Below are 135,386 nucleotides of genomic sequence, written 5' to 3'. Positions count from 1 at the left end.
AAATTTTCGTCGTACTGGACGATGCAGCGTGTACGCGTCTTGCGATTTAAGCCAGTCGACAACCTCGTTACGCGAGAAATTCGCCTTAGCCGCTCGTTATAAATTGACCGTCGCTGAATAATCCGCGTAGTGCGAAGGATCGTAATATAATTTTTCGAGTTCCATCTTATTAGAATTTGCTCCAACCGAATAAACCTCTTGCTTTCTTTGTCGGGGAATTCTCGTCCTTACTTGCTAATGTTTTATCGATCTCATCCTCATCCTCATCGGCATATATAAATACCGTATCTCCTTCGGATACAACCGTCTCGTTTAACCTGCTGCGTGAACGACGAGTTTTCGGAGTGGAAGTAACAGCTGCTAATTCACAGCTTTTAATACGACGAGCTATTTTGCCCGCGTGTAAAAAACTACGATTTCCTATGAGACTGGAAGGTGTGTTTATGTCGTGCAGTAATCGCGCAAACTTAACTCTTCCGATTGCTTTTACTGTTTTTCTCTCGTGTATCGCGTCATTTATGAGGTCGCTAATATTCGAACCCGTTACAACCGCACCGTTTATAGTTACGAGTCCTTGTCTATCCCAACCGATCTTTGACGACGGGGCATCGAGTAAATATTTCAATAGCGTGTCAGCTTTGTAGCGATAAGTTTTCGGCACACTTTCGATTAAATTTTTAATCATTTCCGCCAATTGATCGCGTTTTTTTCCGAAACTATTAGCGTCACCTCCATCTCCAACGCTATTAATTAAAGTATGCGTAAATTCAGCGGTATCGTCATCTTCCAAGTACATGTCTTCGTCCTGCTCAGTTTTATCATCGGCGTCGTCGTTTAAAGCCCCACGCGAATTTTTGCGAAAACGCTTTTTTGCATCCCGAACAAAGTAAAGATAACGTTGAAGTACTTCTTTATACATTTTCTATCTTTCACCCTCGTCGGTGGGAGTCGAGAGATTGAGAATACGACACATCTCCGCATCGAGTCGCGATAAAGGGGTTCCCGGTGTTCGTACAGATTTATTATTATCATTTTCCGTATTATTAACATTTTCCGACTGTTGATTTTGTTGCTGCTGCATTTTTTCGAGATTTTCCGTAGAAATTAAAACCATTTCTTTAGCCTTTTCCATTTTTAATACTGTTCGCGAGCGGAATCCGACAGTGCGACGACAGGAACGGAAGGTCTTTCAGTGAAAAAAAGTGCGCGCCACGTTCACGCTCAAAACAAACGTTTATTACAGTCAAGAATAAAAAAGGTGTTCAGTGCAGTGATTGCGGTTTTACAAAAGCGGTTAATCGTAGTCCAAGCGGAATAGCGGTCGTTATAAGCGGTTCGGTTTTCGTATTAATAGAGGAGAAAGCGGAAGTCCGAGTGAGTAAGCGGTCGTATAGCGAAATAGCGTTTTTAATCGGCGGTTTGACAAAAGATGCGGTTCAGCGAAAAGTACGAGACTTCGACTTGCTCGCGTGCGGTGCCCGTTATATGGCGAGCGAAATTTTGGGCCCGTTGCGACGTGGCCCAATAATTTTTGAGCTTTAGCGGTAACCTCATGGCGCCGCGCGCAATTGGCCGCCGATGAGGCCTGACGTTGACAATTCTTTAATTGTCATGCGCGCAATCCTTTTCTGTCAGCTGATTGGCAATCAGCTGATCGTGACGTATGGGCGCGCATGCCCATACGTCTCTCTTATTTTGTCGACGGTTGATATTGTTGTTGTCAATGTTTATAATCAGCGTTACTCGGTCGAAGAAAAAATGCGAGATAACGGGAACGGTCGCGTTTTTGTGAAGGATCGAAAGCTCGAGAAGATTCTCGACGCCCGTTAAATTTGAATTCTCGAGTTATAGAATATAATTTAAAATATTTGCGAAATTTAATTCCAGATGATTTTTATGATTTTCGAACAAATACTTTTCCAAATATTATTATTTTTCCTCACAAAGGATATAAAGAATTGTATTTTTTCATTCGCCGATAATCCGTGATAATAAAGCACCGAGTATAGGACCGATAATATAGGGTAAAAATCCTCCGCGTTGTATCAATAGTTTTCTTTTAGTCTTCAAATTACCCCGCTTTGCCGCGATGCGCCGTAAAGTCGTTTTATGCTTGGACAAGCGCTTTTTTTCGCTAGATTCGAGCGGTACGTTACCTTCGAGCGTATTAAAAATACACTCCTGAATACACTTTACAAATTTATTGTCAGCATCGCGTAAGAACGCCGCTCTTTGATTTTTTTTCAAATAGCATAGAGTTTTTAAGAGACACAAGTTCCTCTCTCCGATGCAGCGTTTTGCAGTCTTTATTGCGCTATTTGGTAAATTCCTCGCTGTCGCCATCGATGATGTTTTGTTAGGGTCTGCTTTTTTCACCATTGCGCCGTAATCGTACAACTACAACTCGCGGGTGCGAATACCGTTCTTTTATACGCTTCCGCCTCTAATGACTGATTTACGTGGTATGTAGACGTAATGTAGAGTATCCTCCGGAAAGATACACGTGCGAAATCGGTATTCGTCTGGAGTCGGTTGTTTCAAATCGAGCAATAAATATCCATGCGGCTTCGAGGTAGCGTCGTAATACGCTTCTTCCATAAATTTTGGATCGTCGGGATATACCTGGCGTGCTAAATGACGAATTTGCGCGCGATCGCGTGGATTTTTGAAAATTACTATATAATTCGCGTTGAGAGATATGTCGCGCTGCCCACGCCCCTGATGGAAAAGATTTTGCGAAATGAGTATAACGCTGAGATTCTTATGATGACTTCCTTTGGTAAATAGATCTACGATAACGTTGCACGAAGATGATTCCCTCATAAGATCATCGATTATCACCAATTTCGAGAAAGCGGATCGTTAGAATAATCCTCCGGGCGCGGTAACCCTTCGTGAAATTCGATTATATTTTTCCTCGATTTTACTAAAGCATTATCACTATATTTGTTCTCGCTTTTCTCTTCTTTTCTCTCACCCGTGTCGCAATGTAAGCACTGATACGCATCTTGCCACTCGGCGTAATAAAATAAAATTCTCTCGAATCGGACATCGGACATGCGGGATAAATGTCGAAGAAATGTTTTCACGAAAATTGTTTTCCCGCATCCCGTAGGACCGCAGACGATCGACGTCCAAGGATGTTTCCAGCGCACGTCCATTACATAAAATAATCGATTTCGTGTTTAGGAACAATCTCATAAATAAAAAAGTAAACGATGATATTTAACAACAATAACCTAAGTAAAAAATGCGCATGCTCCTCGAATATTATTTGCAGGAATGTAAGAAGAAAATAAGCTTATTCACGGGGGGCCCCATCCGCGCCGGTCGCGTGCTCGCGCTAGCGTTCTCTGTTACGCGTGCGAGCGGAAAGCACCGTTGATTAGCCGATACACGGCGCGCGACCGCGAGTAAGCGTATTCGCGCGAGGGTAGGCTCGCATCGGCGACTTTCGCGAGCACCAACGCTAATGAGCTCAAAATTGATTCTCCATATACGCTTATAGTAAAAATAAAATGCTTAAATTCTGGAAAATATATTTTAAATCGATGTATCGTCTAAATTACAAAATACCTGTACATACTCGTATTTTATGAATCAACCGATAGCTGACTCAGACAAACACTATCCCCCGTGATAAGAAAACAATTCTCTTTCTAAATAATTTAAGAAGATATGGAAAATATTCTTATTTTCCCGTGGTGAATCACCGAGATATAGTTTAGAGAAAATTTTTAGAAGTTTCTAGAAACGTTTATAGAAGTTTCTCGGTATTTCTTCTTTGATTATTGTAAAATATTTTGTTTGAACACGCATTTATATGCTTACTTCTGCGCATATTATTTTCCCCCCACTCTTTTTAGATTTTTTTTTGAGGGGGAAAAGCAGTAATATAAGCGCGAGGACAAACCGCGTATTCATTCGAATTCCGTCGTTAACAGAAGTTAAGTCTCGAGCGAAGAAGAAAAATTCTACGCAAATACGCTATCATTGTTGTGACTATTTTTTACATATTACACTCGAAAGTTAATAGCAATGGCTGGAACGACGGAAGTAGCCAGTTTTGTGAAATCCGCGCATGTTTGCGATATTACGGAGCCGGGAAATGGAGACAATAAAATCGGCAACGGTGGAAGAAACCGACATTTGTTGCTATCAACAACATATGGATTTAATTCATTCTTCACTAAGAAGATACAAGTGGGATTGCAATCGAGGAAGGAAGACTGCTTCGTTCCAATTGTTAAATTAACGAGCAATAATGCTGATGGGATTTGTCTCGACATCGACACGTGGCAGCAATTTCAAACCTGCATGGATCATATGAGGCAGTATTTGAACGACGATCAAAAAAGAACGGGGGGATTAAATCCGATTATTATTAACAATATCACCATCAACTTTACCAGCGCTTATGGCGCGAAAGCTATTCTAGTGGCATACAAGGAAACCACCGAATATTCCGCGACTAATGGTGAGAAGGAAGAAGAACAACCTCCGTTGAAGAAACGAAAAACTTATAACACCGCTATCGTGATGCAGAAAGTTACTTTCCTCGGCTTGGAAAATATTATAAAATGCGTAGATACGCATTTGTCGCAATTAATTAATATCGTTGATACCGTCAATATGTGCTAACTATATAATAAACGAAATAGAATTAAAACTTCCCTCGTCGTACATAGATTGTGAAATTATAAAACTCACAATTAAAGGAAATTATGAAGAAATCGAACAAAGTGTCCGAACTCAAATTAATAAATAATTTAACATTTTTAGATGTATATTTCAGCATTGTATTTGTAGAGATACTTTCGCTTAAATTTAATGAAATTTCTCGTACGATTTTATAGAAACGAAAATTTTATGAAATCCAATAAATAAACGTACATCGATAAAATGTAATAATAACACAGGCCCACAAAAAAAAAGTACCCTGTGCTGGCGATCTGACTAGGCTAGTCTTATGTATTTTGGCCCGCTAAATTCGAATCTGACGTCAGAATTGCTCCATCACGTCACAGTTTTTTTTAAATCTCAAAAATAGACGAAAATTTCGTAAAAATCGACATTCTAGGGTAATAAGACTGCGCTTCTTGAGGAAAAAGTTACCGAAATCATATTTTAATGTATTTTCAGACATTATAAATCCAAATCCGACCTAGAATATAAACGTTGTGCTCAAATTTTTTTTTTCTTTTTCAGGTTGTAACACCTCTGCAAACAGATTCTATTTATCAAGATGCGAAGCTATTAAGATAGGTTTTTACCTCCAGATAGCACAATCTTTTTTTTCATGTATCTCTAGCGCTTTAAAGACATGAAAAGAGGTTTGTAACCTATATAAAGAAATTTCTGCATCTTATACGAACTCAACAGCTAGAAGCTGTAAGTTTCGAAAAAATTTTTCTCAAAATTTGGACTTGGAAAATATAAGATTAATTCTTTCCAATATAAGATTTATGAATGAACTAAAATCAAATACGGAAGATTGCTACTTTTTCATGACAAATGTTAATGGAATCGATGGTATAATTGGTGTGACAAATCAGATTTGGATTTATAATGCTTGAAAATACATGGAAATATGATTTCGGTAACTTTTTCCTCAAGAAGCGCAGTCTTACTACCCTAGAATGTCGATTTTTACGAAATTTTCGTCTATTTTTGAGATTTAAAAAAAACTGTGACGTGATGGAGCAATTCTGACGTCAGATTTGAATTCAGCGGGCCAAAATACATAAGACTAGCCTAGTCAAATCGCCAGCACAGGATACTTTTTTTTTGTGGGCCTGTGTAATAATTATCAAGTTTTTCTTAAAAAAATTCACAGAGTATTTTTTTTTTACTACGTTTTCAATATATCTCCCAATATCTACTTCTGTCCTTTACTGCGAACACGCAACAACACGTCGTGTATTGTTGTTATTATTATTATTATTAGCATTAAACGAGTAGTTTTTCTTATAAAAAAACAAATAATTTTAAAAATTTATTCTACTCGTGTAATAGCTATGGTCGACGCAGAATAAAAATCTTTGACAAATGAAATAATTACAAATTTTTTTATTACGCTTAGTTTTTAAAAAATCATATGTGTATACCAATACTTAATTAAGGTAATTAGAAAAATGCTTGGCGTCAGTTATTTTTTCGAAAAAACAAAATAAAAGTGAAATAGATTATTCGCGCTACGATGAAAAATATAATTACAATACGGTATGACTACAAGAAATTTCAAACTTCTACATTTTTTCGGGACTTCTCCGAGCGGTGATAAAGGTTTGATTGGTTTTTCTTTTTCGAGCGGGGAGAAAAATATATAAAATGGACAACGTTTAACCGTATAGCATTTTCGAGATTTTCTTCGCCCGAGAAAACTTGTACGATTTTCACTCGCGTGTTATTCCTTTGAGAAAAAAAATGGCGTGTAAAATTTGATATCAAGATGTGTAAAGTTGGCTGCGAATTTATCTCCAAAGATAAATTTCGCGAGCTACATTTCCAAATTAGCGGAAACAAGTGAACATAATTATAGTGTATTTTCGAGTTTCGTGTGTGCTCCGATACAATGCTTGCAATTTTATATAAATTGGGGCATTTCGGCGGCGACGCGAAATTGCTAAATATTGCCGGCGAAATAATTAGTGCACGAAGAGCCTTGAGAGGAGATGAGAAATATGAAGAAGAGGAAGATGTAGGTGGACATGTAACCTACCTACTCCAAAACTACAGCAGGATCCAGTCGGCGGGTAATTATTTTTACTTATTTTATTTATTTTTACTTTCGATGAAAAAATACGAAAAATCGCGATTATAAAGTTAAATATTTAATTACTAATTAATCACAGGAAACAATAATCCCGCGAGAACAGCGATGGTGCGACCCCGTTAACACGCGGGGATGTCGTGAAACGTTCGATAGTCGAAATTAATAATTCGGATAACCTGTGCTTCCCTCGAGCCCTCGTAGTAGCTCAAACTTATAGCGAGCGCGGTAATATCCGTACAGGCGAGCTGCATGAGAAATGGAACGCGATAAGATATCCGCATTCTTCGTTACAACGCGAATGTGCATTGCAATTAACGAGAAATGCCAGTGTCGTAATACCAGAAGAGGGTTGTGGAATTCGCGAAATCGAACGTTTCCAACGTTATTTCGCCGCCGACAATATCGCGATTGTTGTGTATAATTTTAATACTTTCGGTCGTGGCGAAAAACCGTTGTATGACGGAAATACTCACTTCTCTCGGACGCGAGTCCTCGCGGCGATTAAATATCGCGTATTGCGAGGATTTGCAACATTATAATCCTATTTTAAATTTAAAAGCCGCCGCTGGTACTCGCGATTATTGTGTAGCGTGTAATGTAGGCTTTCGAAATGATAGGCCTAATAGTCACCGGTGTTTAAATAAATGCCCGCAATGTTTATCCGTACCGCCGTGCGATTCCACTTACGCCGAAATAAAATGCGACGCGTGCAATCGGTTATTTTACGGTGCAGGGTGTTTCGAGCGTCATCGTAGCGACAAAACGTACGACGGTAGAACACGCGCTAATGTTTGTAGCATCGTGCGATTTTGCGATAGTTGCAGGCGTATCGTTAAATCGAATTTAAAACACGAATGCGGCGTTTCTTATTGCAAATTATGCCGTTCACAACAACCGCGCAATCATATGTGTTATATGCAACCTCTTCGTCAACGTGTCGATATTTCCTCTGCCGGGCCATCTTCATCAGCGATGGTACCGGATGAGGTAGATATATCTAGCACGAGAGAAGAAGAAGCACGGAACATATGTGATAACGCGGAAAAGAACGAACGTGCATATGAACGCGGAAAGGGACGTGCGGCTTTCGTATTTTACGATTTCGAAACGCGACAGGACGAGACGGTCGAAGGAACGGGAAATATAAAAAAACATATTCCGACGCTATGCATCGCGCAACAGATTTGTGAAGCATGCGCGGGGGAAAATAACATGTCCGTGTGGTGTCGTTGGTGCGGAGTGCGAGAGTTCGTATTTCAATGCGATCCGGTTAAACAGTTTGTAGATTTCGTTACGCGTCCGGTAAAATATTTTAAACACATAATTTGTATAGTGCATAATGCGAAAGCGTTCGACGCGCAATTTATTTTGAAATATATCGTGGAAAATTGTAGGGATATTAAACCGAAAGTAATTTTAAACGGCACAAAAATTATTCTTTTAACCGCGGGACATACAAAATTCATCGATAGCGTTAATTATATGCCGATGCGCTTATCCGAATTACCTAAGGCTTTCGGACTAAAGGATACTGAGGATAAGGGCATTTTTCCGCATTTATTTAATACTATCGAAAATCAAACGTACGTCGGACCGTTACCCGATGTACAATATTATTCTTCGGATAGCATGAAATCGCAAGAGCGCGAACGCTTTCTCACATGGCATACCGAAATGAGGTGAAAAAATACCGTGTTCGACTTCCAACGCGAGATAGTGCGCTATTGTCGTAACGATGTTGATATTCTTCGACGAGCGTGCGTAGCGTTTAGAAAAATTTTCCTAGATCGCGGAAATGTATGCCCGTTCGAGGAATGTACAACTATTGCTTCGACCTGCATGACGGTTTTCCGGAAAAACTTTTTGCAAGCCGATACGATAGGCATTATTCCTACGGGGGGATACAGATGCGCGAGCAATCATTCACGTAAAGCCTTACAATGGCTGATATGGATGGAGCGCGAACTCGATCGTCGTATAAATCACGCGGGGCGTGCGCGGGAATATCGCATGATCGTGGGTACGCTCGTCGATGGTTACTTCGAAACATCTGTTGCGGGAAGGACGCAGCGTCACGTGTTGCAATTTCACGGTTGCTTTTGGCACGGATGTCCAACTTGTTTCCCTGTAAATCGCGATAAAGCGCTTTCGTCGGGGGAGGATCGCGGAGATACATTAAATTCGCGATATGAACGAACTCTCGCAGTTTCATGGCGCCTTCGTCAGCGGGGATACATAGTGTCGGAAAAGTGGGAGTGCGCCTTCGACCAAGAAATGCGCGACAATCGCGTAATGTATGATTTTCTCGCGAATCCGATGGTAGAAACACCACCGCTCGATCCTCGCGACGCGTTTTTCGGTGGGCGTACGGGAAATATCGCAACTTAATACGAAGTCACAGGTACGGAGAAAATACGCTACGTCGACGTATGCTCTTTATACCCGTTTATATTGAAGACGGGCGCTTTTCCGATCGGTCATCCGGAAATTTACGTCGGCGATGAATGTAGCGCGTTAGTCGGAAGGTCAACAATTATAATTTCGACTTGGTCGAAGGCCTCATACGCTGTAGAGTACTCCCTCCTCGTGATTTATTTCACCCCGTACTTCCGCATCGCGTACGAGGAAAATTATTCTTCGCGTTATGTCGTAGTTGCTGCGAAACATTTTCTCAGACACCGTGCACTCAAAATGATAGCGAGCGTGAATTCGAGGGTACCTGCGAATTACGCAAGGCCGTCGAGAAAGGTTATCTCGTAACGTCGGTAAGCGAAATTTGGCAATATAAAGTTAGCCAATACGATCGTACGTCGCGGCAAGGTGGATTGTTCGCCGAATATATTAATACGTTTTTGCAGCTTAAACAGGAAGCCAGTGGTTGGCCGAGTGAATGCGGGGAAAACGACGATGAGGCAAAAGAGCGATACTTGAGGGAATATGAAAAAACCGAGGGTATCGCTCTTGATAAGCGAAACATCGCGCGGAATCCCGGTTTACGCTCGGTTGCAAAACTGTGCTTAAATTCATTCTGGGGAACATTCGGCCAACGATCCAATTTGCCGACTACCGAAATCGTAAAAACACAACAACGTTTCGCGACATTATTAACGAGCGTCGAATACGAGATAACCGATATATTACCCGTGAATGACGAGGTGATGTATGTTTCGTGGCGACTGCGACAAGAGGCTCTCGTTCCCTCGCTGATAACAAACGTTGTGATAGCTGCGTATACGACTGCACTAGCGCGTTTAAAATTGTACGAGTACCTAGAACGTTTAGATCGTCGTGTATTATATTATGATACAGATTCGTGTATTTTTATAAGCACCGGTGATTCGAATATGTGCTGCCTACGGGAAATTTTCTAGGCGACATGACGGACGAACTCGAAAGCTACGGCCGTGGTAGCTATATCGAGGCATTCGTGTTCGGGGGCCCGAAATTTTACGCCTACATCGTGCGAACACCGGAGGGTAATACTCACGAAACTTGTAAAGTTAAGGGTATTACTCTCAATTACGAGAACTCGCGGCGAATTAATTTTAATACTATAAAAAATCTACTATTAGCGAGAGAAAAAGAAACACAAGAAAACGAAGAAGGAAATAGCGAAACTTCGATAAATCTACGATTTAATGCGATTCGACATACGGCGTTTCATGAAATTATTACGCGAAGTGAAACAAAAATATGTGCGCCGGTATTAGTAAAGCGTAGATTTATCAATAACAGATATTCGCTACCATACGGATATGCGACGGTATAACAATATTCTTATTTCTTGGGCGTCTTTTTCTTTTTTAAATAAAAGTCGTGCATTTTCCGATTTTATTTAAAAAAATAGAATTATAAATATTGTAAGTAGCATAAGAAAAAATGTAAAATTTATAACAATATAAATATAATTCTTCTTTGTATATATTTCTGTATATTAATAATAAGCAAAAATTTTATAAAAAAATGCCTGGTTTTGAAAAATATTAATAAATGTGAAAATTTTTTATCTTAATTCATGTTTAATACTTTTAGCTTTTCCCTTCTTCCTTTATAACACCCCACCTCGCGTTCAATCATCTGCATGTTCATCTTTTTACCTCTGTAGTGCAATGTAGTCTAATTATAATTATTGTCTCGTGCTGAGACTTTGTCTTTTCCTATAAAGCGCGTCATGAACCGTTCGAGCGGAGGGGCTTGTTTCGATATTCCATAGTGGGCCCCGAGACGGAGTGAGGAGGTAAGGATTGTTTCCTCGAGACATATACCGGCTACCCCCCGAAAGTCGGTAAGTGGGGGGTTCGTTCTGCCAAGACGTAGCGAGACTAAGGGTTAGGTAACGGGAATTTGACTTGGAACCCTATACAGGTGGACCAGAGCTGTAGTGGGAGGAGAATTGCTTCTTCGAGTCTAGTACCGTGGAGGTAGGGAAATAAAAATTTGATGAATCGGCGACATAGGCGGCGTCGACTAATTACAGCTCTGGGTTACACTATGGTGCAAGCCAATCAAACTCTGGGCCACTATGGTGCAAGCCAATCAAAATCGAGACTTCGGGAGGTGGGGTATTATTTCTTCAGGTATTTAGCACCTAAACCAGCTTATCAATATCCTAGTCCACCAATCAGAACGCCTCCCTCCACTTCACCCGGTCACGCCCACGGCGTCAGGGGCCGAGCGGTGGGGGTTTGCTTTGACGCACCATAGTGGCCCATATCTACTGCTATCAAACGGCTGTCGAACGGAAATGAACGACTGTTGAACGGAAATGAACGGCTATCGAACGACCGTTGAACGGCTATCGAACAGCATGGAACGGCTATCAAGCGACTATCAGCGCAAAACTATATTCAATTATCTATTAAATATTTAAAATGTTTTATCATGTACCGCAATGTAATAGTATTGAAATGTAATATCTGGCGTTTACGTAAAATGTTTAGGAATGGATAAATCGTTCTACTCTTGGATATATAAAAATTATGTATTGCATACGAAGACATCACACTATGAGACTTGTCGATGTTACTCCCGCATCGTAGATAAACTGTTAAATATGCTTTACGAACCAAATCATACTGTTACGTCCCTGATGTTCGTGATCGTCAAATCAGCATCGCAAACGATGAACAACTGGTTGTCAAGGATTGTTTATAGGTGAAGAACAGCTGAGTCGAAAAACAGCAGTCGAGCTGTCTGGAGGCGTTCCCGTTTACGAGCCATAATTGTGTTATTAATCCGTTGTGTTAATCTGTTGTTCGTGCGTTCTGTGTTCATATTAAAGTTCTGTGTTCTTCAGAACCGTGTCATTATTTCTAGTGCGCGAGTGCGCGAGTGGAAGCGTGTGCTTTAGTTGTGTCGCGCGCGCGTTCGATATATCGCGTGGTCCTCGCCCCGCGGGCGCAACAATACGATAAAAAAATATGATTCAAAGTAGGTGATTCGGTACGCGTAAGTAAATACAAGATCATTTTTGAAAAAGGTTTTATGCCAAATTGGACGATCGAAATGTTTAAGATTTTCGAGGTGCAGAAAACTAATCCCGCGACATTCATACTCGAAGATTCGCGCGAAAATCTCGTCGCTGGATGATTCTACGAATATGAGTTACAACGCGCCGCTAATTCTGACGTATATCTCATGGAAAAAATTTTACAGAAAAAGGGTGATGACGTATATGTGAAATGGTTTGGAATGGATAAATCACACAACTCTTGGATACATAAAAATAATGTATTGTAAACATTTATTAAAATATAAAATATAAAATATATGAAATACGTATAAAATATAAAATATAAATATATAAGATATAAAATATATAATATATAAAATATAAAAATATAAAAATTATACATGGTTATGTACAAAATATATACAATAATAAACAAAATATGCATTTATTTACAATGGTATCCTATAATGTCCCCACGGTAACGTATCGGTGGTTTCAGGTACGATATACGCTTATCGTCGTATGGACTCAGAGCAATTTTCGTCTCGCAGATCGTGTATACTTGGTGCAGTTTCGATCGTATACACGACTGCTGACGCGTCATTTCAATTTCTTCTTTCAAACACCGCGTGTAATCATCAAACGTTATCGTTCTCGCGACAACGTTGCTCTTGACGCCTTTAACTTTCTTCGTATCCTTTTTCCCATCGACTCGTAACGCATACATCTTTGCTGAGTCCAACAAATTCGGTCATTATGGAACCGTTGTTTTCGTCCTTCATTAGACCCGGTACCTTTTCATTTACAAGCGGTATACCGTACGCATTGTTCACCGCATAATCGCTCGTGTCGAATCTATTGACGTCGCGCTTCATATTCTCATATACGTCTTCGCACTCAATGTGATATATGAGACTGTCGGTGTCGGTGTACATGACTTTACCTTTGTCGCGATACATTGGCGCCATATACTCGTGATGAAATTCATACAAACACGTCTTGGATATGTCGAGTATGCACATACCCACGTAAATTGGTTTGTAGAATTTCACCTTGAGTTTACGCAATTCCACAGCTATTAAGTTCTCCGAAAAGACGCTTCTGCTGTGGAAATTTGGTTTGGCATTGCCTCTGTGCCGTACCGCCCATCCCAGTGTGTTAGCAATTTTACATCTACACGATTGCGCACATTTTCCATCGTTTTGCCAAATATCGCATTGTTCATCAATTTGTATAAATTTTTTTCGACATCGTTTTTAGCCAATGTTCTGAAATGTGTATTGAGTTCTATGTAATTACGAAGCCAGGGAGATTGTGAAAACTGTAATATTCGGTGTATTTTTGTTATACAAAGACCGCGACGCGTACACTGCTGCAGGTTGCGGTAGTGTACGCGTATCACGTAACGCGTGTATCACGTAACGCTTCTTATCGTATAACGTTGCGAGCAGCTTGAGCTCTCGCTTGCCAGGTTTGTCGTGTGTCGGGCAAAACGGTAGGTCAGTGTACGCATCGTGAAGATGTTGCGGGTACTCGAGATCGACTTCGAGGATATAGCCTGTAGGCGAATCTAGTGCGATCGATGATACGTCAAAATTGGACACGTCATCGACCCATCGAAAATCGGCACAGGGTAACGGCTGACACATTGCCCATCCGTACAAGTTATTTACATCGAAATACATCAAGTATGATGATGGTTTCGATGGTTCGTACGACTCCATGTACTTGTTATTAGCACGAGCGTATCTATTGGAACATTGGCTCAAACCGCCGCGTATACCACGTTCGATAAACATAATCATGTCGATATCTGTAAGCAGCTCGAACGTGATCTTGGTATGCTTCAACATGGCGTCCCACGTGTATCCGGGGAGAGTATAGTAATACGCGGGGTCGAGTCCGTAACTTTCGATACATTTATCGCGAAAGTTTTCAAAAATGTCGGCTAATAACAAGACATCAATTTTGAGGTACAAATCGCTATATTCGCCTAGCGTTCGAATGGAAAATCGCTTCCAGATGTTCTCGGCGTGCGCGTAATCGTTCTCGGATACAGTTTCACCGCTCAAGGAACTGTAAAATGATTCGCGCGATGGTAAATACATATCTTGCAACTTGTCAACGGAATCGATGTATTCGTACGGAAAGACGCCTTTCCGTGTTAATAAATTGAAATGTTCGGTGGATAAATTTTGAAATTCCGATTTGAAACTTTTGAGTTTATCTTTATCTAAAAATGATGCTAATTTGTCGAGACTCGATGTTAGAAATTTGTATGAATCGATAAAACGTAATTTTACATGATTTTACATGATTTTTCGATTTTTCTTCTTTAAGGTCAACATTTTTGTTAAGCGATATATATTTCTCTTTCGTTATTGGAAGTAACTCGATTCTCCCTTCGAACGCTGTGGCTATTTCCTTGATAATGAAATGTGAATCGTAACCAGATAAATTATGAAAAACTATGGGAATGCAAAGAGATTCTTTATAATTTAGATTACAATTTGAATGTGCGGGACCTCTGTGCCGTCCGGTCAGATGGCAATGATCGCGTACGCGTGTATCGTCTTACGCGAATGGTTTTTCACATATATGACAATGAGTGGCGCTATGGAATTTTCCCCACTCCTCGGGTGTTAAATCTACCATAGGGACATTGGTTGTTAAAATATTCTTAACGCGAATTGCTAAATTTTTAAGGTCTTCAACGAACCATGCTATACAATCAGTACTGCGACGGGAATGGTACGCGGATAATGATTCGTCGTACGAGCAATGTACATAATATGCGATACTAAATACCCGATGGTGTTGATACGCGTTCTTCTCTTCCTCAGTCTTGGTCAAAACGCATTCCAAATCGGCGTATACGATGATCGGAAGCCGCTCCTTCCGATTAAAGTTGTTAAACTCGAGCCACTTGTCCTTATCGCTCGGTAATCGGATCGCACAGTCATTCATCTTTCCGCAGTCGACCGTATGTGACTGCAACTTGTCGTCCGAACTAAAATAATGCAGGCATCTGTAAAAGAAAAACATTTTTTAATTAAGATTTGAACAATTTGTTATATAACTTATAATTATTTAAATTATATAAATTAAACTTACCGGTCGCAGATATATTTCTTGTAGTCCTTTTTGCTCAGTTGTGAGCTCACGAGCCGGGATAAGTTCTTGATCCACGCGAAATGTCCGACGTTGTTGCCGTTTTCCACGTATAGCAGATTCACATGCTTATCCCGCTTTTGCTCCGTAAGACGTATCGGAACAATGCCCTCGTTTTCGATGCTGTACACATTGATTGAAACGTCGTTAACAAGTTCAAATTTCTTCTAACCTGATTCACAGTCACTGGAAACTCAATGTCCCGGAGATTCAGCACTGTCGCGTAATGCGGATACGAGGATTCCCGTTCCGCATTCCTTTCGGCGGGATATAGGGCGGCGACCACTGCCCACGCGAAACACGCATTGTCTTTTGATTGCACATTAATCACCGCTCTTTTCATCATAATCTCCCGCGGCAATTTGATATGACATCCCGCGCGCATAAGATTATACTTATTTATATTTACATTCAAATTAAGTATTCGCGACAATGCACAGTGGGTTTAGAAGCTCCTTTTGTGATTAAAATTCGAGCCGTGCGCCAATTCTTAACGGATTTTCATTATTTTTTTTTAATTTTTCGGAAATTGAATAAGCTATACAAATATTCTGCGCCAATTTTGATTTCGTTCTAAATTCAAAATAGCGGATCCCATAAAGTGGGCATAAAATGCCAAAACTGTACGAATGCGAGTAAATTTGTAACAAACCGTGCATGATTTACGAAAAAATATTATTATGTGTTGTATAGTCGATAATGACGAATCTGCAGTTTAAGTAAAAGAAAATGGCGGATCCAAGATGGCGGAAAACTTAATAAATTATACTTCGTAATATGAATGCTAATAAGTTCATTATTTCTTGAAACATTACGTAAGACCCTTTACTAATATCAAGATATTCATCATGAAGAGGGAGATTTTTTTTAGACTGTACGTACATATATATATTTTAAAATTGTCTTTTGTTTTTAATGTTTTACATTTTTCTCGATTTTTTCGATTTTTTATTTTTTTAGTTCTTTTAAAATTTATTTTAAATGATCAACAAATTAATTTACATTTAGTTTAATAGCAACTGTAATACATCTTCGTCTAATTCTACGGTAGTTTTGCGAGAATTACTTCTAAGATTGGTTATATACGGATCTGATTTGTAAAGTAATGTATGAAAGACATCTTCATTTGCGGCAAACCTGGAACATTTCCTAGCATGATGTAATCTGAACTTCTTGTCTTTATTTCTTGATTCCTGTGCATCTTCGGATAACTGTCCAAGTGGTAAAATGGCATTGTAACGAATTATATCCTCTCCATGAATTAATACTTTATGTATGGATGATGGCATATGATACCATTCATATTTAGTTACGTACAACTCTTTAGTCGAAGCAAGTTGAGGCAGACGGTGTATTTGTTAATACTTGTACCACCTTTCCATCTACCATTGTTACTTTAAAGAATCAACGTGTGTTATATGTACGCATTTGTTTGTATACGCTTGTATACACGGAATAACTTCGACTACTGACTGCTAGTGTGTTGTATACCGAAAAGCTTCGACTGAAGTTGATTCATAGTTAGACTGACTTCTAGTGTGTTGTATGTATGCATTTGTTTGTATACGCTTGTATACACGCAAAAACTTCGACTACTGACTGCTAATGTGTTGTATACCGAAAAGCTTCGACTGAAGTTGATTCATAGTTAGACTGACTTCTAGTGTGTTGTATGTATGCATTTGTTTGTATACGCTTGTATACACGCAATAACTTCAACTACTGACTGCTAGTGTGTTGTATACTCTTTAAAATCATTTTATCGACGCACACATAACACTATGGCATCTTTCAAAATCATTAAACGTAATATCTGTCTTGCCTTAATAGAACACGGCAAACATTTTTCTACAGCCGAAAGATATATCAAGGAAAATTTCGATCTCTCTGAAAACGAGTTGATGTGTGTGCTTAATATGGTACAGAAGAATTTGCTTCCCGAATTTCAAAAACGTTGGAATCAGGCTTATAGGAAAAAGGAACGATTCCTGCAAAAGAATGCCAGCTGGTTGAACAGTGAATATTCCGTGAATTTGTATACATCCGATGAACCTTCTACATCTGGAAAGAAAGTAGGGAGACCATGCAAGGCTTTCAAAGAATCGGCCGAAGTAACACAAAAACAAAAAGCTATAAAATTATTCCGTGATTCAGAACTTGATCATATCTGTCACTCATATATTCGAGGGCTGCGTTCAATTGGTGAGGAAAAAGAATCAGAAATTATTCAAGAGTTACGATCTGCATCACCAGAAGTAAAAGAAATGATGCACCAACAGCTAACTAAAGATCATACTCCTATAGTTTCGTTTACTAATGAGGAAGCTTTGGCTATGTTTGTTGATTTAGATTTAACAAGAAATCAATATGTGCACCTCAGAAAATGCTTAATAGAAAAGGGATGTAGATTATTGCCATCTTACAAACAAATAGGTCAAGCGAAAGAGGAATGCTACCCGGATAAATCAAATATTAAAATAACCGATACTAGCGCGAAGGTAAATCTGCAGTCCCTTCTAAATCATACTACCAATCGATTGTTGATGATAAATTCGCTTCAAACGATGAATCCACGAAACTTAGTTTTATACAGTAAGTGGGGTTGTGATGGTTCATCCGGACAATCTGAATATAAACAAATACTTTCCGGAGAGTGAGTTAATTTCTGATGCCAATTTGTTAATATCATCTTTGGTTCCCATAAGACTAATTAATGAGGACACAAATGATGTTATTTGGCAAAATCCGACCCCTTCTTCCGTTCGATTTTGTCGACCTATTTCAATAGAATTTTCGAAAGAGACACCAGAAAAGCAAACAATCTTGTCAATGACATTGAAGCACAGATACGTGTACTTGCACCCACCTCAGCTATAATTGGAGAGAAAACAGTGACGATAAAACATGAATTGTTCTTAACAATGGTAGATGGAAAGGTGGTACAAGTATTAACAAATACACCGTCTGCCTCAACTTGCAATGAATGTCGCACCAAACTATCAGAAATGAACGATTTAAATCGCATAACGCGAAAAGTTGCAAATGAAGAAACCTACAGATTTGGACTTTCCACGTTACATGCGTGGATTCGATTTATGGAGTTGGTTTTACATATATCGTATAACTTGTCCTTCAAAAAATGGTATGCAACCACTGATGTACACAAAAAGGAGAAAGAAAAGCGATATATACAAAAACGTTTTCGAAATGAACTAGGTTTAATAATTGATAAACCACGCCAAGTTAGTGGAAATAGCAATGACGGCAATACTGTACGTAGGTTGTTTGACAATGAAGCTTGCACTGCTGACATTACAGGAATTGATGAAGAACTAATAAGATGATTCCATGTTATATTGCAAGCTATGTCATCTGGAATACAAATAAATCCTCAAAAGTTTGGAGAATATGCTTATAGAACAGCAGAGTTGTACATAACTAAATATGAATGGTATCATATGCCATCATCCGTACATAAAGTATTAATTCATGGAGAGGATATAATTCGTTACAATGCCATTTTACCACTTGGACAGTTATCCGAAGATGCACAGGAATCAAGAAATAAAGACTACAAGAAGTTCAGATTACATGCTAGGAAATGTTCCAGGTTTGCCACAAATGAAGATGTCTTTCATACATTACTTTACACATCAGATCCGTATATAACCAGTCTTAAAAGTAATTCTCGAAAAACTACCGTAGAATTAGACGAAGATGTATTACAGTTGCTATTAAACTAAATGTAAATGAATTTGTTGATCCTTTAAAATAAATTTTAAAAAATCTAAAAAAATAAAAAATTGAAAAAATCGAAAAAAATGTAAAACATTAAAAACAAAAGACAATTTTAAAATATATATATGTACGTACAGTCTAAAAAAATCTCCCTCTTCATTATGAATATCTTGATATTAGTAAAGGGTCTTACGTAATGTTTCAAGATATAATGAACTTATTAGCATTCATATTACGAAGTATATTTATTAAGTTTTCCGCCATCTTGGATCCGCCATTTTCTTTTACTTAAACTGCAGATTCGTCATTATCGACTATACAACACATAATAATATTTTTTCGTAAATACATGCACGGTTTGTTACAAATTTACTCGCATTCGTACAGTTTTGGCATTTTATGCCCACTTTATGGGATCCGCCATTTTGAATTTAGAACGAAATCAAAATTGGCGCAGAATATTTGTATAGCTTATTCAATTTCCGAAAAATAAAAAAAAAATAATGAAAATCCGTTAAGAATTGGCGCACGGCTCGAATATTAATCACAAAATGAGCTTCTAGACCCACTGTGCAATGCCCACCCGCTGTCGCGTTCCTGAAACTCTTCCAGGGACGCCAGGGTGGGTTCGATAACGCGCCGTTCGTACCACTCGCGTAAATCGGATGTGCGAAAGATTCATAGTTTCTCGTATTGATACTTTTATTTATCACCCGACACAAATTCACCGTTAAATATAGTGTTCACTTTCAAATTATAGTGTTTTTTCATAACGTTCTTCACATGTTCTAACACAATGTCTTTGGCGTCACCGAGAAATTGGCGAGGTTCGATGTGATTATAGTTTATCACCGCACCAGTCAATACGCGACTCTCGAACGCCGTATCAATCTCGCGCCACACAAGTCCATTTTGAAGCGCGCTACATCCGGCATCCGCGTGTACGAAACGTCCGCGTAAAGAATTTTTCAAACCCTCGAGGCGCGCGATCCGAGCAATCAGCGATTGTCGATTTCCGATCGATAATCGCGGTCGTTTGATTCGACTTTGCTCTTCCAAAGACTCGATGTATTGGTCATCGTTGCTCCCACACAATGTAGTCTTCCAATGCATTCACCAAAGTGGATTGCTCTCGCAAACTTAGTAACTCCATATTGTAACACACTTGCGAAAAGCGCTTTCCAATGACTGTTCTGATGTACTTTAGCGAAAATACTGGCGGGGTGTGCCTCTTTATCATGATTTATATTCTCCTGCATTGTTTTATCATCGAACATTCTAGAATGATTTCATCTTAAAAAAAAATTCTCTGGAATAGCGTGTGCAATTTAACCTTGATAATTTCGCGTTTTGTCACGTACATTTGAAAAAATCTAACCTGATCGCATCAGGAGCAGCTGTACACCGGCGCTCGATTTTAACGCATTCAGCTAAATCCTTCTCTAGGGGTGATGCGCGTTTTAACCTTGGCGGTTACTTTTTTTCACGTTTTGTCAAGTACATTTGAAAAATCTAACGTGGTTAGCCGTACATCGGCGCTTGAAAATTTTTGTTATATTCAGCTAAATCTTTGTTCTGGGGATGATAATATCATCGCAGCCGTACATCGGCGTGACAAAATTTTAGAGGAAATTAAAATGTTGCGTCAGCAATAATCCCCTCTACATCGCAATTTGCGATACTATTTGAATTAATAATAATTCTAATACGATCAGTATTGCATCAATCGCGCGTGTGAAAAGCTCACTGAAGAAATCAATATGAATTTTTACGTTCCGATTCGAAACGGTGAAAATCCACTGTGTAAGAAGCAAAAATGCGACGTAAGATTTGATTATTTAAAAAAAATTTCTTTTTTATTAATTTTTTAATATTGTGGTCTAATTATTTTTATTTATATAGCATTCAGCTTCGTCGTGCGGCTCGCATACTTGGAAGAAGATACGTTCTAACCCCGATGTCGTATAAATATTTGAACATTGGAATAAGCGTTATTCTGAGCTATATCGTACGTGGAGCTGATTCTCGGTGATAATCGAGGCAATCAAATAGTGTTGCCTTTTTCAACGTGAAATTTGTTGATGCAGAAGCAAGCAGACATTGACTGTTTTCTATAATCGACTGCTCCATTAAGGATTGGAGATCTAACGATCGAAATGCATATTTCGCATCAATCAAAAATTGTAAAACTCACATTATGCGAAAATTCTTTGTATATGAAACCACAAACGTTATTACATTTATTTAATTTTGAAAATTGTATCGATCATATGCGCAATTGGTTATGCGAGAATACCTATCTCGCTAATGAAAAATTTAAACAATTTGAAACTGTATTACAACGTAACAATATTACTACTGTATGCGATGCTGTAAGAACGAAACGCGAGAGTGATGTCTTTAACAGTGAATCATTAATTGATTGCGAATTATTAACATGTGCTGTAAATGATATTCTTTACGATGCGTGTAATAAATAATTATTTTTATTCCATCTGTGATTTTAATTCTTTCCTTCCATACGAATAAGAATAGTTGATAATTTTCTTAACACGCTCCACCAAAGATGTAGAGAAATGCTGAGGTAGATGAGACGTGATGCTCTAGTTAGAATGAGACAAAAGATATTAAAAGATATATAATGAAGAGAAGTCTGCGACATTAGAATATTATTTCTTACGTTATTCTGTGTTTCGTTGGTCTTGTGTTTCGTTGGTCACGTATAATGGCTGAAAAAGACGTTATTATCATCGGTGATGATACGGATGATGATGATGATTATTGGATAGAGAGAGAAGTGGAGAGAGAGAGAGAGAGGAGAGAGAGAAATGGATGAGATGGAGAGAGAGAGAGAGGAGAGAGAAATTGATGAGATGGAGAGAGTGAGAGAGGAGAGAGAAATGGGGGAGGAATCATCCGATGAGAAACCTGATTTGCGTTTTCGGATTAGTCAAGATGAAGAATTACTTCGAACAGAGCGGGAACAACTTTCGAAGAAGAATCTGGAAACTTCAATCGTTCAGTTTATAAGACATCAAGAGCTCGGCTGGAAAAAACCCCGCACAAATTCGTTGAGGACATTTCTCCTAAGCTTGAGAAATATGTGCGCGAGAATTTGTAAAATATCATGGATGTACATGTTTCAATATAGAATCTAATCATTCTAAAGTAAAATATATTGGAAACAAACTATGTGTGTAAAAAACTTGAATTAATGAAAGATTTTGAAAAACTGGGAGAAGATGAGCATGAGAATATACTACGGCGGAAATTGGAAACGTTGAAGGTAAAATATTTTTGTCGATGTGTAATAAATTTAAAACACTTAAAATTATTATGTTTGATTTTAGAATTTACGCGATGATATGAATGGCCGACGAGAGGATAAACAGATATGTGAATACAAACCTGTATCAAAATATAAATTGAGCGTATTGTACAAAGATGAACCATGGAAAATATTGTTAGTAACTTTCAATTTATAATACATCAAAAGTCCTAAAATAGATTATTAAAAAACTATTCAAATGTATGTCTTTTTCTGTTCCAGGAGCGACCCCCCTCAGCCCGGCGCATCGCCCCCTTAGCTTTCCAGGAGCGGCGCATCACCCCCCCACCTCCCCTATATATATTTTATATTAAATTTTATATTATTATTATTGTTATTATTATTCTTATTATTTTATTATTAGACACACACACACATACACACACAAATGTATAATACACTTTAATAAATTTTATATTTTTAATTGTAAAAAAAAATTGCAATTACTTACGCGCCTCTCCTTACGCTCCCATTCTTTGATCTCTCTCTCGCGCGTTAATCATAAGTCTCTCTATCTTCGGCAGGCATCATTGTTCTTTCGCGCTATCTCTTTCTCTCACGCTTAGATAGAATAAGTATAGTAATCTCTCTCGCACGCGCTATGACACAAAAGTATACACAGTTAAATAAATTTTATATTTTATATTTATAATTAAAAAAATGTATTTATTTACACACCTTTCCCTTGCGCACCCATCCCTTGCGCTATCTTTCTCGCGCTAATTACACAGGACCACAAAAAAAAAATTTTATGTACCTTTGACCAGACTAGGTGTATTATATGTTTTTGGGGTCGCTGAAAACGAATCCATAACCCATTTTGCCCCATCACGTCTGGATTTTCCATAACCTCAAAAAATAAGGAAAAAACCGGTGAATCTCAACAATATTGAACCAATACTCTGATCGAACCCCATAACTTCATATCTCGGCAATTTTTTCATATGAAGACACATTATTCGAAACTCTGGAACCCCCAAAAACCTTAAAACCTTATAACCCCATAAACCCATAACGCCATCACCTCAAAACATATAAAAAAAGAAACTTATGCGCTTTGTAATCTAGGAACCCAGAAACTCTGATCCAAATATTCATTTCATCCTTATAATCTCACATTTTTCATGACCATTGAATCCCATAACCTCCAAATCTCCTAACCTTACAGCCCCATAAGCCCAAAACATGATGAAAAAGACTCATACGCTTTTCAACTCTGAAACTCAGAAACTCTAATCCAGATATTCATTTCAACCTTTTAATCTCGTGTTTCATGACCCAGAAACCGAATAATTTTGAAGTTGATGAGATTTAGTTTATAGTTTTTGAGGTCATTTTCATCTGTGCCTGCCACCAGGGCACCTCCACGTGGTGACGGTGGGCAACGGAGTGATTCCGTTATTCGGCGAAGTCCCTGGTGAACGGCGTACATGCCGTCATGGCAGGCACAGGTAAAAAACCTGTTACGATGCAGGGTGTCGGAACCCCAGTATCGGCGGCTGGTCAGGGTGGGAAAGCGGGTCCGCAGGCGTCGTTATCATACAACCGCAGCTCTACAACGGTGGGAAACTTGGCCTTTGATGAGTATAATGTTACAAGAACGATATCGTGCAATAAGAGCGTAGACCATTTCTGCGTCGTTGTTCCACGTCGTTGTTCCTGGGTACGGCAGAATTTGGGCATGCAAGTAATCACAATAACAAAAACCTACATCTCACGTAACTTTAAGGTTATGGGGTTTCTGAGTCATGAAATATGAAATTATGAGGTTGAAATGAATATGAAAATCTGGATCAGAGTTTCTGAGTATCGGAGTTGAAAAGCATATGAGTCTTTTTCATCATGTTTTGGGCTTATGGGGCTGTAAGGTTAGGAGATTTGGAGGTTATGGGATTCAATGGTCATGAAAAATGTGAGATTATAAGGATGAAATGAATATTTGGATCAGAGTTTCTGAGTTCCTAGATTACAAAGCGCATAAGTTTCTTTTTTTATATGTTTTGAGGTGATGGCGTTATGGGTTTATGGGGTTATAAGGTTTTAAGGTTTTTGGGGGTTCCAGAGTTTCGAATAATGTGTCTTCATATGAAAAAATTGCCGAGATATGAAGTTATGGGGTTCGATCAGAGTATTGGTTCAATATTGTTGAGATTCACCGGTTTTTTCCTTATTTTTTGAGGTTATGGAAAATCCAGACGTGATGGGGCAAAATGGGTTATGGATTCGTTTTCAGCGACCCCAAAAACATATAATACACCTAGTCTGGTCAAAGGTACATAAAATTTTTTTTTTGTGGTCCTGTGTTATAAGTCTTTATCGTTGTCTCTATCACATTCGTCATTATTCTCGCGATATTATCGTTGTCTCGTGATATTATCATTGGCTGCGTTCAGCAGAAAAAGCTGCTTTGCAACTGTTGTAAAATTCGTTAGCCTGATTGGTGTATGCTCTTAATTTTGACTGAATCTAAGAGCATACACCAATCAGATTCACGAATTTTACAACAGTTGCAAAGCAGCTTTTCCTGCTGAACGCAGCCATTCTCTCTCGCACGCGTTATTCTCGTTCTCTCTCGCATGCGTTGTTCTCGCGATATTATCGTTCTCTCTCACGCGCTAATTGTAAGTCTCGCGATATTATCATTGTCTCTCTCGCACGCGTTGTCTTCGCAATATCGTTCTCTCTTTCGTACGCGTTGTTCTCGCGATATTATCGTTCTCTCTCTTTCGTACGCGCTATTATCATTCTCTCTCTTTCATATGTTCGTCGCTATCACTCACTCACTTACCTTTGCGTCGTCCTTCTCCCACCTATGCGCCATCTTACAATGCGTCGTCCTTGTCTCACGTTGATGCCATTCTTGTCGCACTGTCCTCTTCACACACTTAACGCTATCCTTTTCCCATACATAGCGCTATCCTTCTCACACCTTCGCACCGTTCTCCTTCTGCGGATCCCCCTTCCCCGCACGGACCTCCTCGTCCATCGGTTGCGCCGCGGATCCCCCTTCCCCACGCGTGATGTCACTCCCCCCGCGCCGCGGTTCCCCTCGCGTCTCACCCCCCCTGAGAGGACCAGAGTTAGAACGGGTCCTATACACCTACTTATATATACAGGGTGAGCCATTTTAATTAACGCACGCAATTATTTCGGAAACAAAGCATTTTAGAGAAAAATGTTTCAGACAAAAGTTTTATGGTTTCGAGGGGTGATACTTCAAATAACTTTTCAAGGTAAAACCAATGATACCATAAGATGGTATCATTGGTTTTACCTTGAAGAGTTATTTGAAGGTCACATGAAGGTCACGTTCAATTTCTTAAATGGAACCTACTATTTGTCATTGCATATTCTTGTAGCTTATCTCGAGAGCTTTCCTAAACACTATAATTAAGTACCTTTTCGTTAAGTACTTTTTGAGTTATGAGGTTTGAAATAATTTCTTAATTTTACATAAACCGTAAAATATCTTGTAAAATATTCATTTTTCGATTATCTTACCTTAATACTTTTACGTACAAAATAATGAGAGGAATCAACTGGTGTAAAGAAAACACATAGTTGTTTTGAAGAAAAAATATATAATTTGCAATTAACAATTCCATATTTTTTCTTAAAAACAACTGTGTTTTCTTTACACCAATTGATTCCTCTCATTATTTTGTACACAAAAGTATTAAGATAACATAATCGAAAAATGAATATTTTACAAGATATTTTACGGTTTATGTAAAATTAAGAAATTAAAAATCGAATAAATAGTTTAAGGTTCAGTGTATAACAAATAATAAAAAAATAATTAAAATTCCGGGTCAATGAACCGAGATCGCGTATCTTGTGGCGACAAACAAAAGAAACAGCACCTATATATTATTTTGGCAAAGATGGAAAAAACTGGATGAACTTGCGATCCATCGATACATGAGTTTCGACGCTTCTCGGGCTCTTTGATGGGCCTAACTCCTTTCTGCTTTCTTCCGGGCGTCTTGGTGAGCTCTCTATCGAATTTTTTCAATTGCTTCTTACCTTTTGTTTCAACGGTTATTATTTTGCGAATTCTTTTTTTATTTTTTTATTTCTTACTTCATGTTATTTATCTTTGCGTTTGATTTCAAAAGTGTAACGGTTCGTCTTTGTTATTTTATTGATTCGGTACATAACATATTATTTTTGCGACATCTGTTGACATGTATGTTGGGTCTTCTTGACTCCTTCTGCTTATAATTTTTACAGATTTACCACGGTAATTTTCAGGACCATAAACACATTAATGACTCGCTACTTCTGATTACTAAATTCTTGGATTTTGCCATGCTTTTATATGGAGGAACGATCCTTTTCAGAGACTTTTCAACGCCTAAGATGAGTGTCATGTTTGCACATGTACACTAATCGGTTATTGTCTCTCATGCGTAAACAAATTCGTCGCCGTCTTTTATGCGTTCCGATACCTTTATATACCGGCAACTCCATAATTGTTTATGTAAGTTATTATAAATAATTCGAGCGTCATGTCTGCACACGTTCACAGACATAAATTAATCTTTGATGCGCAATGACACTTTTATTTTATTTTTTGCGACTTTTACATGCTAGCAATGTTTTGTACCACTCTTTTGTTTGCGTTTGTCAATTAACTAATTATCTTTTTCACTGAAGAGAACCCGAATGGGGTAGAAACGTTTGTCTATTGTCAATAAATCTTGCACTTGATTCATATGTTATTTTCACAGTTTTTTCCATCTTTGCCAAAATAATATATAGGTGCTGTTTCTTTTGTTTGTCGCCACAAGATACGCGATCTCGGTTCATTGACCCGGAATTTTAATTATTTTTTTATTATTTGTTATACACTGAACCTTAAACTATTTATTCGATTTTTAATTTGTTTAATTTACGCAGGTCTAAACAATGCGTTTTAATAATTTTGCTAACAACGATTTTTTTATATATATCGAACAACATTTTGGCACTGAGGGCAAACGATTGTTGAAGAGTTGGACGAATATCTCTAAAAGTGTCATTATTTGCAAGTCTCAACTGTGGTTTCTTAAAATGTGCAAGCAACACAAAGTTTTACCAGCACATTTACGTAACAATAAGATTAGCACGTCTCTTACGTTTTTTAACAATAGAATTAGGAACTCACATAATAAGGTTACTTCTGCTTTCCTCTATAAATCTCTTTTTCTTGAAATTGAAGATGCACATCGTAAATTGACTTCTCTACACAAATTCAGATTGATATCACATGGTAAACTATGCAACTTTTTTCCGCGAAAATTACTGTCTCAGTTTTTTTACTACCAATCACGCTTTTTTATATTTTTCCAACATAAACAAAATCGTATTATGGAAAGCAAATTTAACTGGCTGACTAAGAAACATGAAGAAAATATTATGCAGGACATTGATGCGATTCGTTATCATGTGTCGATTCCTCCAAGCGATAAACGTTCATATTATTGTTCGAGGCTCCGTTCAGCTGTAAAATCTTCGTCTCACTCCTTCCTTCCCCAATTTTCCTGTAAACCCATTCCTTCATCTTCAACCTTTGAATCTTATTGTGTGTCCCTCCATCCTTCAAATTATCCCTCTCTCACTTCTTGTCTTAACCTTGAAAAAAATTTTTTCACATTAAAACCTAACTGGTTTAAAAACCTATCTTCCACAGTTATTCCGGAAGAGGTCATATCTTTGCTTCAGCTTGGTGAAAGGTTTAGTTTGCCGGTCTCTGCTTCTCAAAAAAATTATGTTGTCCACGAATACATTAAAAACATGGAAAAAAATTTTCGCGGTGTACATCCGGACGTGACTACTAATGTTCGCAACCATACGATACATATTTTGGAGGGCTTTCTTTCCTCAAGTTCGGTTCCCTCTAGTATAGATAAAATGATTCAAAGCAGGTTTGTTAAAACAAAAAAATTTCTTGCAGACCACCCTAACTTGCTTTTCACCAGAGCGGATAAGGGTAACGTTACTGTTTGTCTTGACCAATCTCTATATAAAAACAAGATGAATGAGATGTTACACGATTCGAACACATACCAGACTATAGACAGAAATCCTTTGAACATCCTAAATAACAATTTAAAAACATTGTTGAAGGATTGGGTTGGAAAAAATTATATTACTAATATTAAAGCGAAGTCTCTCAAAACTAGTGCGGGAACTTTACCACGAGCTTACGGCCTGCCTAAAATACACAAACCCGGCATTCCGCTCAGAATTATAGTCTCTTCCATAGGAAGTCCCTTACACTCCTTTGCTTTATTTTTACACAATCTCATTTATAAAAATATCCCCAATCCTTCTAGTCATGTTGCCAATAGTTTTAACCTCGCTAAACTTATGCAGGATCGGCCCTTTGATGAAAATTTAAACCTTTTTTCGCTAGATGTGATTTCTCTGTTCACTAACATACCTCTAGATTTAGCAGTGGGTGGGTTGGCCAAGAGATGGCATCATATAAAAAAAGGCTGCTCTCTTCCGTTCCATGAGTTTATAAGAGGTGTAAAATTAGTAATGAATTCCACTTTTTTTACTTTTGATAATGTTATCTACAAACAAACATTTGGCACACCAATGGGATCTCCACTGTCTCCGATTTTAGCGGATATAGTGATGTGTGATTTGGAGGAGAAAGCACTCAAACAATTGCCTTGTAGTGTTCCTTTCTACTTTAGATACGTCGATGATATTATATCGGCTGCACCCCTCACACTCATTTCAGATATTAAAAAAATCTTTAATTCTTTCCATCATAGAATTCAATTTACAGTAGAAATTGAACAGAATAGATCATTGAGTTTTCTTGACGTTTCACTTATTATTCAGGACAATAAAATCGTAACGGACTGGTACAGAAAACCTACTTTTTCAGGACGTTTCCTAAATTTTAATTCACACCATCCTATGGCCCATAAGAAAGGCATTATTGTGAGCTTGACTGACAAAGTGTTCCACGTCTCGCACCCGCAGTTCCATGAAAAAAATCTCCATTTCATCATTAAAATTTTAATTGAAAATAGTTATCCTCTTAGTTTAATTTTTAAAGTTATCGGCAATAGAATTCATAAACTAATTTTTTCTATTCCTAATTCAGTCAACTCTCTTCCTTCGTCTACTTCTCCTTGTCTTTCTACATCTGATCCTCCCCCTCCCCCCTCCTACTTTGCGATCCCCTTCATTAAAAACATAGCTCCTAAATTTATACCTCTGTCGCATCACCTTAATAAAAAATTAGCATTCCTCATTCTTAATAAGCTAAACTGTTTCATCAAAGTACACAAGGATCCCCTACCCAACGAACAAAAAACTAATGTAGTTTACAGAATTAACTGTCTTGACTGTAATGCCTCTTACGTTGGACAAACTAAGAGACAACTTACTACTCGGATTAAAGAACATCGTTCTAACATAGATAATCCATCTGCTAATTTAAGCGTTGTGTCGGAGCACAGATTAGCAGGTCATGAATTTGACTGGAATAACGTTTTCATATTAGACAACGAACCACATTACATTAAAAGACTGGTATCTGAAATGCTGCATATCAAAAATCAATCTAACAGTATTAATATCAAAGAGGACACGGATCTGCTGGATAGCTCTTACTTTCCCATTTTAAAAAAATTAGTTTAACTCCTTTAGAAATTTAGTCTAGCATATCTTTTATCTCTCCTTTATTCCTATCCTTTCCCTCTCCTTCTACCTCTTTTTTTTCCTTTCCTTTTCCCCCCCTTTTTTTATTTCCTTTATCCCCTCCCTCTCTAACAGCTAGCTCGGATATTTCGGCTTGCGTGTCTTATTACTGTTCGAACTTGCGATCCATCGATACATGAGTTTCGACGCTTCTCGGGCTCTTTGATGGGCCTAACTCCTTTCTGCTTTCTTCCGGGCGTCTTGGTGAGCTCTCTATCGAATTTTTTCAATTGCTTCTTACCTTTTGTTTCAACGGTTATTATTTTGCGAATTCTTTTTTTATTTTTTTATTTCTTACTTCATGTTATTTATCTTTGCGTTTGATTTCAAAAGTGTAACGGTTCGTCTTTGTTATTTTATTGATTCGGTACATAACATATTATTTTTGCGACATCTGTTGACATGTATGTTGGGTCTTCTTGACTCCTTCTGCTTATAATTTTTACAGATTTACCACGGTAATTTTCAGGACCATAAACACATTAATGACTCGCTACTTCTGATTACTAAATTCTTGGATTTTGCCATGCTTTTATATGGAGGAACGATCCTTTTCAGAGGCTTTTCAACGCCTAAGATGAGTGTCATGTTTGCACATGTACACTAATCGGTTATTGTCTCTCATGCGTAAACAAATTCGTCGCCGTCTTTTATGCGTTCCGATACCTTTATATACCGGCAACTCCATAATTGTTTATGTAAGTTATTATAAATAATTCGAGCGTCATGTCTGCACACGTTCACAGACATAAATTAATCTTTGATGCGCAATGACACTTTTATTTTATTTTTTGCGACTTTTACATGCTAGCAATGTTTTGTACCACTCTTTTGTTTGCGTTTGTCAATTAACTAATTATCTTTTTCACTGAAGAGAACCCGAATGGGGTAGAAACGTTTGTCTATTGTCAATAAATCTTGCACTTGATTCATATGTTATTTTCACAGTTTTTTCCATCTTTGCCAAAATAATATATAGGTGCTGTTTCTTTTGTTTGTCGCCACAAGATACGCGATCTCGGTTCATTGACCCGGAATTTTAATTATTTTTTTAAAATTAAGAAATTATTTCAAGCCTCATAACTCAAAAAGTACTTAACGAAAAGGTACTTAATTATAGTGTTTTGGAAAGCTCTCGAGATAAGCTACAAGAATATGCAATGACAAATAGTAAGTTCCATTTAAGAAATTGAAGGTGACCTTCATGTGACCTTCAAATAACTCTTCAAGGTCAAACCAATGATACCACCTTATGGCCCCCTCGAAACCATAAAACTTTTGTCTGAAACATTTTTCTCTAAAATGCTTTGTTTCCGAAATAATTGCGTGCGTTAATTAAAATGGCTCACCCTGTATATATATATATATATATATATATATATATATATGTGTGTGTGTGTGTGTGTGTAGAAATTTACATATTTGACTGCGCAACCATATAATTATAGTTACATAGATATTTATTACATTTGCCTGCGTAGACACAAATATAGTTACGCAGAAATATTCCCTACATGTATAATTATGTATATATATACACATGTATATATATATATACATATATATATATATACAGGGTGATTCAAAATAACCCCCTTGTCCCTGAAATGACACATTCTTGAATCAATTCTAAGACGATTTTTCCTTTGGCAAAATTTCGTCCGAAGCTTAGTTTTTGAATTATTAAAGGAAGTAGTTAACGTATAACGGGTCGAATACAAGAGGCAGGCAAGGGTGGCGCGATTCACCGTCAGACGCGGGTGTTTACGCGGGGCGCCTGCTGCGATCAGCTGGTCGCTATACACATACAGACACACATGCGAACACATACATTCTCTCTCTGTCTGTCTGTCTATCTTTTTTTTTTTTGATGCGCAGGGGAAATCCTCATGGATACCCCTCCTCCTTGGGGAAGGAGGAGGGGTTATGCTGGACTCTTACCGGCTGAAACCCCTGCAGGTGTCCTCCAAACGGTTTACGGGGGGACCACGGGTAACACCTAAGTATTCTTCCGCAGCCCCCCCACCGTGGATGGTTGGTTGAAGACCTAACCATCCCTTCGACCTAGCCAGGAGACGGGACCCCTCGTCTCCCAGCTCCTTCACGGGCCCAATAGGGGGGAAGAGTCCCCGTCCCCTTCCCGGGCCCCGGTCCTCCACAAGAGGATTACTCCTCCACACATGGGGAGAGGAACGAAGCGGGTGGGGAATACATGAGGGCACAGCTGGGCCCTCTCATCCCCTGGACCCTCGCTCCGTCCCCTCCCTCATCCGCCATGGGGGAGGATGTCCAGTCCTACCCTCCCCCAGATCACATCCAGCGTCCTCTCGGTCTCCTACTCCTATCTAAGGAGGGAAATAAGGGGAAAACCAGATAATATAGCCAGGGGTTCCCCCCCTCCTCCAGCAGAAAACAGGACAAATAACATAGTACAAAAACACACAAAACAACAAACAGAAAAAACACTAATCTAGGGAGGATCCCACTGGGGAGGCTCGGGTCGTAGTGGTCGCATCAGCCTCCTCCTCCCTCGTAATACCACCCTCCCTCTCACCGCTCCCGGTGGACGAGGGGGGGGGCATCCTCCTCCTCTCACCTCTTCTTTCTCTCTCTGTCTCCTCCTTTTCCTGCATTACGGCTTCACAGAAGCTCGTGAGTGCGTTCCAGACCTCCTCCTTGCGCAGCATCGCCTCGACCACGGCCCTCGGAGATAAATCTTCACCTATAACCTTGACCATTTCCCGTCGCAGCACATCCCAGGCCACACAGGCCTCCAGGGTGTGCTGCGCCGAGTCCTGGTCACTTCCGCAATGGTGACACCTAGGGGATGCCTCCTTCCCGATGCGGTGCAGGTACCGACCGAAACATCCGTGTCCGGTCAGCACCTGCACCACCCGGAAGGTTAGCTGTCCCCAGCTCCTTGCCATCCATCTATCCAAATCAGGCAAAATTGGCTGAACCATTCTCTCTGGTCCTCGTGGGCCGGCCCAGACAACAGTCTTCGCCAGTTCACGAGGACCATTTCTGGAACGCATCGCCTAATGGCCTCTTTGGTCCGCTCGCTCACTACTACTTGCCCCCTCTCCCGGAGCCCCCGGACCTCCCAGTACGTGGCTTCCTGTCCACGGGCCAGGAGCTCCAGGGGAGGGGTACCCGCCAAAATCGCCGCTGCCGCATAGGACACTGTCCTATATGCTCTGGCCGCCCTTAACACTATGGGCTTATGGGCCCTCCTCAACAGGTCCCTAATTTTTTTGGATCTCGAGGAGATCCCCGCCCAGATCGGGGCTCCGTAGAGAGCGACCGAACCGACCGTGCCCACATATAGTCTGCGGACACGGCCATCCGGCCCCCCGAGGTTGGGCAGCAGCCTCGCCAGTGAGCCCGCTACCCCCCCTATCCTAGGGGCCAGCTGGGCGAAGTGATCTTCGAAGGTCCACCTACTATCCAGACGGAGACCCAGATACTTTATCTGAGTCCCCGTCCGGACCTCCTGGCCATCAACTAACAGGACTAGGTCTGGGGGAGGCCCCCGCGCTCCATCATGAAAAAATACCGCTTCCGTTTTCCGTGGGACCACCCCCAGACCCAGCCCTCGGATCCCTCTTACCACGCCAGCGACCGCAATGTTCCCCACCGCGATAGCTTCCTCCCAAGTCCTCCCCCCCCGGCTACCACCATAGTGTCATCTGCATAGCAGATGACGTGGCAGCCAGGGGGGAGGACTCTCCCTAAGATTACGTCATATGCGAGGTTCCACAGAAGTGGGCCCAAGACGGACCCCTGTGGAATCCCGCACCTCACCGCTCTCCGGACAACCACCCCATCCGCGTCACGATATACCAGCCCCTAAAATAGTCCCAGATAATCCTCAAGAGATAGTCCGGGACCCCGTGTGACCGGAGGCCAGCCCCCACGCTCTCCCACGGGAGGGTGTTAAGGGGTCATACTCAGTCAGAAATTTCAAAAAATCGATTTTTGGATTTTTACATTTTCTTTATGTACAACATTCAGAGAATATACATTGAAAATATATTTTAAGTTAATCCGATTAAAATTGACGGAGTTATAGGCGTTTAAAGTACGCACCGCTCGACCGTTAGGAACAGATATAGACCGGCAGTTGTACGTGGGACAAAGGGCTCTCCTTTTTAACGGTCATGTATTATATTCTGTTAATATATGTATTTGTGTTAGTAAATACTTGTATTAGTGAAAGATCCTGTACATTTATAGTAGTAAATACAGAGTTTTCGGGTCCAAGGTGAACGAAATTCAGAGCCGGTTCAGTATAGGTGTTGACGTCGAGCTGTACAGTAAAACGTTTGCTTCAAAAACAATCTTTCGATTTCGAAGTCACTATGAATCGAGATTCTAAAGGAAAAGGTTCCAGAGAATTACGACAGACGGAAAATGTTCGAAAATCAAGAGCAAAAAAAAGGAAACAATGTTTTAATCCGAAAAATGTTGAGAGTGACAAAAAAAGTTTTAGTGCATCTGCGAAAAAAATAAAGATGCAAAAATATATTATTGTGCCGCAAGATAATTTTATAGAATACAGGATTTTGAACTTCGTTACTGTATTTGCTACAATTTCAAATTTTGTTAAATGTAAAGAGTGTGGCGGTGATATTAAATTTCAAACAGCAAGTGCACGCGGAAATTAGTCCAAAAATTATTCCAAGTGGATTGAAAATTGTTGAACTTGCTGCACACATCTCTGCCTGCGTGTTTAATGAAGGTTCCGGGGCATTATTACAAATGTTTGAGACCATGGGGATACATAGTGGCCCAAATGCCCACCAATATGTAACAACAGAAGATGCAGTCCGCGTTTATACGGCCGACTACCGCGCGCAGCAGGCAACCCGGGAAGGTAGAATGCTTCGTCGACAGCACCAAATAGATATTTTGGAGGCTTCAACTTCTACAGAGAAGATATTATATGGGCTTGGAATAGATGACTCTATGTAAGTTAAAAAATTAACATTTTATTTAAGTGTAAACCAGTCTCGAAAGTTTAAACGCGTTTTTCTCGAAATCGCATTTTTGAAATCGGTGACCAAGATATCTCGAAAACTACTGCATCGATTTATTTCCCACTTTACAGGCTTATTTTAGATATATCTGCATCGATTTATTTCCCACTTTACAGGCTTATTTTAGATATATTTTAGATATATATCTAGTCTTTGAACGAAGGGTTTTTTATTACAATGTATAGTTTTTTTTTATTCACGAAAAACGAGCGAAATTTCCAGCGAAAATCGACACTTTAACTTTGAACGTCCGCCATTTTGTTCCAAATCAATATTTTGAATTTTCCTTCGTTCAAAGACTAGATAATTTAATATATTAAAGAAATCTTTTTGAATTTTTTATTTCAGATGATCCAGATCCGAGCAGCAGTGGTCACAGCAAAACCAATTTTTTAAAAGGACCTTCATAAAAATAGCTATATTTTTTTTATTTATTAATATTTTTTATTTAAAAAAATTGTGTTGTATCATAAAAGTATACTCTCTTACATAAAAAGAAAAAAAATCTTTTTATTCTTCTACTTTTTGTAAAAAAAATTCCCAAAAATCACCTATTTTTCGGCCTCCTGACTGAGTATGACCCCTTAAAGGCGTTGACTATATCCAAGGATACAGCCAACGCCACACCCCCCCCACGGATAATCCGTTCCGAGCAGGTCCGCAGGTCGACAACGGCGTCTATGGTCGACCGGCCTGCCCAGAACCCATATTGTTGGGCATTCAGCCCCCCGCTGCCCGTTAAGTGCTCGTTGAGCCGCCCGACGATAACGCGCTCCATCAGCTTACCGACCTCATCTAGCAGACAGAGATGGCAGAAGCCGATGGCTCATCTGGGTCTCTTCCCCCCTTACGCAGCAGGACAAGTCTCGCCTCCTTCCACGGGGAAGGGAACACGCCTTCTCTGAGGCACCTCGTGAAGAGGTATCTCAGGGCCCCACCCATCTCCCCCATTACCAGGGTCCATATCCTACCGTTGACGCCGTCCGGACCGGGAGCCTTATTAGGCTTCATCTTCCGAACGGCGCCGATCATTTCCGTCGCAGTGACCTCCCATTCGTCCCTCCACACAGCGTCCCCGAAAAGAAGAAAGGGGACTCCCCCCCGACCCACCCCGGGAAGAGGCCATCAACCACCTCCCGGAGGAAGCCGAGGGCCAGCGTCTCCGCGATGGGAGGCGCTCGCGGCCTCAACTTCCCCAAAACCAGTTTGTAGGGTCATCCCCACGGATCCCTATCCAGGGAGGAAAGCAGCTCCTCCCACGCACTAGCCTTGGACCTTCCAATGGCGGCGCCGAGGGAGCACCGGGCTTCCCTGTACTCCCTCAGCGCACGCTCGATGCGCGCCTCATCGCGTATTCTCCTTCTCCGGAGCCTTTGGAGCCAGCGTCTGGCACGGACCGAGGCCCCGCGGAGTCCCGCGATCTCCTCGGTCTACCAGTACGCCGCCCTCCTCGCGCACCCCTTTTCCGCACGCGGCATCGAGGCATCGCATGCCTCCCAGATTATGCCGCGAAGCTTCGACGCAATTCCCTCCACCTCCCAGGTTCTCCCATTCGCCCCGATCATCCCCGAGTGCCCACATCGAAGCGCGCACCGAGGCCATCAAAAGGTCCTCGTCCAGTTTACCGAGAGACCATCTGCGTCCTTCCCTAACTCCCCCCTTTGTGGGCGTCCGGTGGGAGCTCGATGTACCTATGGTCAGACAGGGTCTCGAGCCCAACCGCCATCCTCCAGCCCCCCACGATGCGCAAGGCCGCAGGGGAAGCCCACGTCAGATCGACAATGGACTCCCCCTGGGGCCTCACGCATGTGCTAACATTTCCCACATTAAGCATGGTCAGGCCCAGTGATCCCGCCCATTCCAGCAATATCTCCCCGCGCCGATCCCCGGACGGGCAACCCCACGCCTCAGATTTGGCGTTGAAGTCGCCCATCACAAGGATCGGCCCGGGAAGGTACCCCCTTATCTCACCCTCTATGTCGCTGAGCGCAGCCTCAAAACGGGCTAGGCCCAGCGATGGAGGGGCGTAAACCCCCGCGACACAGGTGATCCTCCACTTCACCACTACAAAGGTCTCCCAGCTAGCCACCATCCTGCAGGGGGGCGATTTCTCGTCGCCCCCCCTCACGATGGCCGCCAGCGGCGAGAACCGCTCTCTCCCATCGCTCGCGAACCACGCCGGATGGTCCGAAGGGACCGCGTATGGTTCCGCTATAACGGCCAGCCCACAACCACGCTCCACCATTGTGTGCAGGAGCAAATCCTGCGTCCGGCGCGCGTGGTTGAGGTTGGCCTGTATAATAAGAGAGGACTTATCCCTGTCCATTTTCCCGTCCTGCGCTTGTTGCCTCCGCCAACTTTCCTCTCCTCGGGGCCCTCCTCTCCAATGGTGGGGGAAGTCTCCATCGCCTTGGGCGTCTCCGGCCTCTCCACCTGGTGGGATGGTCCTCGGGGGGGGACACGCCCAGCATCACAGCCGGGTCCACCCCATACTTATACTCGGAGCAGCCCAAAGATTATTCAAAACGGGCAATTTTCTCCCGAATAAATACGACGTTGGAAGAAACCGAACCGCAAGAAATTTGCGGAATACCGAAGAAGTGGTTCGTGCTGTCGAGCAAGAGCCTGAGACAAGTATTCGGACTATTGCTCGAGAGCACAATCTCTCATATTCAACGGTACAGAGGATATTACGAGAAGAAAAGTTGCACGCTTATCATTATACCCGCGTGCAACATTTAAGACCAGAAGATTATCTTCTGAGAAGAACATTCTGCGAAAATTTTCTCAGGAGCGTGGATAGAGATCCTAGATTCCTTTCTCGTATAATATTTAGCGATGAATCGCTATTTACACGAGAAGAAATATTTAATCCACATAACATGCATTTGTGGAGCGATGAAAATCCCAGAGCTACACGAGTCAGAAATTTTCAGACTCGTTGAAAGCTCAATATCTGGACTGGAATTATGGGAACAGAAATACTGGGCCCAGTTATCCTCCCGGATATTTTAACCAGCGGAGCATATCTGGAATTATTGGAGAATAATTTACCAGATTTCCTAGAAGAAGTGCCGCTATTGGAAAGAGAAGAAATTATATTTCAACAAGACGGTGCTGGTCCACACAGTGCCAGGATTGTGACAACTTTTCTAAACAACAAGTTTCCTGGACGTTGGATGGCCGATATGGTCCGATACGTTGGCCTGCAAGATCCCCGGATTTAAATCCATTGGATTTTTTTCTTTGGGGATACTGCAAAGAAACGATCTACGAAACGCCTCCCTGAAGATGTAGAAGATTTAGAAACAAGATTGCGATATTCCATATGGTCCATAGAAGAAGACGTAATGGAAAATATTCAACAAAATTTATTGAAACGCATGAGAGCTTGCGTTAGAATGGATGGACTTCGAACATTTATTATAAATGTTCAAAATTAATCCGCCCTTTTTAGGGCGATCAAAAACAATCCGCTCTTTTCAGAGCGACCAATTTTTTAACGTATGGAGTATCTTATTTTGCAATTAAAAACACAAGAAAAAGAGAGAGAGAATAAAACGCTATTAATTAATATGTTTTCATTTATCTATTTCATCTATTTATTTTTAACTATTTATTATCAATGACCGATTTTCGATCATTGATAATAAATAGTTAAAAATAAATAGGTGAAATAGATAAATAAATAAATAAATAGATAAAATAGTTAAATAAATATTTAATATTAATATTTTATATGATAATATTAAAAGTAATAAATATTTTAAACACACATATTTAATCTAATTAATTTTTAAATAGATATCATACGATGTATGGATATTACACATTCATGATAATAATAATATTAATATATTAAATGTTTTATTATGTTTACCGCATTCTTCAATCGAACACATGATCGCGTTCGATAGCGCCAGTAGTACCTTAACCTACTGCAACCTACCATGACAAAAAACTGCTTGCAGTCGCCGAATAATTATCGTCGCATTGTCGCGTCGTCGCGTCGTGTAGTAACGTGTCCGCGCGTGTTTCTTTCATCGAGTGATTTTTAATCGCCAACAGTTATTATTCGACAGTGATTAATAGTGATTAGTGATAGAGTCATTAGTAAATTTCTCGTCTCATCGAGTGAATAAATAAATGTGATTACGTTAAAGTTTATAAAAGAATACAGTTCATGAAAGAAGAAAAACTTTCAGTTAATAATTTAGTGTGGATTTCTTGTCTTTTGCAACGTGATATCTACGTTAAATTTGAGAACGTACGATCTATCGGAAAATTCATTTCTCCTTCAAGCAATTACAGCAATACATCAAAAGTCATCGAACAAGGTAATAATAACTATTTTTTGACGTTATGTGAAAACAGATCTCGGGAAGTCAGAGGGACAGTGTGTCAAAGGAAATTCGTGAAAAGAGAGGGGTTTTTAGTGGGTAGGCAGTACCGAGTTGGTAATTCGACTTGGTACTCGAGTCCCACACTCACTGGATCGACCGGTGGGTATGCATAAAATGCATTTTCCCCTCTCTCATAAAAAGAAAAAGAAAAAAAAATTACAGGTGAGTAAGCGAATGAGTGAGTGAGTGAGTGAGAGAGAGAGAGAGAGAGAGAGAGAGAGAGAGAGAGAGAGAGAGACAGACAGACAGACAGACAGACAGACAGACAGACAGACAGACAGACAGAGAGAGAATGTATGTGTTCGCATGTGTGTCTGTATGTGTATAGCGAGCAGCTGATCGCAGCAGGCGCCCTGCGTAAGCACCCGCGTCTGACGGTGAATCGCGCCACCCTTGCCTGCCTCTTGTATCCGACCCGTCGTACGTTAACTACTTCCTTTAATAATTCAAAAACTAAGCTTCGAACGAAATTTTGCCAAAGGAAAAATCGTCTTAGAATTGATTCAAGAATGTGTCATTTCAAGGACAATAGGGTTATTTTGAATTACCCTGTATATATATATATGTATATATATATATACATTTGTATATATATACATAATTATACATGTAGGGAATATTTCTGCGTAACTATATTTGTGTCTACGCAGGCAAATGTAATTTCCAATATAATGTTTGTAAGATGCGAGTAAATATAAGAGAGAGAATATTTGAAAACATGTTCATTTGTATATGACATAAAGTGTTCCACCGAAAATATACAAGTAGAACTCGTTTCAGGAACTAATCTAAAAAATCCTATACCGTTTTGCAAACAATCATGTAAAATTTCGAGATATTTATTAAAAAAGATTAGCCAAAGTACAAGCGCGCGACGAAAGCCGTAATATTGTAACCTGATACTAGGTGCGCGGCGAAGCCGTGAGAGGAGATCTTATCAAACGTATCATTCTGAAGCGCCGCGAGCCACTCTACTGTGTTTTGGAGATCTTTAACTAATATCTCGAAATTTTACGTTATTTGCAAAATGGTATAGGACTTTTTAGTTCAGTTTAATAAGGTCTACTTGTATATTTTCGATGTATAACTTATGTCAGACACCTTGTACAATAGAATGTCCAGATAACTGAATTACCTCTTCTATGTAAATAGATTGAATCAAGTAGAAAAATACTATGTTTTGCAATTTTCGAAATAATTGATAAGAAACTAATTTTAAAAATTCGATCTATTTGTGCGAGAATAAACGCGTGGCGATATGAGAATGTCAGTTGTTACATGATCTTTAAGACGAGTCCAGCCGCTGAAACGTTGGAACTAAGATATTGCTAGAGAACTGTCTTCAAATTATACAATCGGTTATATGGAAATGTTCTCAAATTAAACATTTCATATACATTTACTTATACATTTTTAAAATTATACGCTGACATATAATGAATTCTTTAAAGATAATTCTTTATAAAAAATAATAAAAAAATCTTTTATAATTTATTGATAAATAAATTTTTTAAGTATTTGTAATATAATATACTTAATTATAAAAAATTGTCTTAAAGTTCTATGGAACTCAATTAAGAATTCACAATATTTAATTTTTCTTTTAAATGTACTCAAGAAATATGTTCAACAAAAGAACTTAATACTAAAATCGTATGAAATATGTCTGAAAAACATCGAGATAAAATGTTTAGTTTAGAGATATAAAATATAGAAGTATAAGATAAAATGTTTAATTTGAGAACATTTCCATATAACCGATTGTATAATTTGAAGACAGTTCTGTACCAATATCTTAGTTTCAACGTTCCAGCGGATGTACTCGTCTTAAAGATTATGTAACATCCGACTTTCTTATATCGCCAAGCGTTTATACTCGCGCAAATAGATCGATTTTTTAAAATTAGTTTCTTATCAATTATTTCGAAAATTGCAAAACATAGTATTTTTCTACTTGATTCAATCTATTTACATAGAAGAGGTAATTCAGTTATCTGGACATTCTATTGTACAAGGTGTCTGACATAAGTTATACATCGAAAATATACAAGTAGACCTTATTAAACTGAACTAAAAAGTCCTATACCATTTTGCAAATAACGTAAAATTTCGAGATATTAGTTAAAGATCTCCAAAACACAGTAGAGTGGCTCGCGGCGCTTCAGAATGATACGTTTGATAAGATCTCCTCTCACGGCTTCGCCGCGCACCTAGTATCAGGTTACAATATTACGGCTTTCGTCGCACGCTTGTACTTTGGCTAATCTTTTTTAATAAATATCTCAAAACTTTACATGATTGTTTGCAAAACGGTATAGGATTTTTGAGCTTAGTTCCTGAAACGAGTTCTAGTTATATATTTTCGGTGGAACACTTTATGTTATATACAAATGAACATGTTTTCAAATATTCTCTCTCTTATATTTACTCGCATCTCACAAACATTATATTGGAAATTTTGTTTATAGAGTAAGGAATAAAAAACATTGTCAATTTTGTAGTGTTTGTATACTTTGAGACATTGGTTGGAAATTGTCTTTAAATTATAAAATCGATACACGCGGAAATGTCCTCAAATTCAACATTTCATCTTAATACACTTTTAAAGCATATTTTATGTCTTAAAATAAATGTTTTATGTCGATGTTTTTCAGACATAATTCAAACGGTTTTACCATTAATTTCATTTATTGAACGTATTTTTTAAGTCCATTTAAAACAAAAATTAAATATTGTGAATTCTTAATTGAGATTCATAAAACTTTAAGACAATTTTTTTATAATTAAATATATTATGTTACAAATACTTAAAAAATTTATTTATCAAAAAATTATAAAAGATTTTCTTTATTATTTTTTATAAAGAATTATCTTTAAAGAATTCATTATATGTCAGCGTACAGTTTTAAATGTATGTTCTGGATATAAATATTATATACATACTGAAATTCTTTTAAAACAGACTATTGTAGTTATAATTCTCTCAATTGCGATCTTTCTCATGTATTATTTATGTGATATTTATAAAGTAATATATTTAATTATGAAAAAAAATGTCTTAAAGTTTTATTTAACTCAATTAAGAATTCATAATATTTAATTTTTGTTCTAAAAAAATGGACTCAAAAAATACGTTCAATAAATGAAATTACTACTAAAACCGTTTGAAATATGCCTAAAAAACATCGAGGTAAAACATTTATTTTGAGACATAAAATATGCTTTAAAAGTGTATTAAGATGAAATGTTGAATTTGAGGACATTTCCGCGTGTATCGATTTTATAATTTAAAGACAGTTTCCAACCAATGTCTCAAAGTATACAACACTACAAAATTGACAATATTTTTTATTCATTACTCTATAAACAACATTTTATAATAATATAATGTTTGTAAGATACTAGTAAATATAAGAGAGAGAATATTTGAAAACATGTTCATTTGTATACGACGTAAATTGTTCTACCGAAAATATACAAGTAGAACTCGTTTCAGGAACTAAGCTAAAAAATCCTATACCGTTTTGCAAACAATCATGTAAAGTTTCGAGATATTTATTAAAAAAGATTAGCCAAAGTACAAGCGCGCGACGAAAGCCGTAATATTGTAACCTGATACTAGGCGCGCGGCGAAGCTGTGAGAGGAGATCTTATCAAACGTATCATGCTGAAGCGCCGCGAGCCGCTCTTTCTATTGTGTTTTGGAGATCTTTAACTAATATCTCGAAATTTTACGTTATTTGCAAAATGGTATAGGACTTTTTAGATTAATAAGGTCTACTTGTACATTTTCGGTGTACAACTTATGTCAGACACCTTGTACAATAGAATGTCCAGATAACTGAATTACCTCTTCTATGTAAACAGATTGAATCAAGTAGAAAAATACTATGTTTTGCGATTTTCGAAATAATTGATAAGAAACTATTTTTAAAAAATCGATCTATTTGCGCGAGTATAAACGCTTGGCGATATAAGAAAGTCGGGTGTTACATAATCTTTAAGACGAGTCCAGCCGCTGAAACGTTGAAACTAAGAAGATATTGGTACAGAACTGTCTTCAAATTATATAATCGGTTATATGGAAATGTTCTCAAATTAAACATTTTATCTTATACTTCTATATTATGCCTCGTCTCGTCCGGATGGATATAATGTAGTGTGCTCCGCCGCACTATCCTCAACAGGCTAATTTAAAGACTGAAAATTTAAATAGCGCGCGCCTCCGTCTGTGCTGCCGCGGCGCGTGCCGCTGAGCCTCATTGTTTTCCTGTTCGTGCGATTCCTCGACTGCAGGTTTATTCTTCGTCGTATAAAAAGTTAATTTTGGTGAGTTTAGTTTTTAGATTAGTGCCATGATGAAAAAATCGAAGAAGAGGAAGAGATCTCACTCCCGAGATCGTCTCGCAGTGCTGGAGGAGAGAGTGTCAAAGATTTTTGACATGCTCTCGCATAGTGAGGTTAGGACGCATGCAGATCCCTCTTCATCTACGTCTGTCACCCCGTTACGGATGCATGCGGACAAACAAGGGTCACGTCCCGGGTCAGAGTCGCACGACCTGTCACCGGAAGTCGTCTACGAGAGTTCACCCGCGGGTAGAGACGATCTAACGGACCCAATTTCTGGTGTGTATGTGATTGCAAGATCTGTATTCGAGAAATACAGACGGCATGATCGACACAACCACTACTTTCCTGAAAGCAGTTTTACGCTCGACCTTCATTTTTTCAGGTACGGTAAATATCATTTCCGAGGATAATAGGGGCGCTCAATCCCCTCCTAGGGAAATTGAGGTGACCGAGGACCCCCCTCCATTAGAACTTGCCTCGGACGTCGTGGAAGGTCTCCTTGCGAGAGAGTTATTCGGGCCGGACCTTCAAGAAAGGGAGGTCCCTGCCTGGAATAATTTAGTCGTCAAAAGGTGGCAAGATCTGGTCAGCAAGGGCCTTCCTACGGATGAAAGGGAGGCATTAGCGAAGAAATACGCTCCATCCGATGCAATAGCCTTTCTTCGAGCTCCTCGGTTGAACCCTGAGTGCATCGCAGGGTTGAAGAGCAACTCTATCGTCAAGAGGGACGAATACTTTGCTCGCAACCAAGACCAACTAGGTGTCGCTCTGTGTGCCTTAGGCGAAGTGGTTTCCGATCTTCTTGGGCCGGGCGTACAGTCATCGCTGAGCCAAGAGGCTCGCTTAGCCGTCGCAAAAGCGAGTGATGGCGCTAAAATATTGACGGATCTTTTTTATCGCCTCTCACTATCTCGAAGGACTCAGATCACACCGGCCCTTAACTTAACAGCTAAGAACACGGCGGATGCTATTCCGGCAGATGAGTTCCTTTTCGGCACCTCCTTTGGAGAGGAGATCAAGAAAGCTTCAGCCATGGTGAAGTCTTCCCGTGACATAGTCAAGACTGCACCGACAATTCCAAAGAAAATCCAGCAGCCGATAAAACAGGCGGTACAACCGGCTCCGTCCAGGTCGGGAAACGGCCGGGCCCCTGCTCGGACATTCAGGCCAGCAACATCGAGGCGGGCAGGGGCATCGTACAGCAGCCGCCGAACGTCATACCGATCCAGATCCCACTCGAAGAGGAGATAATTGGTGACGAGGTAAGGATCGCTGGCAGACTCTCATTGTTCTTTCCGGAGTGGAAACGCATCACCTCGGATCCAATGATTCTGCAGACCATCGTTGGTTACAGGCTTCCCTTTGTACACCAACCGCCCCCTCAGGAGATAGAGCCGTCTCTCTATTTATCACCCAAGGAAGAAAAGATTTGTGCTCAAGAGGTAGCCAGGCTTCTGAATATAGGCGCAATTGAGCGGACAGTGGCCTGTACGGATCAATTTCTTTCCTCGTATTTCGTGATCCAAAAGTCTTCCGGAGGTTGGAGATTCATTCTAAATTTGAAGCATTTTAACAACTATATCTACGCCCCTCATTTCAAGATGGAGGATTGGAAAACAGTAGTTCGTCTGCTTTCTCCGGGGGACTTTCTTGCGTCGATTGATTTGGAGGACGCTTATCTTCTCGTTCCAATACATCAGGAACACAGGAAGTATCTCCGTTTTCGGTTTCAGGACCAGATTTACCAATTTGCGGCCCTGCCGTTTGGCCTCGCCTCGGCACCTTATATTTTTACGAAAATTCTCAAGCCTGTTCTCTCTTCCCTTAGAGAAAGAGGTTTCCTCTCGGTGGCTTATCTGGACGATTTTCTGCTTATCGCGCCTTCGTATCATAATTGTCAGCAGAACGTCAATGCGACGGTCAATCTTCTCCACTCCTTAGGGTTTCTTGTCAACAGGAACAAGAGTAACCTCGTGCCATCAACATCATGTCGATATTTGGGTCTCATTTTCAATTCGGAAGAATTTGCAGTGTCGATTCCAGTCGAGAAGAGAAGGACTCTGTTCGAGCGAACAAACTCTATCTTGCCACTGCGAAGGTGTACCATTCGTTTTTTCGCAAGTTATATCGGCTCCTTAATAGCTGTTTGCCCAGCTGTGCAATATGGTCTTTTGCACACTAAATCGTTGGAGAGAGAGAAGTATTTGGCTCTCAGGGCAGCAGAAGAGAACTTTGAAGCTCACATGTCGCTTCCAGATTCTATTAGGGAAGACCTTTTATGGTGGAAACCGGTTTTTTTGGACACTTCTCAGCTGAATTGTATTAGATCCGGTTGTTTTAAGCTTGAAATTTTTACTGACGCTTCTCTGACAGGTTGGGGTGCGGTCTGCGGCAACAATCGAACACATGGATTTTGGTCGTCGGAGGACAAGCAGAATCACATTAATTACCTGGAGCTCCTTGCTGTGTTCCATGCCTTGAGGTGTTTCGGATCGGATCTGAGAGATTGTGAGATCCTTCTGAGGGTCGACAACTCCACTGCCTTAGCTTATGTTAATCGCATAGGTTCCATTAGATTCCCTCATCTATCGGATTTGGCACGTAGAGTTTGGGATTGGTGCGCGGATCGAAATATTTTCATCTATGCAGCCTACATTCCATTCGCTCAGAACGTCGAGGCGGACGCAGAATCTCGAACTGTCTCCGAAGAAACCGAATGGACCCTAGAGGAGGATTATTTTCGCAGGATTGAATCTCATTTTGAACACTTTGATATTGACCTGTTTGCTTCGTCCATTAACTCGAAATGTCAGCGCTTTGTATCCTGGTTCCCAGATCCACTAGCGTATGCGGTTGACGCGTTCTCCTTGGATTGGAATAATCTAAGATTTTATGCCTTTCCCCCATTTATCTTAATCCTGAGGGTTCTGCGTAAAATCATTACAGACAAAGCAGAGGGGGTGGTGGTCGTTCCTTGGTGGCCTGCCCAACCATGGTTTCCGTTATTTAATCGCATGATTGTGGGTAGCCCGATTATATTTAAACCAAATATTAACATGTTGTCATCTCCCTTCAGGGACTCCCATCCGGCATGGAACAAAATTTCCCTGGCAGCTGCGAGGTTATCCGCCAGGCCTTCTTAAGACGAGGAACGCCACCCTCAGCCTTAGATGCGACTATTGCCCAATACGCCAAACCTCTTCGATTATGGTGGAGCTTCTGCGAGAGAAATCACAGCAACTATTTCTCTCCTCCAGTTTCTCGCGTGCTCGAGTTCTTAGCGGGATCTCTGACAGCTGTGGGATCCTACTCCACGCTCAATTCTTATCGATCAGCAATCTCGCTTATTTCATCAGACGAAGTGGGCTCCCACCCTCTGGTGAAAAGATTTTGCCGTGGAGTAGCGATTCTCAAGCCCCAACGTTCTCGTTACGACTTTATCTGGGATGCATCTCCGGTCATCGCACATTTAGCTACCCGCTATCCTCATGAGGATCTTCCGCTCGAGCTCGTCGCTAAAAAATTGGTGACTCTTCTTGCACTCACTACAGCTCAGAGGATGCAGACACTAGCGGCTATTCGCCTCTCTAACGTACTAATCGCAGAATCGTTAGTCATCAGGATTCCGGCTAGACTGAAGACATCCGGAATAGGTAGATCTCAGCCGCTCCTCACTTTCCACCCCTTTTTGGAGAACCCGCAGCTCTGTATTTTCTCATTGACGAAGCATTTTCTTATGCGCACAAAGGACCTTCGTCCGAACGATTGTGACGCACTTTTCATTTCATTTCGTTCTCCCTTTAATCCAGTCTCTTCTCAAACACTGGGTCGTTGGGTCAAAGCGGAGTTGGAGACAGCGGGAATTGATGTTGCCATTTTCTCCGCGCATTCTACTCGGCATCCGTCTACTTCTTTCGCAGCTAGTAAGGGTATTAATGTAGAGGAGATTCGTCGGACAGCAGGTTGGAGTAAATCCTCTAATATATTTGCTAGCTTTTATAATCGTCCGATTATCAAGGATTCATCTTTCCAATCTACTATTCTTCGCGCACCTTATACATGAACAATTCATGCTTATTATATATGTTGTTGGGTCTACCTCTATACATGTGACTGGTGTATTCAACATTTTTTTCTTTGTTTTGAAACATGTATACATAGACATTATTACTAATTGTAACGTTTTTACATTTATATTATTAGAACATGTAATTCAATACAGTCTCGGCATTTCACAAATCTGAGCTTTAAATGTCTACATTATATCCATCCGGACGAGACGAGGCATAATTGAGAAATTGAACGAACTTACCGTGAAGTTCGATTGCAATTATGCTGTCTCGTCCTGATGGAGGATCCCTCCCACCCATTCCCGGTAGGTCAGATTTGCGGCTTTAAAAATATGAGGCTCAGCGGCACGCGCCGCGGCAGCACAGACGGAGGCGCGCGCTATTTAAATTTTCAGTCTTTAAATTAGCCTGTTGAGGATAGTGCGGCGGAGCACACTACATTATATCCATCCGGACGAGACAGCATAATTGCAATCGAACTTCACGGTAAGTTCGTTCAATTTCTCAATTTTATGTCTCTAAATTAAACATTTTATCTCGATGTTTTTCAGACATATTTCATACGATTTTAGTATTAAGTTCTTTTGTTGAACGTATTCTTGGAGTACATTTAAAAGAAAAATTAAATATTGTGAATTCTTAATTGAGTTCCATAAAACTTTAAGACAATTTTTTTTCATAATTAAATATATTGCTTTATAAATATCACATAAATAATACATGAAAAAGATCGCAATTGAGAGAATTATAACTACAATAGTCTGTTCTAAAAGAATTTGAGTATGTATATAATATTTATATTCAGAACATACATTTTTAAAATTATACGCTGACATATAATGAATTCTTTAAAGATAATTCTTTATAAAAAATAATAAAGAAAATCTTTTATAAATTATTGATAAATAAATTTCTTAAGTATTTGTAATATAATATACTTAATTATAAAAAATTGTCTTAAAGTTCTATGGACCTCAATTAAGAATTCATATTTAATTTTTCTTTTAAATGTACTCAAAAAATACGTTCAACAAAAGAACTTAATACTAAAATCGTAGGAAATATGTCCGAAAAACATCGAGATAAAATGTTTATTTAGAGACATAAAATATGCCATAGAAGTATAAGATGAAATGTTTAATTTAAGAACATTTCCATATAACCGATTGTATAATTTGAAGACAGTTCTCTAGCAATATCTTAGTTCCAACGTTTCAGCGGTTGGACACGTCTTAAAGATCATGTAACAACCGACATTCTCATATCGCTACGCGTTTATTCTCGCGCAAATAGATCGAATTTTTAAAATTAATTTCTTATCAATTATTACGGAAATCGCAAAACACAGTATTTTTATTTGGGTTTCATTTATTTACATAGAAGAGGTGATTCAGTTATTTGAACATCCTATATACAGGGTGACATAAGTTGTACGCTGAAAATATACACAAGTAGACCTTATTAAACTGAACTAAAAAGTCTATATCATTTTGCAAATAATATAAAATTTGGAGATATTGATTAAAGATCTTTAAAACACGATAGCGGCTCGCGGCGCTTTAGCGTGATAGTTTGGTGAGATCTCTCACAACTTCGCCGCGCGCCTAGTATCAGGTTACAATATTACGACTTTCGTCGCCGCGCGCTTGTACTTTGGCTAATCTTTTTTAATAAACATCTCGAAATTTTACATGGTTGTTTGCAAAATGGCATAAGATTTTTTAGTTTAGTTTCAGAAACGAGTCCTACTTGTATATTCTCGGTGGAACACTTTATGTCGTAAACAAATGAACATGTTTTAAAATATTCTCTCTTTTATATATATATTTGCATCTTACAAACAACATATTGAATATTTTGTTTATAGAGTAATAAATAAAAAAAATATTGTCAATTTTGAAGTGTTTGTATACTTTGAGACATTTGTTGATAACTGTCTTTAAATCATACAATAGATACACGGAAATGTCCTCGAATTAAACATTTCATCTCAATACACTTTTAAGGCATATTTTATGTTCAAAAATAAACATTTTATCTCAACGTTTTTCAAACATATTTCAAGCAGTTTAAGTATTTACTTCTTTTGTTAAACGTATTTCTTGATTTCACGTTTCTTAAGAAACATTAAATATTGTGAATTAAAAATTAAGATTCATGAATCTTTAACACAATTTTTTATACTTAAATATATTATTTTATACAAATGTTTAAAAATTTATTTTTTACTAAAAATTTATTAATTTATTAATTCTTATTCATTATTAATTTTTATAAGAGCTGTGAAGCATTCATTGCTCGTAAACGTACAGTCTCGAAGTATACATTTAAAATAAATATTACATATATATGTAGCATTTTTTTAGAAAAGACAATTGTAGTTAAATCCTAATTGTGGAATTCTTCATGTATCATCATAATATTAAAAAATGTCTTCTAAATATGTGCTTAAATAATTGATAAACCAGCTTTATGTCTTTTTATAGATTTTTATATATTTTTATAAGTGAAATGTTTAATATGAGGACATTTCCGTCAGGTATGTCGTTTGTATAATTTGAGGACAATTCCCAATCAATGCCTTCACTCAAAAAATCTCAAAGTATGCAATGACTACATAATTGCTAATATTTTTTTATTTATTGCTCTATAAACAAAATTTCCAATTGGATGTTACTTATGAGTTTTTATAGCACTAATTAAATAAGTACAAGTGAGATGTCCCAAAACATGCTTTGTGCATATATATATATATATACAGAGTGTCCTAGACCACCCGTACACCCCTTTTCTTTCAAAAACTAAGCATTTTAGAGAAAAACGTTTTCAACAAAAATTGTATGGTTTTGAGGGGAACATAAGATGGTGTCATTGGTTTGACCTTGGATGGCATCGTTAAGGTGAGGTCAAGGACACCTTTAATTTCTTAAATGGAATCACCTATTTTTTATTGCATATTCTTATAGCTTATGTCGAGAGCTTTCCAAAACACTATAATAAAGTATTCTTTCATCAAGTACTTTTCGAGTTATAAGGCTTGAAATAATTTCTTAATTTTACATAAACCATAAAATATCTAGTAAAATATTCATTTTTCGATTATCTTACCTTAATACTTTTATATGCAAAACAATGAGAGAAATCAATTGGTGTAAAGAAAAAACATAGTTGTTTTTTAAAAAAAATAGGTAATTTGCAATTAACAATTACATATTTTTTCTTAAAAACAACTATGTTTTTTTTGCCTTAATGGAAAGCCGCCCGCCTTACACAACAGAATCAACTGATTTTGAATCTGCAGCGCCTCTTCGATTGAGTCCGCACCAGTAAGCACGTCGTCCATGTAGACATCCTTGATCAGCTCAACGGAATCCTCTGGATACTTGGCGGCTTCGTCGTAGGCGAGCTGATGCAGAGTGCGAATCGCAAGAAATGGAACACACGCGAGTCTGTACATCACTGTGTTCAACCTAAACTCCGAGATTTCTTGACGACTGTCACTTCTCCACACTATCCGCTGCAGGTCTCTATCTTCTTCGTGAACGATGATTTGCCGGTACATCTTCTCAACGTCCGAGATTAGTACGTACCGGTGCCAGCGCCATCGCAGGAGGATATCGCTCAGAGCTGGCAACAGGTTCCTCCCGACGAGCAGATTTTGATTTAGCGAGGTCCCGGAGGGGATCATCCAGGATCCATTGAAGACAACTCGCAATCGCGTTGAGGAGCTTGACTCCTTCAATACTCCATGATGTGGGAGATAGCAGATTTTACTAGTGTCGTGAGTATTCTCTAATACTCTTGACATATGAGACATATCCTCGTAAGTGATCATGAACTCTCTGTATGATTCACTGAATTGTTTGTCCTTCAGGAAGCGCTTCTCACTGCGGAGGAGAGCCCGTACCGCAGCACACCGAGTCTCCGAAAGATCTGGAAGGGGTGACCGTATCGGGAGACGTACAATGTATCGGCCATCGGGCCTTCTTGAATGCGAGCGAACAAATAGTTCTTCGCACTCCCTTTCATCATTTGTGAGTGGCGTGGGAGCAAGTGGTATCTCCTCTTGCTCCCAAAATCGTCGAACAAGAGCGGAAAGAGGCTCGCCAACTGAGCACTGGTGAGTTGACACGTGTCCTTCTTCGGTAGATGAAAATCTCCCAGATAAGATCCACCCGAAAATTGTGTTTTGTGCCACAGGTTGAAACTCGGAGCCTCTTCGCAACCCATCGCGTAATATGCTGGCATAGACATCCGCTTCCAGCAGGACGTCAATGGGATCCGTTGCCGCGAAATCTGGATCAGCGAGGTCTAGTCCGCGAACGTGTGGCCACTCGAAAGAGGCCTCAACCGCGGAGCTAGTGTACCCGGTCAGTCGCGGCAGGATCAAGGCGGACGTCGATGCGGAATCTGTACCAGAACGCGACCACACTCTCAGATTGACGCGGCCCTTCGCGACTCCAGTTTGTTGACCTCCGACACCGAATATCGCCACCGAGGTATGTAGACGAGGAAGCCTCAGTCTCTGAACAAGCTTCTCAGAGATTATTGTTGCCTCAGATCCCTGATCAATTAATGCTCGGGCTTCTTGAAGATTTCCGAATCGATCGGTGACTAGGATGCGTGCTGTGGCAAGAAGCACGGTAGAGCATCGTCGCGCTATGCCATGCGCTACGAGCGAAGTCTTCGCAACATCTGTCTCCAGCGCAAGGCTACCAGATTGCATACGCTGCGTCCAGCGGCGGCACGATTTGTATCCCCACCACTTTCGCGCACTAAGGCATAAGCTCTCATCCGTGTACGCTCGACGTTCGGTCATCTTCGGTTTACAGAGGAAGACGGATAGATTAGCTTCTGTCCCCTTCTCTCCTGAGAAGTCTATTGTATCTTACCTATCTCTCTGAATACAATAGCTATGTGATCCTCGAAATCTCGAGCTGGCGAGTTGGCGATGCAAGTTGCATCGTTGCAAGTATCGCAGCGATACTTATTATCACACATATTTTCCTATTGACTTTTTTTTTTTATAAAAGTTTATATGTTGTTTAAAAAAGAGAATATAACATATACAAAAACAAATTTTACATATTTTTATCTAAATTTTTATCTAAATTTTTCCACTCTTGGCCAATATGTACGCTATTTTATTAAAAAAAAAATTCTTTAAAAAAATAATTGTAATAAAATAATATTTAAATTTATTTTAATAGAATTGTATTTTGTTATTATTATTTTGTATTAATGTATGACGTACATCTTGTTGCTCAACGGAAACCGCGAGAAGGTGGTGGTCTCTTCCGTTAAAAAGGAAATGTAAAAAATTTAATAAATGAATAATAATCAAAATAAAATTAAAATAAAATAATAAAATAATGATAAATAATAAATAAAAATAAAAAATGAAGTTATAATAAAATAATAAAATATAATCAATTTTCTAATTGATAAAAAGTCAAAATATTATTTCACATTTCCTTACATACATATATATATATATACATATATATATATATATATATATATATATATCTTTACACACTTATTTTTTAAGTGATGTATATAAAAATTCATTTTAAAATTATTTATCGCAGGAAGGGCCTGCTACGTCATCATCCGCATAGACTTTTAAATTGTTTTTATTAGCGGCATATAATTTATCCGCCGACATAAGAGATAAATGCTCTTCATTAATGAGCATATTTAAAGCTGTTTCTCCTCTAGTTTTTAATGCGGACTTAAACACACAAATAGCATTAACGGAAACCGTTGAAAAGCTATTACGTGTTTTCGTTTTTAAATTGTTCAAAAGAGAAAACATTCTCTCAGGATCGGCATTAGAATTCGGAAGCGTTCGAATAGTATTTATAATATTCGTTAAATTGGAATATTTAGGAACATTATTCGTGTGCCGACGTTGTAAAATTGCTTTCCACATATTGTCAACATTTAATTTAGAAAAATTTTGTTTTTCTTCCACTGTAAGGTCTGATGCTAATGCAATCCATTCTTTTTTTAAAGCATCTTTATCAAAACCGCCGAGAGTTTTAGCTACGAGAGAAACATCATCAAATGATGTTTGTCTATTATTATCGAATAAACTTACAGATGGTTGAAAAACTTGTAACTTTAATAAAAATTCATTATTTATAAGTAACCTTTTACAAATTTCTTCTGCAGCAGTCACATAAAATGTTAAACAGTTCTCTCGAACAATTTTAACTATCAATAAAAAATTAGTTAAAAGGCTACAAGGACCAACGCAATGGTGGAAATATGCAAAAAATAATAAAACGGTTATTACAATAAAATAACCATATGAAAATGTTTATTTAATTTGAACATGACAAACGCCGCGTTTCAATCCAATTCGGATCCTTTTCAATGTCGACTAACAAAGAGAATAATAAACATTAAGATAAAATTAAAATTAACGGTCATAGGAGAAATGTAAATAAGTTTCGGAACAACGCAAAGTCAAAAAATCGGAAGCAAATATATGTACAATAACGGAAAATTTAAACCGTCAATCACAAAAAAGGAAAGAACGCATCGCATTAACGTATCGCCACAGAAAACCCGAAAGCTCGTACCGCATACCACCAGTATACCGTTAAAAACGAGATGATCCTCTCCAAAAAAACCGGAAGGAAAACCCACATACAGGTCCATGACCATTTCCAAAAGAAAAAACAGTCAAAGATGCATAAATCGATGACCAGTTGGAAACTTGATGGTCCAAATATGTGCGAGTAAAAGCTTAAAAATCTGACACTCTAAAAAAGAAAAACAAGACAGAGCAATAATTTAACAAACAATCCGGAAACTACTTAAGAGAAACATTCATATAAAGCAAGAGTAAAGTTAATATAATAAAATCACATACCGGTCTCTAAATTTGAAAGTGATCTCAAATCAAAAAATCGAACACAAAGGGAGAGCAAGTTAAGCACAACTTAACGTTCCAATCAACAGAACCGAACTGAGGCACATGGGGATCACATATAGCACAGAACGCGAAACATCAAAAAGAGGGGGGGGAAGGGGGAGAGAGAGAGAAGGGAAAGGAAGGAGAGGAACAAAACGTCACAGAAGGAAAGAAGACAGAACGAAGGAAAAATTTCAAATAATTACTGCGAACATTTTTTTATAATGGGCAAATACATCTTATCCAAGAATTCGGTATCGCTCTGAATGTTAAGGCCATGGTTCTGACCAGAGATATGTAACATCTCAGCAATTAGCCTCTTTTTATATCTAGGTTCCTCCTCCAAAATGAAAACATTCTCCCAATCAAACTCATGTCCGTTCAATCTATGAAGAGACACAACTGAGAGAGAACCAGAAGATTTATTGATATCAGAACGATGTTCTTTAATTCTGGTCAGTAACTTCCTTTTAGTTTGCCCCACATATGAAGCATCACAGTCTAAACAACTAATTTTATAAATGACATTCGCGTGGTGGAATTTAGATACCGGATCCTTGTACAGTCTAATAAGGGATTTTAATTTGTTATTGACTGTATATGACAATCTTCTGTTCGCATAACTCTTGATGTTGGAAACAAAACCTCTTGGAAAACTTGAGGAAAAAGGAATGGTGAAGAAAGGAATAAGAGAGGAGGAGGATTGAGTGAGAGCAGTTTCGTTATTGTTCACGTCAGAGATTAAAAACTTTAATCTTTGAGAAATAGTGTGAAAAATAAATTTAATAGGATAACCATTGCCTAATAAAGTCGAAATAATAAAAGAAAAATTCTCATTATGAAACCGTGGATGTGACAGTTTAAAAATTCTATCAGTCAATCCAATGATAACTCCTTTTTTATGTGACAGAGGATGGTGTGAGAAAAATGATAGAAATCTTCCTGAAAAAGTCGGTTTCCTATACCAATTAAATTCAATATAGTTATTGTTGATTATGATAGTTGTGTCCAGGAAATTTATACTGTTGTTGTTTGAATATTCAATGGTAAACCGTAGTCTATTGTGAAGCGAATTAAAAACCTGGAAAATATGTTGGATGTATTGTTTAGGAGCAGCAAGAACAATATCATCAACGTAGCGAACATAAAAGGGAAGGGAAACAGGAAGAGACGAAATTGCTCTGTCTTCCAAATCAGACATAATAATATTCGCTAAGATCGGGGAGAGAGGAGATCCCATGGGAGTGCCAAAAATCTGTTTATATATGACATTGTCAAATTGGAAGTAGGTGGAGTCCATAATAAGATTTAAAGCAATCAAAAATTCTTTATAAGGAATGTTGATGTTGTTTTTAATTAAATGCGGTACGAGCTTTCGGGTTTTCTGTGGCGATACGTTAATGCGATGCGTTCTTTCCTTTTTTGTGATTGACGGTTTAAATTTTCCGTTATTGTACATATATTTGCTTCCGATTTTTTGACTTTGCGTTGTTCCGAAACTTATTTACATTTCTCCTATGACCGTTAATTTTAATTTTATCTTAATGTTTATTATTCTCTTTGTTAGTCGACATTGAAAAGGATCCGAATTGGATTGAAACGCGGCGTTTGTCATGTTCAAATTAAATAAACATTTTCATATGGTTATTTTATTGTAATAACCGTTTTATTATTTTTTGCATATTTCCACCATTGCGTTGGTCCTTGTAGCCTTTTAACTAATTTTTTATTGATTTTATCTAACGGACCTTTATTTCATTATAATAATTTTGATATTACTCAGGCGAATTATGAGTGCTCCACAACTTAATTTTTTTAATTTTTTTAATTTTATCGATCGATGTTTCGGAGGCGATGTGAAGCAATGTTTTAAGAATTGGATTGGTTTCAACAAAAGAATTATAGCTACTAAATGTAAAATTTTTTTCTTGAGGGAATGCAAAAGAGCCAACTTGATTCCGCAACATTTATTTAAATTTACCGATAACGTGATTTCATTTTTTGATGACAATTCAACTTCTTTATACAAAAACTTTGTGCGTGGTTCTATTAGGCGGTTGTTACAGATTGAAATTTATGACGCGTTCAGATTGTTACGATTTCTACAACATAATGTACTGCGATGCTCTAAGATTCTGTTTAGACGGGTCCCGGTTCGTATTCTTAATGAATTTATCAGGAGACAGCGTTCCTCTCTTAATCATTTTAATATTGTGGAAAATAAGAGAATCAATAACAAACTAAAATGGATCGCTAAAAAACAGCCGGATTTCCTTCGTCCTAACGTACCTCTTATCAAATATTTTTGTTCCGTCCCCCCCCATCCTCCCATGAATCCTTACAAGCGAAAGTTAAGATCTTTTACAGGTTCTTGCCCTCATGAACAGCACCCCCTTCCCACATTTTCCTTCTCACCCACTCCTCAACCTCCCTCTCATACTCCTTTTAATGTACATATTAATCCCAAGAATTTTCACATGAAAGATAATTTATCCCTTGTTAATTCGGTTAATAACAATTGGTTTGTAAATTTGTCCAAGACCGATATTCCTCAGGAAGTTCAATCCCTCTTACAATTGGGAGAGAAATTTTGTTTGCGTTCCCTTCCTAATTCGCAACATTTTGTATTCGATTTCATTAAAAATATTGAACATAATATCTCCAGTTTGGATCGGGAAACGGCTAACAATATTAGATGTTTGTCAGTCCAGACTCTTAATAAATGTCTATTATCCCCTCCTCATTTTTCAGATCTGGACTCTCGTTTGCTATCCTTAACTAAAATTGCAAAAAAATTCCTTTCTGACCATCCTGACATCATTGTCACAAAAGCCGATAAGGGGAATGTAACTGTTTCTCTTGATAAGACCGAATATTTTGACAAGATGCATGACCTCCTATCAGACCGGAACACGTACATGGTAGTGAACCGCGACCCGACGAATAGAGTCATCTCCCAGTTGAGGGAGTTGTTACAGCGTTGGCGTAAAAATGATTACATCTCTAACGGTACTTATAGAGCGCTATTGAGTACAGATGGGATCTTACCGCGTGCCTACGGACTGCCAAAGATCCATAAGAAAGATTGCCCGTTACGTATCATCATCTCTTGTATTAATAGCCCTCTTTATTCGCTAGCGTCTTTCCTTCACAACATGTTAGACAAAAATTTACCTAATCCGAATAGCCATATTGCGAATAGCTTTGAATTGATTAAAAGACTTAACAATGTGTTCTTAGATGATTGGTACGATTTGGTCTCATTGGATGTGGAGAGTCTTTTCACTAATGTTCCATTAGATTTGGTTATTGGAGGAATTGCTAAAAGATGGCATTTAATTAAAAACAACATCAACATTCCTTATAAAGAATTTTTGATTGCTTTAAATCTTATTATGGACTCCACCTACTTCCAATTTGACAATGTCATATATAAACAGATTTTTGGCACTCCCATGGGATCTCCTCTCTCCCCGATCTTAGCGAATATTATTATGTCTGATTTGGAAGACAGAGCAATTTCGTCTCTTCCTGTTTCCCTTCCCTTTTATGTTCGCTACGTTGATGATATTGTTCTTGCTGCTCCTAAACAATACATCCAACATATTTTCCAGGTTTTTAATTCGTTTCACAATAGACTACGGTTTACCATTGAATATTCAAACAACAACAGTATAAATTTCCTGGACACAACTATCATAATCAACAATAACTATATTGAATTTAATTGGTATAGGAAACCGACTTTTTCAGGAAGATTTCTATCATTTTTCTCACACCATCCTCTGTCACATAAAAAAGGAGTTATCATTGGATTGACTGATAGAATTTTTAAACTGTCACATCCACGGTTTCATAATGAGAATTTTTCTTTTATTATTTCGACTTTATTAGGCAATGGTTATCCTATTAAATTTATTTTTCACACTATTTCTCAAAGATTAAAGTTTTTAATCTCTGACGTGAACAATAACGAAACTGCTCTCACTCAATCCTCCTCCTCTCTTATTCCTTTCTTCACCATTCCTTTTTCCTCAAGTTTTCCAAGAGGTTTTGTTTCCAACATCAAGAGTTATGCGAACAGAAGATTGGCATATACAGTCAATAACAAATTAAAATCCCTTATTAGACTGTACAAGGATCCGGTATCTAAATTCCACCACGCGAATGTCATTTATAAAATTAGTTGTTTAGACTGTGATGCTTCATATGTGGGGCAAACTAAAAGGAAGTTACTGACCAGAATTAAAGAACATCGTTCTGATATCAATAAATCTTCTGGTTCTCTCTCAGTTGTGTCTCTTCATAGATTGAACGGACATGAGTTTGATTGGGAGAATGTTTCCATTTTGGAGGAGGAACCTAGATATAAAAAGAGGCTAATTGCTGAGATGTTACATATCTCTGGTCAGAACCATGGCCTTAACATTCAGAGCGATACCGAATTCTTGGATAAGATGTATTTGCCCATTATAAAAAAATGTTCGCAGTAATTATTTGAAATTTTTCCTTCGTTCTGTCTTCTTTCCTTCTGTGACGTTTTGTTCCTCTCCTTCCTTTCCCTTCTCTCTCTCTCCCCCTTCCCCCCCCTCTTTTTGATGTTTCGCGTTCTGTGCTATATGTGATCCCCATGTGCCTCAGTTCGGCTCTGTTGATTGGAACGTTAAGTTGTGCTTAACTTGCTCTCCCTTTGTGTTCGATTTTTTGATTTGAGATCACTTTCAAATTTAGAGACCGGTATGTGATTTTATTATATTAACTTTACTCTTGCTTTATATGAATGTTTCTCTTAAGTAGTTTCCGGATTGTTTGTTAAATTATTGCTCTGTCTTGTTTTTCTTTTTTAGAGTGTCAGATTTTTAAGCTTTTACTCGCACATATTTGGACCATCAAGTTTCCAACTGGTCATCGATTTATGCATCTTTGACTGTTTTTTCTTTTGGAAATGGTCATGGACCTGTATGTGGGTTTTCCTTCCGGTTTTTTTGGAGAGGATCATCTCGTTTTTAACGGTATACTGGTGGTATGCGGTACGAGCTTTCGGGTTTTCTGTGGCGATACGTTAATGCGATGCGTTCTTTCCTTTTTTGTGATTGACGGTTTAAATTTTCCGTTATTGTACATATATTTGCTTCCGATTTTTTGACTTTGCGTTGTTCCGAAACTTATTTACATTTCTCCTATGACCGTTAATTTTAATTTTATCTTAATGTTTATTATTCTCTTTGTTAGTCGACATTGAAAAGGATCCGAATTGGATTGAAACGCGGCGTTTGTCATGTTCAAATTAAATAAACATTTTCATATGGTTATTTTATTGTAATAACCGTTTTATTATTTTTTGCATATTTCCACCATTGCGTTGGTCCTTGTAGCCTTTTAACTAATTTTTTATTGATTTTATCTAACGGACCTTTATTTCATTATAATAATTTTAACTATGTTTATGTGATCTTTCAACGTTAATTCGTTCAGATATTCCTCACATTCTGATCCCAAAATATATATATATATATATATATATATATGTATGTAAGGAAATGTGAAATAATATTTTGACTTTTTATCAATTAAAAAATTGATTATATTCTATTATTTTATTATAATTTTATTTCTTATTTTTATTTATTATTTATCATTATTTTATTATTTTATTTTTATTTTATTTTGATTATTATTCATTTATTAAATTTTTTACATTTCCTTTTTAACGGAAGAGACCACCACCTTCTCGCAGTTTCCGTTGAGCAACAAGATGTACGTCATACATTAATACAAAATAATAATAACAAAATACAATTCTATTAAAATAAATTTAAATATTATTTTATTACAATTATTTTTTTAAAGAAATTTTTTTTTGATAAAAAAGCGTACATATTGGCCAAGAGTGGAAAAATTTAGATAAAAATTGAGATAAAAATATGTTAGATAAAAATTTAGATAAAAATATGTAAAATTTGTTTTTGTATATGTTATATTCTCTTTTTTAAACAACATATAAACTTTTATAAAAAAAAAAGTCAATAGGAAAATATGTGTGATAATAAGTATCGCTGCGATACTTGCAACGATGCAACTTGCATCGCCAACTCGCCAGCTCGAAATTTCGAGGATCACATAGCTATTGTATTCAGAGAGATAGGTAAGATACAATAGACTTCTCAGGAGAGAAGGGGACAGAAGCTAATCTATCCGTCTTCCTCTGTAAACCGAAGATGACCGAACGTCGAGCGTACACGGATGAGAGCTTATGCCTTAGTGCGCGAAAGTGGTGGGGATACAAATCGTGCCGCCGCTGGACGCAGCGTATGCAATCTGGTAGCCTTGCTCCAGCGGTACCTTTCGAAAGGCGTCGTGTAGCGAAGTATGGTGCTTTTCGGAGCACACTGAGCACAATCTTTTGGACGGGCAGTCTGCTATTTTGTGTCGTCCCAGGCAATTAGCACAGAGTTGATTGCCTTCCACAAAGTGTCGTCTATCATGAGCCGCCTTTCTCTTGAACTCCTCACACACCATGAGAGCATGGTCCCTTCGGCAGAGCTGGCATCGATTTGTTCCGGATTCACGCTTCTGCGTGAGGTGAGTACGCGCGGCTCGATTCGCGACTTCATTCGATTTGCTCACAGCAGGATCACTCTTAACTGGTTGTATCGCTTCCAGCGTCTGTAAACGGCGTTCCAGGAACCGTTTGAAAGCAGGATACATCGACGGGTTCGGTGAATCATTAATCGAGTTTTCCCACTCGCGACGCGTACGGACATCGAGCAACTCTATCACGGAGAACACGAAGAGATCCTCACTGCCCGTGATAGGGCGTCCAATGCTTTCCAGCGTACCGATTGTGGAGGACACACCGTGAACGATCTTACGCAATTCGGACGCGGATTCGGCCTTCATTTTTGACAATAAGGTAAATTTTGATAAACACGATCTCACCAACAGTCTTTTATTCTCGAAATGTTCGGTCAACGTGTTCCATGCGCGTTGGTAATTCTCCGCGGTTGTCGGAAGATTCTTAACTAACGCTTCTGCTTCTGCTTTCAGGCTTACCTTGAGGTAATGTAATTTTTCCACTGAGCTGAGGTTATTGTCCGAGCCAATGATGGACTGGAACAAGTCTCGAAAAGCCGGCCAATCTTCGAATTTTCCCGAGAATTGCGGCAGCTGGATCCTGGGTAGGGTCGTTCTCGGAACCGACTGATCAGGTCTCGGAACTGCTGAAGCACTTGTCTGGGTCATCTGGGAGAACTGCGCGGCTATGTCCAGGAGAGTACTTTTCTGATTCAAATAAGCTTCCTCTATTACAGCCATAAAATCCTTTTTCAGGTAGTCATGTCCTCGCAGCACGTCCCGGTGTGCAGTACGGGAGAAGTTCGTATCCCACACAGCACATGATATTATTCGTATATACTGAATTACTACTGAATATATTACAGATATATAAGATATACAGATAATATCTCTATAACGTATTTTGTAGTATATTACTTTTCTGATATTCTTAGAATATACGAAACTCATCAGTAATATTTGGTATATTTATCGAATATTCTCAGGATATACTAAAATTATCAGCAATATTACATTTTTTATCGGATATTTTTGGAATGTATGAAGCATTCCCAGCAAACACAGAATACAAATATATATCAATTTGTTTGATATCAATTAGCAAACTTCTTAGGGCTCCTGCACACAGGACGCGGCAACACTTGCCGCGCGGCGGAAGCCGACGCGATAAGCCAATACAAAAGTTGGATTGAGTTCAACTTTGACGCGCGGTAGATGTTACGTATCTGCTGATTGGCTATCGCGTCGGCTTCTGCCGCGCGGCAAGTGTTGCCGCGTCCTGTGTGCAGGAACCCTTACGAAAATAGACAATGGTATTACGAAGAATGCGGAGATAGTTCTTTTCCGGTTTGATTCATGGGGACATGCACAGTAGGAACGACGGTTAATATTTATATCAAAGGTAATCTTCTTATCTTCTTTAAATAATCAGCTCATATGTACAACATATATACAAATGTTAATCAAATTAAGATTTGTACTTATATTTTTTTACCAATATTCATTTAATATCTTGTCAAATCATTGTTAAAAATAATTAGGTTATGTGTTCTAAGAACGATCACGTTGCATCATAAATTCTTTATGCCTAATTCTATATTCCATTACATTTTGAAACAAATGGCTTAGTTTTTGTATATTTTTTACTAATTTTTATAAATCGAACCTCTAAAATGTATTAAGAAAAGTATACAATTTTACTTCATACGTGAATATCAGTTACTGCAGTATGATGTGCAGTATAATATTTGTGTAATTGATTTACGTATAAATCCCGATCTATAATAGCTGATTTAAGATTTAATCTTTGCTTTAAACAATCCTAAGTTTCAAGCTCTAACATTTAAAAATATGCGGTAGAAAGATTTACTTATTATTTGATTAATAATCAAGCACTCTTTAATAATTGATAAAAATAGTTAGGAAATACAGTGATAGTGTTTGTTTATATAATATCATTTAAAATCATAAACCACAATTGTTTGCAAGTATGGATAATATAATTTAAATATTTTATGTTGCAGCGTTCTTCAAAGTTTTCAGACTACTTTTTGCGAAGTTTTTGCATTTTGATACTCAAATAGTTTATTCAAACATATTTAGATACTTGGATATGTAGACGTTACTACCACAAATATTTGAGCAGAAATTATATCGACAATTCTACTAAAGGTGCATTGTGGACACGTATAAGTTATATATGTATATAATAGTTTGGATCAAGAGATATTATATAGTATTTATTTATGTAATAACATTTAAAATCATGAACCACAATTGTTTGCAAGTATCGATAATGTAATTTAAATGTTTTATGTTGCAGCATTCTTCAAAGTTCTCAGACTACTTTTTGCGGAGTTCCTGCATTTTGATACTCAAATATTCAAATATTTTATTATTCAAACATATTTTGATACTTATATGTGTAGACGTTACTACCACAAATATTTGAGCAGAAACTATATCAACAATTCTACTAAAGGTGCATTGTGAACACGTAAGTCAATATACATTATTGCATTATGTTGAACGATTTATGATATAAAATGATAAATATATGGGAAACATTATTTTCTTGAAACATAAAATCTTATTCCAAGTTACAAATTGTTCTTTTATGAGTAATTTAAAAATCGTAAACTAATTATTAGTCTTATATCCAAAGATTAATATTTGTTTGTTATTATATAATTATTTCTTAGACACAGAAAAGAATTTCAGTTATAAAAGATTAAGTTGTCTTCTAACTTTAATATTAATTTTTCAAAGTTAACATTTTAATATGTAATAGTATTCTACAAAATTTATTATTTTATATTATAATATTTAACATCTTTTAAATAGTGTTAGTAATTTCCGTATCATTTATCCTGTGCAGTTATGTTTAAACGATTGTTAAGCTAGCGCCAGACTATGCGCGTTTAAATGCATTTCTTCCCATTCAGAAGTTAATTCCCTCTATCTGCATACGATAGGTGATACGAGAATTACCGGACACGTTGTATACATATATACAAGGTATCCCAAGTTTGTCTGTACAAACTTTAGTAGCATATTCTATAAGCAGAAATAAAAAGAATGTTATACAATCATAGGTCTTAAAATACTTTATTAGGAAGTTATTGCAAAAGTTGAAATTTTGTATTGAAAAAATAATAATTTTACTATAAATAAGATTATCTTATCTTTCTTTTCGTGTTTATTATTTAAAATGATAGGTGATCATGATAATGATGAATATGAGCAACTATACTAGCAACGAGTGTATCATGTAGAACATTGTCCCAAAAAGTTAAAAGTTTGTACGCAGCTGTAAAGATAAAGATAAAGCAAAATTTGTAGAGTAAATAAATTCACGAAAGTTCTAGAGTGATAAATTCAATATTGATGTATAACTTATATTGACATGAGCGGGTAATACTTTGAAATGCAAATTTAAATAAAATTGTTTCTTACACATTTCGTATTTCTTTAATAACTTTTTAATAAATTATTCTGGAGACCTATGTTTATGTAACTTTTTTTTAAATTTCTGTTCATAGAACTTGCTACTAAAATTTATAAAGAAAAACTTGAAACACCTTGTACGTAATTGCAACGTATTCATTTTATTTTTAATTATTCTATTTATTCTATTTATTTTATTCTGCATTTTTTTATTCTATTTATTTAAATATTTTTTAAAGAACGAAAAATCAGAGTAAACCAGAGAATTTTGTTGTAATGTCATACATTTTTAAAAATGTACATGAATTTCTCACATAAAAGAATTCTAGTGATAGTATTGAAAAATTTGACAATAATAATATTAATTAAAATTTATTAAAGTTTTAACATTTTGTAATCGATAAAAATATTTTCATTATAAGAATATAATTCCAGAAGGAATACTCTGATTTTTAATTTCTCACGTTCAATACTTACATAAAATATATTTGCATTTGTTTAATATTTCCGTTTCTAATTTTATTAATATGAATTTTGATAATATTATAAATATATATGTTATATATATTTTAAATTTCATTTTATTCATAATCATTTCATCATTGCCATAACATTTTAAATACTGCATTTTACGTAATATACATATAATGTCTATGATAATCGTAAGATAATAACGATTATAATAATATACTTAAACAGAGTTAAAATGAATCGAAAGCGTTCAAGGAAAGACATCTTACATATGTCAAAACGACAATTAAATAGATTGATTAAACAAGAATCAGAATTTATCTCTAAATCTGTGTTAAATACTGCTCTATCACATACGAATATTAATGATAAGCGCACAAACAATGTGGAAAACATTTTAAAAATTAATTCTGATATAACAGATATTGAAAACGATGCACAAGTAATCGAAAAAGATAATGTTTCTACAAAGAACAAGAATAACGATATGTTAATAAATTATGAACATTTCAATACAGATGCATATATAAATGAATACAATTTACATTCCTCACAATGCATTACAAGAATTCCTTGTGAAGAATCAATAGTTCATGTGACATCTGAAAATGCACATTTGGCAAACAGCAATTTTAAAAAAGATCTTGTTGTCTGGGCTATGAAATACCAAATTAAACATAATGCTCTAAAAGCACTACTTTTGAAATTAAAAAACATTCTTGTTTTTCAACATTGTTAACAGATCCACGATCATTTTTAAAAACACCAAGAACACAAACGATACGTGTAGTAGTACCAGGAATATATTATCATTTTGGATTATTTGTTATATCAGATATCATTACAAAAAGATTAACATTACAAAAAGATAATTTTGATTGTATCAAAATAACTATAAACTTTGATGGATTACCGTTATCGAAATCGTCACAGCAACAATTTTGGCCTATATTAGGCTCAGTTCTTCCCTATAACAATGTGTTTATCATCGGAATTTATTATGGAAATGAAAAACCAGCCAACGCAAATGATTTTTTACAAGATTTTATTAATGAAGCAATAGAAATATGTGAGAATGGCATTTGCAGCGATAATTGTAATATACAATGTAAGTAGGTATACAAGGGGAGTTCTAACTCAGGGATCTCAGGGGGGGAACCGCGGGGGGATGACGTCACGCGGGGGGGGGGGGGTGATGACGTCATGCGGGGGGTGACGTCGCGTGAGGGAGAGGTAATGACGTCACGCGGAGGTGACGTCACGCGGCGGGTGGGGGTTGATGACGTCACGCGGGGGGGTTAATGACGTCGCGCGGGGGAGGAGTAATTACGTCACGCGGGGGGGACCTCCCCGGTACACCCCTCATCCCCTCACCCCAATATAAGTAACAGCTTTCGCGGTATCCCCCCCTATCCTCGCCCCCAATATAAGTAATTCTAGATTTTTTTCCGTTGGACGTATCCTTATCTCTCTCTCTCTCTCTCTCTCTCGCATTGAATTACTCGTCGCGCGAATTTATAAACAATATAAACAAATGGCGTTCCTTTGAAGAGGATTAGATTTTGAGGTTGACTAACGCGTCGGGACATGTTTCTTCGTGGATATTGCATTACGGTGAGCGCCGATGTCCGGCTGCTGGAATTTATAAACAGATAACTAATACTACGATATCTTTTATCTTAGGGTTGCTAAGATTATCTTTTCTTTGGCCGTACCACCCCCATACGCGGAATTACGAGCGCCGATACTCGGCCGCTGGAATTTATAAACAGATATCTAATACTACGATATCTTTTATCTTAGGGCTGCTAAGATTACCTTTTCTTTGGTGGTACCACCCCGATACGCGGAATTACGAGCGCCGATACTCGGCCACTGGAATTTATAAACAGATATCTAATACTACGATAGATATTTCGAAGAATTATCTGAGGGATGGGGAAGTTGCGCTTATCAACGTTTCGGAGAAAATTTTATCATACGTTGAATAGGAACAAAGGATTGGACGAAATATATATTGAGGACTGCTACCGTGTTAAACCATAGTACGAATTGAGAGCGCATAGATCGGTCGAAAAGAACAGTTACTTGTTGCAAGTGCTCCATAGAAAACTATGACGTAGTGTTTTAAAAGTGTGAAAAAAACAGGAAGAAAATGGAAAACATCGAGCAGACTGAACGCGACCTGGTGGAGCAGTCCCGCCAAATTGCCACCTTGGGCGAGTATTTTGCATGGCTGCAGCGTTCCGAGGAATTGATCAAACAGCTCGAAGAACGCAGCCGTGTCAAGCGTCCGCGACTCTCGATCGGAAGTAGACAGTCTCTGGTGGCTAAAATCGCGCGACTCGAAGGTGCAAAGACTCGATTGCAGAGGCGGTTTATACCCAGCGGTGGTGATTACAGCGGCGACAATAACGCGGAGAGACTCGTTTGGCGAGAGATCGATACCGCGTTCGATAGTCGTATTCTGACCGGTGCTGTGATTAACGCAAACTATATCGAGTCTCGTTAATTTCTCGAGGATGTCAAAGACATCGTGCTCGAGCAAGTGCAAGACGTTATAAAAACACACAACAGTGTAAAAGTGAACACTATATTCAACGTGAATTTGTGTCGGGTGATAAGCGTGCGAATAAAAGTATCAATACGAGAAACTATGAACTCTTTCGCACGTCCGATTTATACGAGTGGTACGAGCGTCGCGTTATCGAGCCCACCCTAGCATCGTTGGAAGGATTTCAGGAACGCGATAGTGGTTGGGCATTGTCGCGAATACAGAATTTGACTGTTAATGTAAATAAATATAATTCTATGCGCGCGGGATGTTATATTAAATTGCCGCGAGAAATTACGGCGAAGAAAGCGGTGGTTAACGTGCAATCCAGAGACAATGCGTGTTTCGCGTGGGCAGTGGTGGCCGCTCTATATCCCGCCGAAAATCATACGGAACGGGAATCTTCATATCCCCACTATACGACGATGTTAAATGTACAAAATATTGAGTTTCCAGTGACTGTGAACCAACTAAAAAAATTTGAACTTGCAAACAATATCTCGATCAACGTGTACAGCATCGAGAAAGAGAACAGCATTGTTCCAATACGTCTTTCGGAGCAGAAACGAGATAAGCACGTCAACTTGTTGTACGTGGAAGACGGCAACAGCGTCGGACATTTCGCATGGAATGGGGATCAAAAATCTATCGCGACTTGTCAGTTCACAGTTGAGCAAACACAACGGTCAAAGATATATCTGTAATCGGTACGTATAATTTAAATAGTTTATGTAATTATAAAATATATAATGCATTGCATAAATCTTTAATTTAAATATTTTTTACAGATGTTTACATTACTTTAGTTCGAACGACAAGCTGCAGTCACACATGGTCGACTGCGGGGAGATGAACGAATGCGCTATCCGATTGCCGAGCGACAATGACAAGTGGCTCGAGTTCAACAACTACACGAGGAAAGAGCGGCTTCCATTTGTGATCTGTGCCGATTTGGAATGCGTTTTGACCAAGATGAAGGAGGACGAACAACAAAATTTGTACCAACATCACCAAGTATTTAGCATAGCGTATTATATGCACTGTTCGTACGACGACTCGTTATCCGTTTATAATTCTCACCGTAGCGCCGATTGCGTTTCGTGGTTCACCGAAGAACTTAAAAATTTAGCAATTCGCCTTAAGACTATTTTAACAACAAATGTCCCCATGGTAGATTTAACATCGGACGAGTGGGAAAAATTTCATAGTGCAACGCATTGTCATATATGTGAAAAATTGTTTACGCAAGAAGACGATACGCGTGTACGCGATCATTGTCATTTGACCGGGCGATATAGGGGTCCCGCGCACTCAAATTGCAATCTAAATTACAAAGAATCTTTTTGCATTCCCATAGTCTTTCACAATTTATCCGATTACGACGCGCATTTCATTATCAAGGATATAGCCACGGCGTTCGAAGGGGAAATCGAATTACTTCCGATAACCAAGGAAAAATATATTTCGTTTACGAAAAATGTTGACCTTAAGGAAGACAAAAAAAAATCATGGAAAAATCATATAAAATTACGCTTCATCGATTCGTACAAATTTCTTACAGCAAGTCTCGACAAATTGGCATCTTATCTAGACAAAGACAAACTCAAAATTTTAAAATCGAAATTTCAAAATTTATCTGCAGAAAATTTCAGTTTATTAACACGGAAAGGCGTCTTTCCGTACGAATACGTCGACTCTGTAGATAGGTTGCAAGATACATATTTACCACCGCGCGAATCATTTTACAGTTCCTTGACCGGTGAAACTATATCCGAGAGCGATTACGCGCACGCCGAGAATATCTGGATGCGATTCTCCATTCGAATGCTAGGCGAATATAGCGATTTGTACCTGAAAATCGACGTCTTATTATTAGCCGATATTTTTGAAAACTTTCGCGATAGTTGCATTAAAAGTTACGGACTCGACCCCGCGTATTACTATACTCTCCCCGGATACACGTGGGATGCCATGTTGAAGCATACAAAGATTACGTTCGAATTGCTTACCGACATCGACATGGTCATGTTTATCGAACGCGGTATACGCGGTGGTCTGAGCCAATGTTCCAACAGATACGCTCGCGCTAATAACAAGTACGACAATCGTACGATCCATCGAAGTCATCGTCGTACTTCATCTATTTCGATGTAAATGATTTATACGGATGGGCAATGTGTCAACCGTTGCCCTATGCCGATTTTCGATGGGTCGACGACGTGTCGAATTTTAACGTAGCATCGATCGCGTTAGATTCGCCTACGGGTTATATCCTCGAAGTCGATCTCGAGTACCCGCAGCATCTTCACGATACGCACACTGACCTACCGTTTTGTCCGACACGCGACAAGCCGCCCGTCAAGCGGCAAGACAAACTCCTCGCAACGCTATACGATAAGAAGCGTTATGTGATACACTATCGTAATCTACAGCAATGTACGCGACACGGCCTTCGCGTTACAAAAATTCATCGCGTATTACAATTTACACAATCTCCGTGGCTTCGCAATTATATCGAATTAAATACTTTAGAACACTCGCGAAAAATGATTTTGAAAAAAATTTATATAAACTGATGAATAACGCAGTATTTGGCAAAACGATGGAAAATGTGCGTAATCGCGTCGATGTAAAATTATTAACAAAGTGGGACGGACGATACGGCGCAGAAGCGATGATCGCCAAACCAAATTTCCATAGTCGAAGCGTTTTTTCGGAAAATTTAATCGCCGTAGAATTGCGCAAATTGGAAGTAAAATTTTAGAAACCAATCTATGTCGGCATGTGCATACTCGACATATCGAAAGAGTGTCTGTACGATTTTCACCACGAGTACATGTCTCCCCTGTATCGCGACAAATGTAAGATCATGTACACCGACACGGAAAGTCTAATATATCACGTCGAGTGCGTCGATGTAGCATGTAGCGCATGCGAGAGAGAGAGATTACTATACTTATTCTATCTAAGTGCGAGAGAGAAAGAGATAGCGTGAAAGAACAATGACACATGCCGAAGATATCGCGAGACTTATGATTAACGCGCGAGAGAGAGAGCGCAACGAAGATATCGCGAGACATACAACTAGCGCGCGACAGAGAGAGAGAGAGAGATGCCAAAGGATGGGAGCGCAACGAAAGGTGTATAAATAAATGTTTCTTTCTACAATAAAAATATAAATTTATTATAAATGTGTTAATGAATACATTTGCGTGTGTGTGTGTGTGTGTGTTATACAAATAAAAGAAATAGTAATAAAAATTTAAAAATAATATAATAATTATAATTATAATACCTGCTATGTACAGGCTGCTAATAACTGCAATTACATATACGGTTCTAGCATATTATCACGATCTTCAGGGTCTCGATCAGGGTTTTCAGTAAAAGGAGGTGATATAAAATGCAGTTTGATCAAATTAAGCGCATACATATCGAAATGTAGTACCAGGAGTTCGCTCATGTTATGAGTTCTGCTCAATATGTTGTACACACTTATGTACATTGGAAAACATTCATCGCAATCATCGATGGGTTGCACCGTTGTTATCACCTTCTTACATCTTCGGCAGTGCTCCATAGTGAAGGGTCCGTCGCAAAACTCATGTTGCCAAAAAGGTTTTACTTGATGCCGGTGAAAAATTCCCGGAAAGCAAGTTATGCAAAATTTCATTTCCGGAAACAGTGGTGGAGCCTTTAAAACACGACCATAGACCTTCACACACATTGCATTACGCAATCCGCGGAGTAGCGGGTTGAACCGGGGGGGTCTACATGTTACTGTGGGGCACATACTAATGTGAAAAATATAAATAATCTCATTATCCGTTGTATTATTTCTTGTTCCTTATTTTCTTTTTCTTTATTTCTTACCTTCCTTCTTTTCTTTTTTATAATCTATTTAATCCGATATATAAGACTTCCTTCTGTTCGCTCGACACTCTTTTCAACCGTTCGCTCGACACTCTTTTCGACGCTATCTAATTCGATACTGACAGTTGCTCTGTTTCTTAAACGCTCACCACCTTCATCTCTACCATAGACTCTTTCCACTGTTTTCATTCCAATGTGATACTTGAAACGCGCTTACTCTCATATGTTTATTCTAATTATCATCCGTCGCTCTCCCGCTATCCATCTCTTTCTCTCTTACAATATTTTACGATTGTGTGTGTGTGTGTGTGTGTTATACTATTAGAAGAAATATTAATAAAGATTTTTGTATATGTATCTCATATGTATATGTATTTCATATTTCATATATTGTAGTATATACGATTATTGGGAAGGTTGTATTAATAAAGATTTTTGAATTTTATATATTTCATGTATATTTTTTATGTTGTATATATTTTTTCTTGAAAATGAAAAATAAACACTGTATGATTAATTAAATCACATTGTCCTTATGTATCCAAGAGTTGTGCGAATTGTCAAATCCCAGCCATTTCACATAAACCTCGTCACCCCTCCTGCGCAGTACTTTCTCCATGAGATATACGTCCGGATAATTCGCGCGATGCACTCGTGCTCATAGAACGCTCCGGCGACAGATGTTTTGCGATAGTCCTCGAGTAAATAACTTACGGGATTAGTATGCTGCACTTTTACAATTTTAAACACCTCGGTTGTCCAATTTGGCGTGTAACCCTTCTCGAAAATTGTCTTGTACTTGCTAACGCGTACCGAGTCACCTACTTTGAATTTCGCCGGACCTGCGATATTTACGCGGTTGTATACCGTAGTCAAGAGTCTTTCAGCGATCGCGGGGGTAACGTCGACGGGTCGCATACCGATCGTTCGATGCTTGCGCGCGTTGTAATCCGATACGAGTCGCGGCAACGCGTTGATCCACTTGTAAGATCCGTTCAGCGTAAACATCTTCCACATGTCGTTTTTCAGCGTGCGATTGAATCGCTCAACGATGCCTTCAATACCGAATAAGTAGAATAGTGATTGATGTTATATTTTCGCACGAGCCGTTGCACGTCGGCGTTATAAAATTCCTTCCCCTTATCGGTCTGTATGTTTTTCGGACACCTCTTGCTATCTCGAATTATCTCGGCGATAGCGTCAGCTGTCTCGCTTCCGCCTTTACTCTTGAATGGTACGGTCCACGCGTGCTTGCTCAACGCATCGATGACTGTGAGTATGTAGTGATAACCTCTGTTGAAACGAGAGTACGGACGCATCTCGACGATGTCAGCTTGCCACAGGTCATCGTATCCCCGCACTATGACGTGTCTTCGGGGAAAATTTTTTCTCGCCGGTGCGTGCAGTTCGTTCACCAACTGCCGTTTCTCTAAACTATGTTGTTTCTTCGCTTCCCCGGTTATTCCCGATCGCCGATCCATCGTTGACGTTCGATAGTCGTTCGATAGACGTTCCTAGCCCGTTCGTTGGCGTTCGATAGACGTTCGATAGACGTTCCTGGCCCGTTCGTTGGCGTTCTTTGGCGTTCGATAGACATTCGATAGACGTTCCTGGCCCGTTCGTTGTTGTTCGATAGACGTTCCTTACACGTTTGATAGTCGTTCACTGCCGTTCTTGACCCGTTTGTTGCCGTCCTTGACCCTGTTGGTAGTCGCTTCTAAGTAGTCCGTAGCCTCGTTCACAGTCGTTTCTGACCCGTTCGTAGCCTCGTTGGCAATCGTTTCTGACCCGTTCGTAACCGTTCCGGAGTTGTATGCCGCCTCGTATGTAGCCGTTCCTGACGTGTTCATAGCCTTGTTCGCAACCGTCTTTGAGGTGTTCATAGCCTCGTTCGCAGCTGTTCTTGAATTGTTCGTAGCCTCGTTCGCAGCCGTTTCCTCTTCGATCACTGCCACTCATTGTAGTTTGATAACCGTTTGTAGTCATTCGATAACCCTTCGTAGATGTTCGATAAGCCTTTGTAGATGCTCAATAAGTGTATAATAGCCGCTCCTAAGCCATTCACTACAGCCGCTCATTACAGGTTGATAGCCGTTTCTGAATTAGTGTTAATCGCACGCCGAAGCTCGTTTATAGCAGTCTGCAAAGCTCGCACATCCTTCTCGAACGCAGTCAGCTTCTCGTCTGATTCTTTCTGTTGATTCTTCAACGTTTTAACGCATTGTTCCACGTACAGTTTGTTGACTGCATCGGTATCGGCCTCAGGTTGCGCTACACGGCGAATCTTGCGCGACCTCGCGTCATAGTCCGTAGCAACGCGACACAGAGCGTTTTGACGCAAGTAACTCGTCACCACTTTACCCCAATGATCGCTTGTGTCGATCGCATCATTTCTCCGTTCGAATAATCCAAATTTGTTGATAGGCATTTTTTTCGATGCGAGTGACATCGATCGACTGATAAGTTTTGTCGAGACACCGTTTAATTTATAATAAGGCCGGCTTCGCGAAGTTCCTCTAGGATCGACAGGATCTCGTTGTCGTGAGCGTTGTGGCCAGCTCGGTGCGAAGCGTCGAGCAATCGTAGCCGATCCACTAGCTCGTTGGGGTCGTCCCAGTGCACGTAATCGATCTTATTGTCGGTTACCGTCATCGCGCGAGGCATGAATACTCCCGTTCCGGATTTATTCTTTTTCGATTAGATCGACATCAACGGTGCAATAATTTGTTTATACTTGTATCCCTTGTTGCTATTTAATCGACCTTGCGCATCATATTTGCGTTTATGCGCACTCGTCGCCATTAATATGCTCTTATATTTTTGCATATCGTCCTCAGTGTATATGACGTCATCGGGAATTCTCTTGAAGATCAACTCGTATAATCCAGGTGTACCGATATACCTCACTTTGTCAATGATTATAGAGTCATCTCTATCAATGTCGAATCGTTTGTTACCGAGACGCATTTCATTCTCGTCGAAATAGACACCGTACACGTGATCGATCTTGTTTTTTTCGTCGCCACTAAGGAGAGCGCTCATGTACTTTTGTCCTAGTGCTCCCAAGTGCTCTCGTAACACTTCTTGACCTTCCGACGTTTGTAACCTGTTTCGAACAGATGTTTCGAGCGGGTTGCCCGTGGTTTCGAAAACATTTTCGATTGCGAGTGATTCAGGGTTGATCGTGGGTTGTACGATTCTCGTTGTCGCTGACGGTGTAGAGGTTATCGGCGGTTCACCCAGTAAAGCATTCGATAGATCGGATGTACGCGGTGTCGATAAACGATTCGCCTTCAATCGTTTCCTCTTTTTCGGTGTTGCATCCACCACCTCCTGCTCTTCCTCCTTGTACCGCTTGATGGGTAACGTTTTAATCTTCGCGTCAGCGTTACTCTCCGGCTCGTTTTTCACCGCGATTGAGCTAGAGTTGTCGGCAATCTTTTGCAGTGGCTCGATAATAAGCCCAAAATGGGTCTTGACCGCGATATCGTCGTCGATCTTACCGGTCTTCAAAGCGCGATGTTTCTTGCGGATCGATTCGCTCGTTTTCTCAATCTGCTTCGCAAGCTTTTCACGCTCGCGAATATTATCGCTTCCAGCCATGTCGACGGAGTGTCGAGCGTTTCACCCCTCTCGACGGAATGTCGGCAGCGACTAATCGTTTCGCGGTATCGCGAACACGTTAAATCCTTTTCTGTATCGCCCGTTCGTAAGCGAGCTGTCCTTATCTATCACTAGGAATCCATACTTTTGCTGCCAACAAGTACGACATAATTCACTGAAATCCTCGTACGACATGTCGGTATTCACGTGATCGTTGTACACGTGTTTCAAATTGGTACCATCCTGTTTAAACATGATCAGCAAGTTCGCGTTGTCGCGTATAAGATGTTTTGGTATTCTCGCGTACGTCTGACAGAGATAGAAACAGTCGACGTTCGAGTGACGACCCATTGCAAAGTACTCTCTTATCGTATCTTGCTTGTCGCACGCCACATCATCGAAGACGAAAATCGAGTTTGGACGTGCCTCGCTCGATGGAATGACGTCACTGTTATCCGAGAACGTAAAGTAGCCGATTTCGTCGATCGGCGTCAACAAATTCTCCAGATATCGATATTTTGGCTGTTGCAGCGACTTCGAGCATACGTACACGTTCTCGAAACGTACACCGTGCGGACTTTCCAGTAGACTTATCAGAACGTTGGTTTTACCACAATTCGAGGGGCCGCAAACGATCGCGCGTTTCAAGTATCACATTGGAATGAAAACAGTGGAAAGGATCTATGGTAGAGATGAAGGTGGTGAGCGTTTAAGAAACAGAGCAACTGTCAGTATCGAATTAGATAGCGTCGAAAAGAGTGTCGAGCGAACGGTTGAAAAGAGTGTCGAGCGAACAGAAGGAAGTCTTATATATCGGATTAAATAGATTATAAAAAAGAAAAGAAGGAAGGTAAGAAATAAAGAAAAAGAAAATAAGGAACAAGAAATAATACAACGGATAATGAGATTATTTATATTTTTCACATTAGTATGTGCCCCCCAGTAACATGTAGACCCCCCCGGTTCAACCCGCTACTCCGCGGATTGCGTAATGCAATGTGTGTGAAGGTCTATGGTCGTGTTTTAAAGGCTCCACCACTGTTTCCGGAAATGAAATTTTGCATAACTTGCTTTCCGGGAATTTTTCACCGGCATCAAGTAAAACCTTTTTGGCAACATGAGTTTTGCGACGGACCCTTCACTATGGAGCACTGCCGAAGATGTAAGAAGGTGATAACAACGGTGCAACCCATCGATGATTGCGATGAATGTTTTCCAATGTACATAAGTGTGTACAACATATTGAGCAGAACTCATAACATGAGCGAACTCCTGGTACTACATTTCGATATGTATGCGCTTAATTTGATCAAACTGCATTTTATATCACCTCCTTTTACTGAAAACCCTGATCGAGACCCTGAAGATCGTGATAATATGCTAGAACCGTATATGTAATTGCAGTTATTAGCAGCCTGTACATAGCAGGTATTATAATTATAATTATTATATTATTTTTAAATTTTTATTACTATTTCTTTTATTTGTATAACACACACACACACACACACACGCAAATGTATTCATTAACACATTTATAATAAATTTATATTTTTATTGTAGAAAGAAACATTTATTTATACACCTTTCGTTGCGCTCCCATCCTTTGGCATCTCTCTCTCTCTCTCTGTCGCGCGCTAGTTGTATGTCTCGCGATATCTTCGTTGCGCTCTCTCTCTCGCGCGTTAATCATAAGTCTCGCGATATCTTCGGCATGTGTCATTGTTCTTTCACGCTATCTCTTTCTCTCTCGCACTTAGATAGAATAAGTATAGTAATCTCTCTCTCTCGCATGCGCTACATGCTACATCGACGCACTCGACGTGATATATTAGACTTTCCGTGTCGGTGTACATGATCTTACATTTGTCGCGATACAGGGGAGACATGTACTCGTGGTGAAAATCGTACAGACACTCTTTCGATATGTCGAGTATGCACATGCCGACATAGATTGGTTTATAAAATTTTACTTCCAATTTGCGCAATTCTACGGCGATTAAATTTTCCGAAAAAACGCTTCGACTATGGAAATTTGGTTTGGCGATCATCGCTTCTGCGCCGTATCGTCCGTCCCACTTTGTTAATAATTTTACATCGACGCGATTACGCACATTTTCCATCGTTTTGCCAAATACCGCGTTATTCATCAGTTTATATAAATTTTTTTCAAAATCATTTTTCGCGAGTGTTCTAAAGTATTTAATTCGATATAATTGCGAAGCCACGGAGATTGTGTAAATTGTAATACGCGATGAATTTTTGTAACGCGAAGGCCGTGTCGCGTACATTGCTGTAGATTACGATAGTGTATCACATAACGCTTCTTATCGTATAGCGTTGCGAGGAGTTTGTCTTGCCGTTTGACGGGCGGCTTGTCGCGTGTCGGACAAAACGGTAGGTCAGTGTGCGTATCGTGAAGATGCTGCGGGTACTCGAGATCGACTTCGAGGATATAACCCGTAGGCGAATCTAACGCGATCGATGCTACGTTAAAATTCGACACGTCGTCGACCCATCGAAAATCGGCATAGGGCAACGGTTGACACATTGCCCATCCGTATAAATCATTTACATCGAAATAGATGAAGTACGACGATGATTTCGATGGATCGTACGATTGTTGCATGTACTTGTTATTAGCGCGAGCGTATCTGTTGGAACATTGGCTCAGACCACCGCGTATACCGCGTTCGATAAACATGACCATGTCGATGTCGGTAAGCAATTCGAATCTTTACTTCCGTAATCTTTGTATGCTTCAACATGGCATCCCACGTGTATCCGGGGAGAGTATAGTAATACGCGGGGTCGAGTCCGTAACTTTTAATGCAACTATCGCGAAAGTTTTCAAAAATATCGGCTAATAATAAGACGTCGATTTTCAGGTACAAATCGCTATATTCGCCTAGCATTCGAATGGAGAATCGCATCCAGATATTCTCGGCGTGCGCGTAATCGCTCTCGGATATAGTTTCACCGGTCAAGGAACTGTAAAATGATTCGCGCGGTGGTAAATATGTATCTTGCAACCTATCTACAGAGTCGACGTATTCGTACGGAAAGACGCCTTTCCGTGTTAATAAACTGAAATTTTCTGCAGATAAATTTTGAAATTTCGATTTTAAAATTTTGAGTTTGTCTTTGTCTAGATAAGATGCCAATTTGTCGAGACTTGCTGTAAGAAATTTGTACGAATCGATGAAGCGTAATTTTATATGATTTTTCCATGATTTTTTTTTGTCTTCCTTAAGGTCAACATTTTTCGTAAACGAAATATATTTTTCCTTGGTTATCGGAAGTAATTCGATTTCCCCTTCGAACGCCGTGGCTATATCCTTGATAATGAAATGCGCGTCGTAATCGGATAAATTGTGAAAGACTATGGGAATGCAAAAAGATTCTTTGTAATTTAGATTGCAATTTGAGTGCGCGGGACCCCTATATCGCCCGGTCAAATGACAATGATCGCGTACACGCGTATCGTCTTCTTGCGTAAACAATTTTTCACATATATGACAATGCGTTGCACTGTGAAATTTTTCCCACTCGTCCGATGTTAAATCTACCATGGGGACATTTGTTGTTAAAATAGTCTTAAGGCGAATTGCTAAATTTTTAAGTTCTTCGGTGAACCACGAAACGCAATCGGCGCTACGGTGAGAATTATAAACGGATAACGAGTCGTCATACGAACAATGCATATAATACGCTATGCTAAATACTTGGTGATGTTGGTACAAATTTTGTTGTTCGTCCTCCTTCATCTTGGTCAAAACGCATTCCAAATCGGCATAGATCACAAATGGAAGCCGCTCTTTCCTCGTGTAGTTGTTGAACTCGAGCCACTTGTCATTGTCGCTCGGCAATCGGATAACGCATTCGTTCATCTCCCCGCAGTCGACCATGTGTGACTGCAGCTTGTCGTTCGAACTAAAGTAATGTAAAGATCTGTAAAAAATATTTAAATTAAAGATTTATGCAATGCATTATATATTTTATAATTACATAAACTATTTAAATTATACGTACCGATTACAGATATATCTTTGACCGTTGTGTTTGCTCAACTGTGAACTGACAAGTCGCGATAGATTTTTGATCCATGCGAAATGTCCGACGCTGTTACCGTCTTCCACGTACAACAAGTTGACGTGCTTATCTCGTTTCTGCTCCGAAAGACGTATTGGAACAATGCTGTTCTCTTTCTCGATGCTGTACACGTTGATCGAGATATTGTTTGCAAGTTCAAATTTTTTTAGTTGGTTCACAGTCACTGGAAACTCAATATTTTGTACATTTAACACCGTCGTATAGTGGGGATATGAAGATTCCCGTTCCGTATGATTTTCGGCGGGATATAGAGCGGCCACCACTGCCCACGCGAAACACGCATTGTCTCTGGATTGCACGTTAACCACCGCTTTCTTCGCCGTAATTTCTCGCGGCAACTTAATATAACATCCCGCGCGCATAGAATTATATTTATTTACATTAACAGTCAAATTCTGTATTCGCGACAATGCCCAACCACTATCGCGTTCCTGAAATTCTTCCAACGATGCTAGGGTGGGCTCGATAACGCGACGCTCGTACCACTCGTATAAATCGGACGTGCGAAAGAGTTCACAGTTTCTCGTATTGATACTTTTATTCGCACGCTTATCACCCGACACAAATTCACCGTTGAATATAGTGTTCACTTTTACACTGTTGTGTGTTTTTATAACGTCTTGCACTTGCTCGAGCACGATGACTTTGGCATCCTCGAGAAATTGACGAGGCTCGATATAGTTTGCGTTAATCACAGCACCGGTCAGAATACGACTATCGAACGCGGTATCGCTCTCGCCAAACGAGTCTTTCCGCGTTATTGTCGCCGCTGTAATCACCACCGCTGGGTATAAACCTCCTCTGCAATCGAGTCTTTGCACCTTCGAGTCGCGCGATTTTAGCCACCAGAGACTGTCTACTTCCGATCGAGAGTCGCGGACGCTTGACACGGCTGCGTTCTTCGAGCTGTTTGATAAATTCCTCGGAACGCTGCAGCCATGCAAAATACTCGCCCAAGGTGGCAATTTGGCGGGACTGCTCCATCAGGTCGCGTTCAGTCTGCTCGATGTTTTCCATTTTCTTTCTGTCTTTTTCACACTTTTAAAACACTACGTCACAGTTTTCTATGGAGCAGTTGCAACAAGTAACTGCTCTTTTCGACCGATCTATGCACTCTCAATTCGTACTATGGTTTAACACGGTAGCAGTCCTCAATATATATTTCGTCCAACCCTTTGTTCCTATTCAACGTATGATGAAATTTTCTCCGAAACATTGATAAGCGCAACTTCCAAGATCCCCATCCCTCAGATAATTTTTCGAAATATCTATCGTAGTATTAGATATCTGTTTGTAAATTCCAGCGGCCGAGTATCGGCGCTCGTAATTCCGCGTATGGGGGTGGTACCGCCAAAGAAAAGGTAATCTTAGCAACCCTAAGATAAAAGATATCGTAGTATTAGTTATCTGTTTATAAATTCCAGCAGCCGGACATCGGCGCTCATCGTAATGAAATATCCACGAAGAAACATGTCCCGACGCGTTAGTCAACCTCAATCTAATCCTCTTCAAAGGAACGCCATTTGTTTATATTGTTTATAAATTCGCGCGACGAGTAATTCATTGCGAGAGAGAGAGAGAGATAAGGATACGTCGAACGGAATAAATCTAGAATTACTTATATTGGGGGTGAGGGGGTGAGGGATACCGCGAGAGCTGTTACTTATATTAGGGGTGAGGTGGTGAGAGGGTCAGGGGGTGTACCGGGGAGAGCTATTTTGTTTGCGAAAACATGTCCCGACGCGTTAGGATATGTAATATAATATTACTTATCATTGCGATAAAATTACTTATTATTGCGATAACCGGGTGTAATATAATATTACTTATACTTGCGATAAAACATCCAATTCTCCTTATATATATTTCAGGATTTTTCTAATCCTTTCTTATCTTTGAAACAAAGGCGCAAAGCAGCCGAACATCGGCGCTGATACGCGTTGCATTCCTTCCGAGAAAAAATCGTGGAAGATGATTCTGGGGGTCGCCGTTTGTTTATATTGTTTATAAATTCCCGCGACGAGTAATTCAATGCGAGAGAGAGAGAGAGATAAGGATACGTCCAACGGAAAAAAATCTAGAATTACTTATATTGGGGGTGAGGAGGGGGGGATACCGCGAGAGCTGTTACTTATATTGGTGGTGAGGGGGGTGAGGGTTGTACCGGGAAGGTCCTCGCCGCTCGACGTCATTACCCCTCCCCCACGTGACGTCATCACCCCCCCGCGTGACGTCATCACCCCCCCCGCGTGACGTCATCACCCCCCCCCGCGTGACGTCATTACCCCTCCCCCGCTCGACGTCACCCCCCGCATGACGTCATCCCCCCCCGCGTGACGTCATCCCCCCGCGGTTCCCCCGCCCCTCATCCCCCTGAGATCCCTGGGTTAGAACTCCCCTTGTATACCTACTAATGTAGAATTGAAGCACTAATATGTGATACACCAGCCAAAGCATTTGCTTTATGTATAAAAGGGCATTCAGGGTATTCCAGTTGCACTAAATGCATTACTGAAGGAGAATACATAAAAAATCGGATATGTTTTCCACAAATGGATGCGCCACTTAGAACAGATGAGGATTTTATAGAGAAGGTTGATGATAATTATCATAACCCAAATGTAACATCTAGCTTGTTAAAAATACCTCATTTTAAACCTGTCACAAATGTTCCTTTAGATTACATGCATTTAATATGCTTGGGAATTATGCGCAAATTAATATATTTGTGGCTTGATGGAGATCTACATTTTCGTATGCAACATAGAGCAGTAAAAGAAATTTCTACACGTTTAACACAATTAAAACCATCGACACCTTCAGAATTTGTTAGAAAACCACGAGGGATGGATTGTATAAGGTTATGGAAAGCCACAGAATACAGATTAATACTTCTATATACAGGACCAGTGGCTTTCAAATCTATTTTAAAAACAAATGTATATACACATTTTATGATATTTCACGTGATAATAAGATTTATGTCTTCTACAAACGTGAATATTTATCCTATGCGCAAGAATTAGTTTTCTTTTTTATAAAGACATTTATAAAACTGTATGGAATTCATAATGTGTCGCACAATGTGCATAGTCTTCTTCATCTTGTAGACGATGTTAGAAGATTTGGACCACTTGACGATTTCAGCGCATTTAAATTTGAAAATTATATGCAGACATTAAAGAAATTACTTAGAAAATCCGAAAAGCAATTACAACAAGTAGTACGGAGATGCACAGAGAAATAAATAAACTTAGATACATCACCATTACAAAATATTTCGTCAAGTTCTATTTTAACACATCCAGATTTAGTAGCATTACATTATGATGGTCCACTCACATTTGATTGCAATAATCCGCAATACAAAGTTATTAAATATAATGCAATCACATTCAAAGCTGCAACATTAGCAAATAATTGTTGTGGCTTAAGCGATGGTACTTTTGTATGTATCGAAAATGTGGCGCACTGTAAAAAACGAAACATTCCTATGATTATAGGATATGAATTTTTGGAAAAAAAAGGATCTATTTGACGTTCCTTGTCCATCTTCTTTGCTTGGGATATATTGTGTACACTTATTGTCACATTTAAAATCGTGGCCATTAGAAACTGTGATAACGAAATACGTAAAATTACCTTGTGGAAATAATACATTTGCAGTTTTTCCACTATTACATATTGAAATATAATATGTTTATTGATATGATATCAGGATGGCTGAAAAAAAATTGTATTCAGTCGTTGAATTTGAAGATGGGCTCCAAGTTATTCCAAATATTTGGTTAAGTGCAGATTTTAAATATGCTTTTTGGCCATATTATACAAATAATAAAAGATATGAAAAAGCAGTTAAACTAATGAAATTACCGGAATCTACATGGTTGGAACACCCAATCAAAAGAATATTCGGGACATTTTGTAAGAAATATTTTATTTATTTATTTGTTTTAATTTATTTTCTCCACTTTTTATAAATAGAAGCGATAGTAATTTCAAATATAAATAAATATTTTTTTTAATGTTGCCATATATTATTATATATTATATTATAACACTTTTACATTAAAATATTATATATTAATAAACAGAGTTATTTTCAATGGTCTAAAGGAACTTATAAAGATTCAAGATGTATACGAAGAGATATAATTTTCAATTTATCGAGTTTACTAACAGTTTATCGAGTCTAGTCGGAAACGTTAATAGATTGATTAGAATAATATAATATTGTTTTTCTTTTTTAGCTTCCTATGGAAAGGCAAGGAAAAAATTAAAGGATGCCGAAGATTTATCAGATATAAATTCTTGCACTGAAACAGAAAAATATTTAAAAGAGACACGAAAAATCAGAGCTGCTAAAGCAAAGAGTGACTCATTGAATAGTAGTGATGAATTGGATGAATTATCTGAAATGGATGAATTACTCAAAAATATTCCAAAAATTCCGGAGAAACAAATAACTACTCATAGCGAAATAAGGAAAGTTATGCGAAAAGGTAAAAATCTAATGATATAGCAATAATAGATATTAAAAATGAGTAGTTTAGTATATAATAAACTAAAAAATTAATTTATAGAAAATGCGAATGTCTCTTGTGTAAAGAAACAAGTTGAAATAAATAAAAATATGTTTGAAATGGAAGATACCGAGCAGTACTCTAAGAAAATGACAAACAAAGATTTCCGTAAGTATAATTCTTTTTAAAAAAAATACAGAAATGTAAAATTATAATGAAAGTGGAAAGAGTAAAGAGAGAAGGAATAAAAATAAATTAACAAAAATTGAAAATTATTATCAAAAAATAATGCAATAATAATGATAGTGAATATATAAAATAATAATGAATAAATAAAATAATGAAAATAGATAAGCTGATGTCAAATTATTAAATTTTTTTTTCAGAATTACAGCAATGTATGAGTTTTGGTAAATCAACATTAGATGTGCATACTTTGAAGAATAATGTACAAGGTTTATGGATACATTAATATTTTTCACAATGATTAGAATAATATAAAATATAAAACAAATAAAACGTGTACTACCTGTAGTACTCGAGGATAAATGTCGTTGCACCCCGCAGCAGAAAATAAATCTACATAAATTGATACAATTGTATTACAATTTCTAAAATCGTAATATATCCTACGTAATAGCGCACGATCGGAGGACTCTTCAACTCATTTTAACGAAAACAAATAGTCTCATTTGTTTTTTCATTTCGTTTCGAAGATGATATATGACGACTTGAATAGTGATAAAAATCATTAAAATCTTTTTACAATGATCATATTAAATATATCTTTTATGTAACACTTTTCCTAATCCTTTCTTATAAACTAAGCAAAATATAAACTTTTTTTTAGAATGCATAAGAATTTGATGACCAATTTCATTATTTTTACTTTTGTGAAAATCATCGACAAAAAATATCTTATCGGTTTAGTTCTTACATTTACAGAATAAATATAAAGAAATAATAGTTATATTCAATACAAATCAGCTTTTTATAATAATGCTGATTGGTGTATAGTTTTTGTTTAGAAATTTCTGATAGATTCAAAAATTTATTCAATATGAATTACACTTATTAATTATCTTGATGTTGTAAAATTTCTTTCTTTTCTTAATATTAGTAGAATAAATTCTTTTATTTTTCAGAATTACAATCAGAATCACAATCAGGAGCATTTCAACCATTAGAAAACTGGTCAACCAGAAGCGAGCAACAAACTACCGATTTAAATATTGATGATGATTTAGGTATATTATTAACTTATATTTTTTTTATTTGAATGTATAATATATTTTATAATATACTTTTGATCTGTAATATTCATTTTTGTGTAATATTGTTTAGTATTGTCACATTTTCTTCGTGAATTATCGTGAATTTTATAATTGTGTAAAATTAACATTTTATATATATTTTTATAAGCAGAACCACATTTTTATTAATTTACAGTATCTGAAAATTTTCGCCGATTTGTTATCAGAAAATTGATAAGTTTAGAGATAAAAATGAATATAATCCAAGGACATCAAAAGTCAATATCACAGAAACTACCAGTTAGTACCGTGGATTCAGAAGAAAAAGAAGACATTTTCCAAAATCTACCAATAAAAAATGAAAATGAACTCGAAATAATCGAAACAAAGTTAAACAACGATTCAACTTATAGAAAACATATGGTAAGTTATACTTCTGTTTTTATATAAATTAATTTTAAATATAGAATAATTTCAATTATATACCTTTGATGCATGGACTTAAAGACATAAACTGCGCATCCCTAGCGCATCCCTGCAAAAGACTGTCTTAAACATTAGAAAGAGAGCGATAGCGGTCGGATCTCTTTCTCTTTCTCTCCTTCAATTGTGCGAGAGAGAAAGAAATCTGACCGCTATCGCTCTTTCTTTCTAATGTTTAAGACAGTCTTTTGTATAGGAATGCGCAGTCTATTTCTTAAGTCTATGCTTTGATGTTCTAAGTAAAATAAAATAAATGAAAATAATTGTAATTCAATAAATTCAATAAGTTAAAATAAATTCAACATTAAAACAATTCAATATTAAAATAATGAGATAATATAATGTAAACGTTTGCAACGTTAAAAAAGTAATATATAATATAAATCGATAAATATTAGTGCAAGATAATTTTATTACAAATATTCTAAAATCGCATATTATTTTAAGACTAACATATTAATCTTTTCTTATCTAAAAGCTTGTTTGAATATATAAAGTTTTTCTTCATAATAATTTTCTATTGCATTTCTCAAGATTCGACTTTTCATCAAAGTATGTCTTCATTATAGCATCATTAAAAAGCTTTTTAAAGTAAAAGATCAATCAATAAATGACAGGTAAAACATTCAACTGATAATAGTGTAATTATATTTCAGATTAAACAATTGGCCCGAATTATGTGCCAAAATACGAAAACTTCATGCATTCGACTTATGAGGCAGATTTTTACAAACCAATTGGCAATGAAATATAGCTGGTACGGAACAAAGAAGAAAAATATCTTCTCAAACTTACAATTATGTAAAGTAATTATGTGTAAGTACAATAAATTCAGAATTGCAATTTTGAATTATTTAATGGCATAATTTGGTATACAAATAAAAATAAAAATTTATAAACATATCTATAGCAATTTACTTATTGAATTAAGTAAAGAAATATTTTTTTACAGAAATATTGATATTTTAAGTAATTTTATTTATACTGATATATTGATATCAAAACAAACTTATTCTTACATTTGTAATCGATTCAAATTTAAACAAATTTTGAAAATGATATTTACAAATTACTAATGTATAAAAATTAATATGTTTCACAGATGTGATAACAAACTCTCATGCAGATGCAACAGATGACGAAATATCAACACCCATAAAAATATGGTTAGCACATGCAAAAGAACGTGCTACAAAAGAAAAAAGTGATATTTGAAATACTATTACATGTGATATTCGAAGTTCCTATTATTATTACTTAAGTATTAAGTTTGAAGTAATATTTTGATTTCAAAGTAAAGTTTCTAAGTTCTTAAGTTTATTTTTTCTTGTTAATATAACTTCGTTTGCTCATGTACGATACGTGCTCTACGTACAATATGTAATTTATCGCATGTTTTTTGTTACTATAAATATGCAGAGAATATATATAACAATATATTAATATATAAATAATATATATATATATATATATATAAAATATATATAAAATAATATATATAACAATATATTAAATAAATATTATAAAATATAACTTTAGCATATTAAATATATGTGCAATATAAAAATGAGAAATTTTTTCTGTCAAAAAGTAGATACTTCATAAAAAATAAATACAAAATGTGAAATAAAATTTTTTATCTAAAGCTTTATTTATAAAACAAACAATTTCACATTTTTATTTATTTTTTACATGAAGAATCTATTTTACACCTATATATTCCAACTATATCCTCTATATATCCTTTATATATCCATATATAATTTATTAGGAATATACTTATAATATTCTACAAATATACTGATAATATACCAAGAGATATTTTTAGTAGACACTGATAATGTACTTAAAATATTTTATTAATATACTTATAATATACCAAGAAATATTCTCAGTATATACTGAGTAGGTTTCTAAGGAAGACATAGGAACATTCTCCGTACATTCCCAAAATATTATAGTACGTATCTCGAATATTAATGGGATATACACAATCTACGTTTGTGATATACTGCGTATGTACTCAGGATCTACCTGTGCTGTATGGGATGTTTCCTCAGCCCTTGACCAATACTTCTCAAGAGTCTGGAGTCGTGACTGGACGCAACCTTGGGTTATATTAGCTTGACCCAGTTTCAGCAAATTTTCAACGATCCGTGAGATACGCTCATGCATATCCCGTTGACCTTGGATGAGATCCTCAACTTGCTTTTCCATTTTGCAGATTGCACTGGCACCGCCACAACTCACAAATCACAACGGAACAACTTCTACCAATACGGAGTTCAAAGCGGAGTGGCCGTAACCCGAGTAATCCGAGTAATCCGGCTCGAAGGACCAAAAATTATGTGTGCGTTGGATTTCGAAGATCTGGGATTGGTTGCGGGGATGTACAGCAAAATTGTATTTCTGTTTTAATCAAATTTATTGAATAGTAACTTAACACCGAATATAAGTCCTGTCCGTTATCCGTTCTAATTCCAAAATCGTTGCCTAATCCGTTTTTAAATAGAAGAATTTTCTTATAGCGATACTAACTGTCGAGTTCTAAAGAGATTGCAAAAGCCGGTCGCGCGTCGGCTGCTTTTATTCTCTCTGATTTTCTAGAAGGTTCCTTTAACGCGTTCGAGAGTGGGATTATCCGAGATGCGCGGATTAGAACCTTCCCGAAAACCAGAGTCGAATTCTGCGAATTGGCGCGTGACAAATTTTATTTCAGTATTCGTGTGTCAATTTTATTGGGCGCCGTGCAGCAGTGCGCCACATACGTGTGCTCTTTCTTTGCGCACAATTAAAGCGCGCGCGCGCGTGTCTACGTCAGCTGACGCGCCGAATTCGATTTGACTGTGGCGAGTGATAAGTCCCAGCGCTATTTTGAACAGTAATTTTCCCTCAAAAAATCATTTTCCTAAAAAACAAAACCTCAACAAATAATTTTTATAAATAAATATTAAAAAATAAAACTAAATATGAAATCAATAATTACTATTAGCCAAGTACTTAAGAACAATTTGTAAATTTGATATAATATTTTCCGTAAAATATCAATTTTATACAGTAGAAATATACATAAATTCTCCCTAAGAAATTAAAACGCATTTTATATTTATTCAGAGAAAGTTGATTTTTAAAATATTTAATGAGAATTAGGATTCTTTTAATTCTTAAAACACTTTTTATATAATGTATATAATTTTAAAAAAAGTTTTACGCAAATTTTAAATCGCACAGTCTTTAAATCGAAGTAAGTTATGAAAACTTGGCGTGTCCGGATTGTTTACATTATAAACAAATATATCTCCAATAAAAAATAAAATATTAGACATTATGTAATTAAATACTTAATCTGTATTTGATTACGATCCGGGCACGCCAAGTTTTCATAACTTACTTCGATTTAAAGACTGTGCGATTTAAAACTTGCGTAAAACTTTTTTTAAAATTATATACATTATGTAAAAAGTGTTCTAAGAATTAAAAGAATCCTAATTCTCATTAAATATTTTAAAAATCAATTTTCTCTGAATAAATATAAAATGCGTTTTAATTTCTTAGGGAGAATTTATGTATAATATTTCTACTGTATAAAATTGATATTTCACGGAAAATATTATATCAAATTTACAAATTGCTCTTAAGTTCTTGGCTAATAGTAATTATTGATTTCATATTTAGTTTTATTTTTTAATATTTATTTATGAAAATTATTTGTTGAGGTTTTGTTTTTTAGGAAAATGATTTTTTGAGGAAAAATTACTGTCAAAAATTATTTTTAAGGAATTTTTTTATTAAAGATGCATACAAGGTAGAATATTTTTTATGTATTTGGCGTACCTTTTTTACCTTTGTAAGGTTTTTTTTAGAGGGATTTCACACCATTTTGTAAAATTTTATACCTTTTCTGCAAATTATTTTTTGGGGGGAAATATTTGCATATTATCTATAACTCTATAGTTCTATAGTATATAATTATATATATATATATATATATATATATAAGTAGATATGGGCCACTATGGTGCGTCAAAACAAACCCCCACCACTCGGCCCCTGGCGCCGTGGGCGTGGCCAGGTGAAGTGGAGGGAGGCGTTCTGATTGGTAGAAACAATGCCCCACCTCCCGAAGTCTCGATTTTGATTGGCTTGCATCATAGTGGCCCAGAGTTTGATTGGCTTGCACCATAGTGGTCCAGAGTTTGATTGGCTCGCACCATAGTGGCCCAGAGCTGCGATTGGTCGACGCCGGCTGTGTCGCCGATTTATCAAATTTTTATTTCCCTACCTCCGCGGTACTAGACTCGAAGAAGCAATCCTCCTCCCACTCCAGCCCTGGCCCACCTGTATAGTGTTCCGAGTCAAATTCCCGTTACCTAGCCCTTAGTCGCTCTCGCTACGTCTTGGCAGAACGAACCCCCCCACCTACCGACTTTCGGAGGGTAGCCGGCGGTATATGTCTCGAGGAAACAATCCTTACCTCCCCACTCCGTCTCGGGGCCCGCTATGGAATATCGAAACAAGCCCCCTCCGCTCGAACGGTTCATGACGCGCTTTATCGGAAAAAGAGACAAAGCATCTCGGTAGGAGACAATAATTATTATAATTATTATAATTATTATAATTAGACTACATTGCACTACAGAGGTAAAAAGATGAACATGCGGATGATTGAACGCGAGGCGGGGGTGTTATAAAGGAAGAAGGGAAAAGTTAAAAGTATTAAACACGAATTAAGATAAAAAATTTTTACATTTATTAATATTTTTCAAAACCAGCCATTTTTTAATAAAATTTTTGCTTATTATTAATATACAGAAATATATACAAAGAAGAATTATATTTATATTGTTATAAATTTTACATTTTTCTTATGCTACTTACAATATTTATAATTCTATTTTTTAAAATAAAATCGGAAAATGCGCGACTTTTATTTAAAAAAGAAAAAGTCACCCAAGAAATAAGAATATTGTTATACCGCCACATATCCGTATGGTAGCGAATATCTGCTATTGATAAATCTACGCTTTACTAATACCGGCGCACATATTTTTGTTTCACTTCGCGTAACAATTTCATGAAACGCCGTACGTCGAATCGCATTAAAGCGTAGATTTATCGAAGTTTCGTTATTTTCTTCTTCTTCGTTTTCCTGTGTGTCTTTTTCTCTCGCTAATAGTAGCTTTTTTATAGCATTAAAATTAATTCGTCGCGAGTTCTCGTAATTGAGAGTAATACCCTTAACTTTACAAGTTTCGTGAGTATTACCCTCCGGTGTTCGCACGATGTAGGCGTAAAATTTCGGGCCCCCGGACACGAACGCCTCGATATAGCTACCGCGGCCGTAGCTTTCGAGTTCATCCGTCATGTCGCCTAGAAAATTTCCCGTAGGCGGCATGTATTCGTTCGAATCACCGGTGCTTATAAAAATACACGAATCCGTATCGTAATATAATACACGACGATCTAAACGTTCTAGGTACTCGTACAATTTTAAACGCGCTAGTGCAGTCGTATACGCTGCTATCACGACGTTTGTTATCGGCGAGGGAACGAGAGCCTCTTGTCGCAGTCGCCACGAAACATACATTACCTCGTCATTCACGGGTAATATGTCGGTTATCTCGTATTCGGCGCTCGTTAGTAATGTCGCGAAACGTTGTTGTGTTTTTACGATTTCGGTAGTCGGCAAATTGGATCGTTGGCCGAATTTTCCCCAGAATGAATTTAAGCACAGACTTCGCAACCGAGCGTAAACCAGGATTCCGCGCGATGTTTCGCTTATCAAGAGCGATACCCTCAGTTTTTTCATATTCCCTCAAGTATCGCTCTTTTGCCTCATCGTCGTTTTCCCCGCATTCGCTCGGCCAACCACTGGCTTCCTGTTTAAGCTGTAAAAACGTATTAATATATTCGGCGAACAATCCACCTTGCCGCGACGCACGATCGTATTGGCTAACTCTATATTGCCAAATTTCGCTTACCGACGTTACGAGATAACCTTTCTCGACGGCCTTGCGTAATTCGCAGGTTACCCAGGTACCCTCGAATTCACGCTCGCTATCATTATGAGTGCACGGTGTCTGAGAAAATGTTTCGCAGCAACTACGACATAACGCGAAGAGTAATTTTCCTCGTACGCGATGCGGAAGTACGGGGTGAAATAAATCACGAGGAGGGAGTACTCTACAGCGTATGAGGCCTTCGAGCGAGTCGAAATTATAATTCGGTGACCTTCCGACTAACGCGCTACATTCATCGCCGACGTAAATTTCCGGATGACCGATCGGAAAAGCGCCCGTCTTCAATACAAACGGGTATAATGAGCATACGTCGACGTAGCGTATTTTCTCCGTACCTGTGACTTCGTATTGAGTTGCGATATTTCCCGTACGCCCACCGAAAAACGCGTCGCGAGGATCGAGCGGTGGTGTTTCTACCATCGGATGGTTCGCGAGAAAATCATACATTACGCGATTGTCGCGCATTTCTTGGTCGAAGGCGCACTCCCACTTTTCCGACACTATGTATCCCCGCTGACGAAGGCGCCATGAAACTGCGAGAGTTCGTTCATATCTCGAATTTAATGTATCTCCGCGATCCTCCCCCGACGAAAGCGCTTTATCGCGATTTACAGGGAAACAAGTTGGACATCCGTGCCAAAAGCAACCGTGAAATTGCAACACGTGACGCTGCGTCCTTCCCGCAACAGACGTTTCGAAATAACCATCGACGAGCGTACCCTCGATCGTGCGATATTCCCGCGCACGCCCCGCGTGATTTATACGACGGTCGAGTTCGCGCTCCATCCATATCAGCCATTGTAAGGCTTTACGCGAATGATTGCTCGCGCATCTGTATCCCCCCGTAGGAATAATGCCTATCGTATCGGCTTGCAAAAAGTTTTTCCGGAAAACCGTCATGCAGGTCGAAGCAATAGTTGTACATTCCTCGAACGGGCATACATTTCCGCGATCTAGGAAAATTTTTCTAAACGCTACGCACGCTCGTCGAAGAATATCAACATCGTTACGACAATAGCGCACTATCTCGCGTTGGAAGTCGAATACGGTATTTTTTTCCCTCATTTCGGTATGCCATGTGAGAAAGCGTTCGCGCTCTTGCGATTTCATGTTATCCGGAGAATAATATTGTACATCGGGTAACGGTCCGACGTAGGTTTGATTTTCGATAGTATTAAATAAATGCGGAAAAATGCCCTTATCCTCAGTATCCTTTAGCCCGAAAGCCTTAGGTAATTCGGATAAGCGCATCGGCATATAATTAACGCTATCGATGAATTTTGTATGTCCCGCGGTTAAAAGAATAATTTTTGTGCCGTTTAAAATTACTTTCGGTTCAATATCCCTATAATTTTCCACGATATATTTCAAAATAAATTGCGCGTCGAACGCTTTCGCATTATGCGCTATACAAATTATGTGTTTAAAATATTTTACCGGACGCGTAACGAAATCTACAAACTGTTTAACCGGATCGCGTTGAAATACGAACTCTCGCACTCCGCACCAACGACACCACACGGACATGTTATTTTCCCCCACGCATGCTTCACAAATCTGTTGCGCGATGCATAGCGTCGGAATATGTTTTTTTATATTTCCCGTTCCTTCGACCGTCTCGTCCTGCCGCGTTTCGAAATCGTAAAATACGAAAGCCACACATCCCTTTCCGCGTTCATATGCACGTTCGTTCTTTTCCGCGTTATCACATATGTTCCGTGCTTCTTCTTCTCTCGTGCTAGATATATCTACCTCATCCGGTACCATCGCTGATGAAGATGGCCCGGCAGAGGAAATATCGACACGTTGTCGAAGAGGTTGCATATAACACATATGATTGCGCGGTTGTTGTGAACGGCATAATTTGCAATAAGAAACGCCGCATTCGTGTTTTAAATTCGATTTAACGATACGCCCGCAATTATCGCAAAATCGCACGATGCTACAAACATTAGCGCGTGTTCTACCGTCGTACGATTTCTCGCTACGATGACGCTCGAAACACCTTGCACCGTAAAATAGCCGATTGCACGCGTCGCATTTTATTTCGGCGTAAGTGGAATCGCACGGTGGTGCGGATAAGCATCGCGGGCATTTATTTAAGCACCGGTGACTATTGGGTCTATCGTTTCGGAAGCCTACATTACACGCTACGCAATAATCGCGAATACCAGCGGCGGCTTTTAAATTTAAAATAGGATTATAATGTCGCGAATCCTCGTAATACATGATATTTAATCGCCGCGAGGACTCACGTCCGAGAGAAGCGAGTATTTCGGCACCGTCATACATCGGTTTTTCGCCGCGACCGAAAGTATTAAAATTATACACAATAATCGCGATATTGTCGGCGGCGAAATAACGCTGGAAACGTTCGATTTCACGAATTCCACAACCCTCTTCCGGTATTGCGACACCGGCATTTCTCGTTAATTGCAATGCACATTCGCGTTGTAACGAAGAATGCTGATATCTTATCGCGTTCCATTTCTCATGCAGCTCACCCGTACGGATATTACCGCGCTCGCTATAAGTTTGAGCTACTACGAGAGCTCGAGGGAAGCACAGGTTATCGGAATTATTAATTTCGACTATCGAACGTTTCGCGACATCCCCCCGTGTTAACGTGACGCGACCGCGACCCGAAGGCATCGAGACATTATAAACTCGTATGTTAAATTGGTCGGCGATATCGAGACCACCGGCGCTCTGTGCTAACGAACTCACAAGTCTCCAAATGTCCTCGTAACTCAAATCACGCGCCGGACGAAAAGATATACCCGCAGGACCATGCGACAAATTCGGCGAATCAAACGATAATCCTACGTAATCGCCCGGTTCACATGAATTTAACGCATACGCGTGAATTTCGCGAAACGCGTTTTCTAACGAGTGATATATATCGTTGCCTTCAGTCAACGGACGTATCGCGAAACTCGCTTCTCTACCGATTACCCGGAATCTTCTAAATTGTCGCGCATTTTCCGATATTAAATTTACAAAATTAAAATTATTATTTCCGACCTGTTGGTGAAGTTGTTGTTGCTGCTGCTGATGTTGCTGTTGTTGTTGCTGTTGTTGTTGTTGCTGTTGCTGCTGGTACTCATGCTCCTCCTCCTCGTCCTCTTCACCCTCCTCGGTCTCGGATGAAATATTTTCCGAGCGGGATAACTCGGCTACCTCCCCCTCAGTCTCATCCTCTTCCGCTTCTTCTTCCTCATTGGTGTGGGAGAGCGCTGAATTTTGTTGGCCGTCAACACCACCTCCGTATTGTACTGTTAAAAAACCGTATAAATTATAAATACTATTTTTGTTATTTTTATTATTTTAATATTTTTATACTCGAATGTAATCCGTACTATAAATATTATAATACAACGAAATAATCTCACCTTTTTAGCAATATTTGTTGTTTTTTATTCCGCTACTAATATTCTGGGGAATAGCTAATCCCCCAGCGACGAGTTTCTAAAGAAAAATTAAGAATTTGGATTAAATTCGAGCAAAAAAATATATCGAGAAATAAATGATTAAAGTTACCTTCTCTGGAGGGAGCGTATATATTTTCCTCTTCTTCCTCTCTCACAGTCTCTTCTTCTTCTTCTTCTTCTTCTTCTTCCAGCACTATCACTTCTTCCTCTTCCTGCACTTCTTCTTCTTCTTCCCCACTCTCTTCTGGCTCTTCTTCGTTAATCTCCACTCTCTCGCGCTCCTCCATCTCTCGCGGAAATTCTAATAATATTTTAAGATTCGAATATTTAATATTATAGAAACAAAATTTAAAACAGTTCTAAAATTATTTTTATATTTGAATTTTCGTTTTAGCCTATTTTTTACATAATCATCATCTTTACTCGGCGAGAACACTTCGCTATCAGGGCTACTGATTGCATATGTGATGTCGTCAGCGTTCATGTTTCCCTCGTCGTCGTCGTCGTCAAGAACGACAACGGGTATCGTCGGATTTTCCTCGAGTAATCGCGGTCTTCCTGAAATGTAGAATATTTTTTATTAGTATTGATTATTTTTTTTTATTACTACCGAACATTCTATCCGAGAAAAATTAGCACTCGTTTTCATTACGTGCAAAACTTACGCGAAGGACCTGCCTCGGGTTCTTCCTCTGTGCGGCGTCTACGTGAAGGTCGCACTATCGCTGTTCTCGCGAGATTATTGTTTCCTGTGATTAATTAGTAATTAAATATTTAACTTTATAATCGCGATTTTTCGTATTTTTTCTTTGAAAGCAAAAATAAATAAAATAAGTAAAATAATTATCCGTCGACTGGATCCTACTGTAGTTTTGAAGTAGGTAGGTTATATGTCCACCTACATCTTCCTCTTCTTCATATTTTTCATCTTCGCTCAAGGCTCTTCGTGCACTAATTATTTCGCCGGCAATATTTAGTAATTTCGCGTCGCCGCCGAAATGCCCCAATTTATATAAAATTGCAAGCAATGTATCGGAGCAGGCACACGCGAAATTCGAAAATACGCTGTAATTATGTTCACTTGTTTCCGTTAATTTGGAAATGTAGCTCGCGGAATTTATCTTTGGAGATAAACTCGCAGCCAACTTTGCACAACTCGATATCAAATTTTTATTACACGCCATTTTTTTTCTTAAAGGAATAACACGCGAGTGAAAATCGTACAAGTTTCCTCGGGTAAAGAAAATCTCGAAAATGCTTATATTCGGTTAAGCGTTGTCCATTTTATATATTTTCCTCCCCACTCAAAAAGGAAAATCAAACAAACCTTTATCAGCGCACGGAAAAGTCCATAAAAAATGTAGAAGTTTGAAATTTCTTGTAGTCGTATATACCGTATTGTAATTATATTTTTCACCGTAGCGCGAATAATCTATTTCATTTCTTATTTTGTTTTTCGAGAAAGCAACTGACGCTAAACATTTTGCTAATTACCTTAATTAAGTAATGGTTTACGCATATGATTTCTTGAAAACTAGGCGTAATAAAAAAAAAATTTGTAATTATTTTATTTGTCAAAGATTTTTATTTTGCGTCGACCATAGCTATTGCACGAATATAATAAATTTTTAAAATTATTTGTTTCTTTATAAGAAAAAATACACGTTTAATGCTAATAATAATAATAATACACGACGTGTTGCTGCGTGTTCGCAGTAAAGGACTGAAGGAGATATCGGGAAATATGTTGAAAACGTAGTAAAAAGTACTCTGTGAATTTTTTTTTAAGAAAAACTTGTTATGTTATTTATTATATTTTATCGATGTACATTTATTTATTGGTTTTCATAAAATTTTCGTTTTTATAAAATCGCACGAGAAATTTCATTAAATTTAAGCGAAAGTATCTCTACAAATATAATGCTGAAATATACATCTAAAAATGTTAAATTATTAATTTGAGTTCGAACACTTTGTTCGATTTGTTCATAATTTCCTTTAATTGTGAGTTTTATAATTTCGCAATCTATGTACGATGAGGGAAGTTTTAATTCTATTTCGTTTATTATATAGTTAGCACATGTATTGACAGTATCAACGATATTAATTAATTGCGACAAATGCGTATCTATGCATTTTATAATATTTTCCAAGTCGAGAAAAGTAACTTTCTGCATCACGATAACGGTGTTATAAGTTTTTCGTTTCTTCGACGGAGGTTGTTCTTCCTTCTCGACATTACTCGCGGAATATTCGTTGGTTTCCTTGTATGCCACTAGAATAGCCCTCGAGCCATAAGCGCTGGTAAAGTTGATGGTGATATTGTTAATAATAATCGGATTTATTCCTCCCGTTCTTTTTTGATCGTCGTTCAAATACTGTCTCATATGTTCCATGCAGGATTGAAATTGCTGCCACGTGTCGGAGTCGAGACAAATCCCATCGGCATTATTGCTCGTTAATTTAACAATTGGAACAAAACAGTCTTCCTTCGTCGATTGCAATCCCACTTGTATCTTCTTAGTGAAGGATGAATTAAGTCCGTATGTTGTTGATAGCAACAAATGTCGGTTTCTTCCACCGTTGCCGATTTTATTGTCTCCATTTCCCGGCTCCTTAATATCGCAAACATGCGAGGATTTCACAAAACTGGCTATTTCCGTCGTTCCAGCCATTACTATTAACCACTCGAAACAAACTCGAAAAATGTACTGTGCAAAAAATAATCACAACAACAACGTTAGCGTATTTGCGTAGAATTTTTCTTCTTCGCTCGAGACTTAACTTCTGTTAACGACGAAATTCGAATGAATACACGGTTTGTCCTCGCGCTTATATTACTGCTTCTCCCACCTAAAAAAAATCTAAGCAAAAAGAGTGGGGGGAAATAATATGGGCAGAAGTGAGCATAAATGCGTATTCAAACAAAATATTTTACAATAATCAAAGAAAAATACCGAGAAACTTCTATAAACGTTTCTAGAAACTTCTAAAAATTTTCTCTAAGCTATATCTTGAGTGATTCACCACGGGAAAAATATTTAGGGGATGTTTTATTAAGGAAGATTCGAATGATAAATTTATAGATATTACGGGCGGGGGTATATCTGAATGTTTAATTTAAAAAAAATGTGAAATCTTATCAGATTTCTTAGTCGATACGGTATATATGCTGTTTCAGCATGAGAAAAAAATAGGTTGAGGATTTAGGATGAGGGTTTCGCTAGGGTAGATTCAAGGTGAGAATATTTTCCATATCTTCCTAAATTATTTGGAAAGAGAATTGTTTTCTTAATCACTATTGCAAATATAGCGGGGCATTTAAAATGAAAACCATTGACGGTTATCTTAAGATGAGATTATTTTATTGGATGTCTCTAGTTTTTTAACGTGTGTTTAGGGTTTTAAGAATCTCTAGATATTATTATTATATCACGGGGGGATAGTGTTTGTCTGAGTCAGCTATCGGTTGATTCATAAAATACGAGTATGTACACGTATTTTGTAATTTAGGCAATACATCGATTTAAAATATATTTTCCAGAATTTAAGCATTTTATTTTTACTATAAGCGTATATGGAGAATTAATTATAAGCTCATTAGCGTTGGTGCTCGCGAAAGTCGCCGATGCGAGCCTACCCTCGCGCGAATACGCTTACTCGCGGTCGCGCGTCGTGTATCGTCTAATCAGCGGTGCTTTCCGCTCGCACGCGTAACAGAGAACGCTAGCGCGAGCACGTGGCCGGCGCGGATGGGGCCCCACGCGAATAAGCTTATTTTCTTCTTACATTCCTGTATAATATTCGAGGAGCATGCGCATTTTTTTCTTTCTTAGATTATTGTTGTTAAATATCGTCATTTACTTTTTTATTTATGAGATTGTTCCTAAACGCGAAATCGATTATTTTGTGTAATGGACGTGCGCTGGAAACATCCTTGGACGTCGATCGTCTGCGGTCCTACGGGATGCGGGAAAACAATTTTCGTGAAAACATTTCTTCGACATTTATCCCGCATGTCCGATGTCCGATTCGAGAGAATTTTATTTTATTACGCCGAGTGGCAAGATGCGTATCAGTGCTTACATTGCGACACGGGAGAGAGAGAAGAAGAGAAAAGCGAGAGCAAATATAGCGATAATGCTTTAATAAAATCGAGGAAAAATATAATCGAATTTCGCGAAGGGTTACCGCGTCCGGAGGATTATTCTAACGATGCGCTTTCTCCGAAATTGGTGATAATCGACGATCTTATGAGGGAATCGTCTTCGTGCGACGCTATTGTGGATCTATTTACGAAAGGAAGTCATCATAAGAATCTCAGCGTTATACTCATTTCGCAAAATCTTTTCCATCAGGGACGTGGACAGCGCGACATATCTCTCAACGCGAATTATATAGTAGTTTTCAAAAATCCGCGCGATCGTGCGCAAATTCGTCATTTAGCGCGTCAGGTATATCCCGACGATCCAAAATTTATGGAAGAAGCGTACTACGACGCTACCTCGAAGCCGCATGGATATTTATTGCTCGATTTGAAACAATCGACTCCAGACGAATACCGATTTCGCACGTGTATCTTTCCGGAGGATACTCTACATTACGTCTACATACCACGTAAATCTGTCATTAGAGCCGGAAGCGTATAAAAGAAAGGTATTCGCAGCCGCGAGTTGTAGTTGTGCGATTACGACGCAATGGTGAAAAAAGCAGACCCTAACAAAACATCATCGACAGCGACATGACAGCGAGGAATTTACCGAATAGCGCAATAAAGACTGCAAAACGTTGCATCGGAGAGAGGAACCTGTGTCTCTTAAAAACTCTATGCTATTTGAAAAAAAATCAAAGAGCGGCGTTCTTACGCGATGCCGACAATAAATTTCTAAAGTGTATTCAGGAGTGTATTTTCAATACGCTCGAAGGTAACGTACCGCTCGAATCTAGCGAAAAAAAGCGCTTGTCCAAGCATAAAACGACTTTACGGAGCATCGCGGCAAAGCGGAGTAATTTGAAGACTAAAAGAAAACTATTGGTACAACGCGGAGGATTTTTACCCTATATTATCGGTCCTATACTCGGAGCTTTATTATCACAGATTATCGGCGAGTGAAAAGAAATACAATTTTTTATATTCTTTGTGAGGAAAAATAATAATATTTGGAAAAGTATTAAAAATGGAAAAGGCTAAAAAAATGATTTTAATTTCTACGGAAAATCTCGAAAAAATGCAACGAATGCAGCAGCAGCAGCAGCAAAATCAACAGTCGGAAAATGTTAATAATACGGAAAATGATAATAATAAATCTGTACGGACACCGGGAACCCCTTTATCGCGACTCGATGCGGAGATGTGTCGTATTCTCAATCTCTCGACTCCCGCCGACGAGGGTGAAAGATGGAAAATGTATAAAGAAGTACTTCAACGTTATCTTTACTTTGTTCGGGATGCAAAAAAGCGTTTTCGCAAAGATTCGCGTGGGGCTTTAAACGGCGACGCCGATGATAAAACTGAGCAAGACGATGACATGTACTTGGAAGATGACGATACCGAAGAATTTACGCGTACTTTAATTAGTAGCGTTGAAGATGGAGGAGGAGGTGACGCTAATAGTTTCGGAAAAAAACGCGATCAATCGGCGGAAATGATTAAAAATATAATCGAAAGTGTGCCGAAAACTTATCGCTACAAAGCTCACACGCTATTGAAATATTTACTCGATGCTCCGTCGTCAAAGATCGGTTGGGATAGACAAGGACTCGTGACTATAAACGGTGCGGTTGTAACGGGTTCGAATATTAGCGCTCTCATAAATGACGCGATACGCGAGAGAAAAACAGTAAAAGCAATCGGAAGAGTTCAGTTTGCGCGATTACTGCAGGACATAAACACACCTTCCAGTCTCATAGGAAATCGTAGTTTTTTACACGTAGGCAAAATAGCTCGTCGTATTAAAAGCAGCGAATTAGCAGCTGTTACTTCCACTCCGAAAACTCGTCGTTCACGCAGCAGGTTAAACGAGACGGTTGTATCCGAAGGAGATACGGTATTTATATCTGCCGATGAGGATGAGGATGAGGCCGATAAAACATTAGCAAGTAAGGACGAGAATTCCCCGACGAAGAAAGCAAGAGGTTTATTCGGTTGGAGCAAATTCTAATAAGATGGAACTCGAAAAATTATATTACGATCCTTCGCACTACGCGGGTTATTCAGCGACGGTCAATTTATCACGAGCGGCTAAGCCGAATTTCTCGCGTAACGAGGTTGTCGACTGACTTAAATCGCAAGACGCGTACACGCTGCATCGTCCAGTACGACGAAAATTTCCGCGTTTACATTATAACGTGACAAATATCGATGATTTATGGGAGGCTGATTTAATCGATCTTCGTAATCTTAAGAGTTATAACGACGGATATTCCTATCTACTGGTGGTTATCGATGTACTTAGCAAATTTGCTTGGGTAGAACCTTTGCGCGATAAAACTTCGGCGTGCGTGATAAAGGCCTTTCAGAACATATTCTCGAGAAACAAAAAACGTTTACCCGTTTACCTACAAACCGACAAAGGTAAAGAATTTATCGCGAGCGCTGTACAAAAATTCTTAAAAGAAAAAAACATCCGATTTCGTGTAGCGCGAAATCCCGATATCAAAGCAGCTATAGTCGAACATTTCAATAGAACACTTAAGGAGAGGATGTGGCACTATTTTACACATAAAAATACTCGCCGTTATATCGATATTTTGCAGGATATTGTTCACGCTTACAATCATACTCGTCATTCTAGCATTAAAATGCAACCAGCGATCGTTACGTTGGAAAATGCGCGTATCGCGCGAGAAAATATGAATCGACGTTGGAATATCAATGCCGAAGATGCTGAAGGAAGAAAAAATCGCGGGCGCAAACAAAAGTGTAAATACAGAGCGGGCGAGCTCGTACGCATTAGTAGAGCAAAAGCAGCGTTTGAGAAAGGATACGAGGCGGGATGGAGTGAAGAAATATTTCGAATTCATCGCGTTCTCGAATGGAGAAGACCTCCTGTATACGAACTAAGCGATTTACAGGGCGAGGTTATAGACGGGATTTTTTACGAGCAGAAATTAACGCAAGTTATTAAAGACTTACGAGAGGGAGAATTTATCGTAGACCACGTGATAAAAACCAAGGGACGGGGCGACAATAAACAATTACTAGTTAGTTGGCGGGGATATCCTTTTAAATTCGATTCTTGGATATCAGCCTCGAGTTTAATATCAAAATGAGAGGGGAAGAATTTCACATAATCCTCCCGAGTAATAGTAGCATGCGCTACTTTCCGGAAAATAAAACAACGTGTTTCACCACCGAATTACCTCAGCGTATAGACTTAAGCGGTCGTTGGGAAGTAGCGCTCATGGAGATCCAGTTTCCGTGTAGCTTTTTACATATACGCCCTGGAGAAGGAACAATAAAATTTATCGATATTAATAAGAGCATCGATGCGTTTTCTCATGCGGATGTCGAAGTATCACCAGGCGTTTATTCGAGCGTACGCGATATTATAGAGACAATGAATGACGCGTGCAAACCCGTAAAAGCCCATGTCGTTTGGGAATTAAAAGCTGGTGGTAAAGTTGTTATGAGACTTTCCTGCAAAGAGAGGAAATGCGATATGGAACATCATGTGCATTTTTCCGACAAGCTTTGTCGTATGCTCGGTTTTGATTCACGCTGTGGAAGTTCGAACGATCTACTACCGATCTACTACAATCCTGACATTCCTCCTTCTTCGAGCATTGCTTTTCCAAAATTTCCTTTTGTACTCACGGGTGACGACTATATAATAGCCGACATACCAGCTAGTTTGTTGCGAGGTATTCCAGACAAACTTTTCGTCTACTGCGACATTTGCGAACCTTATATTACGGGCGATGTACAATCGCCTCTTCTTCGAATAGTCGCGCACGATGCACGAAACGATTATCCGTTTGCATCCACTCAGATAAAGCATTTTTCGCTCGCGCAATACATCGCGCTGCGGCGAACGAGTTTCCGTACGATCGAAATAGATATAAGAGATCAGCTGGGGAAGAGCATACCATTCGAATTCGGAACGTTGACGGTAACTTTGCATTTTAGGTGTATCGATTAGATATTATAAAATACACGGAATCCGCGAAAGAGAAAAACGCATTTGACCGTTCATTATTATTATTATTATTAATGGACTATTACTCGGTATATCGCGACGAATTACAGAACGGAGGCGGACGCGGCGGCGGAATCCCGCGAGTTTTCGTCGGATCGCCCTATCAGCGCGGTCACGGAATCGGCAGTTTTCTCGGGGGATTATTCAGACGCGTACTACCATATTTAGGTAAAGCCGCGCGAGCTGTGGGAAAAGAAGCTTTACGGGCTGGCGTTAATGTAATCGAAGACGTCGAAAACAATACGCCATTTAAGGTAGCGGCCAAACACCGTTTTGAAGAATCGCGAGACAAACTCAAGAGAAAAGCCAAAGAAAAAATAAGTAGTCTAATGAAGGGTTCGGGATATAAGTCTGATGCGAAAATGCATGTAGCTCAGTTCCCTTTTGTCGGGCTTGATAATCACATCGCACGATCCGCAATAACATCGGCTCGCAAGCGACGACGGACGAGTAAGAAAATCAAAGCGGTTGGGAAAAAAAGAACGAGTACAAAAGCGCAGAGAAATAAAAAGAAGAAAAAAAGTCGTACGGTTGTGAAAAAAAGACTTAAGACGTCTGCGAAACGATGTAAAATCGGTAAAAAACGTACCGTATCCGATATATTTTCTTAAGCGGTTATATTCGGAGCATTCTAATTTAACGACGGTGGCGAGCGACGGACGACAGCGAGCAATTTGCGATAAAGAAATATGTCTTTTCTTCACACGCATTCGAGCGAGTGTTTAAAGAGCGAACTAGATATCTTCTCTCTACCACCTACGCAAACTAGCATCGAAAATTCGCAATGGATTCATTACAAACCCGTGACCTCTCTCTCGGACGACTCGCCGATAGAATTCGTCATCCCCGGACACGGAGAAGAATATTTAGATCTCACGCACACCATGCTGAGTCTTCGTCTACGTGTAGAAACAAACGCCGATTCCGCGAGACAGGCTTCAGGAACAAGCGCTGAAAGAATAGCCGTAGGCCCTGTAAATCATTTGTTTCATTCTATCTTCAATCAAATCGACGTGTATTTCAATCAAAAGCTCGTGTCGCCTCCAAACAACGCTTACGCGTACCGAGCGTACATAGAGGCGTTGTTAAATTATTCTTCACCCGCAAAAACTTCCCATCTAACTTCATGTCTATGGGACATGGATGCACCTGGACACATGGACGATCTGTTGGAATCAAATTCCGGCAATCCCGCTCTCGCGAGACGCGCTCGTTACATTTCCGGAGGAAAGGCGTTAGATCTCGTAGGACATCTCCATTGCGACGTTTTCAATCAAGACAAATTTTTAATTAACGGTGTAGAAGTACGGTTGAGATTCGTTCGTTCGAAAGATTCGTTCTGCCTCATGGAAAGTAGCGGAACATCGAAAATTCATATTCTCGATGCTACCTTGCTCGTTAGAAGGGCGAAAATAAGCTCGGGTTTGTTACTCGCGCATGCTAGAATGATGAGTAAAGTTACAGCCAAGTATCCGCTCACGAGAGTCGAGGTTAAAACATTCACGATTCATAGCGGTGTTATGGGTGAATCGTTAGATAATGTAATACTCGGTCAATTACCGAAGCGAGTAATAGTCGGTTTCGTTAGTAATAAAGCGTTTAACGGCGACAGAAAATTAAATCCGTTTAATTTCAAGAACTACGGAATAAATTTCTTTTCGCTGTTCAGTTTCTGCTTTTCGATGGCACGCAAATTCCCAGTAGACCTTTGCAACCAGCTTTCTCCGCGGAGGAACCGCTTTACATCGAAGCCTATCAAACGCTTTTCTCGGGAACAGGTATTCATTTTTTGAACGAAGGAAATTCTATAAGCAGAGACGATTATTGCAAAGGATATACCTTATTCGCTTTTGATCTTACTCCCGATCTATCCGCTAATTGCGCTGGACATTGGAATCTCGTCAAACATGGTAGCTTACGATTAGAAGTGCGATTCGTAAGAGCACTTTCCGAGACGATTAATTGTATTATCTATGCCGAATTCGATAATGTCATAGAAATCGACTCGTCTCGTCAGGTCATCGTCGATTTTTCGGGGTAAATTTTTTATAGACGCTTAAAATTGTTCCCCCTCTACTTCGCTCAAAACTCCGACATCAGTGCGCAACGTTTCGAAAAATATTCAGTTTCGTTGGAGACACGCTCGGCGTCGTTGTTTTACATAGAGCCTCGCGTCGAATCACATAAGTTTTTTTCGTAAGATGGATATAGTCGTCGATATTCAGGGTTTCCGCGATGCGAAGAAAAAGTTTATCCCTAAGGAGGTTGCTGTTGTAGCGATTGACGCTCCAATCGTCGATCATTGGATTATGATACCGACGCATTCGTTTGCCGAATTACCTGAAAAAATAAGACAAGAAAACAACTGGCTCACGCGAAATCATCACGGCATTGAATGGTTCGATGGCGAAACTAATCCGAAATATTTTACATCGCAACTGCGGCAAATTACAAGATGCGTGCGTCACATTTATGTTAGAGGAAACGAGAAAGCGAGTTATTTGAGGAATCTACTTTCTAGAAATATATATAATTTGGAAGGCATCTCACCGGCATTCAAAAATCTGACGGTAGAAGAAGAGTGCGGACATCACGGATTTCGAAAATTCGGAATCTTTCATTGTGCATTACGCAACGCTTACAAATTAAAAAGCTGGATTGTTGCGCAAAATAATTTCAGCAGCGACGGAGACAGCATTACTCAAACGACTTGCAGTTCTCCCGAAATTTTGATAGTAAGCGACGACGACGACGACGATGAAAATGAAAATATTAAAGCACAATCAAATAATAAAATAGAGAAGAAAAATCTACAAAAAATCGAACGTGCGGCTATTAACCGCCCCGCGCAAACAGAAAATCCGTTAGCTGTACAACCCGAAAACAAGCCACCAAAAGAAATTATTCAAATAATACCGCTTGTTCGCTCGTCTTCGCTGCAAACAAATGGACTCTCGCGAAATTCTGCAAGCATTGCGTCAGCTAGATGTCAAACATGTGGGAGTCTATCCTGCCGACAGATTGCCGATGGCGTGGACGAGGTCGACGGCCATCGTCGCTAATACGGACAATCATAATCGCCCTGGAGAACACTGGATCGCTTTCTTCCTCGACGAAGACGGTACAGGGACATACTTCGATAGCTACGGAATACCGCCCTTGTATCCGGGTTTTTTCCTACGTCTCCGACGAAATTCCAACATTTATCGATGGAATACCGAACAACTACAAGGGCTTTTCTCTCAAACCTGCGGACTCTACAGTTGTGTATTTTTATATTTTATGTGCAGCGGTTACGATCTCGATGGATTTCTTAGTCTTTTTTCCGAAAATTGCAAATATAACGATCATTTAATCGTAGAATTATTTCATAAAATTTTTCTTCGCGAAAAGAAACATGAAAAATATAATGTTAATTAATAGCGTGTTTAATTGTAAGAAGATATAAAAAAAATTTTTGCGAAGTACTACGAATTGTATGCGGATATATTAATAAATGTGAAAATTTTTTATCTTAATTCGTGTTTAATACTTTTAACTTTTCCCTTCTTCCTTTATAACACCCCCGCCTCGCGTTCAATCATCCGCATGTTCATCTTTTTACCTCTGTAGTGCAATGTAGTCTAATTATAATAATTATAATAATTATAATAATTATTGTCTCCTACCGAGATGCTTTGTCTCTTTTTCCGATAAAGCGCGTCATGAACCGTTCGAGCGGAGGGGGCTTGTTTCGATATTCCATAGCGGGCCCCGAGACGGAGTGGGGAGGTAAGGATTGTTTCCTCGAGACATATACCGCCGGCTACCCTCCGAAAGTCGGTAGGTGGGGGGGTTCGTTCTGCCAAGACGTAGCGAAAGCGACTAAGGGCTAGGTAACGGGAATTTGACTCGGAACCCTATACAGGTGGGCCAGGACTGGAGTGGGAGGAGGATTGCTTCTTCGAGTCTAGTACCGCGGAGGTAGGGAAATAAAAATTTGATAAATCGGCGACACAGCCGGCGTCAACCAATCGCAGCTCTGGGCCACTATGGTGCGAGCCAATCAAACTCTGGACCACTATGGTGCAAGCCAATCAAACTCTGGGCCACTATGGTGCAAGCCAATCAAAATCGAGACTTCGGGAGGTGGGGCATTGTTTCCACCAATCAGAACGCCTCCCTCCACTTCACCTGGCCACGCCCACGGCGCCAGGGGCCGAGTGGTGGGGGTTTGTTTTGACGCACCATAGTGGCCCATATCTCCTTATATATGTATATACACATGTGTGTGTGTGTGTGTGTGTGTGTAGAAATTCACATATTTGACTGTGCAACCATAATTATAGTTACATAGACATTTATTACATTTGCCTGCGTAGACAAATATAGTTACGCAGAAATATTTCCTACATGTATAATGATAATTATATATATATGTGCATGTGTGTGTATATATATATTTATATATATATATATATACACACACACACATACACACACATATAGTGTGTATGTAGAAATTTACATATTTGACTGCACAACCATAATTATAGTTACATAGATATTTATTACATTTGCCTGCGTAGACACAAATATGGTTATGCAGAAATATTCCCTACATGTATAATTATATGTATATATAAATTATATATATATATATATATAATTACTTATATATATATATATATATATATACACATAATTATACATAAATATACAATAAAATACGTGTTGTGTGGAGTCTCGTTAGTTATAAGAAAACTGTCATGTCCTTTCTGTCGCGCTATTTTAATCCTGCGCTGTCGCGGCAATCCGCAGTCGCTTCGCGAACAGAACGACAGTCTTATTCAAACCTCTTATCAATCCAGAATTTTGTTCGTTAATCCCAATTAATGGACATACTGATTGTATATTTCATGCATTTAATGAAATAAGTATTTATATCGAGTGAGTATTTAATAACTTTCACTTTATATTTTGGTAAACGCTTCATATATTTTGTTCCTGTAAATGACAATTTAGTTGCTTCATCTCATTATAGGATTTTTGTAACAAATTGTTTTTATCAAATGACAAAATATAGAAATGCACCAACTATCTAAATTATTTATTAAATTACAACAATTAATATATGAACTATGTAATAAAATCATTCAACAAAGCATTCATTCGCATAAACTGTATATTTTATTATTTATATTTTATCTTTTGATGCAAGCTTCATGAGTTTAATTCTAGAAACAAAATTTTAATTGATTTATATTTTCGTGAATGTGAATTTTAACTGCATTTTAATAAATAGAATTAAATTTGCATTCATCAAACTATATAGGCTGCTGTTTCAAGTAATTTATCGTTTAAATACAAAGTAGTTTTGTTGATTGGAATAAAAATTTTTCTGAGATAAAAAATCTATCTTTATTTAACATGAATAAGTTTGCATATAAAAAAATATTACGTTACAGTATCTGTGTATGTTTTTACTAAACTCTCAATTTTGTTGGTTCAAATAACGTTTTGTTTACAATAGTAACAAATTATTTTGTGTCTTGGTAGTAATATTTAGTCGAACGTATCGGACTAAATATTTTAGTTAGATGAAATATATTTTATGTTTTGCAACAAATTTTTTTTCTCAGTGTGCGTATTTGACAACGATTCTTTCGATCCGACAAGTGATTCGAATAGTCCGCAAAAATTTTCCCATTCGACAAAGTCCCCGGAGAATTTCGGTAACGAGATGCGAGGTAATTGTAAAGACATCATACCGGAAGATTCTCGTAATGAGATATCGCTTATCGAAGCAGTTGCGTTTTGATTGCCGAGAGAATTTACAATGAGATCGGCGAAATGATCCGCGGCTTCATGGTAGGCATCCTCAGCGGCATAGAACTCCTCCGTGGTGAAGTATCTGACTGTACGTTGCTCCTCGATCGTAGCTACCTGAAGAAGCCAGACGTGTATCCGTTGGCATTTTTCCCAAAATGCTTCTAAGTGGTCCAATCGATTCTTCGCTTTGTATTGGATCATATTTTGCCTTGCCAATTTTTTTGAAGTTGGCGAGCACTTACTTCATCGAAGCAATTATAAAGGTGAGTGTGTGTATGTGTGTAAGTACAAGCGTGTTTTGTGTATTATATAAATGTACGCTGTGAGTGTGCAGTATAAATGCACGGTGTACGGTGTGATTGTGCGGTATAAATGTTTGGCGTGATTGTGCGGTGTAAACGTACGGTGTGATTGTGCGGTATAAATATACGGTGCGAATGTGCAGTATAAATGTACGGTGTACGGTGTGATTGTGCGGTATAAATGTACGGTGCGAATGTGCAGTATAAATGTATAACTGTTTGATAGGACGGTACAATGTAAATGTACAATGTATAATGTACGGCGTGAGTGTGCGGTATAAATGTTCGATATTAAATATAGACGTTACAGTTGTGCATAAAATGCTGAGCGTTAGTTTAATCGCCGCGGAAATCGGAATGTATTAAAGGACTTCACGCGATGCAGAAAAACCCTGTCAGCTGTTTCGCCGATCTATTATGGGCATGCGGTCGATGACCGCGTGACGTTACGCGACGCGTGCCGGTGTTTTTGTGCCGTGTTTTGACGCACGGTCTTAGCGTCGTTTTCGATATATCGAACACGCTCCTTTTACTGGTTCGGTTATTAATTAATTACTTCGCGTAGATGGGAAATCGCGGGGATATGCCGTGCCGACGAGAGCAGCTCGTCGGAGGTAGCTCTCCTTTCTATCCCGGTAACTGATTGCAACGGCGGTGCGGCGGCGGAATCTTATGCCGTGGTCGAGATCACTCGACAATATCGGAGATCGCTCCAATATTCTCTTTGGCGGAATTCAAATGCAATCTGGATCTTAGCCGTAGGCCCGAAACCGAGAGTGCTCGGCTGAGGAGGAATTCGCTCCACCTTCTGTTCGAGGCTTTAGGCGCTTTCTAGAATCGGTTCTAGGTTCGGATCGCTATCGCAAGTGGAATCGGAATCTGGGTGCCGTGATTACGCTGAGGGCCTTTTTATACCCCGATAATTAATCCCGCGCCGGCGTAAAAACGGGATGCCCCCACCGAGCGGCGGAAAAACGGTGCGGTACGGATCCACTCGGTGGAGCGCGGCGGAGCCGGGCGCGGGGGTTCTTTTTTTTTGTACGCAGGGGAAATCATCATGGATACCCCCTCTCCCCGGGGAGGGAGAGGGGATTATGCCGGACTACTACCGGCTAAAACCCCTGCGGGTGTCCTCCACGGCGATGACACGGGGGGGCCACGGATACGCCACCGGCATTCTTCCGCGGCCCCCCCCACCGCGTTCCCTCGTTATAGCCGGGAGGGAGGACACCCGTCCACCTCCCGGCTCCGCCTCCTGGGGTCTGTCCCGGTAGGAGATCCCCCGCTCCCCCGGGTACCCCTCGTCGTAGTCCCCAGACACGGGGCCTCTTCCACTGCTGGGCGGGGCGGGGGGGAGGAGAGGGGGCCGCACGAATAGGTCACAGGACCTCCCGCAGCCCCAGAAACCTCCCCCCGTGTACGCCCCGCTTACCTCCTCGTTCTTTGCAGTGAGGGGGGGAGAATAGCCTCAAAAGAGGCTCCTCCCCCTACTCAGGTCACATCCCGCGGGGGGGCCAGTGGCCCAGGAAGCCTCCTCCTCCCTCGCCGGGTCCTCCTGGCTGCAGCCGCCTCTCCTCGCGTCCCCGCCGGGGGGGGCATCATCCGCCGGTTCCTCTCCGCCTCCTCCTTACTCCGCATGACCTCTTCACAGAAAGAGGCCACTGCTCGCCACTGCTCCTCCCCCGCATCATAGCCCGCACCACGGCGCAGAGGGAGAGATCCTCCCCCACCAACCAGGGCACGGCGCTGCACCTCCCATGCCGGACAGGCCTCGAGAGTGTGCTGCGCCGTGTCCCGGTCCCCACCGCAGTGGTGGCACCCGGGGGTTGCTTCCCTCTCGATGCGGCACAGGTAACAATCGAAGCAACCGTGCCCAGTCATCACCTGCGCCACCCGGAAGGCGATGCGCCCCCAGGTCCTCCCCATCCACTCCCTGAATACAGGGAGAACGGCCCCCACCACTCTTTGACCCTCGTGGGCCGGCCCGGCTAATTGCCGTTGCCAATCCACGAGGACCCACTCCGCCGCTCTACGACCGATGGCCCTCTTGGCCCCCGGACCCACAATGGTTCCCCCCCCCACGGAGCTCCCTGACCCCCCAGTATGCAGTCGCTTGTCCACGTGCCAGGAGCTCCAGGGGGGTAAGCCCGCCAAAACCGCCGCCGCCGCATACGCGACCGTGCGGTACGCGCGCGCAGCCCTCAAAATTATGGGACGATGCACCCCCCGCAGCACGCCCCTGATCCTGTTGGACCCTGAGGCAGCATCCGCCCAGATCGGAGCCCCGTAAAGGGCCACCGATCCGACCGTGCCCACATATAACCTGCGGACACGGCCATCCGGCCCCCCCAAGTTGGGTAGCAGCCTCGCCAGTGAGGTCGCCACCCCCCCCCCATCCTGGGGGCCAGCTGGGCAAAGTGCTCCTCGAAGGTCCACCTTCCGTCCAGGTGGAGACCCAGATATTTCATCCGGATCCCCACCTGGACGTCGTGCCCGTCCACCACGAAGGTGAGCCTGGGGGGGGCCCCCCGGGAGCCGTCGTGAAAAAAGACGGCCTCCGTCTTCCGGGGGGCCACCTCCAGGCCCAATACCTTTATACCGCGGACCACCCCGGCCACCGCGATATTGCCCAACGCGAACGCGTCCCTCCAGTCCCTCCCCCCGGCCACCACCAACGTGTCGTCTGCATAACAGACGACATGGCAGCCGTGGGGGAGGATCCTCCCCAACACCTCATCGTACGCGATGTTCCACAGCAACGGGCCCAATACAGACCCCTGCGGAACACCGCGCACGATGGGCCGCCGCCTGCACACCCCCTCGGCATCGCGATAGGAGATGCTCCTCCCCATGAAATAGTCCCGGATTACCCTGGACAGGTAACCCGGGACCCCGTGCGCCAGTAACCCCGCCCCTATTTTGTCCCACGGGAGGGTGTTAAATGCGTTGGCTATGTCCAAGGACACAGCCAACGCCACCCCCCCCCGTGCTGGACTATCCGGTCCGCAGGCCCGCAGACAATCGATCGCGTCGATGGTCGACCGGCCCGCCCGGAACCCGAACTGGCGGTCATTGAGCCCCTCAACCTGTTGCAGGTGCTCGTTAAGACGCCCCACCGATACACGCTCCATCAGCTTACCGACCTCGTCCAACAAACAGAGAGGTCGGTAAGCCGATGGGTCATCGGGGTCCCTCCCTCCCTTCGGGAGGAGGACTAGTCTCGCCTCCTTCCAAAGGGAGGGGAAGACCCCCTCCCTGAGGCACCTCGTGAAGAGGTACTTCAGAGAGCCGCCAACCTCCCCCATGACCAGGGCCCAGATCTTGCCCGGGATGCCGTCCGGACCAGGGGCCTTATTCGGCTTCATCCTCCGGACGGCATCCCCCATCTCCTCCGCTGTCACCTCCCAGCCCTCCCTCCATTCGGGCATACGGTCCGAAAGGGGGAAGGGCACTGCGCCCCCGGCTCTCCCGGGGAAGAGAGTCTCAACCACCCCCCCGAGGAAGCCAGGGACCAGGGACTCCGTGGTCGGAGGCAGCCGCGGCCTCAATTTTTTGAGGACCATTCTATACGGGCGCCCCCACGGATCCTCATTCAGGGAGGCGAGCAGTTCCTCCCAGGCCCTAGTTTTAGATCTCCCGATGGCAGCGCCGAGGGAATGCCGGGTCTCCTGATACTCCCCCCGCGCCTGCTCAATACAGGCCTCGCTACGGTTCCTCCTTCGCATACATCTTTGAAGCAGTGTTGTCAGGTGGGTCAGGTTTTTCGCGCATGCGCGACAGTAATGGCGGCTAACCAGCGCTGTATCACTGGTACCTGGTATCAGGTATCACATGAAAGATTTGGCGGGCTGAAGGAAAGTTACTGTATTACTGTATTTTATATTATGCGTGTGTGTAAACACATATGCATATATACGCAGATAAAAATGTGTGCCGTTGATTACTCGGAATAATTTTCTAAGAGAACATTTTTTCGGGCGACCAGCGGCACACCTTTTTGTCTGTATTAGATACTTTATTGAGGCCGCGTTCACTGCGCATGCGCGAAAAACCTGACCCGCCTGACAACACTGCTTTGAAGTCGGCGTCTGGCCCGGACCGAGGCGTCGCGAAGATTCGCAATCTCCTCGGTCCACCAGTACGCCGACCTCCTCCCGCATCCTTTCCTTACCCTTGGCATCGATGCGTCACAAGCTCCCCAGAGAGCACCGCGAAGCCTCGATGCCAACTCCTCCACCCCTTTTCCCTCCCATGCCAAGGAATCCTCCCCCCAGACCCATAGCGTGGCCTGCATCGAGGCCATCAGGAGGTCCGGGTTTAGCTTGGTGAGGGACCACCTGCGTTCCTCTCGAGTGTCCGGTCCAGTGGGCGGATGTCGGGCGGCCAAACTGAGCTCGATGTACCTGTGATCCGACAGGGTCTCGAGCTCGGCGGCCACCCTCCATCCCCTCATCATGCGCAAGGCCGCCAGGGAGGCCCACGTCAAATCGACAATGGACCTCCCCTGCGGCCTCACGCACGTGGCAACGGACCCGACATTGAGCAGGGTCAACCCAAGTGATCCTGCCCAGTCCCGCAGCGCTTCCCCGCGCCGATCCTCGGATGGGCAGCCCCAACTCCCAGATTTGGAGTTGAAGTCGCCCATCACGAGGACCGGCCCGGGAAGGCTGCTCCTCACAGCCTCCTCTATCTCGCCGAGCTCGGCTTCAAACTGGGCCAGGCTCAGCGAGGGAGGGAGGTACACTCCCAGAACACAGGTGGTCCCCCACCACATCATCACGAAGTGCCGACCCCTAATCCCCATCCCGCAAGGGGGCGACACCTCGTCGTTCCTCCGCACGACGGCCACCAGGGGGACGGCCCCCCCCCAAGCACCCGCCTGGAAACCAGGACGGGTGGTCGGGAGGGGCCGCGTACGGCTCCGATACCACGTCCAACCCACACCCACGCTCCGCCATCGTGTGCAGGAAAAGATCTGCGCACGGCGGACGTGGTTGAGGTTGGCTTGCAAGATAGATAGGGGCGCTGGCTTACCCTTATTCATGGGCGTCCCCTATTTTCATCCTCTCCTCCGTCAACTCCTTCTCCTTTTCCCTCTCCTTCCCTCCTATCCCATTCCTAGGGAGCCTCCGCTCTTTCGGTGGCGGCTCCGGCTGGGCCTGCTGCGGCGCTCCTTGCGGCTGATGCTGCTGCTGCCGCTGCCGCTGCTGCTGCTGCCGCAGCTGCTGTCGCCTCTGTCGCCGCTGAGGTGCGAGAGTGGGCGAGGCCCGTCCCGGGAGCTGTCCGCAGCCAGCTCCTCCCATCCGGTGATCCGCCCTTTTACCCGCATCTGCGCACGGTAAACAGCGGGGGACCGACCGACACGAGGGGGCCATGTGCCCCACCGTCCCGCACCTATAACAGGTGCGGGACCTATCCTCGGTATCGCTGCACCTGGCTGCGACATGCCCCCCCCCTCCAACACTTAAAGCAGTGGGAGGGACGTGCCACAGCCAGCTCCACTTTCGGATGGCGGTCGTCCATCCTATCCTGATGCGGGTGGCTGAGGCCAGGTCGTCCGCCGCTCTGACTGGGCAGCGGACCCAGGCCACACCCATCCCGTTGGCGGGCCTATTGATAGAGACCCTCATCTCCTCCGGCCTGGCAATGCCTCTGTCCGCAATGGCGGCTACCACCTCTTCCACCGTTACCGCCTCGTCCAGTCCCCGGATACGGATCGCTGCCATCGGCCTCACTATTCTTACAGAGGGGTCCTCGGCGAAGATCCTCCGCATTTCCGTGGCAAGGGCCTCCGCCTCTATTCTTACAGAGGGATCCTCGGCGAAGATCCTCCGCATTTCCGTGGCAAGGGCCTCCGCCTCTATTCTTACAGAGGGGTCCTCGGCGAAGATCCTCCGCATTTCCGTGGCAAGGGCCCGCCTGGGCGCGGGGGTTCTCACCCAGGGCTCTTCGGGCGCCCTCGGCTGTTGTCGGCGCGGCTTGCCGACGGCTTCGGCCGTTGATCGGTTTGAAATTATCGGTTAATCGGCGCGACGCGGCGCGCCCCTGCCCCTGCCCGGCGGTTGTTTTCCGGGCGGCAGCTTCCGGCTGATGTTCGGCCGGGAAAACGTAACGTGCAACGGAGGTGCATCGTTACATCATCCCCCCCCCCCTAGAATGTGCCTGAATTCGAGGCACTCTACGCGATGTTCGGCGTATTTCAGCCCGACGGACGGACGGACGGACGGAAACGAGACGAGTTAAAAAAAAAAGTACGGAAAGACGGATTCAGTCGCTTATTCTATTTTACGGTGGTATCGTAACTTGCCGTCCCTGCGGAAGCGGAGGATCCATCGGCCCTGCGGTGTCCTGGGCTTGTACCTCCGGCTGACATGTACCGCAAAATGCGGTACCTCGAACACGAGGCTGGGCTCGACTTCGACTCTGATGGGCGGCGCCGGAATAGGTCCCATTGGCCTCAGGATCTCCGACTGATGCTCCGGTGTCGCTCTGGCTGGTGGTGGCGGTGGCCTCTCGTAAGGCCTCGTTGGTCGCCTGCAGTGTTGTGTAGTACCTAGGTACTTGTACCTAGGTACTGTAACTAGGTACAAATTTACGTACCTAGTTACTGTACCGAGGTACTTCTTTTCTTCGGTATCTATACCTATACCTAGATACAATTTCTTGTGTACCGGTACCTAAAACGTAGTATTATTTTAGTTACTTTTTGGATGATATATTTTTATGGAATTAATTGGTTACTGCGTCGCCGTGCGGCGCAGCAAGCATTTCCGCATCCCGCGCCGGCTGCGTGCCACGTCCAGTGTGTACGTGCACGAGTGCTGTAGTCAAGAATCCTAAAACTTGCATCATTCCAAGTTGATTATTTCTTGACGATAAAATATAAAGTATGAGTGTGACGTGCAACATGTGTGATGATACAGTCGATGCAGATGATCCACCTGTACCAAATAAAATACTTTCGACAAATAATGACAATAATAATGTTGACGCAGATTCAACTGTGAACGTTATTGGTCGTTTACCAACTTACTTGTCTAATTATTTTAAAATTAAAGAAGTCAAAGGGACTTCGTTAATCGTGGAATGCACACAATGCATTTGTTCAAAAACACTTTCTACGCTCTTAAACAGTACTGGAAATTTATACAAATATTTAAGGGTGAGTATTTTTGCATGTTATTTGAATTTGAGGTTATTAAAGATTTTTTCTCTTCATCTCTTGTTACACAATTATTCTTCAATTATTCTTTGACCATCAATTATTATTCAAACTACTTCTGATAATTATTATTTATTTATATATTTACAGCGACTTCATCCAGCTATCCAAAAATCAATAAAACAAGTAAAAGACAAATCCCTGAGCGAAAATAATTCTCAATTAAAGAACAACAACAAACTTCAAAACAAAAAATCTCTATGGACTGCAAATATAAAAAATGAAGAAAAAAAGAAAAAAAAAGAAAAGGTTTGCCTAAATATTTATATACTTATTTATAATTTATAAAGACATGTATATATATTTATATATTTATATATAATCTGTATAATGAAATATAAAATTAAAATTCTAATTTATATAATCCTTATGTACAATTAATATTTTTTACTTTTATGGATTAATATTGTATTATTGATTTTCAGGTGAATAAATTAATTGAGCAATTTATTATTCAAAAAATGCAACCAATATCTTTGGTAGAAGATCCATATTTCATAGAATTAATTGAAGGGATATCTGGTATAAAACCAATATGTAGACGGACCCTTCAAAATCATTTGTTGAGTAAGATGATGTCTATAAAATCCAATATGATAGCTACTTTTGAAAAACAACCTTGGTTTTGCACTACAGCAGATATCTGGAGCATCAATAATAAATCGTACATGGGTGTAACCTGCCATTTTATTGATGAAAATTATCAGAGGAAATCATACATGTTATCTTGTAAGCGAATTATGTTTGCGCATACCCACTCTGTGATTGCGAATGCTCTGTATGAAATACACAAAGAATATAATTTGAAATCAAAAATTGTTGGTATTATAACAGATAACGCAGCTAATTTCGCAAAAGCTTTTAAAGTATTTCATACAGAACAATCGGTATCACTGCTGGATGAATTAGATGATCCTGAAGTAGATACCTTAACAATCGATTTTAAAAGTGGTCTAGATGATGGTGATGAATCTGAAATTAATCTTCCTAAGCAATTTCGGTGTATTGCTCATATATTAAATTTACTCGCATCTCGTGATTCATTGAAAGCTCAGAATGATCAGTCGTATTGTAAAATATATACGTCAACTTTTCGAAAGACAACCGATATTTGGAATTAGTCAGTCGACAAAAGCAGCCGATATATTTTACGAGATTTGTAAATGTCGCTTAAAAATACCTTGTAAAACAAGGTGGAACAGTTATTATGATAGCATTAAAGCTTTATTAAACGTAAAAAATAAATTAGAAGATGTTTGTGAAAAATTAGAAAAGCCCAAATTTACAGATAGTCAAATCTCTTTTATGGAAGAATATATAAAGGTTATGGAACCTATTGCTTCTGCGCTTGACTTTCTGCAAGGTGATAAGTATTCTTGTTTTGGTCATGTGTTGCCTGTTCTCTTCCAAATGAAACAACAATTAGAAAAATTGGGACATTTACATTTTTGTAAAATTTTACGCGACACTTTAGTGACAGCTCTGGAAAAGATTCGGAAATATAATTGATTTGACGAATACAAACAGTCAATATTATATATTAGCAACTGTTACTATTCCAAAATTTAAATTAAAATGGCTTGCAATGTCCGACTGTCCAAATTCAAAAGAATTGTGCGAAAATGTGTTATTAGAAGAAGCACACTCTTTTTGTAAAGACGTAAATAATGTAGAAAAGTCTTCTTCAGAATCAGAGGAGGATACTTTCTTCTGTTTTCTACACGATAAAAATATTAATAAAACAAATAGTGATATTGATATTACAATATCAGATGCTACCAAACCATTGGATGTAAAAGTGCAATGTTTAACATATTTGTCTGACAAGTCAAAAGATTTGAATTCTTTGGATAAATATCCTATTATAAAAAAAATGTATATAAAATATAATACACTTTTACCAAGCTCTGCGCCTGTTGAGCGTATATTTAGTGCAGGGCAACAAATTTTAACGCCGCGACGAAATAACTTATCTGACGAAAACTTTGAATGTTTAATGTTTTTGAAACATAATGCATAAACACACACAAATGTGAAACAATATAATGAATAAATTAAATAAATTGAGAGTACTAACTTAAGACTACTAACTTTATAAGAGTTACTTTATTTTTTTGACCAACAATTCCAACATGTTAAATTAACAAGAAATATTTATGTATATCCTATTCAAAAGAAGGCATGTACATATAAAAACACGTATAATAATATTAATAACTGTCTAAAAATGAATCAATGTATATACTGTTTCATTTAAAAAATACTAAATACTAAATATTATTTATAAATACATGAAATCATAAATGCCTACTCTAAAATTTTGTTGATAAATAAAAATACCTGTAACTAGGTATTTTATAGGTACATATGAAGTACCTCTACCTCGGTACATTTTTTCCAGAGTACCTGTACCTGTATCTAGGTACTGAAAATAAAGTACCTTGCACAGCACTGGTCGTCTGGCTAGTGATGGCGACGGTTGCGCCAGGAATAGCTGGCGCTTCCTCTCGTTTTCACGGTCGGAACGTTGGACAATCCCGACTCGTGGCGGCCGCGGCTTTGGCGGCTGCTGCGGCTCAGATGGCGGAGCCGGTGGCGCGGACTGCGCCTCGGTGTCGGCGGGCTCGCCGAGGTACTCCTCGATCGCTCTTAGAATATCTTCGTTACTCGACATCTCGAACTCTTCTGACGATCCGGCTCATGCTAGTCGTCGTTGTCTGCTTCGTTGTCAGTGTTATTGTTTATCGTGTCGTCGTCCTCGATGTCGTCTCTTTGTTCGGTTGCTGATTTTAAATCTTGTATGTGTATATGTCGCAACCACTTCTCTCGTTTGCTTCGTAGATCCACGATCACTGGCAAATTAGCCGACGGATCTCGTAAGGCCCGCTATACTTTGGCGCCAATTTCGCGTTGAAGCTCTCTGCTTTCTTTGACAAGAGAGGTTCTTTTCTCCACACCCACTCGCCGATTTTTGGTTTCCACGCTCGTCTTCTTAGGTCGTAGTGATGCTTCTGTTTTTCGAAGGCTCTGGCGAGGTGGATTCGGACCAACTCGTATGCTTCTTCAAGAGATGTCAGCTTTTCGTCTCACGTCTTCTGATCCTTTCCGGTAAACTGTGCGATCATTGTTTTTATTGTCCTGTTTGTTCGTTCTACCGGATTGCAGTGCGGAGCATATGCCGGTGTCGTAATATACTTATTCTGCACTCTCTATCTCTGCTCCAGTTGTTTCGATCTTAGCTGGGTACCGTTGTCGAATAGTATACTGTCCGGTTTTCCGTGCCTAAGAATAACGTTATTCGTTACGGCTTGTGTGACAGCGTCGGCGGTCGCCTTACGCAGTCTACCCACTTCGAGAATCGGTCTAGCATTACCAGTAGCCAGGTGTGGCCCTTTTTGACCGTGGTAATGGCCCGACAAGGTCAATGCTGACTTGTTCCCAAGGCTTTTTAACAGTTCCCAGGTAGCACACGGTCGTTTTATATACGTTTCTTAAACATATCCAATATTCTTTAACCGTAAAGCATTAATAAGAAACATTCCTATAGAAACGCTTTTAAAACCATAGTTAAGGAAATGTATTTTTCACGTTTCTATAGACAAAGTAAAAACTAATTTTTATTAATTTCAAATTAATTTTAAACTATATATGTACATATACATACTGGGTGTTAAAAAAGTCTGGACACGGTCGAATATCACGATAAGGAAGAGTTTTACTAGAAAGTGTTTCAGACAAAAGTTGTATGGTTTCGAGGGGGCCATGAGAAGGTACCATTGGTTTGACCTTGAAGAGTCATTTGAAGGTCACATGAAGGTCACCTTCAATTTCTTAAATGGAATACTATATTTTTATTGCATATTTTTGTAGCTTATCTCGAGGGCTTTCCAAAACACTATAAGTAAGTTAATTTTCATTAAGTACTTTCCGAGTTATGAGGCTCGAAATCATTTCTTAATTTTGCATAAACCATAAAATATCTAGCAAGATATTCATTTTTCGATTATCTTACCTTAATACTTTTATGTACAAAATAATGAGAGGAATCGATTGGTGTAAAGAAAACACAGTTGTTTTTGAGAAAAAATATGTAATTGTTAATTGCAAATTAACTGTATTTCAAAATAAATATAGAAGAATGCTGTATGCAACTAAGAATTATCATATACATTTAAATATAATATGCATAGGAATGATATAATATGCAATAAAAATCGAGATATAAATTAAAAATTTATAATTAAATGATATATATTTAGATAGTTAGATTATGTATGATCAGCGTTAATGATTAACAGATCAATAAATAAACAATAAATAAATAAAATTATAGAACTTACATACATATAGTAAAAGATATATATTTTAGCAGTGTTATAATTATAATTAATAATCATCATTATCGTATACACTTAAATATAATATATGTATGAATGCTATAATATACAGTAAAAATCGAGATATAAAATAAAATATAGGCACAATTAAAATAATATATCATATTTAGATAGTTAGATAAATAAATAATATAGAATTTATATATGTTAGCAGAATTATAACAAATTATCCGGTATTTGCAGATATTTTTAGATGAGCAGATAAATAAATTTAAAATAACTATATAAGAATCTAGGCTCTGTGTATAAAACATAAACTCAAATTCAAAGGCCATAAGAGCTAAACGCGGATGATAGTGCGTAAGTTTCAACGAGAAAATAAGTTTTTCGTTGAAACTTATTTGTGTGCACAGGGCACAAATTTTCTTGGTACGATACCAAGCAAATTTAAATAATTCTCAATTCGAGAATTTATTTAATTATTATCCCTCTTCCCCCCTGTAATGTTGTAGGCGAGAAAAATATCGGGCCGAAAGTCGCTGAATCGGGAATCGAACCCGAGTCTTTCGCTTGCCGGGCGACTGCTCTTACCACTGAGCTATTCAGACCCCTCAACTCGATACTTCTCGGTCGCCTACAATTATATATTAAATTGAAGAATAACGCCATCTTCCGCCGGCGTGAATTTTAAATAACTATATAAGAATCTAGGCTCTGTGTATAAAACATAAACTCAAATTCAAAGGCCATAAGAGCTAAACGCGGATGATAGTGCGTAAGTTTCAACGAGAAAATAAGTTTTTCGTTGAAACTTATTTGTGTGCACAGGGCACAAATTTTCTTGGTACGATACCAAGCAAATTTAAATAATTCTCAATTCGAGAATTTATTTAATTATTATCCCTCTTCCCCCCTGTAATGTTGTAGGCGAGAAAAATATCGGGCCGAAAGTCGCTGAATCGGGAATCGAACCCGAGTCTTTCGCTTGCCGGGCGACTGCTCTTACCACTGAGCTATTCAGACCCCTCAACTCGATACTTCTCGGTCGCCTACAATTATATATTAAATTGAAGAATAACGCCATCTTCCGCCGGCGTGAATTTTAAATAACTATATAAGAATCTAGGCTCTGTGTATAAAACATAAACTCAAATTCAAAGGCCATAAGAGCTAAACGCGGATGATAGTGCGTAAGTTTCAACGAGAAAATAAGTTTTTCGTTGAAACTTATTTGTGTGCACAGGGCACAAATTTTCTTGGTACGATACCAAGCAAATTTAAATAATTCTCAATTCGAGAATTTATTTAATTATTATCCCTCTTCCCCCCTGTAATGTTGTAGGCGAGAAAAATATCGGGCCGAAAGTCGCTGAATCGGGAATCGAACCCGAGTCTTTCGCTTGCCGGGCGACTGCTCTTACCACTGAGCTATTCAGACCCCTCAACTCGATACTTCTCGGTCGCCTACAATTATATATTAAATTGAAGAATAACGCCATCTTCCGCCGGCGTGAATTTTAAATAACTATATAAGAATCTAGGCTCTGTGTATAAAACATAAACTCAAATTCAAAGGCCATAAGAGCTAAACGCGGATGATAGTGCGTAAGTTTCAACGAGAAAATAAGTTTTTCGTTGAAACTTATTTGTGTGCACAGGGCACAAATTTTCTTGGTACGATACCAAGCAAATTTAAATAATTCTCAATTCGAGAATTCGCACTATCATCCGCGTTTAGCTCTTATGGCCTTTGAATTTGAGTTTATGTTTTATACACAGAGCCTAGATTCTTATATAGTTATTTAAAATTCACGCCGGCGGAAGATGGCGTTATTCTTCAATTTAATATATAATTGTAGGCGACCGAGAAGTATCGAGTTGAGGGGTCTGAATAGCTCAGTGGTAAGAGCAGTCGCCCGGCAAGCGAAAGACTCGGGTTCGATTCCCGATTCAGCGACTTTCGGCCCGATATTTTTCTCGCCTACAACATTACAGGGGGGAAGAGGGATAATAATTAAATAAATTCTCGAATTGAGAATTATTTAAATTTGCTTGGTATCGTACCAAGAAAATTTGTGCCCTGTGCACACAAATAAGTTTCAACGAAAAACTTATTTTCTCGTTGAAACTTACGCACTATCATCCGCGTTTAGCTCTTATGGCCTTTGAATTTGAGTTTATGTTTTATACACAGAGCCTAGATTCTTATATAGTTATTTAAAATTCACGCCGGCGGAAGATGGCGTTATTCTTCAATTTAATATATAATTGTAGGCGACCGAGAAGTATCGAGTTGAGGGGTCTGAATAGCTCAGTGGTAAGAGCAGTCGCCCGGCAAGCGAAAGACTCGGGTTCGATTCCCGATTCAGCGACTTTCGGCCCGATATTTTTCTCGCCTACAACATTACAGGGGGGAAGAGGGATAATAATTAAATAAATTCTCGAATTGAGAATTATTTAAATTTGCTTGGTATCGTACCAAGAAAATTTGTGCCCTGTGCACACAAATAAGTTTCAACGAAAAACTTATTTTCTCGTTGAAACTTACGCACTATCATCCGCGTTTAGCTCTTATGGCCTTGGAAATAAATTTAAATTAGTAAATATAGAAGAATGCTGTATGCAAGTAATAGTTATCATTATCATATACATCTAAATATAATATACACAGGAATGGTATAATATGCAATAAAAATCGAGATATAAATTAAAATATATGCACAATTAAATGATATATCATATCTAGATAGATCATAAATAATTACCTTTAACGAATAACAGATCAATAAATAAATAATAAATAATAAATAAATAAAATATAGAACTCATTTGCATATAGTAAAAGACAAGAAAAGATATATTTTAGCAGTATTATAAGGAAATAATAATAATAATGATGTCAATTAAACAAATTAAAGGAATAAAGGTGTAGAATATGGAAAACTCATTGCTGATAACCATAAAATGGGATAAACATGAAGTAGCTCTCCCGTGGCTTGTTTAGGATCAATCGCGTATGTGATCCTCTTAAAATATCGAAATTGATATGTAACCAATAGATTGATCGTTGCACAGTGATAAAACCTGAAAAAATAACAGAATATTAAAATGTAAAAGACCTAATGGCAAATGGAATATAAAGTAAGACAAATTTAGTAATTTAAGAAAGATATAATGTTAAATAGAAAAGAATAAAAGATCTTATAAAATTTAATGAGTTAAAGCTCTCAATGGATAGACTTACGTAAATAATAATAATTTTAGTTTAAATAACTAAAAGAAGTAAAAGAAGTAAAATGATAGAAACTTACTATTTGTGGGGAATGATATTTCTCTTTCTGGCCATATGCCACAGATCACAAGCTATATGGAATACATATGTAAGGAATACATATATAAATAATAAATCAGTATATAATATATTGATTTGGATTAAGATGTTAAAATTTGAAACAGATATATATAATTGTATTGAATAATTGATCTTAACAAGCGATACAACTAAAGTAAGGAGAAAGGATAGTGATATTAGCTAAAGGGATAAAGATGTAATATATCGAAACTTGTCGAGGTGTAATGAGATAAATCTTGAATGTAGACCTCTTGTGGTACTGTTTTATATGCAATAGCTGGGTATACGATATCCTTGGCGGGTTGACAGTTATTAATACCAGTTGATATATAAGTGATCGATTGATCAACGAATAACTATAGATAAATAATAATGATATATATACATATAGATGTGTACTAATATCGAAATTGATATGTAATCAATAGATTAATCGCTGTACAGTGATAAAATTTGAAAAGTAAGAATATCACGGTTAAACAACTAATTAAAAAGATCAGCGACAGTGAATAATAAGTTAATTTAAACAAATAATAAGTAATCAAGTAAAGGACAGAATAACAAAGAAACAAAGGATTCATAGAGCTAGTAAATTAATTGGTTGAAGTCCATGGAATTATGCAAAATTAAACAAGGCAAATAAATAAAGATGTAGTTATATGCAATGATGTAAATACGGAGAGCATGTATTGCTCGATTATATAAGTAAATCTTATAACAGGGAAGAAATAATAATAGCAGCAATAACGATAATTAACAATAAATTAATAATAAGTTAAAGAGGAATGGGTGACATTACAGTACTGATCATTAGAGATTGGTCGAACCATTTTTCTTGAATTGCTGCTTGGCATTTTTCTGATTTAGCTAATAGATAAAGGATGAATAAGAGGAAGAAAATAATAATATGAGAAAATATCAACTGTCACATACGAGTTTTGTAGAATAATAACAGGCTAAGCTATAAGTGGACGGTGATTGGCGGTATCGTTCTCCCAAATGTTTGACTTATAATAATTATATAATACCCAAGTAGCAAAATGACGTCATAATGACGGTTAATTTTGGTCACAAAATGACCAATTAGACGTCCTAAATTAGGTCTCATAAGACCCGAAAATGACGTCGATATGTCACATCCATGGGACGTCATTTTCTGACGTCCTATTGACGGCAAAAATAGGACCAATATATGACTTAATTAATAAAATTTTTGGCGTTTTCAAACGGTCAGGTTTGATCGATCCGGGGTAGTTTATTAGACGTCATTGATCAATCACAGCCATTCTTCTGAAGAATGTAACCATATATTCTTCAGAAGAATGGTTGTGATTGGTCAATGACATCTAGTAAACTACCCTGGGTCGATCAAACACAAACATTCAAAAACGCCATTTGATATTTTTTAACAATATATAACAGTTTTAGACATCTTCTTGATAGTTTGATAGATAACATGGTCACTATATGAATAGATATCATAAAATATGTATGTATAGAAGGATATTTTTATTCTTAATGTGTTTTATATAATAATTATTTCATGCATTGGTCATGTTATAACTATCAAAAAGATGTTCAAAAAACTGATATTATATAGATTATTAAGACATTACAATTTTTTCTGCAGATAAAGCACAACATGTACTTATTGTTTTATTTAATCATTGTAAAGGTTTTATATTTTTTAATAAAAGAACATTTCGTTTTTTACAGAGAACTCATTTTAATAAAAAAGATTTATACAAAAGATAAATAAAATATCAATATTTAAAAAAAAAATAACAATATTTATAAAGAAAAAAATATTTATGATAAACTACATAAGCATATTTAATACAAAATAGGAACATAATTTATAAAGAGAAAATATATTTATAGAAAATATATTTATAGATAATAATTATAGAAAATATATTTATAGAAAGGATGCGCATATTATTGCTTGAACAACATAATATTTAAATTCTAATCTTAAACTATATAATCTTATAGACTATTCAGATAAAATAAAAATAAACTCATGAAATCTCTTTCAAACATATAATTACAAAAACGTAATATAAAATGAAAATTTTGTTTTTAATAGATATACGAAAAACTAGGAAAAATATTTATAAAGTATACTTGGAAATATTAGGGAGATACTAGGAAAAATTAAATGCTAAAAAATGTAACTTATTGTTATAGACTATAATAGTTGTGTAATATTTGATTAATACTGAGATCTAAAATATTATATGAATAGTATTATTTGAATATTTCTAATTTATTAAGTAGTTAAAATAATTTATTTAATTTCTAATTTATTAAGTGTTAAGCAGTTAAATAAATAAAAAATAAATTTATTCATTAAATTTGATGGATTAAAGGAAACGAAACTCAAAAATTATTTTCATCAGGAAGAACTATACATTTTGCTATAACATCCTCAAACTGAACTATTACAAATTCGTTTGACAAGTCTTTTACATGAAATATATCTGTAAGTTTCGAATTATAGGGATATATATAATATGGATAATAAGATGAAAATTGTTTTCCATACAAAAATAGAATGTTATCATGGCGTCTAAGTAAAATATTATGAACTTGTATCACTTTTTTTCCTTTTAGATAACAATAACAATCTGCACTACGATATTGCCACACACAGACAATTAAATTTTTATATTTTATTTTCTTAAACATTTTATATTTATAAAGATTATTAACAGGAAATAGTTCTGAATTGTGTTCTAAAAAAAGCAAAGGAATATTATCAATTTCATGGTGCAAAATGTTATCTTGATTGGAAACATCAATTTCTTTTAACCGCCTAAAAATTTGTTTTAATGGTTTATGAGGAGATCTAACTAAATTTTTGAGACTACTTAAATAATTTTCGAAAGGGAATGCTGAATAGTTATCTAGTGGTCCAAACTTCTCAACATCATTGCTTAAATGACACAAAATATGAACATTGTAAATAAGAAATTGAGAGCCATAAATGTTCTCACAGTGTTTTATAAACATTATTAATAGCTCATTAGCTAACTGAGTACTTAATTTATTAATATATTTTTCAGAACACAATATAAAAATGCTGCAATGAAATAAAAGAAAATTTTCATATAATGCAATAGGTAGGATGTCTTTCAATGCTAAAGGACCTAAATAAATGAGAAACATTCTAAATTCTGTCCAACGTGCTTTCCAACGTGCAAGCTCAGTCAAACTACGAGATTTTCTATTAAATTCAACAGGAATGAATTTTCTGTAATAAATTAATCTCTCGGATATTAGATTTATTAAACGACCAGGCAAGCGTATCTTTAAATTACCACACATCCAAATATTTAAAAGTTTTCTCATAACACCTAAGCATACAGTATGCATATAATCAATTGGAAAACTTGTCACTAAACCAATTGGAAGTTTTAAAAGAGGAGAAATACCTGTATGATGATCTTCATCAATAAATAATTGAAAATCCAAATCTGTTCTTCTTGAAGCTGAGACACTTTTATAGATAATTCTATTTTGAACATATTCTCCAGTTTCTACACATTTATCGCAAGATGAATAACCGCCATGTGACTTTATACATTTTATGTAGGCTCTAACTGGAGCATCACAAATAAAACTATGAACTTTTACAGTATATAACTTATTTTCAAATAAAAATCCTTCGTGTAATAATTGAAATAATTCATTTACAAAGTCTTCTAAGAAAATATCAATTGGTGAAGGTTTAGAATCACCACAGTACATAGCAATGACAAAAGGATTTTCTTTAGGACAATTTTTTATCAAGCCTAAAATTGGCCATAATTGAATATTTGAACTTTTAAAAAGGGGAAGTCCATCTATATTGAAACTAATTTCTATTTCATTGTTTAATAACTGTAATGGCGTACACCGAGAAATAAATTGTTTCAGTGGCTGTAATAAGCCCATATAACATAATTTTCCTTTCTCTAATTGCCGACTTGGCATAGATAAATTTGTTTTTAATAGAGTACGACTATCTAATGGTAATTTTTTATGAAAAATGATTAGAATTTTTAAAAGCTTATTAAGGGCAGTTTGAGGAATTTTATATTGAACAGCCCAATATCTTAATTGAAAGAACAAATTTTCTTCGCCATTATCTTGAGATAAAGCAAGTGTATCTTCAATTAAAGATTTGGGTAGCAAATTATTAAATGGTGTGTTTTCATTAATAAAATCTTGACTTACACAGTCATAAGTTTCACTAATATTAATGAAATCATTTAAGTTGTGATTAAAATTAATAGCGGAACTATCTTGGATTTTTGCTTTTTTAATTCCTATATTATTTGTACTTAAATCGTGAATTCTATCAATATTATCATCAATGTCACGTTCATATCTTTTTTTATTTGTCTGTATCTTTTGACTGACCTTGTTTTTCTGTTGTATCTCCTTCCAAGTATTTCGTATATCTACTGCACTTCGTCGATATAATTGGCGAGTACTTACAATATTCTTTTTTTTATATTCAATTTTTCCAGCCATTTTTTAATTTTTTTCCTTATCAGAATAAAAATTAATTGTCTATCCTATTATTATTATTTTCGTCATCCTGCTTCTTTCTTTTCATTTGATTTTTCTGTCTGTCAGGAGCGTGCTTTAGCCAAATCTTAATACCATCCTCTATCTCCTTGTTAGTCACTCCAGATGTACGTTTGATGGATTCTAGAAGAAATTAACAGATCATACATGTCATTAAAAAGCATTTTATAGAAGAATATTAGCATTTCAAGTAGAAAAATATATTGATATGATATATAAATAAGTATCACACGAGTGAAATATACGCACCTACAATTACAGGCATAAATCTGAAAAGGGTCGTTTATTTAATCTTTTTCCATAGAAACTAAATTCTGATGCTAATGCATCTGTAAAAAGGTATCTCAAAATTCTTGATACTTTTGTAGAGATATCTCGTCCACCAATTGTACATAGAAAAGCAGTCTGAAAACATCGCAAAATTAAGATTTCACAACATGCACTTTTTAACATTGTAAGAAACAAATATAGTATAAAGAAATAGTATATGTGTATGTATTCTTTATACTATAAAAATATAGTATAAAGAATACATACACATATACATATATATACATACATATGCTATATTTCTTTCTTACAATGTTAAAAAGCATGTGTGAATATTACACGCACACACACACGCACGCACGCGCACACACACACACACACACACACACACACACACACACATATATATATATAGTAAAAAAATAAAAATTTTATATACCAGAATGTCTATTTGTGTCTTATCTTTAAGTGTTTGTTCTACATGATAAACATCATGTAAACTTTTCATGGGAAATTCAAAAGCAAAATCTTTTTGTAAGGGTAGTATTTCTTCTTTATTCCGCAAAAGGGCTAACATCTGTGAATTTTGTGTTTTTATGTGAGTTAAAAGATGAATAGCTTTCTCTTGGAAAACTGAAAAAATCATTTTAAGAAAAATTTACATTATTGTATTAACTTAAAAAAAAAATTTATTTTTTTTTATTTTTTTCTTATCTTTATACATCTTTCTCTCGCTCCTTCTATTAATAAATAATAAAAATTATGTTTCTAAATTTTTTGAAATAATTTATCATTAAATCCAAAGAAATAAAATAAAAAAGCATTTATTTCGTTTTTTATTTAGATTTTGTTAATATTAGAATATTTCAAACTTAATTTGTATTACTAAATGTAAAAAAAGATCTTAAGCAAACAAACTATACAAAAAATATCATACCTAATGATTCTGTTAAACTATCATCTGTAGGTGTGGTATGTGATGTTTTGTACGTATGAAATTTACTACTTTTATCTACATAGTCCAGAACGGATCTTGATGTAATTGTATTATACGAGTTAAGTTTTGAAGTATTATGTACAGTTTGTTCTATTACTTCAGCAGAATCTGCATCGGGAACAGAATCTGGCGTTTTGGGCGAATCTACATCAGATGAATCTGTTTTAGAAAAAAATTTTATAATGTTAGACAAATGTTTATAAAGTTATATATACATAAATGTTATTAACATAGTAATATTAAATTTACTTATTATTTTTAATATGTATAAAGAATGCATTCAAAATTATGTAGATAAGTAGAAATAGTAAAAAATTTCAGCATTATTTAATGCAAATTTTCTTTATAATAATGGAAAAATAAAATGTTAATATTATTATATTATTATAATAATATTAAAATTATAATAATAAAATTATATATATTACTGCTAAAATTATAATAACTAACTTTGTTCAGAAATCGGAATATTCTTTCGAGTATTTTTATTTGTATTAAAAAATTTCTTTTTTAATTTTGGAGGCCGAATATAGATATTATCATTTTCTTCCTCATCACTTGATATAAACCGATGGGGCACTGTTATTTTCCTTTTAAAAATCTCAACCTCTTGATTATCCGTTTGCAAATCAGATGTAACTTCTGACAATTTACATTTTTGTTGAGCCTTTTGTAAATCATCTAAAATAATTCCATTAATCAAATATCTATATTTCAAAATAAATGAACTTATAATGAACTTATAATGGAAATGATTATAATTACTAAATTTGCTTTTTACAACATAGAATGGAAATAGTAAATAATAAATTTTAGTAAAATACATAAATACATAATTTTTAAGCCCACAAGTTAATAAAACTCAAAAATCTGAAATATTAAATGTAAATATATAAATGTTTAAATATTAATTGTTAAATTATAAACGTTTTCTCATATTCTTTTCTTAACATAGATATCAATTTTAATTGAACAATAAAAATAAATAGTATAGAAATCATAAATAGTAAGTAATCTAACAAACAGTGTGCAACATGATTTTGTTTATCAAATTATGAGTAAAAATATTATAAATTAATTTTTCTTTTAATATTATATTATTAGATATTCATTGATATTACAGGAATTATATAGCATATATAATATATAATATAATATAATATATAATATAATATAATATATAATATAATATATATAGCATATATATAGCATATATAATATTTAGAAATATTTTAACAATTTTATTAACATTATTTTATAACAAATTGCTTTTTAATTTGGATTTATAAGAATTAGATTTTTAATTTTAAATTAAAAGAGATTATATAAAATAACATAATACATAAGTCAAGTTAGGGCCATTCCAGAATATGTTGTAAATGTCTCATTGCCAGTTGCCAAAGCATTGTGATCCAATTAGCGTCAAGCTAGTTCGACATTTGCAACGTATTCTGGAATGGCCCTTAGTTTACATAAGTAAATTAACTTATATAAAACATTATCACAATATTTTTTTATTTCTATAAATAATTAGTAAAATCTTTTATGCTTACCAGTTTCATATAAACACCTCAATATTGAATAAAGTTTCCACTTTTCAGTATCTGGATGTAATGTATTTTCTAATACTTTATTAAATGTTTTTGGATCTTTCATAGGTGGCCAAAAAACTTCTCTTTTTCGAGGAGTTATCCAAGTCTTTCTTACAACTGCAACATCACCTCCATCATCAAATTCAATTAATACATAAGACATAGTGATGTCAAACTATTCGTATTAATTAGCATAAAAAGTATCATGTAATCCTACAAGAATAATTTTTTTTATAAAAAAACTTAGAAAATGCATAGAGATATAATTACATTATTGTTATCTTTAATTTAACCTAATCTAATTTTTCTCAGTTTTTAAGAAGATGAAATAAATAAATATAGGTTAAGACACAACAAAATATCAAACTAGCTTGAGTAATACTTATACATATGCATTTTTACAATAAAAAATAACATAAATTACTTACTTGTAAATTAACTGGCGAGTAAAAATTACGATGCACGTGCTGTACACTAATGTGTTCACACCACAATCACATATAACTGCATGTAACCAGTAACTACAACCAATTTGATTGTAGCAATAATTACATGTAACTACACGTAACCACAGCTAATTTAATCTTCCCAATAATCACATGTAACTGCATGTGATCAATTAATATAATCGAACTTTCAGTTTGGCGCGAATGTTGCAGAATAGGAATAAACGCAGCATTTTCATGCGCATGCGCGAGTATGTAGGAATAAACCTACGCAGCACTTTTACACGCATGCGCGAATATGTTATAATTATGTATTGTATGCATTTACTGTTATGATTGCGTTTCGAAATTTATTGCTACTAATAAAAATCTCTAACGTACATAACGTGTATTAAACATTTTTAGCACTAATTTTCGTTGCTTTAATCATAAAATTGTGTAACAAATATATTAAAATTAATTTTGTAATTTTTATTTTATTATTAATCTATAATTATATATAAAATTAACCCAGATAACAATAGTAGTTATTTTGATGCGATTTGATATCAAAATAACTACTTTTGTTATTCAGGAGAAAAATAAAAACAGTTCTTATAAAAAGACTTTATATGGACGTCTTTAGAACGTCTTTAAAATGACGTCTTTGAATGGTTTAAAAATGACGTCTTTCAAATATCCATCGTTAGTCGCCGACGTCATAGACCAAAAATAGACGTCATTATGTCGTCTTCTGACGTCACTTTGCTACTTGGGTAATAACCTAATAACGAATGTACAACACTCGAAATACGGTAATACGTAAGGATATTGAATAATACAAGTCGATTTTGCATAATAAAATGGGATATAGTATTGGTCATCGGTGATTGGCGGAGCCATCTTGTCTCTTATCGACATCCATGTTGAACGGCTGAATAAGAGGAAGAAAACGGTAACATTAGAGAATATTAATTGTTACATGAGTTTCGTGTATAGTTAACGGTGATTGGCGGCGCCATTTTTCTAATTAATTGTTACGTCCGGTGGACTCCACGATTCTTTTCTTTCTTCGAAACGATATCGTAGAAGAAAAAAAACAAGGATCGGCTTGCATTTGAAACACAAAACGATCCTTCTTCAGAATAATGATAGCGCATAGAAAAACGCAACCTAACCCGCGTATATAACCATTTAAGCCTAACAAATCTAATACTGAGAATGACCAGTCGAGATAGCGTTAACGAAACTCTAAATAAATTCGTGAATTATAAGACGAAAAGTTATTATAAGAAATTCCAACTGTCCCGTATCTATTGGTACGGCTTTATGTTCGAAGCCTCTCTATCTAAAGAATTTTTAAAATAAAGATCTGGTTCTCGGGAAGATTGTCAAAATCTAAACATACAGCAATATTCTTGAAATTGATAGTGCACGTGCGCTCGTTCGACAGGCCACCCTCAAGCGTTCTCCGAATCGTTAAATCATCAAGAACGATAAGCTAATCAACTTACTCCCACTCTCTACTGGATGGAGCTAAGTCTCGAGCCAAAGGGCTTAACCAATAAAAATCTTAAGAAACGCCTCTCCTCCCAAAAATCAGCCTCCTTGTCCTTAAGAAGGGAGTATTAAAATTGTCACGGACGAACTCCGCGCTCGCCGGCGGATAATCGCAGCCGGGATCAGGATTCGGTTTTCGGTTAGGCAAGCTCAAAGATCACGCTCGGGGTTTTCGTCAGAAAATAAAAGCGAGGTTTTATTCGTGTTAAATATATATACAGAAAAGAAATGTATAACTGGCTGAACGTATGCGTGTGCGGCGTGACGGTACGATGCAGCGTATATAGATAAAAAGTATAAATGTTCGATCGTCTGCGTGTACGGTATGACGGTACGATGCAGCGTGTATACGGTCGCGATGCACAAGTAACCCGTGCTTTACTATCTTTCGCGGGTTCGCACGTTGGAATGCGCGTATACCGCGTGTGTTTACAAACGGCGCGGTCAATGACCGTTTGACGTAGCGCGGCTCGCGTTTTTGTCGCTCGTCTGGGCTTTCGGTCTAGCCCCGTTTTTACGCAGGTGATAAGCGTATGGTTCTTGGAAATTCGCGAGTATTTCCCTAACGGAGATAAGAAATTCCGGGAACGCCGTGCCGACGAGAATGCCTCGTCCGAGGTAGCTCTCCTCTCTATCCCGAGGTGTATGCACCGGGCGTTTAGGCGGTCGGATGTTAGACCGATATCGAGATTTCTCGATCGAACCGGAGTGCACTCTGATTCGGTTTCTCTCGGTCGGAAGAATGCTCAGATGGAAGGAGCCTGTGTCAAGAATCGAGAGTGCTCGATGGAGGAAGAGTTCTCTCTACCTCCGGATCTTGAAAGCTGGCTAATTCTTTGGAGCGGTCTAGGTTTCGGATCATTTCACTTGCGTGAGCGGATAGGAAAAATAGGTACTTAATTTGCCGAATGCGGCCTTTTTATACCGGCTAATTACCCGCGTCGGCGCGCGGCGGTATTACCCCTTCCGAACGGGTTTCGGAAAAACGGTACGGTCGGGCCCGTTCGGAGGGGTTCGGGAAGTTCGCCGAACGCGGGCTTTCGCCGGTCGGCGGTTCGGGCCGCATCGGCGACGCTCGGTCGTTTACGGCCAATTTAGCCTAACGGCTTAAAGCCGTATACGGTACGTGTTACAAGCTTAAAAATGTGGGCGCACCGCGCCCCTGCCTCTGCCCGGCGGGTGTTCTGCCGGGCGGCAGCTTCCGGCGGATCGCATGCCGGGAATAAAGTAACGTGCAGGGGGTGCATCGTTACAAAATTATTACAAAAGATTCCCACCATCCAGTAAGGAGGAGTAATAACTTTAAAATGCAAGCGCAAGGCGTGACGCGCGCTAATTAACACTACAGTTGACAGTTCAGTACGCTAATTCTTCCAACGAGCAGCAGTGCAATTGACAGTTCAGTTCACAGTTCCAGTCAAGATTCAGTCATTCAATTTT

The 135,386-nt window shown here is 38.5% G+C and overlaps 10 protein-coding genes, 4 long non-coding RNA genes and 3 pseudogenes across 15 annotated transcripts; 5 read left to right on the top strand and 12 right to left on the bottom strand.

Annotated features, from left to right (window-relative positions):
* Positions 1-14,801: 14,801 nt before the first annotated feature.
* Positions 14,802-15,783, bottom strand: LOC145964880 (uncharacterized; annotated as a pseudogene).
* Positions 15,784-36,858: 21,075 nt separating this feature from the next.
* Positions 36,859-37,536, bottom strand: LOC145964879 (uncharacterized). The gene has a single exon (XM_083088039.1). The coding sequence runs from the start codon at positions 37,534-37,536 to the stop codon at positions 36,859-36,861; it is 678 nt and encodes a 225-aa protein (XP_082944165.1).
* Positions 37,537-43,968: 6,432 nt separating this feature from the next.
* On the top strand, positions 43,969-45,214 carry LOC145964878 (uncharacterized). The gene is made up of 2 exons (XM_083088037.1): positions 43,969-44,239; positions 44,346-45,214. The coding sequence occupies exons 1-2, from the start codon at positions 43,969-43,971 to the stop codon at positions 45,212-45,214; spliced, it is 1,140 nt and encodes a 379-aa protein (XP_082944163.1).
* A 6,039-nt stretch (positions 45,215-51,253) lies between these two features.
* Positions 51,254-52,852, bottom strand: LOC145964877 (uncharacterized). Its single transcript, XM_083088036.1, has one exon. It carries the CDS (start codon positions 52,850-52,852, stop codon positions 51,254-51,256), a length of 1,599 nt encoding a protein of 532 aa, XP_082944162.1.
* Positions 52,853-54,341: 1,489 nt separating this feature from the next.
* LOC145965185 (uncharacterized) lies at positions 54,342-55,026 on the bottom strand. Its single transcript, XR_014436641.1, has 2 exons — positions 54,917-55,026; positions 54,342-54,806 (listed from the first exon to the last, which is right to left on the bottom strand). It is a non-coding gene; the product is annotated as an uncharacterized LOC145965185 (long non-coding RNA).
* LOC145965187 (uncharacterized) lies at positions 54,874-55,802 on the top strand. The gene is made up of 2 exons (XR_014436643.1): positions 54,874-55,413; positions 55,505-55,802. It is a non-coding gene; the product is annotated as an uncharacterized LOC145965187 (long non-coding RNA).
* A 2,789-nt stretch (positions 55,803-58,591) lies between these two features.
* Positions 58,592-60,270, top strand: LOC145965186 (uncharacterized). The gene is made up of 2 exons (XR_014436642.1): positions 58,592-59,695; positions 59,806-60,270. It is a non-coding gene; the product is annotated as an uncharacterized LOC145965186 (long non-coding RNA).
* On the bottom strand, positions 58,810-59,738 carry LOC145965184 (uncharacterized). Its single transcript, XR_014436640.1, has 2 exons — positions 59,199-59,738; positions 58,810-59,107 (listed from the first exon to the last, which is right to left on the bottom strand). It is a non-coding gene; the product is annotated as an uncharacterized LOC145965184 (long non-coding RNA).
* Positions 60,271-61,216: 946 nt separating the features above from the next.
* On the bottom strand, positions 61,217-62,272 carry LOC145964875 (uncharacterized). The gene has a single exon (XM_083088035.1). It carries the CDS (start codon positions 62,270-62,272, stop codon positions 61,217-61,219), a length of 1,056 nt encoding a protein of 351 aa, XP_082944161.1.
* A 12,085-nt stretch (positions 62,273-74,357) lies between these two features.
* On the bottom strand, positions 74,358-75,734 carry LOC145964874 (uncharacterized; annotated as a pseudogene).
* Positions 75,735-76,815: 1,081 nt separating this feature from the next.
* LOC145964873 (uncharacterized) lies at positions 76,816-81,784 on the bottom strand (annotated as a pseudogene).
* Positions 81,785-83,861: 2,077 nt separating this feature from the next.
* On the top strand, positions 83,862-87,066 carry LOC145964872 (uncharacterized). The gene is made up of 6 exons (XM_083088034.1): positions 83,862-84,283; positions 84,502-84,570; positions 85,261-85,362; positions 85,565-85,791; positions 86,508-86,667; positions 86,954-87,066. Exons 1-6 carry the CDS (start codon positions 84,226-84,228, stop codon positions 87,064-87,066), a joined length of 729 nt encoding a protein of 242 aa, XP_082944160.1. The 5' UTR covers positions 83,862-84,225.
* Positions 87,067-88,454: 1,388 nt separating this feature from the next.
* On the bottom strand, positions 88,455-93,122 carry LOC145964871 (uncharacterized). Its single transcript, XM_083088033.1, has 4 exons — positions 91,833-93,122; positions 91,588-91,739; positions 91,087-91,268; positions 88,455-88,537 (listed from the first exon to the last, which is right to left on the bottom strand). Exons 1-4 carry the CDS (start codon positions 93,120-93,122, stop codon positions 88,455-88,457), a joined length of 1,707 nt encoding a protein of 568 aa, XP_082944159.1.
* A 20,521-nt stretch (positions 93,123-113,643) lies between these two features.
* Positions 113,644-114,417, bottom strand: LOC145964870 (uncharacterized). The gene has a single exon (XM_083088032.1). It carries the CDS (start codon positions 114,415-114,417, stop codon positions 113,644-113,646), a length of 774 nt encoding a protein of 257 aa, XP_082944158.1.
* Positions 114,418-116,211: 1,794 nt separating this feature from the next.
* LOC145965437 (uncharacterized) lies at positions 116,212-118,916 on the top strand. The gene is made up of 3 exons (XM_083088977.1): positions 116,212-116,775; positions 116,926-117,084; positions 117,261-118,916. Exons 1-3 carry the CDS (start codon positions 116,503-116,505, stop codon positions 117,954-117,956), a joined length of 1,128 nt encoding a protein of 375 aa, XP_082945103.1. The 5' UTR covers positions 116,212-116,502; the 3' UTR covers positions 117,957-118,916.
* A 180-nt stretch (positions 118,917-119,096) lies between these two features.
* Positions 119,097-120,326, bottom strand: LOC145965436 (uncharacterized). Its single transcript, XM_083088976.1, has 2 exons — positions 120,186-120,326; positions 119,097-120,117 (listed from the first exon to the last, which is right to left on the bottom strand). Exon 2 carries the CDS (start codon positions 119,507-119,509, stop codon positions 119,117-119,119), a length of 393 nt encoding a protein of 130 aa, XP_082945102.1. The 5' UTR covers positions 119,510-120,117; positions 120,186-120,326; the 3' UTR covers positions 119,097-119,116.
* An 8,774-nt stretch (positions 120,327-129,100) lies between these two features.
* Positions 129,101-132,575, bottom strand: LOC145965116 (uncharacterized). 2 transcript variants are annotated; one of them, XM_083088455.1, is made up of 7 exons: positions 132,390-132,575; positions 131,923-132,174; positions 130,820-131,050; positions 130,310-130,528; positions 129,812-130,005; positions 129,352-129,507; positions 129,101-129,225 (listed from the first exon to the last, which is right to left on the bottom strand). In XM_083088455.1, the coding sequence occupies exons 2-6, from the start codon at positions 132,122-132,124 to the stop codon at positions 129,358-129,360; spliced, it is 996 nt and encodes a 331-aa protein (XP_082944581.1). In that variant the 5' UTR covers positions 132,125-132,174; positions 132,390-132,575; the 3' UTR covers positions 129,101-129,225; positions 129,352-129,357. The 2 variants fall into 2 exon arrangements, with proteins under 2 accessions (XP_082944581.1, XP_082944582.1); XM_083088456.1 differs by having other exon boundaries at positions 131,923-132,090.
* Positions 132,576-135,386: the final 2,811 nt, after the last annotated feature.

This window comes from Camponotus vicinus, unplaced genomic scaffold (assembly GCF_025532165.1).
Source record: "Camponotus vicinus isolate PSW18456_S1 unplaced genomic scaffold, iyCamVici1.0 SCAF_14, whole genome shotgun sequence".
Taxonomy (NCBI): Eukaryota; Metazoa; Arthropoda; class Insecta; order Hymenoptera; family Formicidae; genus Camponotus; species Camponotus vicinus.
The sequence above is the reverse complement of the archived record's forward strand: the minus strand, read 5'-3'. Positions and strand labels throughout refer to the sequence as shown.

What these genes read in the sequence shown, in the direction of transcription:
- LOC145964877 (XM_083088036.1), bottom strand. Translation starts at nt 52,852, where the DNA reads ATGACCGAACGTCGAGCGTACACGGATGAGAGCTTATGCCTTAGTGCG.
- LOC145964879 (XM_083088039.1), bottom strand. Translation starts at nt 37,536, where the DNA reads ATGGACAGGGATAAGTCCTCTCTTATTATACAGGCCAACCTCAACCAC.
- LOC145964875 (XM_083088035.1), bottom strand. Translation starts at nt 62,272, where the DNA reads ATGGCTGTAATAGAGGAAGCTTATTTGAATCAGAAAAGTACTCTCCTG.
- LOC145965116 (XM_083088455.1), bottom strand. Translation starts at nt 132,124, where the DNA reads ATGTCTTATGTATTAATTGAATTTGATGATGGAGGTGATGTTGCAGTT. An exon ending in TATTCCGATTTCTGAACAAA is followed by an intron (nt 130,529 to 130,819) that starts GTTAGTTATTAT and finishes TTTCTAAAACAG; the next exon opens with ATTCATCTGATGTAGATTCG. An exon ending in AGACACAAATAGACATTCTG is followed by an intron (nt 129,508 to 129,811) that starts GTATATAAAATT and finishes CGATGTTTTCAG; the next exon opens with ACTGCTTTTCTATGTACAAT.
- LOC145964878 (XM_083088037.1), top strand. Translation starts at nt 43,969, where the DNA reads ATGATGAAAAAATCGAAGAAGAGGAAGAGATCTCACTCCCGAGATCGT. An exon ending in TCTAACGGACCCAATTTCTG is followed by an intron (nt 44,240 to 44,345) that starts GTGTGTATGTGA and finishes TCATTTTTTCAG; the next exon opens with GTACGGTAAATATCATTTCC.
- LOC145965436 (XM_083088976.1), bottom strand. Translation starts at nt 119,509, where the DNA reads ATGTCGAGTAACGAAGATATTCTAAGAGCGATCGAGGAGTACCTCGGC.
- LOC145964871 (XM_083088033.1), bottom strand. Translation starts at nt 93,122, where the DNA reads ATGCGCTTATCCGAATTACCTAAGGCTTTCGGGCTAAAGGATACTGAG. An exon ending in AAGGTTATCTCGTAACGTCG is followed by an intron (nt 91,740 to 91,832) that starts GTAAGCGAAATT and finishes ACGTTTTTACAG; the next exon opens with CTTAAACAGGAAGCCAGTGG. An exon ending in GGTTTACGCTCGGTTGCGAA is followed by an intron (nt 91,269 to 91,587) that starts GTCTGTGCTTAA and finishes TATTTTTATAAG; the next exon opens with CACCGGTGATTCGAACGAAT.
- LOC145964870 (XM_083088032.1), bottom strand. Translation starts at nt 114,417, where the DNA reads ATGGGGATTAGGGGTCGGCACTTCGTGATGATGTGGTGGGGGACCACC.
- LOC145964872 (XM_083088034.1), top strand. Translation starts at nt 84,226, where the DNA reads ATGTTTGAAATGGAAGATACCGAGCAGTACTCTAAGAAAATGACAAAC. An exon ending in AATGACAAACAAAGATTTCC is followed by an intron (nt 84,284 to 84,501) that starts GTAAGTATAATT and finishes TTTTTTTTTCAG; the next exon opens with AATTACAGCAATGTATGAGT. An exon ending in CAACTTATAGAAAACATATG is followed by an intron (nt 85,792 to 86,507) that starts GTAAGTTATACT and finishes ATTATATTTCAG; the next exon opens with ATTAAACAATTGGCCCGAAT.
- LOC145965437 (XM_083088977.1), top strand. Translation starts at nt 116,503, where the DNA reads ATGAGTGTGACGTGCAACATGTGTGATGATACAGTCGATGCAGATGAT. An exon ending in ATTTATACAAATATTTAAGG is followed by an intron (nt 116,776 to 116,925) that starts GTGAGTATTTTT and finishes ATATATTTACAG; the next exon opens with CGACTTCATCCAGCTATCCA. An exon ending in AAAAGAAAAAAAAAGAAAAG is followed by an intron (nt 117,085 to 117,260) that starts GTTTGCCTAAAT and finishes ATTGATTTTCAG; the next exon opens with GTGAATAAATTAATTGAGCA.